The sequence below is a fragment of the Cuculus canorus genome, chromosome Z (assembly GCF_017976375.1).
Source record: "Cuculus canorus isolate bCucCan1 chromosome Z, bCucCan1.pri, whole genome shotgun sequence".
Taxonomy (NCBI): Eukaryota; Metazoa; Chordata; class Aves; order Cuculiformes; family Cuculidae; genus Cuculus; species Cuculus canorus.
Window position 1 is genome coordinate 44242174 of NC_071441.1, and position 144179 is coordinate 44386352.

The following is a 144179-nucleotide window of genomic DNA, read 5'->3' on the forward strand; positions in this document are numbered from 1 at the left end:
AATTTCCATCTTCTTCCTCCATTGAAGTCTGTCCTGAAGAGCTGGCAGAACCCCTCTTCAAGACCATGTCCCAGCACTGTCCCTCAGCTATCAGTAGTCCACCTCCACTCCTCTTTGTCATGCAGTGAGAGAGGAGATGTGGAGAACAGCCACCCAAGTCATCTGTGCCATTGCCTTGCAGGGAGGGCAGGAAGGACAGAGCAGTACCTGACAAACTCATGAGAAACAGACACAATTAGGCTGCCTTGTGACTGAGTTTTAGTTGAAGCTCCTGTAGTATCCTGGCGTCCCCAGTTCATTTTGTGAGACTCTGCTGGAGACTGGGTACAGCACCATCTCCCTCACATACCCTTCAGGCTGGATGGAGCTGGGAGCATCCCAAGGAGGCTCCATCTTCCCCTCCTTGGACAGTGTGCTGCTCTGGAGCTGGGACTGAAGCTGAACTGTTTCCCCACTCGTGTTGAGTCCCAGATGCTGGCCTTGCGCTGTTAGTAGCCAACAGCTTGCAAAACACCCTGGGGGCCATTTGCTGGGCAACCTGCAGGGATGTTGCTGGGAAAACAAAGTAACTGACTTTGGCACTAAGAAAATCTTCTGAAGAAAACTTCCTGTGCCTGGAGATCAATTCTCTTCCAAATGCTCTCAGAGTTAGGAAAAGAGGCCTCTCCCACCTAGTCCAACCTCCAAAGTGCTTCTAGGTTGCAGCTGTTGCTACTGTACCCCAAATGGGAACTGCTGGGCCTTGGATGACATGTGAATGGGTCTCTGCTTCTTCAGAGAGGTTCACTGGGAGCCGTGTACCCTTTTTCTATGAGCTGCATCTCAATCCAGCTCATCTGGGTAGGAGGGCAGGGGATTGTTGGTGAGTATTACAGTAATTAACATTGCTGAACGGCATTTCTCTCTCCAGTGTGTGTGTGACCCTGCTCCTCTAGCCCTGGGAACTGGTTCCTGCTAGAGGGTTTTACCTAAGGCTGGTGGAGCAAAAACCTCCAAGGAAACCCACTGCTTTTGTGTCCTTCCTGCTTGATGACAGTGATTCAGGGATTCAGATTTGCTTTACAGCCAAACAGGAGGCTCTTTCCTTTGGCTAACCCAGGGCAGCATGTTTCTCACCACACGCCTTCTGTTGCAGAATGGCAAGGGAGCAGACACAAACATGGTGTCCTAAGTGGTGCTTGAGACATGGGAAGCTGCTGCATCCATCGAATTCTTCTTGGGAAGAGATTCTCATTTAGAAAATGAGACCACTTGGATTAATAAAATACCTTCCAGAGGCTCGGTCCTCTTCAACTTGGCAGCTTTCTTCCGAGCTCCTGTTAAGCACTGCAGCCAGTTGGTGTTCTAGTGTTTTCTTGGAGTGGGGGGAGCTGATTGCAGGTCACGAATGGTCTAGAGCTGTACCAATAGCATAATAGTCCCTGAGATGAACTGCTTTGTAGCTCGTCATATAGGAAAAGCCTAAAGCTGTTAGCCAAGTATTTTCCTCTGCTCTAGATCCATATATGTGGATTAATCAGTAGGAGCCCCTGGGAGCAGAGCTAGTACTCACGTTCAGTTGTTCCAAACAACACTACAGGACAAACAGATGTTAAAAAAAAAACCATATGGAGGCAGTAACTCTTCAGCACCCCCTCACACTTGTTACCTTGTAGCTTACAAAATGTCCTCTCTGCTGATGGGAATAAAAAGGCTTTGTTTGTCCCTCTATTCAGTAGGCTTCTGAGTATCAGTTAGTTGCACAAAACTAAAAAATCACGAGTTCCTGGCTTGATCTTGATTTAGGAAGTCAGTGCTGTACGCAATGCTTTCCCATCCTGGGTACAGCTGTAATGGATTGTGGATCGGCAAACAGCCACTTGGAGGCAGGGAGATACAAAGGCTTCTTGTGTGTCCTCAGGTAGTACAGCTGCAGAGAAAAATAAACCTGCCTCGAAATATGGCTTGGTAGCTGATCAGCTGCAGCTGTCACTATCACAGCACGTTAGAAGTGCTGGATATTCATTTAGAAAACTGACTTCCAGGGTAACGACCAGTCCTCCCTTAAGCTGTCAGTAAACACTGAAGTGCGCGTACTGCAACTCCTGAATGGATGGTGCTCCCTGCTTGCACCTTGGGATGAGGGAACCTTGTTCCCTCAGCTTTGGCAACCCAAATGTAACATTACTGATGATGTGGAAAATTTCCTCCTTGTGAATGCATCACAAGTTTTCTTTGGCTTTGTTTTGTTTTTCTTGGAAATACAGGGCAGTGGGAAGACGAGACAAACTGCAGTGCTCCATGAGACATAGTGGTTCCTCAGCAGACTCACAGAAGCTGTCCAAGTAGCGCAAAAGCTATTGTCATGTCTCTGTTTCATGCTGGTGTTTCAGTGCTAGAGTATGAGATACTGCAAGAGACACTGAATCCTAATCGAACAACCTAACTTTCAAAGAAAGAGTAACTGCTTGGCAATGAATTTGGACACCTAATTTTTGTGGATCAAGGTGTTTGGCCACTTCGAACCCTGGCATTCATCAGCTCTCACCTGTAGGGAACCTTCTGTGGGATTGTATAAGTATTTCAGAGAACTCCATTCAAATTAAGAGCCAGTTGCTAACTTGGGGAACTCTGAGTATTTATTCAGCCTCAGCTCTGCCTCTTTGAGTGTGACACAGCAGCTCCCTATCACGAATACCCCCTCTGTTGTCAAGTCAGCAGGACCATGGCTTGGACTGGGAGTTGTTCACAGAAACCTTGAAACAGAAACAAAAATTCTTCAGCAAATTTCCAAAATAATTTTAGTTTTTTTCAAGAAATGTACAATGGTCAACTCTTCCTGTTCAAACAGCTTTGATCAAAAGATCTTCGTTGCTGTCCCAGCCTGTCCAGGACATGCCTTCTCGTGTAGGACAGGTGACAGATAAAAGCAGAAAGAAACTTAAAAAAAAAAATCACAACAGCCAAGTCACTTTAATAACTGTTGCCTGGTTATCAGATGTATCCAGCATTAAGTAAACAGAAGCCATTGATAAATAATGACTAGCTTTTGGCTTAATAAGGAAATGCCTGCCTTATTACCGCATTATTTATGGTCTGACACCAAGTCTCACCAGTGAAACGCAAGGTTGGGACACAGGCTAAGGCAGCCCCTGGCAACCCTGTGTCATCTTCAGTGAAGGCTGTCTGCATTTATGCAGTTATAGAATAGAATCACAGATTGGATTGGGTTGGAAGAGACTTCAAAGATCATTAGTTCCAACCTCCCTGCCATAGGCAGTGACACCTTCCACTAGATCAGGGTGACCAGGGCCACATCCAACCTGGCCTTGAACACCTTCAGGGATGAGGTATCCCTGAATTCTCTGGGAAACCTGTTCCAGAGTCTCATCCTCACAGTAAAAAAAAAAAATCTTCCTGATATCTAATCTAAATTTCCGCTCTTCCAGCTTAAAATGTTTACCCCTTGTCCTATCACTGCAATTCCTGATAAAGAGCTCCTCTGCCGCTTTTCTGTAGGCCTCCTTTAAGTACTGGAAAGCTGATATAAGGTCTTCCCAGAACATTCACTTCTCCAGGCTGAACAAGCCCAACTCTCTCTCAAGGTGCTGTAGTCATATTCATGGCCCTCCTCTGGACTCATTCTAACAGATCCGTGTTCTTCCTGTGCTGAGAACTCCAGAAATGAATGAAGGACTCTAGATGAGGTCTCACAAGAGCAGAGTAGAGTGGCAGAATCATCTCCCTTGGCCTGCTGGTTGCACTTCTTTGCATGCAGCCCAGAACATGTCAACCACACCACACAGCTTAATGTCATCAGCAAACTTGCTGAGGGTGCCCTCAATCTCACTATCCATGTCTCTGACAAGAATGTTAAACTACAACAGGCTCAATTGAAAGGGATGTTCTTGAACTCGTGAAAGCCAGGTATGGACCAGGCTCTCCTGGGTCTGAAGGCCCTGGAGAGGAAATTGGCTTTAAATGGAAGTTCAAAGGCTGATGAGCAGTTAGCACAAATGGTATCCTCAAGCTGTGCCCACTGCACCCCATGCCAAGCAGTGGGCTGGGAGAGGGACTTGCAGATGTGTCATCATGGGGTGCCTGTGCACGTGCTATGAATAATGAGGGGGCTTGGACGTGCCCTTCCAAAGGACTTTACTGGGGCCAGGGGAAGCTCCTTGCAGAGGAGAGGGTCTGCATTACCTGATGTGGAGCTGAGAGAGCTCCCTGAGACAAACACATTTGGCAGCAGCGTATGTGCCATCTCGCGTCTCACTCCTATTGGGCCTTAGAGCACCCAAGAGAAAATACACCATGCCCGAGAACCTCTCCCAGAAACATGTTTCTGAGGGTTTCCTTCTTGGGAAAACTCTCCCAATTCATGTCACTGCTGCTTCCTGCATTTCTCAAACCACCTTACTAAGGATGCCATTTGTTTTAGGTGTCACGCAGAAATAGGTCGAATGCTCCACAAAAAGTCAGAGAAACCCATGCCAGCCTGGATCCTCTGTCCAACCACTCCTCACCCCTCCGAACAGAACCCATTCTAACAAGGGCATCTTTTCATCTTCCCTCTCCCAAGGTGTAACAGTAACTAGATTTGGAAGCCATGCTGTTTTAATAAGATAATCTCTACTCCTTCTGCCCTACTTCTAAATTTTCTGGCTTTTCAAAAAGGTCAGTAGTTTAATTCCTAAAGGAAGCGAATGCCTATTTCTGTTGTGTCTGAGGAACTGAATAAAAGAGATGGTAATTTCTTTGACACTCTAAACTGGGCCTCACCTCAGAATTTCTTGTTCGTCTATTTCCCCTGGTATACCTGCATTGCAGGGACTTTGCAACTCCAGCAAGCAAAGATCTACCAGCAAAAGATATCTTTTGCCAGCTGGCATGCAGCATCTATCTTGTTTGTGGTAACACACCTTTTAAAGAATATTGTTTTGTGAAAACAGAGTGTGCAGCATCTATGTGACAACACCCAAACCTGCTGCAAGGGGAGTCAAGCTGTCCAGGGAGGCAGGTGCAAAAGAGAGAACAATGGGAGTGTACAAGAGAGATCAGGCATGGGCTTGAGAACACTTGTAACCAGACTGACAGCAGTGCCTTAGACAAGATGCAGAGTGAAACTTTCCCCAAGAAAAAGGGGGGTTCTGGCTGCAGCTGAGGGAAATTACTGAGTAGCTGGAGGACACAGGAAATGCCTGCCCTGCCTGAAAAGTGCTGTGAGCCGGAGGGAGTTCGTTTACTGTGCCTTTATTTCTATTTCACGGATGATGACTCTTCTCAAAAGCAGGTTGCCTAGTGCCTCTTCTAACAAAAAGCAGCCCCTAGTAAGGCTCAAGATATCTTCAGGGCTAGGCTATGGGCAATGTGGCCACAACAGAGAGATGGCCAAAACATCGTTTATGTTTGTTTGTTAACGCTGAATGGTAAGGTGGAGAAGTGGAGTTCACTCCAGCAGTAATGTTGGGGTGACTTGTTCTGCTTTCCTTGCATAGGTGAAAGGGAAAGAGACCCTACTTGTGAGGCAGGTTCTCGAGGACACAGAGCATATTCTGTTGTTTAAGCAGACTTCCCAGCTCCTGGTTTCTACCCAAGAACTGAGTTCCAGAGGTTAGCTCAAAAGCAGGCAGACTTTGCAAAGGAGCTGAAATTAGAAGTAATGTATGAAAATGAATTGTGTATTGCAATGACTGAATTGCAATGAATGCAATATAAACATTAAACAAAATAAATAGCATGTGGTATAAATTCTGTAAATATAACAGAAGTGAACAGAATACTTGTACTGAACATTTTGAAAACCTGAAGATGTTAAAATGCCAGAGATGTGTAGCCAGACTTTGCACAGACTTCTGATGCAGCTTAGTTCTTTTACTCTTTTTACAAAAACTACCCTGGCTCTCCACCTTTTAATCAGTTTGAAATGCTAAAGAGTAAGCAAGCAAAAAAAGTCTGTTTTACTTCTGTAGTTTCTTGCTGAAGACCACGTTCTCTGGTTCCTCTTTTTCTCTTTGATACAGCTTAGGCTTAAAATTTTAACATAATACTCATAATCTTGATGCTGTGAAAAGCCAGGCTTGATAATCAATGCCAATTTGATTACTAAGTAAGGCATTCTCTAATGTGATGCCGGGCATGCAGGGCATTGCTCCACTTAATATGCGTACCACTCCAGTACAATTCACAAAGGCTGTATACAGTCAAAGCACATATATTCATTGCTTTTCCTGCAACAGGTGTGTCTATTGTAATTGCAGTTCTTGGAATTCGTTTACATAAGTTTCCTCCCTTTGGTGCATGTGCTCTGCCCTCTGGGGGTCTTCTTCAGGGGTCTCTGGATGAGGACTATAGATCTTCCTCACAGTTGAACTTTTCAATTCTCCTTCACGTGCATGCTCTTAGACTCTTTGGGCACCTCTTCAAGGTTGCGTCTGGTCCTAGCTTTTTTTTCTTTCTCTTATCATTGCACTAGTCCTTGTTATCTGGCTTAATTAGATACAGTCACATTCTTCCTCATTCTTTCTAACTGCAGCCTTGTTAAAATTCCTTATGTAAGCGTAAGTATCCAGGCACAGGTGAGCTAAAAGTTATTATTCAAGCTAATCCTATATTTTAGTTCTAAAATCACAAAAGCTATACAGGATATTCAAATATATAATAGGTTGCTTACTTATAACAAATAATCTCTTCCTTCAGTCCTTAAAAGAAATCTAAGGCCTCTGAAAGAAATGGAAAAATTTATTGCCTTTGTTCTACTTCTGCTTCTTGTAGGATCTCTGGGATAACAGCAGCCACTCTGTGTTATGTTTGCACAACACCCAGTTCAGCAGATCTGGTCCATCTCTGGGGTGTCTACGTCCTGCTGAAATACCTGCAAACCTTCCCTGCATTCTCCAAGCATTCATCAGGCTTGCATTCCTGCAAGAGCCCAGACTGGATCTCTGGCTAACTGAAGGCACTGCCAGGTGCTTGGCTTCTGCACCCTCCTTTGCCCCACACCAGTTGTGAAACAGTGCACCTGTCCTTCCAAGAGATCTCCACTCCCATTCCTATCAGCTGCACCAGCCTATTCCCACTCCTTGTATACGCAGCTACACAGTGGTGCTCACAGTGTTCCATCTCTACACAGACAAGACACAAACGTAAAAACATGTGCCTTCTCTAAGAAGTGGACCATCTTCATTTCAGCAACTCTACACAGTGATAAAAGAGTGCAGGGTTTCTAGAAGAATCTTGCTTTTTATCAAAAAAGGAACCTGCCAGCTGCTGCCATTTCACTGCAGTCCTCAAACAAAACCTCAAGGAATAATTTGGAAATATTTTATTTAAATGGTGGAACTGTGTGCTCTGGAGGCTTTGTCAAGGGAACTCCTGTTTGGTAGCATAATGAGATGGGAAGGTCTGAAAGCATTTCTCCCTTGGTTCTATGTCAGAGTGTTCCTTCCTTGATTTCCATGTAGTCTCTTGTTCTCTGCAAACTTCAAAAGAAAAAAAAATTGTTTGTATTGAAAAAAGTATAACAAAGCTGCTACTTGAATATGCTCTTGCATTTAGAGGTGTGTTGGCGTTCCTGCTGAGGAGCAGTCCTGGCGGTTAAGGCAGCACTATGAGCTAGTCAGTGCCTGACTCCAAGACTGACCCCATGCAGATTATTTAAACCTCCTGCAGAATAAAGTTCTGCTCATTCTGAGTGGGAAAAGCAGGTCTTTGGTTAACTTTACTGCCTTTTTCTCATTCTATTGTTACGGCAGCAGTCCCCAGATGGCACTGTTTGGCCATTTTATGTGTTTTTTTCCATTTGCCCAAATTTTTTTTAATAAACAGTGTAGAATCTTTGAAGAAATGCTATATTCTCCTACACAGAAGGAAGGGCACCTTCCTAGGAACCACGGCGTGGTAACGGGATTGATTATTTCTTTGTGGTTTTGGAGCCTCCCTCATAGATTCCTTGTTTTTTATAATCAGTGTTTCATAATGCTCTGTTCTCCCCACACCCTTTCCTTCAATGACAGATCTTCTCCTCTCTCATCTCTGGAGAACTATCTCTGGAACTGGAGGCAGCAAGAAACCAATAGCAAGACGCTACTGTACCTGGATAGAGGGTATATCCTGAAGCATCTTATGACCTAGTATCATTCTTTGCAGCATTAAATTTTCATACTTTACTCTGAAAGATGTTTTTCTTTCTTTCTTCCCCTCCCTTTTTTTTGATGTCTTTTTTTTTATGACTGCTTTCATTGTTAAATCATACTTCAAATACTTAAACAAAGCCAAGACAACTTTTGATACATTTTTCTCCAGATAGAGTCACAGCTAATAAGGGACCTCTAAGCTGTCAATAACTACTAAGACTGCAACAGCTACAGTTTGAGGAAAAAATGAATTTTTATTGTTGCGTTTAGTACTTAGAAAGGGGACAAAGGGCCAGATAAAACCGGGGAAGATGATGGACAGAAATGTTCTGGGTGAGAAACATACTGGCAATGAAACCTGTTCTCAGGTGGAGAGGATCACAGTCCTCATCTAGTAAGAGAAATGGTGTGGAAAACAGGAAGGAAAGAAAATATCTGTTCAGTAAATTCATACTAAAACAACAAAATGAGGGGCCTTAAGGGGGCATACAAGAAAGCTGAAGAGGGACTGTTCACAAAGGTTTCTAGCGATAGGACTAGGGACAACGGCTAAAAATTGGAGGGGGCAGATTTAGACTAGACATAAGAAGGAATTTCTTCACAATGAGGGTGGTGAGGCACTGGCACAGGTTGTCCAGGGAAACTGTGGCTGCCCCGTCCCTGAAGGTGTTCAAGGCCAAGTTGGGTGGAGCCTTGGGGAGCCTGGGCTAGTGGGAGGTGCCCTTGCCTATGGCAGGGGGGTTGGAATTAGATGATCTTTAAGGTCCCTTCCAACTCAAACCATTTTATGATTCCATGAGAAAGACAGTACTGTTATTCTGTTTGGAGTGCTGAGGAACAGTTGATTTGGAGAAGGAAGGGCAGAGGCAATAGGTGCTGACCGCATTAGCCCATGCAGAGATAGGGCTGGTCTGTGATATCCTATAGATCGTAACTTGTTTAATTTTTTTCCTAATAATTTTTGGCACAAGAATTGTGCCAAACTGGATTGTTTAAGGAGTTGAGAGCAATGATACAGCGTGAGTTTCAGTAACATAAAGTGGTAAGATAATGCTCTTGATAGCCAGCAGCAAGAATTGTTGCCATCAACTGGAAATACATCAGGGTGGTGTAGGAGAAACAAAATGTGAGAGCATGCCAGTTACAAGATGGTCAGGCTACTAATGGGGCACAACTGTGGAGAAGCTTTCCATCTATGTCACAGCCATTGCCAGCAGAGAACTAAGAGATTCTGAGAGTCACAAGTGACCTGTTGAGGCCCCTTTGAAAAACTGTGTGCAGCACTGACCACTGCAATATTGGAATAAGGCCTGGTGTGACAAATTATAATCCTCTACAAATTCATCACTGCAGAGGGATGGAAACCCAGCTGGGAGTGAGAGAAGCTAGGCTGGATGGCATGCAATGCTGGCACATGAACAAGGGATCACCAATATGCTTAGATGGAAATAAACAGCTTTCTAGCAATTGCAAGTCACCTTTTTGGAACAGCCTAAGAAGCCTGACTAAAAGCAAGACAGAGTGTGACAGGTTTATGGAAGACAGCATGTAGGATGATGGGAAAGAGACAGCTTCCGTGGGTGAGGGGTGCCCCCTTCGTCTACTTTCCTGTGCCAATTTGCTTGAAAAAAAGAAATGTGATTTGTCATAATTAGTACTTCCTTGTAGAGCTGTATCAAGACAGCTATTTGGGACTGAGCTTAATCATTGTTACAAGTAAAAACCCACACAAAACAGAAGAAAAAAACAAAAAATAAATCTTAACTTCCTGTTGTAGCTACTATACTGGGTGGTTTTGGTGATCTGGGTGTGCTGATAATCAAGCTCAGAGTTCAGCCCCCTGCATTTAAAATGGAGTTGGTAATGGAAGACTTCTGTTTCAATAAAAAAGAATACTCGCGTGCCTTTCCTAAAAGCAGAGGCATTCAAGGAATGGAAACTCATTTTTACTAAGAGCTATGTAGAAATCTCATCTTCTTGACAGTTCTTGATTCTTAGTTACAGTAATTCTTGTGCTCACTGAAAGCTTTCAAAAGTCAGTAAAATGGACACGAAAGACTCCTAACATTTTTTCTGATATCAGGAACACCTTTGAAAATCTTCCAGAAGCTCCGCCATTTTCAGTGTTGCTGGGACCCAAGCCTCATTCTCCATCTCCTTTTAGAAAATAGGTACTGAGAATAGCTAAAGTAAGGGAGAGATCTTGCTTAAGCCTTGTTGCACTTGATGGATGCACCAGAAGCTGTTTTGGAAATTAAGAGAAAGCTATAACAAGGAAACTCTTTCAGTTTACTGGTACAGATAAGCTTAACAGCCTGCAATCTGATATAATGATTCTTTGCCTGATTTCCTCTAGAAAGAGGACCTACAGAGTGACTCTGTGTGTCAGTCCATCTTAATTTTTTTTAATCCCCTTGTCAAGCACAAAGAAACATGGAAGAGAAGTAGCAGTGCTGCATGACTTGAGAAAACATATGGCTGAATAAAGTAGAGAGGACCTATGACAGGCTGGAAGCAATAAAGCAAACTTCAGTCTTATAAGACCTTAGGAATCCATGAGACTTCACAAATGTGTCAATGGCAGCGGAAGCAATAGGTCCAGCCATCTTAAGAAATGAAATTGTAAAAAACCTAGATGATTTTGCATTTCTGCTTGGCAAATTACCGTTTTCTTATCCCGTCTGCAGTGGGAAGGTGTGAACACAGGGACAAAAACCTCAAGGAGTCTTCTTGTCCAGAAACATGCTCAAGAGTGTCCACATTGACAAAGAAACCACCTCCTGGTCCGGGTTCAAGATAGTCTACTCTTACACATATTTTGATTTGTTCCATGTCCCCTCTGGAAGTGAAGCAGGTAACTTAGATGCAGTGATGCAGATCATCTGTTTCAGAGACCGCCTTCCATTGGGTGACACTGTACCAGGCTTGGCTCCCTGTGACCATCCAGGTATGCTGAGTTCCCTCTGCTACCTCACGCACCTTCCCAGGGCACGCAACAACTGACTCTCAGCTTCACTCCACAAAAAACACAGCACTCTGCCATTGCAGAAGCAAGCTGGGAAAACATCCACAGCAATGGTCTTGGATCCCTACTTGATTTGGGATATGGAGCAGAGTAGCCTCCTCTGGCCCATGAGGAGCAGCTAGCCTTTCCTCACAGGGAATGACATGGGTGCATCTCCCTGACAGGCTGTTAATTGGTAACAAAGCTATCAAAGCAAGAAGTTCTAGCTACAGGGTATTGGAAGCGATTTATCCTGAAAACACAAGCACTTTAAAACCTCTTTGAGAATTTACTGATGCCACACTTTGATGATGGTGATTCATTACCTAAGGTGACTAAAGACAGCTAAGTTACTGTTTGTTGCCCCCTCAAAACCAGTTTTTGCTTTCAACAATTTCCCCATGACGCATTTTCCTGTGCCTGCACAGTAACAAGCAGCATCTTCTGACCCCTCACCAGCCACTGATACATCTTACTAAGGACCCTTGTATGGTTTCATCTTCTCCCTTGGTGGTGGCTTGGTTATTCAGCATCAGTTTTGACAAACAAAGTGCATACTTCAGTCTGCAAATGGGCAAACAGCCTGCATTCTTAATGCCTGCTGGCCTTTCCTCTTTTCTTCTTTCTGAAGCTGAACAGTTGAATAGTGCCTGAGAATTAAGATGAGCAGGTTTACGATGGTAGCTTGGTACATCATGGAATTTGCCAGCAGTGAAAAGCAACATATAAAAGATCTCTATCTGGGAAACAAGTATTTGTGTGCTAAGAAGCATCAGATAAGAAGCTGGTTTCTAAACTAGAAGTGCCTACATTATCTGTTGGTATTTTTTTAACATAAAGTAAGTGGTGTTTAGCTATTAATAAATACCTAGGCTTAAATTAAATCAAAGACAGTGAGTGTTTGGTACGTGCCGGTGAATTTTGAAGTTAGTTCATTTTAAATTGAAGACTTGGTTTCAGACAAGGGGGAGATGTGAGGCAAGAAGGCTATAAATACTGAAAAAAAAAAAAAAAGAGACTTGGCTAGGATTTCTTGCATAGGAAGGTTATTTCAGTAAATTCATATGTCATGGAAGAACATAACTACATTTCCTACTTCAGCATACTAATTTTTTATCACCATTGCTCATAAGGACATATGAAAAGAGGATTTCTGCACCACAGAAATTCTCAGTAGGACTCTTGCAGCTCACAGAGAACCTGCCTGCACGGAAGCACAAATGCAGTTCTAAAGCCAGGGCTTTTTTTTTAAAGCAGGAGTGACTTTACATTTCTGTTACGACCCTGTGTAGAGAAAGGAGGATAGAGATACTGCTACTAAGCAGTATAAGCTTTGAGTGCAGGGCTCCTGGGGAACCTAACGAACAGACTATTTCTTCAATTAGTTCATGCTCAGCAGATTTGCTTCCCTTTTGAAAGCAAGTGATTTCATACTGCAGCAAGGAGCAAGTCTGTAGTCTGTAGAAACAAAACAGACTGACTTCCAACAGCTCAACACCTCAGAGGCTATCAGAGGTTATCTTCTTCAGTGATCCCTGGCTGCCTCAATCTCAAATCCCATAAACTCTGAAAACATGGTCTCCAAAGCATCTGAACCTGAAGGAAGACTGTGTATGTACACATACGTGTGTGTGTGCAAAGACAGGCAATAGATTATTCGATGCAGAGAAAGCTATTAAATTGATTTTTTATATATATTTCTGCTGTTTAGTTCTCCTGTATTTACAGAAATCCACATTCAGTCTCAGATTTGAGAAGCAGGGTTTACAATGGCAGTGCTTCTGCATTGTCTTTTGTGTCACTCAGCAACTGCAAATCTCTGGAGACTTTGCAGTGCAGAAGGAAGGAGATTCACACTTCAGTAGACAGTCTTTGATAACCTTTTCTGATGTTTTACCATGGCTTAAAAACAGCAGAGACCTGACATACATTCAAATTGCCAGGTATTGAAGAATGGAGGAATGATAGGAGAGAAAAAAATTACTATGTGTCATTATGGATTTCTAACTACACAGTAGTGCTATGAGAATGTCAGATCACCTTGGGAATCCTATTTTTTCTTGTTTCAGCTTCACTTAACTGATAAGCTACACAGCCCTTGTATGTAAAAACAGTGACTTTTGCTTACACCAGTCAATTTTCATAGAATCATAGAATGCTTTGGGTTGGAAGGGACTTTAAAGATCATCTAGTTCCAACCCCCCTGCCATGAACAGGGTCACCTTCCACTAGATCAGATTGCTTAAAGAACCATCCGACCTGGCCTTGAATAGTGCCAGCGATGGGGCTCCATGACTTCTCTGGGCAACCTGTTCCAGCACCTCACCACTGTCACAGAGAAAAAAAAAAAATCTTCCTAATATCTAATCTAGATCTCTTTCAGCTTAAAACCATTACCCCTAATCCTATCACCGCATTCCCCGATAAAGTCACCATTTCCTGTCTCTCTTGTGTGTTCCCCACTATGGTATTGAATGTCTGAGGAACAGGTTTAACACGTATCACTCTGATTACAGAAAACGGATGCTTATTATACTACCACTATAAAATGTTGACATACCTGACCTTGTCAAGTTTGGAAGCAATGTACAGGTTTCTCTCTCACAGAGAGATGCAGACATGCAGAGACACATACATGTTAAATTAAGACCAGAGGGGGATGATAACTGAAGCAGTTCAAAGACCAAGATAGCAGGCTGCAGGTTCCTAAAAGTCATTAACTTAACAACAGGTAAGGAGACCTGAGAGCAAGACTACAATGGAATTAGTCAAAACAAGGTTAAGACAAGAGGAAAGAAGAAAGACAAACTGCAGAAACTGGCTGTGCATTGGCATTATTTGAAACTAAAGAAAAGGGAAAGATTTAGGCTTTTTTTTCCAGTCCAAATAAGAAACATAAGAAGTGAAGGAATCATAGGATGATTTGAGTCAGAAGTGAACTTAAAGATCACCTAATTCCAACCTCTCTGCCATGGGTAGGGACACCTCCCACTAGATCGGGCTGCTCAAGGTCCCATCCAACCTGGCCTCAAACACTTCCAGGGATGGGGTATTCACAGCCTAGGAATTAGGAAGAATTTCTTCACCATGAGAGTGGTGAGGCACTGGCACAGGTTGCCCAGAGAAGTTGTGGATGCCCCCTGCCCGGAAGAATTGAGGGTCAGGTTGGATGGGGTCTTGAGCAGCCTGATCTAAGCTCCAATCAGGAGATGTCCCTGCTCGTGGCAGGGGAGTTGGAACTAGATGATCTTTAAGGTCCCTTCCAACCCTAACTAGTCTATGATTCTATGATGAGGGAAGATGTGCTGTGCAAAGGTAAAGCTAGGGAGTTGTCATGTGTGCTGCAAAAAACTGTGCAGTCTTTCTAGCAGAGAGACGGGGCATACAGAAACTGCTCGGGCAGCAATGAGAAGCAGTTCTGTTTGAGGGAATAAAATTCGGTGTTTTGAAGCTATTTTCCAGTTTTAACGACAGTTCTTTTGCCCTGTGCATAGCAAGATCAGTGTGGATACTGTTTCACTTTTGCTTTTCACCTTCCTTTCATTTAAAAAAACCCTTGTTTCTGCTTTTTCATCTGCATTGGCTCACCTGTCTGTTGGCTTTCCAGTGGAAAGGTCAAGAGGTTACTGCGGTTCAGTATGATTTAAGGGTGAGGTGGGGTGGAGATCCTGCTCCCCAAACACATGCAAGGCACTGACTGATTCAGTCCTGCCACTCACCTGCCCTTTGGGGCAACTTTACAAGGAAGTCTCCGTGTCAGGAGACCGCAGGCATCAAACTGGTGCTTCTCCCAGGACTGCCAGTTTCTATAGGAAACACACGGCCTCAGCACAGGGTCTATGAGCACAGGCGCCTACGCAGCACAGCTGGCGATGGGGATGCCACTGGGGAGCGGGACTTTGGGGGCGGGGCTTAGGACGGGGCGGTTTCTGGTTGGGTGGTGCCTTGGGGCGGGGCCTCTGGGAGGCGGGGCTCATGGACGGGCAAGGTTTCTGATTGGCTGGGATTCTGGGGCGGGGCTTCTGTTTGGGCGGGGCTTCCGCTTTGTCATGCTCACGGGGGCGGGGCTTATGAATGAGCGGGGGCTTATGAATGGGCGGGGCTTTCAATGAGACTTGGGGGCGGGGCTGCTAGAAGGACTAGTTTGCCGGGGGCGGGGCTTCGGGGGCGGGGCTTCTGGTTCGGCGGGGCCCGGAGAGCGAGGCGTATGGGGCGGGGTTTAAGAACAGGCGGGGGGTATGGTGGGCGGGGCTACAGGTGGGCGGGGCCTTAAGGGAGAGGCTGCTGGAGGGCAGGGCTTCTAGCGATGGGGCTTCTGGGGGCGGGGATTCTGTTTGGGTAGGGCTGCTGAGTGGGTGGGTCTATGAGTGACCCGGGACTCTGGGGAGGCGAGGCTTATGGTGGGCAGGGCTTCTGGTTGGACGGGGGCTGGGAGTGGGGCTGCCAGAGGCGGGGCCTCCGGGGGCGGGGCTTATGCCCCGGCTGGGCTTCTGGTGTGCGGGACTAATGTTGAGGTGGGGGTTTAAGGGCAGAGCTGCTGGGGGGGCACGGTTTCTAGGGTCAGGGCTTCTTTGGGCGGGGCTTATGGCTGGGCGGGGCCTCTGATTAGGCGGTTTCTGGGCCTGAGGCCTCTGATCGGGCGGGGCTGTGATGTGGGTGGGGGTTCTTGTTGGGCGGGGTCTGTGGGCGGGGCTTATGCCGTCCGGGGCTGCTGATTGGCCCTGCCACCACCACTCTCCCTCCCCATTGGTGAGACGGCGGCACCTCCCCCTGGCCGCGCAGTCCCCGCGCCCGCCCCTGTCGGAGCCCGACGAGGCGGTGGCCATGCGGCTGCGCTCGGGCGCGTTCGCCTGCTCCTGCCTCCTGGTGGAGGCCCTGGGGGTCGCGCTGTTCCTCCGCGGCTTCTTCCCGGTGCCCGTTCGGTCCCTGCCGCGCAGGGGGGCCCGCGGGGACGTGCCCGCCGAACCGGCGCCGCCCGGCCCAGGTAACCGCGCCGCGGTTCGTGCCGGGCTCCGCGGGGCAGAGGCGGGCCCAGTCCCGCCTGCTTGTGCGAACCCGTTCCGCTCCGTAGAGAGTTAAACCTCGGGCTCGTCGCTGTTAATCCTAAGCAAAAAAGTGAAGCGAGAGTGGAAAAATACTTCCCTGCTGTGGTTCTTCGGGTCGCAGTGTGGTTGCGGAGTGTCCTTTTGCCCTGGGGACTGAGCTCCGAGGGCAGAGTATTGCTCCCTGAGCCGTGACACGGGATGCTTCCAGCTGCTTTAGGTCTGGTGAAAAAAGAGTATTTCTTCAGTGTGTCTCAAAGAAGTAGTTTAGAACTCAACTAACTTGAATGACGGGCTGAGAAAGTTGGGACTGTTCAGCCTGGAGAAGAGAAGGCTCTGAGAAGCTTACAGCGACCTTCCAGTACCTGAAGGGGCTACAGGAAAGCTGGGGAGGGGCTATTCACAAACGGTTGTGGTGATGCGACGAGGGGCGATGGGTGTAAACTGGAGAGGGGCAGATTTAGATGGGACATAAGGAGGAACTGCTTCACGATGAGAGTGGTGAGGCACTGGCACAGGTTGCCCAGGGAAGCTCTGGCTGTCCCATCCCTGGAGGTGTTCAAGGCCAGGTTGGATGGGGCCTTGAGCAGCCTGGTCTGGTGGGAGGTGTCCCTGCCCATGGCAGGGAGGTTGGAACTGGATGATCTTTAAGATCCCCTCCAACCCAAACTAGTCTATGGTTCTGTGATTCTAATTTTGCTTGTAGTTATCAATCACTGCCAGAAGTACCTGCTCACAATCACAAAAAGGCTAAGACATCAACTGTTATGGTTTTGGAGGGTGTTCTTTCCCATCGTTTTACTCCCCTTTCCCTGAGTGATGCAGCTGTCATACCTATACTGTTTAAGGGTAAGTTGTTTGCATTGAGTAATGCCATTTCAGTTGCAATGCTTCAGGTGCTGGTTGGTTGTGATGTGCTTGAAAATCATTGTTTCTGTGATGCTTGCTGTGGTGTGCGTCTTAATGCCGGTATGGTGAGACTTTAACACTTACGGGGTGAGGAATGCATGTGTGGTATAAAGATCTCCTTCACAGTCTGGTTGAATTGCAAAATGCACAGTATTACTGGCCATTACTGTTTCCCTGAAGTCGTCGTCTGTACTGATCCTGCTGTATTACTTAGCTGAAATTGTGAAACCAAAGTTTTCAAGCATCCTTTCTATGAAGAATTGGTAGAGGATGTTTTGATATGTAGCTGTCTTACATGTATAGTTACAAGTTGTATTAAAATAACGTGAAGAACAGGAATGTGTTTTTGAAGAAGTGTTCCTCACTAGTGTTTGCAGCTTGTGGGATGAAACTTCATGTTCAATGACAGCCAAATTGAGTAGTGCTTTGCTCTGGAAATCTACTTATGGCTAACTTGGTGGAACAGGACTGTAACTGACAAACTTGTCTTCTTCTTATTAATTCTAAAGTATATGACATTATGCATTTGGGAGAAGCTGGCTTAAATTGTGAGAAACAGTGGAGGAAAAAGAAGTTCGTGCAATTTAGAGTGTGGTGTGCTGGTGGAAACATTGAAAGAATTTCATCTGGTATTACATCTGAGTGGACCTAAATAGCATGTTGCTTTTCAGTTGGAGATTTCCAAGACAGTCAGAAAATTTGGATAGGCTGCTATGAGTGAAATGTTGCATTCACATTTGAGTGTTAGCAGGAGACTAAATTTGAGGGGAGACCCTTTTGGTGGGAGGGAAATGTCAGTTTGAAAAATGTTTTGAAAAGACTGGTTTGGGTTGAAGCGTATAAATGTGTAACACGTCTCTACAAAGAGTTAAAATTTAGGCGTGCCACTAGTAATCCTAGGCATGGATAGGCAAAAGTGGAGTAACAGTAGAAAATACTTCCTTTCTGTAGTTCTTGGGTTACAGTTTGCTTGCAGAGTGTTCTTTTTCTCTGGATCATAAGCTCTAAAGCCAGGGCATTGCTTATAAACCATGGTACAGAACGCTTTCAGCCTACTTCAGATCTGTTAAAAAAATAATATTTCTTCAGTGCTTCTGAATTTTCTGGATTTTGACTTTGTGAACCCTGACTGTTGTTGGAACCATTCTGTCTTCCCTGTGGGATGACTAATATAAAACCATGTAGTTGCTTGTATAATAGTGAATCCTTGCCGCATGTCACCGGAGTAAGTTTTTGGTAGAACCTATGGTTTTCTTCACTGCCTACTGAAGTTTGGCTTTATTTAAAGTAACTGTTTTCTAAATAACTGTAACATGGATAAATAAGTTTACTGCATGCCAAGGTTTGCACAATGTATTGCTTTAGCTATCTTAGAATAAGTCTTTTTGGATGTCTGGTAATCCTAGTTCCTTTCTGCTTCTCATTATTTTGATTAACTGGTGAATAATATTGTTAGGCAGTCATGAGTAGGGTGTATGTTTTTACAGTCTGAACATTTTTAGTGTCCAGCAAATTTTGTTTCCCAAAGCAACTGGATAGGAGTAAATTCTGAGGAAGATTTAACTAGCAGTACAATATATCCAGTGTCCCCTCTTGTTTTTCATTGAGGGCCAAAGCATGCCTGCAGAGTTGATAATTCACATCTTAAAAAAACAACATTATTATTATTGTTTTAATCAGGGTTGCTGACAAGTTGGCATTTTGTTGTTGTTGAGATTTACTTCTTCCTCCTTGCTGTGCCCCCCTTCCCAATTTCCTCATTTGGAAAACTCACTAGCAGTAACAAGTCTGTGAATGTCAATTTATTGATACTTATCTATGTACCCAAAAATAGTTCTTGAGGTTCTCTTGTTTGACAGAACATTATCTATGACCTTTCCAAATTGCCGAATGCTTATTCAGAAACACGTTTTACTCTAAAAGGATGTAAAAATCTTAAATTCATATAATACATGTGCTGAGAAGTTGGTTCATCACACTGTAGTCTGAGTAGAGGTCTCTGGGCAGGATCCATTCTGCTTCCATTTTGTTCTTTGGTGTTTTTTCCTGGTAGAGAGATGGAAGCTTTAGAGATTGGGCCAAGAACTGCTGGTGTAAAAACTAAATGTCACTTTTGGACTAACCTCAATGCAAATGAAGAGTTGCTGTAGCCAATATTAGGTCCATACAAGGGAAAGAGGTGTGCTTGGAGGCATGACGCTGCCTGCTACCTAATCCACATCAGCATTTTGCTGTGCCTGCCAGTGTAGCATGTTCAAGAAGTTCTGGAATTGAATTTTAGCCCTCCAGCTCTCATCACTGACCTACCCTGGTGCACAGTCTTCTACCTTGAAGGGCACAAGCATGCAGAATTTTTTTTCCTTCAAATTTCAGTGAAACTACCTGTTTCTTTGTAGTTTTCCTGTTTTCTTATGGTGGGATTTTATTGAGAGTCATTGCTTGAGACGTGTTCTAATGTACAAAATTGAGTATTAGCGCAGGTAAATATTGCACTTTTTTTTCTAACTGAAGTTGTCTGTCATATATATGTAATTCAGCTTCACTAAGTTAAGCAGAGAGAAGGCAGCAGCTATCCCTTCTCATTAATTTGAACATTTTCCATTTTGAAGCTTTTCTTTAGTTCTCCCCATTTCACATAGAGCATTCATTCGCATTTTATTTTCCTTTATAGATACTGTTTTGGATTTTTGTTGGTTTTGTGTGTTTGTTATTATTTGAAACTTCTGGCTCTGAATTGAAAGTTAATATAGAAGTTGGAAGCACTCATTTTTGTCATTAAGTTGTCCTTTAATTTCCATCTAGCCATTGTTAACAATAGTTGATGACTTCTATATACTCTTTTTTTCTTGTTTGTTTTGTTTTGTTTAGGGATGGTTTCTAACTGGACCAACATTCCACTACCGCTTTTCAAAAAAGTTGTCATTGTGCTGATAGATGCTTTGAGAGATGACTTTGTCTTTGGATCCAAAGGTAAACAATTCATGCCGTATACTACAGAAATTGTTGAAAAAGGGACATCCTACAGTTTCATTGCTGAAGCAAAGCCACCCACCGTGACTATGCCTCGAATTAAGGTAAACGTTTTTTTTCCAGTTACTGTTGTTTCATTTGAGAAGGTTTTGAAAGCTGGATTGTTTCATATGACTGGAGTTATATGCCCCTTTAGGGCATATTTCCTGTGCTATTGTGATTTGTGGGTGAAACTTACTTTGCTGTAATAGTGCATGTGACAGAGTCTCGTTTTGCCATGACTCAGAGGTGTTTTGTGTAGGAAAAGTTGGGTTGGGCATCTAAGGAAGGTAGAGAGGCCGAGTAAGAGGAAGAGGTGGCAGCTTCCACTTAAGACACTTTGCCTTGTTTTGTTGATTTATTTGGTAGCTCGGTGGTGGGAGGGTCTGTGAGAATCGGGTAAGGGCAGTTAAGGCCCTAGTGCAGGCTTAAATGATAGGCATCGTCTTTCATTTGTAATCATGGGAAGGCAGTAGACTTTCAGTCATCAGATTTTCTGGTAGTCTTCTGTCCAAGAACATTTTTGTTGGCTTTGATATTGTTCTTATCTTCTGATAGCATATCCAGTTTAGTGTAAATTTGTTTTGTTATAGGGATGTTTTTGCAGAGCTTTAAATGAAAATCGCGTAAAGTTCCAGTTAACTAGAAGTCTATGTCATGAAAATACTTGATCACCAAGGCTTTTTAGTGGTGGGTGTCAGTGGTGTTCCTTGCACTGAAAAAGCTAGAGAGTGAGCTTTGGTAGGTCAGCTAGGAGGCCAGTGAGAGAGTGAGGGAGAGGCAGTCTGGTAACTCTTGATAGATAGACTTAATTGCATTTTCCGGGAGATTCTCAATTACTGTTTTAAATGTGGCATCATTGTTATTGTTGTGTTAAATCAGTCTGCTTAGGCCTTCTAAATTGTCTTTTTGGTGATTTAGTGACCAGTAAATGAACTACATTTCAGCTGGCATACAAAGATGTTTTGCTATCTGCTAATTGAGAAAGTGTTATTTTTACTTTTCTGTAAACAGTTATCATCTCTGACATAGAGATGATGTCTGTGTTGTGGCAGGTGGTGTGATGTGGCATGGCAGCTCATGTGTTCTTTATTATGTTCCTTTATTGAAAATATATAGTTTTTCTGCCCTCTGCTTAGTTGCTTCCTCGTACGCTAATACTTTCTTCTGAGTGTTGAAAGCTTTTTGGTTTTTGATAATATGTCTCTTCTTTTCTTATTTTATGTAGGCTTTGATGACGGGTAGCATACCTGGTTTCATTGATGTTATTGTGAATCTCAATTCTCCAGCTCTGTTGGATGACAATCTGATATGGCAGGCAAAAACAGCTGGGAAAAGAATAATATTTTATGGTGATGATACTTGGGTTAAATTGTTTCCAAAGCATTTTATGGAATATGATGGAACAACGTCCTTTTTTGTGTCAGACTTCACAGAGGTGAGGGGCTTTCTGTAATCCTAAGTTAAATAATGTGAGTAGAAAAACATAGTAGCACCTTTTAACAGTGAAGGTGTAAAATTGTTTTTCTGAAATATGAACCTCACAATTAAATATAAATCGAATTTATGTGTCTTTTCAGTATTGGCAATGTGAGGCTAAGCATTTCATATCCTTATGCATATGCTGTGAGAGGTGTTTGGATGATATACAAACAACACTGTATTACTGTATAACCTCCTTGAACATTTGATATTCTCACAAAACTTGTTGTGGTAGGAAGTTAGACCACTAGCTTTGTTCAAAAATTTCACTATCTGCGTTTCCAGTTTGATGTTGCATACTTTCTATAGTACTTTATGGCTTTTGTAGTTGCAATACGAGTAGTGTTTCAGCATGTTACCAAAGAGGAAGCACAGAAAGTTATGAAACAAACTTGTAAAACTTGTGAACGGTTCATCAATTTTAGTTCATATTTAGAACCTTTGTGATTTGTAAAACCTCAGGCCATTGACCTGCTGCTACTGATGTTAAGTGTTTTGTTACCTTGTTTAAGGAAGTTACATAGATGTAATGTGAATTGGAAGACATTTAATTGTTTACTGTAATAAGAATTGCAGAGGCTTCAACATGGAGTGGAAAAATGCAGACGTTGGTGAGTCTGCAGTTATATGGCTCTCAAGCTCTGTATGCAGTCTTTATGCTTTCTGGATATAGTCCATTAAACAAAGATTTTTGTAGGATTTTTCATAGTTACACCCCACAGGCAACAAAGCAGTGTTGCATTTCATAAGGACTTAAGTGAAATTTCATAAGGACTATGAATATCCAAGGAAAAATATATGCAACTAAAAATAACATTGTCAGCCTAAGCAGGACAACATGTGAGTTAGCCCATAAATAGCACTTTCCAAATAATTTCTCTTTCTTTCTATGCGATCGGTTCATTTTCTCACAGCAAGTACAAACTTTTTGCGTTTACACAATAGCAAAAATTGAGTTGAAAGAGCGGGAGTGGTTTTTTTTTTTCGCTGTGCTTCCAACCACCAGAGAGAGGATTTTTCTCTGTATGTGCTCGTGAAGTGATAGATCAGGAGTGTAAAGGATGAAAGTGACTGAAAATTTCTTGGAACAGTTTTTAAGAAGTATCTGTGGAAGCATGATAACCCTTTTTCTCTGTTCGTATGTAATCTGATGCCTGTAAACCAGGAAAGAGTGAAATGGGGTGAAGAATCTGTTTTGTAAGACAGATTTTTTTGGCTCTCTAGCATTGAACTAATCGATCTGATTTTTTTTTTTTAAAAAAAACATTGAGTCACTGTAATTCTCACCAGCTTCTACAGAATTTTCATGGTTAATCCAGTCTAATTTTTCTATGTTTTTTATAAGAGGGGCAATTATTTTTACCTTTTAATTGTTTTCCTTTTATTTCTGAGGTTGATGATAACGTTACCAGGCATTTGGATAGAGTGTTAAAGAGAGAAGACTGGGATCTCCTAATCCTACATTACCTGGGGTTGGACCATATTGGACATATGACTGGGCCAAACAGCCCATTAGTAGGACCAAAACTTCGTGAAATGGATAGCATCCTGAAGAAGATTCATCTTTCTCTTCTTTCAAAAGTAATGTAACTCCTTGGATCAGCATCTGTTAGTTGTGGATTGGCATTACATTGATGTTCTTTAAAATGCTTGCTTTTTTGTGGGTAGTAGGTTGTTTATTCTTAGACCAAAGCAGGTATTCTTCCCGTTCATTTCCTTCCTTGGCCAGTCCCCCATTAAAAGCATAGTGCAGCATTTTTAGCAATTTACTGTCTGACCTTAGTAACTTCTGTTAAAGCTTTTTCTGATCAGCTGTGGGAAGTAACTTCCCTCTTGGTGTGCAAGGACAGAAATGTGTGCCAAAATTTTCTTATCACTCATGAATTAAAATAGTGGTTGATGTGCTTTCTCGTAATGAAATTCAACAGAAGGAATAATAGGCATGTACAGTTAGCAGCTCTGATTTCTACAGTTGTAAAGGCCTACCTGATTCTTAGAACCCAAAAAGATTCAAATGGAAATGGTGGCTCTAAACAGAGTTTTTCTTATGCTAAATGTAGCACATAAATCACCAAATCTGAACCTGTTTTTAGTTTGGGAAGTATAGGATGTCAGTTATCTAAATAGTTAGGGTGTTGAAGTACCAAGTCCTAATTCCAAGTGGTCTGAAGCTTTTTTTCTTGTTTGCTTTTGGCAGCTGCAATTCAGAACAGTTGCTCATAAAATTTCAATAGTATTTTTAGAGAAATGGATACTATTGTCTGAAAAGAAAGCTTAAATCCTCCTTGTGGAAGTAAGAATATCAGGAATGTTGCAATGAGTTTGCTACAGTTTGTTAGTATGTTTTGTTTCTTCCGCTGTATGCTATCTCCGTTTTAGAATACGGAAATAATAAAAAGAACTTTACTTTAGGATGCAACATGTACTAGTAATAGCTAGAGGTCAAAAAGCCACTCTGTTATGGAATGACAACATTTACTTTCTGTGGGCTTTGTTAACTTGAAATTCTTGGACAGGCCTCACTTACACTTTTGTTTATCTTGAGAAAGGTAAACATCATTTAACATCAGCCATCTCGGATTTCTACTCCAAAAGCACTTAAAAGACAAGAGACTGTTAGAAATGGGATTGTCTTTTTGCATTACATATCTATTATGTTAATATTTGCAATATTAATAGGTTAGTATTTCTGTTATACTAGGAAGTCAATTAAACTGAAGAAATGGGGAGGGGTAATACTTCTGTCTTAATTCTGCTGCTTCTGTACTTCTGATTTTCATCCTACAGTATGATGACTTTAATCCTTTGATCAATTTCTTCCGAGTCTGTAAATGAGGCATTTTTTAAAGCTTTTTTATTGTTTTTGTAACATAGTGACAAGTATGTTAGATCCCTGTGTGTGCCTTAACTGTTAAAAGTGAATATTACTGCTTAACGGTTGCAAAAAAATTGTGATCTACTCTAGGTGTTGTGAGACAATTGAAAAAAAGGAATTTGTTTTGATAGTTAAAATGATAAATATGGTAAAGCATTATACATACACATGTTGTTTGTACAGTAACTTAAATTTATTTCTGTGATTTGCAGGAAGGAGGAACTTCCCAGCCCAATTTGCTTGTTGTTTGTGGGGATCATGGGATGTCTGAAATGGGTAATCATGGTGGTTCTTCAGAAGGAGAAGTGCACACACCATTGCTGTTTATCAGTTCCGCTTTCGAAAAGAGAAGTGGTAAGGATCAAAGAAGCTGGATCTTTTTTAGAGCACAGTACTATCACTAATTTGCGTTAGCTCTAGAATTCTTCCTTAAGAGTGCTCTGGGTTTTTTAACATATATCAGGTATGGCCCGTTCTTTGTGACCTAAAACTGGTTTTAGTTGGCATTTGCATCCATGTCGTGCCATCTTAAGCTTTGCACCCACCAAGAGAATTAGGTTTTTCTCAGATGATAACCTTGTGCACCACTGTCCTACTTGAGAGTTGAGAGCTAAAGAGATCTTTTGTCAGTATCCTGGGATACTGGTGGATGGGTAGGATTGGAAGTAAAATCCGATTTGAAGAGAGCTTTAAGTTTTATCTTTCTTGGCCAGAATATTTCTCTGGTCCCCATTCTTCGTCTCAGACAGCCAGAGTAGAGGAATGAATGGTGGTTTCTTATGCTGAGAGTAGCAAAAAAGAATAATTGCCCTTGTGAAAGGGTGAGAGATGACAGCATTGAAACCATGACTATTGATTGCTAAGTGTTAAGGAAGGATATGGACCATGAATGTATTGGCCAGACAGTTCATTTTAAATCACTAATGTGAGCTTATGTGTTTCTGAGTCTTATTTTCTACTTGAGTAATACATCTTAAGGTGAAAGGCAAGAAGGGAATGGCATATAGGGAATCCTTAGTCTAATTTGTAGAGTCTTGCTTAAAGTCTGAGTAAATCAGTGAAATGTAGTTTTACCAGGAGTGAACATTTTCTTAAAAATAATACTTCCATCTGTCTTTCATTCTGCCTCTTGCTCATTTCCATCTGAGTTCCTTGCTTTTAAAGCCTGTTTGCAGGACTTTGTCTTGTTTATCTTGCTGGAGGTTTCTGCAGCACAGTGAAAGTACATTTATCTGCTGTTATTTATAAAGCTGTTATCTAGCTGCAATAGAAAGCATTGTTTGATGTCATTGGACTATTTGCAGATATAAAAACAAAAAAAGAGAAGAGCTGACCAAAGCTTTTAGGTAACCTTTTGCTTTGTAAATTTTACTTGCGTGTATTGATAACCAGGCCACACAAGTGTAGATGCTGCAAAGGCAGTCTCTTATTCCTTAGGATTAGTGTCTGTTAGGTTTAAACTAAACATGCACTTCATATGCTACAATGCAGTATTCTGTTCCCTTGCCTTTTGGGATAGAGTTTGTGAATTCTAATGATACCTTTGTAAATATCCAGCATCTTGCTTTTCATTGATAGGGAGATCAGAATTCTAGTGACTCCTTATGATGCTACTGTAAACAAAATGTACTGTGATTTAATTTGGTAGGCCTCAAAATAGCAGTCCTGTGGGCTTTTGCATTTAGTATGCTGTCAGAATATTACTTGTATAGCTTTCCACAGAGATGTGTCACCCATGATTGGTTAAATGCATGTGGTAGTTTGACTTTTTTTTGACTGGTTAAGAACTTGCCTTTAAAGATGAAATCTGAAAACTGCTGACATACAGGTCCTCATGCAAAGAGGCTTTAGGGATTATGAATGACATTCTGTACAAGTATGGGATTAATCAGAGCTAGATGAGAAATGAGAGAAATTCTAATGCTCTTAAAGGGAGTCTTGAGAGGAATAAACACTGTATATAGAATTCTTTCTGTACCGTACTTAAGTGAGAACACTCAATGCCTGCAGTAAAAAAGAGAAACAAAGTAGAAGCATAATAGAAAAACACTGTTATGTAACTAGTAAAGCACACAAAGGAAACAATTGGCACGATGATCATAAACAAAGGTAACTTACATCAGTGAAATCATTCTTTCCTGTACATGTCTGTAGGACTGAAGGATAATGCTGATAAATGCAGTAATGTAATGTAATCCTTTAAAAATCACTGAGTATTCCTGCATTGAGCCGAGGATTTGAGCCTCAGCATTCTTTACCTGACCTCCAGTTCTGTTTGCCTAGCAACCTGACGTTAATTAAATCTTTACCTGTTGTCATTATACCAAGAATCTTCTAGAAAGCTGTCAGTATTATTTTAGATTCATTTCTTTGTTCATGCATTAAATTATTGTACTGCATTCTATTCTTTCCAATGTAAAAGTTATCTAACTTTCAGGATGTAGGCTGCAACTTGATTAAGGTGATCTCCTGGACCATTTCTTTTCTTATTTGTACTTGTGTAATATTCATGTATTGTTTACAGTACTTACTGGATTGAAGAGTGGAACTTACTGAGAATTAAATAAGTTTTGGTGTTATAATAGCAGAGGACAGCAGCTGAGAGGGATCACTCAGCTCTCTATAAATCACTTGAAATAGCTGATCTCACACCAATGAAAAAATTTTGCAACAAACAAGATGTCAGCTGTTTCTGGAGCAATAAAATAGGCCTATTATTGACATACTTTTTTCCTCTCTCTTTTGTCTTTTCCCTTTTTTAACTGTTTCTAGGTCCTCTGACCAAACCTGAACTTGTGCAACAAACTGATTTAGCTAGCACGCTGGCAGTAGGTCTTGGTCTACCAATTTCAAGAAACAGTGTTGGTAGCCTTATAGTGCCAGTTTTTGGAAGGAAGACAATGAGAGAACAACTACGTTTTGTGCACTTGAATGGGTTCCAGCTTAGCAGACTGCTACAAGAGAATACACCTGCATATGAAAAAGGTAAATAAGCTGAAAAAAAAAGTTTCATATACAAAAGGGAATTGTTTATATAACCCAGTTTGTGCTTTTAGGTTCAGGAGTATATAGCATGGCACTGCAAAGTAGCAATTCAGTTGAAAGTAGTGTTCAGAGAAATAATTAAGTTCAGTCTTTCCTGTAACCTACTCTGGCACACTGCCTCTGTTTTTTTAATGACTAGGACTACTTCTAGTAGGTGAAGGAGCAGAAGTAGGGGTGAAAAAATAACATTAGAGTAAAACTGCCAGTGTAGTTTAAATCTCATTGGTTTCATATCCGCTTTTTATGAGGTGTCCTACATAGAGCACTGATTCTGAGATATTTGGAGGTATAGGACAATGGATAGAATTTGCTAGTTTAAATAAAAAGATGGTTCAGGTAAAGCTGGGAAATAATTCAGAGTACCTTACATTTTTTTTTTTTATTCTTGTGTCTAAATTTACCTGGAGTGAGAACTTAAACAAATGCAAAGTGGCTTATTAAAAATACATGTAGATGTGCATATATGTGTGTGTGTGTATTTGGGGGAAAGAATAAAAACTAGTTGGAAAAAATTAACCAAATCTAGCAAAATATAGTATTTTGCAGGAAGTATAATATTTACATTGCAGTTTGTAAGCAAGCTAATACAATAATTTTGTGAAAGAAACGAATGAGTCTGAGGATGAAGGAGAGTTTTACTATGGACATTAGACAATGTTCTTATCTTAAAGCAACTTTGAAGCTTGAAGTCTTTGTCACTTGATTTATAATCTGTTGAATCATTAAACTAACTGAATGATAATGCACAGCTGTGTTACAGCTATAAATAATTAAAGTGGATAGCAAGGTAGTGTTTAGCAACATGATCATTGTAGGTCAGGAATTAATTATCTTTCAACATGGTGGCTTTTAATAATAATTGAACCCTGTCCAAGGAGTCTAACAAAACAAATGCTGCTTATGGTAGCAACATGTCAATAGCAGGACCCGTGCTCTGTTATTTTGATACTTTGTTCCAAAGAGATTTCCTCCCTTTTAACTCATTTGTGTCAAGTGAGGAAACTTGTCCTGTTGGTGCAGTTCAGGATATGGCTGTGTTACTGAAATTTCCAACATAAAGATCCATCTGTCAGTGTTTCTACAAGCACTAGTGAAACAGACTGACTTTCTACCAGCTTCTGGTTTATATTTTCACTTCCATTTTGTTTTTTGGGGGAACAGTTTAATGTCAACTTGTAGCTTTCATCTGAAAAATGATAACAAGATTCCTGAGGATAGAAATATTAGAAAATTTTATGCTACTTGCTTGTGACTGCAAGCTGCTATTAGAGGTTCTGCCTTACTGGAAAGGAGTTGGAAGGGCAAAGCATCCATTATGAGCTTCTCTCCTTTTGATAATGGAGAGTCTCATTAACATGAAACTAGAACAAAGTAATGGTAGCTTTTTTTTTTTTTTTCAGAGTCTTAAGGTGACTTCTTCCTGTTGCTGTAAACTTCTTAGAAGATCTTGTTTTTCTTAGAGGATCCTAGATGTTCAAGGCAATAGCTTAGTGCTTTGATCAGGATGATAAAGATTGGCAGGGAAAAGAGGTGTGCTGTTTTTTTAGTGTTATGTTTGATTGATGTGGATACTTTAGGCCCTAGAGATACTATAGAAAATATCACTAAGTTGGTGACTAATGCTGCTTATAATGTAAAAACATGCATGAATGGCCCTTTGTTTTGGGTGTCTTCTATGTGAAAATAAATACCGTCCCACTTATCAAACTACAGGGACATGCACATATATGCATATCTGTCATGATAAGGAAGGGATTATCTTGCAAAGAAGTCATTACATTCAGTAAACAGTTTGATCTTCAAGAAGGATGCCGATTTTTAGAAATGGTAAAAAGGAGAACCCTGGGAACTACTGACCAGTCAGCCTCACCTCTTTGCCTAGTAGGATCATGGAACAAATTCTCCTGGAAGACATGTCAAAACATGTTGATTAGAGACAGCCAACATTGCTTTTCCAAGGGCAAATTGTTCTTGGCTAAACTGGCAACCTTCTGTGGTGGAGTAACTGCATCACTAGATAAGAGAAAAGCTTCAAATGTCATCTACCTAGACTTCTCTGTAAGGCCTTTGATATGGTTTCCATTAGCATTCTTGTGGCTGTATTAGAGGGATGTAGGTTTGACGAATGGATAGGTAAGGAATCGGCTGGATGGTCATGTCCAAAGACTTATAGTAAATGGCTCAATGTCCAAGTGGAAACCAGTAACAAGTAGTGATCTAGTGAAAGATGACCCTGCCCATGGTGTTGGAGGTGGAGTAGATGATCTTTAGAGGTACATTCCCTTCCAATCCAAACCATTCTCTGATTTTAAGTTGGGAAGGTGAGGAGATAGAGTTACCAGTTATGTGACAGAGCAGTGGCAGTGCTTGGAGTTCTGTCTGGGGCGGATAATGAAACAGTTGAGGACTTATAGGTCAGGATTAATGGACAGACCAACATGGGCGTTACTGTTATGGGTGTCTGCTACAGACAGGCTTATTGGGAGGAATTAGTAGGTGAGATCTTCAGTCAATTTGAGGAAGCCCCATGTTAATCTGTGATTCTGATATGGTGCTTCTACCATGTTGTTGCAGTCCAGGCTAGAAAACTGGACCAAAAGGTGGACCAAAAAGGGGCTGAGCCTCTGGTCTTACAGGACTATAATCAGCATTCACCTGGATGTCAGTTGCTAGTTATCACCCGTAGGGCTTGACACTGGAGCTGGTACTGTTTAATGTCTTCATTAATAACCTGGACCATGGGACAGAGTGCTCCCTCAGCAAGTCTGCACACATTACAAAACTGGGAGGAGTGGAACATGCCAAGCTGAATATCTGCGAGCAATAGTCCCTTGTGGAAGGAAGGCCAACAGCTTCCAGGACAGTCATCGGCAGGTCAGTTCTTCCTCTTTCCTCAGCTGTGATGAGGTCCAGGGTTGGGTCCAATTCTGCACTCCCCGGTATAAGACAGACACGACTATAGTGTAGTGAGTGCAGCAAAGGGCTGTGAAGGTGATGAAGGGATTGGGACATCTGTCATGCAAGGAGGGACTGAGGGTGCTAGGACTGTTCAGCTTGGATAGGAGAAGATTCAGCTGAGATCTTATCCATGTGCATATTACGTGATGGGAGGGAATAAAGAAGGCTGAACCGGGCTCTGCTTCATGGTGCCCAGTGGACAGGCAACAGCAGACATAAATTGATATACAGGAAATTTTATTTAAAGGAAATAAAAAACCATTTTTAGGTAAGGAGAATCAAACACTGGAATAGGTTGACAAGAGAGTTTGTGGGATCTCCACACCTGGAGATATTCAAGACCTGAGTGGACACAGTTCTGAACAATGTTCTCTAACTCACTCTGCTCTGAGCCTTTTGTTTTTATCGGTGGGCTACCTGGACACTTGAAGTTCATAGAATCATAGAATCATTAGATTGGAGAAGACCTTTGAGATCATCAACTACAACTGTAGCTGTCCACTACTAAATCATATCTCCAAGCACCTCATCTAACTGCTTTTTAAACACCTCCAGGGATGGTGACTCAACCACCTCCCTGGGCAGCCTGTTTCTCTGCTTGATAACCCTTTCTGTGAAGAATTTTTTCCTAATGTCCAGTCTAAACTTCCCCTGACGCACCAGAAGTCCATTTGCTCTTTTCCTATCACCTGTCACTTGGGTGAAGAGACCAATGCCCACCTCTCTACAACCTCCTTTCAGGTAGTTGTAGAGAGCAATAAGGTCTCCCCTCAGCCTCCTCTTCTCAAGGCTAAACAACCCAAATTCTCTCAGCTGCTTCTCGTAAGATTTGTTCTCCAGCCCCTTCACCAGCTTCGTTGCTCTTCTCTGGACACGCGCCAGGACCTCAATATCTCTTTTGTAATAAGGGGACCAAAACTGAACACAGTACTCAAGGTATGGCCTCACCAGTGCAGAGTACAGGGGGAGAGTCAGTTCCCTAGTCCTGCTCACCACGCTATTTCTGATAGAAGCCAAGATGCCATTGGCCTTCTTGGCCTCCTGGGCACACTGCTGGCTCATGTTCAGCTGGCTGTCTACCAACATCCCTGGCTCCTTCTCTTCCAAGCAGCTTTACAGCCACTCTTCCCCAAACCTGCAGGACTGCACGGGGTTGTTGTGTCCCAAGTGCAGGACTCAGCACTTGGCCTTGTTAACCTCATTGGCTTCAGCCCGTCGATCTATCCTGTTCAGATCCCTCTGCAGAGCCTCCCTTACCCTCCAGCAGATCAACACTTCCACCCAGTTCAGTGTTGACTGCAAGCTTGCTGAGGGTGCACTTGATCCCCTCATCCAGGTCATTGATAGAGATATTGAACAGGGCTGGACCCAGCACTGAGCCCTGGGGAACACCACTTGTCGCTGTCCTCCAGCTGGATTTAACTCCTTTTACAGCCACTCTTTGGACCTGGTTATTGAGCCTGTTTTTAACCCAGCAGAGGATGTGCCTGTCCAGGCCAGCGACAGCCAGTTTCTCAAGTAGGGTACTGTGAGAAACTGTGTCCAAGGCTTTACTGAAGTCCAAGTACACTATGACCACAGCTTTTCCCTCATCCATGAAGCGGTCACCTTGTCATGGAAGGTGGTCAGATTAATTTGTCAGGACCTGCCTTTCATAAACCCATACTGAATGGGCCTGATCACCTGGTTGTCCTGTGTGTGCTGACGAGTCTTGGGCTGCACCATTTCTGGATGTCCACAGACTAAGTATGCTGCCACTTTTTTTGAGGAAAGAAACCTCAGAAGATAACCCAACTAGAAATCTCCCTTCCATTTGCTGGTTGTAAGTTGAAGCTTTCCAATGCAGATTCTCAGCTAGTAACAAGTGGCAGATCATACCATTTCATTTAAATGCTAAAAGAAATGCTTATGACTGGAGTTTCAGTTTAAATTAAAGAATACTTGGAGAGATTGCCCAAGCCTTGCTGCTTTAAAAAAAAAAAAAAAAAAATATTTTCAGCTCAAATAGTGGGTTCTTCTGAAGGGAAACATTGAATTCCTGGGGAAAGTATTGTGATTTGCAGCACAGAGATAGGGCACTAGCTCTTCGTACCTTGAATATGATGACTGATTCATGGTAAAAAAATATTTGCCCTTTGTAAGCTCTAGCATAATGTATACTTTCATTTTTGGTGAAATATTGATTTCCTTTTTAATGCAAAAAGATGAAGTCAGATGTTGATGGAGATGAATCGCAGTCAGTTAGGAAGGTAGAATGACCTTTACATGCTGTTTCATGAAGACGCCATGGAGTTGCCTGAGTTCAGCCACTCCACTGTTAAGAATATACTGGAACTGTGCACGAATATTTTCATTTTCAAGGATGTCCAAGGATTTCGTTAGCAAAGAGCAGAGTGGTGGCAGCCCAGCAAATTCTTTTTTTTTTTTTCTGTGTTTGTGCATATAAACATGCATTTGCAAACCAAGAGGTGGTACAGCGTTTCATGACTTGGATTTTGATTTATTGAGATACAAAGGAATCTTCATGTGGAACCTATCTTCAGGTAAATTAAATTTTAAATGAGAAAATTGAAGCTGGACTAAAGGCTTAATTATTTTGAAAAAGGCTTTTTGAAACATACATAAATGCTAACATGAGGCTTTAGGTTTTCTTTTGTTAGAGGTGGACACATGCAGCTAAAAAATAGTCAGGAAAAAGAGAATAAAATCAGCTGGCAAAAATGAGGCTGAAAGTAGAAGTATCCAGAAACACACTTCAGGTTTCTGAGTTAATTCATACTTTGTTGTATGTTAGGCAGCTGCAGGTATCTAGTAAGGCTTCCTTCATGTTCTGAAAATTCATCTGAATGATGAACAAGGATTATTTCTTTCAAAGGTACTTCACAGTAGAATGAAAAGTCATGCTTGAGAGCCAGTTGGATGTTGCTAGTACAGTGAGTGTCTGCTTTTCAATTTGGAACTAATTCTGGACTTGTATTAGATACATGTGTTCGTTGAAATAATTTGATCGTTACTGGGAGATTTATATACTGAAACTGGAGAAGGTGCTTTTACGTTATCCATTCTTTTCTTATCTTTCATTTTTTTAAATGATTGCAGCCTGTGACTGGAACTAAGTGGAATTGCTATCAAACAGATGCTTGGAAAGCATAGCCGTTTTCTTGTGGTAGTATTGGAGGGAGGCCAAAGCAGAAAATCCTGATGTAATACTGTGCAAGTAAACCATTGCCAGTTCTTTGGGAAACCTGTAACTAGGCAAACTTGATTGAAGTTTTGCCTCAAGTTTAACTTGTTTTGTGAGTATCTCATATAGGAATGACTTGCAAATGTTATGTATAAGTTACCAAATAGACTTTGGGTTATTGGAGAAGCAGTGACCTTTCTCATTTTATACTTACTGCCTAAAAATGTGCCACTGAACAGTTATTACTGGAGTTACCGAAGGAAATTTGGTAGTCATAGCTCTTTATTCCTTTCTGTAAGATCTTTAAGTCAAAGATATAAATATGGATTTGACTAGAACAGTCATATTTCATACCATGCACATGAGTTTGGTGGGTAGTAACACGGGAGGAGGTAGATGAGAGTGAAGCAAAAATGCCAGAAGGAATGAAGAGGGAGACTAGGCAAAAAGCATGAAAAGATAGCAGAAGATGAGGAAACAATAAGTATAAATTTCAAAATATAACCTAAACTTGTTTCAGTGTTCTGTTGACATGACACTGTTTAATTAAAATCTTAGTTTGATTAATGCTCATTTTAGATGATACTTTCTGGATTTCTGGATTTCCTTAAAAGTATGACTATTTACCACTTATTTCAAGTACACTGGAAGAGGAACTTCCTAGGTATTTGCCGTTAAAAGAACTACAGTAGGAAAACGAAAGTCTTTGTGTGCACTGGCATGTATCTTGATATGCAAGTGTTTGCTCCTTGCTGAATTGTACTACTGGCAGGTACCTGCAAGCCTCTTGCGTAGTAGGATCAGCGTGCCTTGAAATTTCTTTTTTTAGAAATTTTAGGAGACCAGATGGGACATTCTAAGTTAAAAATTCCTTTCTAAAATTTATTTTATATTTAACCTGTAATAGAACACAAAGTGTCTTGTAGTGGTAAGAGACGTACGGATGGTAAGCACAATACTTTCATAACTGTACAAGAATTGCGAATAGAAATGCTTCATTCATCTTCATTCACTTGAAATAACATTAAGAAGTTTCTGGATTTAAGAATGTACTTTCACTGGAAGGGCTTCATAAAGAACATGCTGTTTTATTTCTGAGTCTGATACACTGTTGATCAGCCAGGAGTAAAAATGAGCGTTAGTGTAAGTCTTTGTGACACCAAACTCGCTTCAGTCATTGCTTTAACCCGTTTCGTCTGAAACTGTACAGCAAATCTTTTGCCCTGCAAATCGTGAAATCACCTTCTGCCACAAAAGTCTTGCTGGAGGGAGCATCTGGTTTTCCCTTTTTTTAATCAAGCTAGACTGTGGGCCATCCTTATTATACCGTAGTGAAATTACCAAGTTTCACTGCTAAAGATTTCTTTGCACCAGCTTCATAGTCCAAATGCCTAAGGCCAAATTATGCAATTCATCTGTTATCTTTTCTGTTGCTGCTTCAAATTCTAGCATCCTGTGTGTTTAAATTAGTATTACCAACTGTCTCTCATTAGCTGTGCAGCAAAAATAGGTTCCCTAATATGTATGTGTGCTATTTAGTGTTTCCTCCAGAGATCAGCTAATTGATGGCTTTCCATTTGGTTTGTACAATATAAACTGAAAAAATGAGTGATTCCAGTGGAAAACGTTACTTTTTTCAGGATTTAAAGCATTTGAATAACTGTCCTGGAAACCTTTTGTAAGAGTAAATGGGTGTGTTAATCCGTTTGTCAGTTTTGGAGGTCTGGACGTTTTATCTGGTTTGGGATTAATTGCTTTCATTCTGAGTAGCTGGCTCATTGTGGTTGTGCTGCAGGAAGATAATGTAACTTTCCAGGTGTGAAAAAAATTCCAGCCAACATAGTAATTTTTTTTATACTATGCAAGCAAATGTGAAAATATGATCACATATCTAATCTTCCTTTGTTCATGGATCCTTTCGCCTCTTTTCCCTCCCCCCCACTCCCCTTCTCCTTAGATCCTGGATATGAACATTTTAAGATAGCAGAAAAATCCCATGGCAATTGGATCAAACTGTATTTGGAGGGGAATGATTCAGAAATACTTTTAAATCTTGGCAAAAAGGTCCTGAAGCAGTATTTGGAGGCCCTGAAGACTCTGAGTTCTTCACTAAGCAAACAAGTAGTGCAATACGACATGTATTCAATGATGGTGGGAACTGTGATCATTATGGAGGTATGAAAACACATTGTTCCATGAAAAAGCTAAGTCCACAAACATAAACATTTCTGGGTTTTGACTACTTAGCATATATTATTATGGGGTTTTAGAATTACTGAAGATAAACTCTTAGAATTAGCTGACTTTATGCTTGGATGAGGTTAATATTTTTTTTGAAGTATAACTTACCTTTGAGAGATTTTCTTATAAGTTACTTGTGTTTGGTGTAACTCATTACAGTAAGTGTGCAGATGTACTACAGCTTAAATTACCACCATATTAGTTAGCCTTCTATTTTTTGAGTAGCCTTATTGCATTAAAAGAAATAAATCTAGCAAATGAACTCCTACTTGTTTCTCTAACAGTGCGTGTAGCTGCTGACAATAGGCAGTACCTTGTATGGGCAGTTTTCACAATTTGAGGAATTGTTCTTTGCACTGATAGGTGTAGAGCGCTGAAATAAATACTTTCTGTAAGGTGCTGGGTTGCCATTTTCATATCTCATGTACGAATAAAGGTAAGATATCCCATATCTGGAATTTTAAGTGGTTCTCTGTAATTGGCATTCTGGGCACATCTCAAATGCTGGAAATAACCTCTGTGATAATGCTTTTGTTGTAATGCTAAAGGGATACCGTGCCTGGACACTGAACTTTTATGTACAGAAGTTTGCACTGATGTTTTGGATGACACAAGTGTCAACTTTTTTAAGAATAAGTATTGTTCCTTGTATGGAAAGCTACTTGTATGGAAAGCTACCTACTGCAAAGCTTAATTTAGTCCTTGCATATGTGTGGTGCTGTACAAGACTAATTGCTGTAGCACTGGGGGCCTTGAATGGATAACAGTAAATGAACAGCTACTTAATGTTTGATTCTCCTTTGTCCTGGCAGGGCTCTATGCCTCATCTCAGATGCACTGTTTGCTGTGTACAGAGTGCATCTGAAATGGCTTTCTGGTAGACAGCTCAGTGAGATTAATCACACTGCTGACCACTTTGCAGGAATTAGTTCACAACACCCTTGGGAGATTGAGATAGTAGGTTCTGTTCTTTCTCTGTAGGTGGGAAATACGGAGGCAGACAAAGCTTAGCATGAATCTGAAGTATCATATTTGTTTTCTGTTCCTTTGTTTTGGGAACCTGGGCATTCAAGCTCTTTACAGTTACTTTGGACCCAAAGTAACTTTTGATGTCTTTTTTTGTTTCTGGAATGCAATTGTAGATACTTACTATTTCTACAAAACAGATCTTGGGTATTTTACTCAATGGGCCTTCATCAAAAAGAACATACAGCTACTGACTATGAAAATTTTGGTTGACAAGACCTTGCTCTCTGTAATAGTGCAAAACTGCTGGAGGTTTTTCTTCAGTGTGGTACTTGAATCTGCCTTGCTTTCTAAAATCTTTTTGTCTTGATATGTTTTTTCCACCCTTGCTGATTAAATAAAGGCAGGAAATCTTGCAGGTGACTTCAAACTATACGATGCTGTAAGTGGCATTTGTCCTGTATTTCACATGAGGAGAATACCTCTCTGATATGAATTGATAAAACTGCATTTGCTCAAAAGAGCTAAATCTAGATTTGTAGATGACTACAATTTGAGCATTTTCCTATCATGAGCACTGTCTTTCTTTTAATTGTAAGAGCTGTGTTAAAAGGTAAGACCTTAGCCAGATACTGTCAGACCTCATATTTTCATAACCAAGTGAACTGCATGAAGTAGAATATTAAGAAGAGAGATGACTACTGCAATGCATTGGATTTTTTTTTTTGTCTGCTTCACTCTACCTCACTGTAATATGTGAGAAATTTTAGGCAGAATTTTCCACAAGTGGCAGCTGAAGATTATAGGTTGGCAAATGTTTGATATAGTTAGTTTTATTTTGATTTGTTCTGATCTTGGCCTAGCACTAGTTGACTGAGCTCAGTCTAGTCCTAGCTCCATCTGGGCCCCTTGCAAAGCATTTTGATTTGTGGCTCAATTTTTCCTTTACTTGTGAAAGTTTATACATGGTAGCAGAAATTATTCATGATATTACTCATCTCCACTGCTATGGTTACCTGAGAGGAGACTTGGAATTCTGCATGATTTGTGTACAAGTTAGAACAAAGCGGAAGTGAAACTAGTAAATCAAATTATCATGAGGAGAGGTAAAAAAAATAAATACTTGGAGAATTTGTAAGCTTGAAATGCAGCATAAACTTGTGTGATTGTATGAGATCTCCAAAGACCCCTTCCCTGGTTTAGGAAGCTATTTAATTCTTCAGAATGTCTGTATATGTGTATGTCAGACATAGTGAGATAAATGGCCTTCGACAGAGTGTTTATGTAACCTCAGGCATTTACAGGTGACAAATAATGAGTCAAATTTGTTTGCTTAGGAGCTAATTTAACGTTAGAGTTAAAGCTCTTATTTTTGCAGGTATGAAGATCATGCATGTGATCAGTTACCATGAGTGAGGAGGTAATTTATTAAAGTCTGGTAACTTATGCATCGAAGCACTTAATAAATGAAAACACAATCTTTGATTTTCCCATTTATATGGTAATAACTTACTTGAGTCTAAAGATCCAGCGTAGTTCTTCACTGGGTATTTTTAAGTATGTACACTAGCAGAGTGATGTGGATGACAAGAGTGTGATCTTTTTGTGTGAACTCTCACTGTGTATTTTAGCTAACCTCAATTCTTTAAATATTAATTTTCTGGTTTTTATTAGGTTCTGCTGCTGCTTTTACTCAGCATTCCGAAAGCCTTGAGTAGCCGGGCAGAATTTGAAGTCCCCCTCTCCCCTCCTCTATTCTCTCTGCTGTTTTACCTGATGTGTCTGATACTGTGTGCAGTTCATGTCATTGTATGCACATCGGCGGAAAGCTTATGCTATTTCTGCAGTATATCCTGGCTAACAGCAGTTGGAGTGATGATGCTGATTTCCGCACTCATGTGTGGCATTTTTTCTGCCATTGCAAAGATCTTTGAGAATTCTAGACTTCCACTGAAGGTGAGAGCATGCATTAATTACGGTTCAAAATGTTTTGTTATTTATGGTATATTTTCAGATGAAGCTTTATAAAAGTGTTCTCTGCCTGTTCTTAAAGAAGTTATTTTGTAATATAACTTGAATATTTTGAAATTGTAATGGAAATGTGGTACGTTCACTGTGACATGATACCAATTACTGTGATGACAGTCGTAGAAATGCTTATTTTCACATTACTTTAGGAAGCATTCTAATTAATGTAAAATATTTTGCAGTTCATTTTATGAGATTGGAAACAGTTATGCTGGGTGCTAATTTTATGCTGTTGCACAGTGCAGTTTCACAATTGCACTTTAATCAAGATGTATGATATTTTGCAACTACATGCACTGGTGATTATCTGTTCTTTCCCCAATACCATAGATGTAAATGCCCTAGGACACACAAGAAAATACTTTGCTAGTACCCTTTCTTATAGTTTCGAAACTATTTGAAATTGTCTCCTACTTTTAAACTTTTTTTTTTTAAACTTTTAAGTTTAAGATATTGAGGTTTTTTACAGTCTTCAGAGTGCTCAGTAGTATTGTAAAGTACTTGCTAAGTTTTATTGTTATATTGAATAAAACACAGATAATTCCAAGGAAAGAGAATTTGCAATGTCCTACTGTTCTTTCAGTGTGAAACTTAGTATGGCAAGAACTGTCAGTCACACCATAAAATCAGCTTCTGGCTGTTTTTTTTCTCATGCTTGTTAGTCATATCTTTCAAAGGGCTCTGAAATTCAGTAACTTTAATGATCATAGCACTCTTTTCAATGGTGCATTCTCTGTGCAGTACGGTACTTTCTCAGTCTGGGGTTCTTTGAATTACACTTGGGGTTTTAGTGTCCTTTTTTTTAGTGTGTGACAGCGTGTGGCAAGTATATTGCTTTAATGAGATGATGACGTAGTCCCTTCAAGATAAAAGCAAACTTTGTCACTTAGGGAAATATTTGATGTTTCATCACTTTCAGGTGGAACTTTCTGTGTTCCGATTTGTGCCCATAGTTCCTTGTCCTGTCACTGGGCACTGTTGAGAAGAATCTGGCCCCATCCTCTTGACACATACCCTTTAGATATATATTAGCATTGATAAGATCCTCTCTCAGTGTTCTTTTCTCCAGGTTAAACAGACTGGGCTTACTTTGTGGCCCTTCACTGGAATCCTCTCCAGTGGTTCCTTGTCTGTCTTAAACTGGGGAGCCCAGAACTGGACACAGTACTCCAGATGTGGCCTCACTAGGACAGAGTAGAGGGGGAGAATGACCTCCCTGCTTGCTACGCTCTTCTTGATGCGCCTGAGGATACCATTGGTCTTCTAGGCCATTATAGCACATTGCTGGCTTATGGTTATCTTGTCCACCAGGACTTTCAGGTCCTTCACTGCAGAGCAGCTTTCCAGTAGGTCAACCCATAACCTGTGTTGATGCATGGGGTTATTCCTCCTTAGGTGCAGGACTCTGCACTTGCCTTTGTTGAAGTCTTTATTCTGTCCAGGTCTCACTGAATGGCAGCACAGTCTTGCAGTGTAGCAGCCGTTCCTCCCAGTTTTGTATCATCATCAAACTGGCAGAGGGTACACTCTGCCTGCTCATCCAGGTCATTAATAAATGTGTTAAATAAGACTGGGCCCAGTACTGACCCCTGGGGAACACTGCTGGCCCCAGGCTTCCAACTAGACTCTGCACTGCTGATGACAACCTTCTGAGTTCTGCCATCCAGCTAGTTCTCGATCTACCTCACTGTCCACTCACCTAACCCACACTTCCTAGTCTTATTTATGAGGATGTTATGGGAGAGAGTGTCAAAAGCCTAGCTGAAGTTGAGGTAGACAACAGCTACTGTTTTCCCCTCATTTACTCATCCAGTTACACCATCGCAGAAGGCTATCAGATTGGTCAAGCATGAATTTCCCTTGGTGAATCCATGTTGACCACTTCCGAAAACCTTTTCCTCCAGGTGCTTGGAGATGACATCCAGAAAGAGCTGTTCAATCACCTTTCCAAGGATGGAGGTGAGGCTGACTGGCCTGTAGTTTTCTGGGTCCTCCTCTTGGAAGACTGAAGCAACACTGTTTTTTCTCCGGTTCTCAGGCATCTCTCCTGTTCTCCATGATTTTTCAAAGATAGTGGAGAATGGCTTAGCAATAGCATCTGACAGCTCTCTCAGCTTTTGTGGCTGCATCACATCAGGGCCCATGGATTTGTGGCTGTCCAGTTTGCCTAGATGATCTCTAACCTGATACTCCTCAACCAAGGGACAGTCATTTCCAGACTTACTCTCTTTCCTCCAGTGCCTGGGATTCCTGAGGGCTGACCTTAGCAGTAAAGACAGAAGCAAAGAAGGTATTTAGCAACTCTGCATTCTCTGCATCCTCCATCACGAGGGCACCCACCTCATTCAGCAGTGGGTGCTTATTTTCCCGGCTTCCTTTTGCTGCTGCAGTACTTGAAGAAGGCCTTCCTGTTGTCCTTGACATCATTTGCCAGATTTAATTCCAAGTGGGCATTAGCCTTCTTTGTTGCATCCCTATGTACTCTGACAGCATTTCTGTATTCCCGCTAAGTGCCTAGTCCCATTTCCCACTTTATGTAGACTTCCTTCTTTCACTTGAGTTTTTCCAGAAGCTCTTTGCTCATCCATGCAGGCCTTCTGCCTCTGTTGCTCAATTTCTTACTCCTGGGAATGCACCAATCTTGATTCTGGATGAAGAAATGCTTAAATATTGCCCAGCATTCTTGGACCCTATTACTTTCTAGAGCCCTAACTCATGGGATTGCTTCAAGTAAGCCTTTGAAGAGGCTAAAGTTAGCTTTCCTGAAGGCCAGTTTTGTAATCCTGCTTGTTGTCCTGCTGCTTCCATGTGGGATCCTGAACTCTACCGTCCTGTGGTTGCTGCAGCCAAGGCTGCTCCCAACTTTCACATAACCAACCAGACCTTCTTTGTATGGTAGTACAAGGTCCAGCAGCACTCCTCTTCTTGTTGACTCTTCCACCACTTATGTCAAGAAGTTATCATCCATGCACTGCAGGAATCTCTTGGCCTGTGTGTGCCTGGCTGTGTTGTCATTACAGCAAACACCCGGGTGGCTGAAGTACTCCATGAGAACCAGGGTCAGCGATGGTGAGGCTGCCTGTAGAAGGCTTTGTTGGCCTCCTCTTCCTGATCAGGTGTCCTGTAGAAGATGCCGACAACAGTGTCCCCCACATTAGCCTACCCCTTACCCATAAGGTCTATGGTAAGGTAACCTTACCATAAGGTGTGGTTATTCATCCACACCTAGGCAGATCTCGATACATTCCACTTGCTCGCTCACATAAAGAGTAGCCCCATCACCTCACCTTGCTGGACTGTTTTTTTCTAAAACACACATAGCCATGTGGTGGTATTCCGGTTGTGTAAGCTGTCCCTCCATGTCTCTGTGATCACAATGAAGTGGTAGCCCTGTGAGTGCAAACCTGTTTATAATTTTTGCTGTCATTTCTGAATTTGTGTTGTTCCTTCTTGGAAATGTTGCTTTTCTGAGGGAAGCCTTGAACTGAGAGTAATGCCCTTGAACGAGAAGTAATGCCCTTCTCTCCTGAAGACAGGTCTTTCTCCTTCCTTTTCAATTTTCTTCAGTGTGATTAATTTCAGTGAAAGTGCTTAAAAAGAAGATAATTGATAGCACATGGTGTTTCATTCTTATGTTTATATTTATCAGCCTCATAAGGCTTAAGTGTGTCTGTTGATTATTTAGGTAGACTAAAATAGACTAACAAGTCAGCTAACACATCATCTTAATGAATTCAGGGTAAGAAGTTTCATCTCAGGTGTGGCGGCTGACAGAACCGTCTTTGTAAGCATAAATCATGGTTTGCGCTTGGTACTGACAATTTTTGTGTCAAAGTGGTGCTAATGTCTTGCTTCCAAAGCTGGTGATGCTTTTGTCGTTTTTTTTTTTTTTAAAGGCACATAAAAGAAGGAAGTAAAATTAACTAATATGGATGAGGAAATGTGCTGATTGACATGCCTTGTTGTACAGTTTGTTAATGCTGGTGGTACTTAGGGGCATGTTGGTCTTTAAATGCACTCAATTAACTTCTGCGATTTCTGAGGGCCTTTATTAGCTTTCTTTGTTTTATTTTAAATGAGGTAGAAATTATTCTTAGAAAAACTAAAAGAATATGGTCTTGAAATAATAATAATTAACGATCTCGTGCATTCTATAGAAACATAACATTTACTTGCTGGGCAATGATAAACCCCGCTATGGAAGAAAAGCTCATTTTTCATCTTAATTGTTACCGGTTTTTCTAATTTTAGGAAATAGTAGGAATCTAAAAATTATGACTGTCTAGACCTGCATAAAATTTGTGGATGTTCAATTTCAATAGAAGTTGAGAGCAATAAGAATGGATTATAGCTTTTATCTTCTAGGTTGATAGACTGAAATCCTTCAAGAGTATCTGTGACCAGAAATCTTAGTTATATGGCTTATGATGAGTTAATTCCTTGTGACATCCAATACTGTAGGAATAACTTTATGACCCAGGAAAAAAGCTTTCCTATTACATCAAAGACTGGAATCTAGGAAGATGCGGCTATTCCATGTCTCTTACTAAATTCTGAGTAGATTTTTACCAGGTTCTGTTTGACGGTTACAAGCATTTTGAATTTGGCCTGAATTTCATTTTCATCTGTTGGGTGGGATGTTATTATGGGTTTCATTCCCATCTACTCTTGGCACATTTTTATTCTTGTTGGTGATAGACAGCTGCTGGTGTGAAAAACTTCCTGCAGGTGGCTTATATATTTCCAATACAGCTGCTCTGTCAGTAATCACAGCAGCAATTGCAAAATGTTTCCTAGTATTCAAAACTCAAGTTGGATGGGAAGGCTTTTCTTATGAAAGGAATTAATTGTTAGCTTCCTGATGGAGGCAAATAAACAAATACTGTAATTCACAAACATTCGTGTCCCACTTTCTGTCCCTTTTTCCAGTAGAATATGTAGACTTTGGAGGAGAATTTAAATATCTTTATATGCTGAGTGTTGATCCTGAAGGGCCTTCTATGTCAGTTAGGAATATTGAGATTATTACTTACTCTAAATATGTCTGAATCCAAGTGTCTGTGACCTGTGCATCTCCACAGTGCTAATCTGTGTGTGGGCTCCACTTCTGAAAGAGGTCTGAGGCCCTGCTCTTTGGTAGTGGAAGCAGAATCCTGAATCAGGGTCTTGCCAGTTTAAAAAGCTGGAAGCCTTTTCTATGTTCATGCTGTACAGTAAAACGGAGGTGTTTTAAAAGTAATTAAGATAAGCTCTCCTGTTAATGGCTTCAGAGCTTTTTTTTCTTCAAATTGTTTCTGTAAAGATTCTCTGAAGTGCTTCTCATTTGTAATGCTTTTTTTTCCACTGTGGCTGAATATAGAAACTGATTACCAAGTTCATGAATTTTCTGAAGACCAGTGCAAGCAGTATTAGCATCTGCCTTCTGACTGTTATTTATAGGTTCTGATTTCTGTTTCTAGTAGCACCAGTCCCTTCTTTAAGGCTTTAAGTGGTTCTGCAGCCCTTTACAAATTCCAGAAGGCCATCAAGATTTTTAACTTCTTGTTCATAGCTTTACTCTAATTGCTTGCTAGTTGGCTTAAGTACGATAATTACTATTAGCAGTTGTATTTTTTCTGTATTTCTGATATAAATCCAAACCAATATTTTTTTGAAAATACAACACAAAAATTAAAGCGTGTTAGATACAGCTTTTGAGAATTTTCATTGTACAGAACTAGTGTTTTTTCATTACATAAACAAAATGTCCCTTATTCTGTTTATTTCAAAATACCCTGTTCTTTTTTAAAAAAAAAATCTGTTTTTTCTCTCAGTGTGAACAACCAAATATTTTTATGAAATTTTATGTAATTTTTTTTCTACATTTTTTGAATTGTGGAAAAAAAGAAATGGTGATTGGGTAGTTTTCAAACGTGATGCCAGGCTTCTGGGAAAATGTAGGAGCAAGTACGGCCTGTAGATCTCAGTCACAGAGGAGTTATTATCACTGGGAGTCAAGATTGGGTGCATGGAGCTCAAATATCAGAAGGAAACAGAATGACAAGTATTTAAATTTTTGCTGATGGTAAGCATGTAAAATAAGGCTTTTCATCTGAAAAGTGATTGTAAAAATTCCTCGGGCATTAACCATGAATGGTTAATTTCTGTGAAAAACAGCTTTACTGTCAACCATACAGAAACCATGTAACTGGAATTGGACCTAGAAGACAGACTACAGGAGGGTTTATTTCAAAGGGAAGAAAATGTGCATTTCATAGGCAGAGATGCATGTATTCCATTGTTTATGTACTGGCACTTCTGCAAGTCATAGAATCTTACAATCACTAGGTTGGAAGGGACTCACTGGGTCATCAAATCCAATCATTCCTAACAATCCCTAAACCATGCCCCTCAGCACCTCATCCACCTGTCCCTTAAACACCTCCAAGGAAGGTGACTCAACCACCTCCCTGGGCAGCCTGTTCCAGTGCCTGGTGACCCTTTCTGTAAAAAATTTTTTCCTGGTGTCCAGCCTGAACCTCCCCTGGTGGAGCTTGAGGCCATTCCCCCTTGTCCTGTCCCCTGTCACTTGGGAGAAGAGGCCAGCTTCCTCCTCTCCACAACCTCCTTTAAGGTGGTTGTAGAGAGCAATAAGGTCTCCCCTCAGCCTCCTCTTCTCCAGGCTAAACAACCCCAGCTCCCTCAGCCACTCCTCATAAGACTTGTTCTCCAGCCCCCTCACCAGCTTCATTGCTCTTCTCTGGACACACTCCAGAGACTCAACATCCTCATGCCATTGGTCTCAGCCCAGTGGTCCAGCCTGTTCAGGTCCCTTTGCAGAGCCTCCCTACCCTCCAGCAGATCCACACTTCCACCCAGCTTAGTGTCATCTGCAAACTTGCTAAGGGTGCACTCAATGCCTTCATCCAGGTCATTAATAAAGACATTGAACAGGGTACTGAGCCCTGAGGAACTCCACTTGTAACTGGCCTCCAGCTGGAGTTAACTCCCTTTACCACCACTCTCTGGGCCCGGCCATCCAACCTGTTTCCAACCCAGGAGAGTGTGCGCCTGTCCAGGCCAGAGCTATGTTCAAAGATAGGGCAAGGAGGTCAGTTTCTGCATTACTTAATTACTAATTCTGATACATCAAACCTTAAAGCTGCGTTGGCCTGGTTTATAGGCTTAAATTGAAAGCCTGGCACTTTCAAATTTCTAAACTGAAGATTCTGTATTAAGTATGTTTGCCAAGATATCAGTGTGAGTCATACAAGTCTTTTAATGTCTGGAGTGCCTGCTGAGTTCCAGAGCATTTGAAGTGTTCAGCAGCTAGCAAGACACAACTATGAGAGTAGGACATAAATTTCTGTGCCTGTAAACCAGATCTAAAACCTAAGCATTAAGTAATCCTAGATCAGGCTGTATAGAACACTGTAATGATGTCATTCCTGCTAAGGCACAATTAATATATAAAGGATATAGAAAAACTTATTGAAGCTATTTTCAGTATTTCTTAGATCTTGGATGCTCAGGAGATTATAATTTGCAGGATAAATGTTCATCTTGCATAGTGACTAACTCTGGTTAGAAATGTGGTTTATCAATAAATGCCGTTGAACTTTAACCCATTGAATTCAATACAGGAGTAAATTCTTTTCATTGGAGTTGTTAGGGTCAGACAAGCAGGCAAGAAATAACGGATTTCTGACAGTAGGAAGTTTCACACTAATGCCATCATTTTCAGGAGGCTTTTGCACATTCCCCATTGATAACACATTGCTTCTTCAGTTTTCATGTCAGTGCTGACAGCAACCAGATTCAAGAGAACAATCCTTAGATAAATTTTTGTTATGTCTTATAAAGAAGACGAATTTTATTGAAGACTGGTTCTTTCCCTTTTGTTGATTTCAGATTCCTTTGTCTTTGCAAGCAGATCGTGCTTATGTGCTTGCTCATTACTTAGTTAGCGTAGGTCTTTAAGTTGTGCATGTTAGAATTACTGAAGTTTAAACTTTGTAGTTTAGTCATGTGCTATTCTTGTCTCAACTTTGTGAATTTCGTGGTCTTTGGTCTCTGCACAGATTATATCTCTACCTTGTCCTTTTGTTTCAAAATGTAGCTCATGCATTTAATTTCTGGAGTAGAGTATTAAGCAAAAAGTAGTGGACTTTAGAGCACCAAAGAAATTTCAAATTATATTAAATCTAGATTAGGCTAGTTTTTCAGATTATGACTTTTTTTGTGCTGAATTTTTTAGTGTTCTGCCCCCAATTAAGGTTGTGAAGGTTGTGTCTAACCTCATGGGGATTATTTTTTTGGTTGGTTTGTTTCTTGTTTGTGGGTTTGGTTGGTTTTTTTTAGGTGAGGTGATTTTGGTGTAATATATTTCTTTAACAACCCAATAAATGGAGGTGATATGAATAGGTGATAACTCCAACTATACCTCCTGCATATTTTGACATACATCTTTTATAAAATCTTGATTTTGCAAAAGTTGTTTTCCTCAAAGTGGTATTCCAGATAGTGTTAACTAGCTTCTTGCATTAAGTGTTCTTGTTGTCCTCTCCAGCATATGTTGTCTTGCTTAATGAACAAAAATACGTATGCTGCTGTCAGTAAATCTTAAACATAAGTGAGACTTGTATCTAAGATGCTCAAGGATATTTGTTGTGACCTGCTCTGATGTTAGTGAGTTTCTATATTATTTAAACAAATCATTTAAACAGTTCAGGAATTGTAGTACACTGTGCATGTTTGAATGTGAGTATATTCTCTGTGAGATTTATCTGTATGAATATTCAAGGCAGTTTTTTGAAGTTTGTAAAGGTTTTCTAAAGTTCGTTTTTAATGCCAGATGTAGGATGGTGAAGTGGTTGAAGTGTGCAGTTAAAGAAATAAACATAAAAGTAGGTTCAGAGATCTTTGTTCTCAATTAAAAATGGCATGCAGTACTGTTGATTTCACTTTCAAGTTGTTATCAGGTTATCAAAATACCATTTGAAGGTAAACTCTTTGATATTCTCTAATAGAGGGAAAATGCTAAATGATTTTTGGCAGTCTGTTTCCCAAAATGCTGCACAAGTGAATGACCTCATTTGTTAAAGTATGTTAAGAACACCTTGCTGGCCCTGTTGGCCTCCAGAGCTGGGGTGTTTGTCCTGCCTTGCTGCTGGAGCCCAGCTGTGCATGCCTGGCCTGGGCTGTCATCTCCAACTCTGGCTCGGACTTTGAGGAGAACTTAAGCAGACGGAGATTCCTCCAGTCAGTGACCTCTCACACTTAGGTAGGCACACTGGGCCTGTCAGTTTCTGATGCAGCTTGGTGATCCGTGTCCACTTTTCCAGTTGCTGACTCCCTGACCTCTCTTGTACTCTGATCCATCCAGCTGTCCTGGTGGCCTGTGGTCATCTGTGGTCTGTAGCCTCACTCAACTGTAGTCATGGGTATTACAGGCATATGGGTCCAATCACCTGTGATCTGCTCAGGTTGCTGGCGTTTGCTTTTTCTCGCTCTGGTCTCAAGTTGCTGGCTCGCAGGTTTGTCCCAGTTACTTATAGTGATACCTTACAGCATCTGCAGGTGGGCCGTGGAGTGGAGTTTCACAGAAAGATAGTTAGGAGAGGATTTAATTTAAGACATGCCAGATGATGGTGATCAGATACAGGGCTCAGTCAGAGAAGTGTACCTGCTTATATATGACTCTAGGCCCTTTATCCTTCCTCCTCTCACTTTGTCCCCTGCCTTCAGCCTGTTCCTTACTCCTCCTTTCCCCCACCTTTGACACTTTCCTGAAGCATTACTTAATGAGTTTGCATAAATCCACAGGCGCCCTCGGATATCCATAATACTTATGCTCTGTCACTTCCTCCTTATCTGTTACGAAGTCCAGGATGATGTTCTTCAGAGCTATGCCTGTGGTTTCTTAATGGCCTGTCAACTAATGACTAAAGAGTTTTGATCATCTTTATCTTGCCACTATGGCAAGAACCAGATGCTCTCACCTTATACTCTTTTTAGCCATATCATTGAAGGCAGTGATGATGAGGCAATTCCAAGTAGCTGCTGTGAACAGGAAATTGGACTAATGAGGGCATTAGACAAAGAATGTTATGGCTTTAGAAAGGCACAGCTTGTGGAGAAAATAATAGATGGGTTAGGTGTAACGTGGATTTTATGAAGAAAGACACATTTCAAGCTAAGCAAGGTTAAGGGATGCCATCAGTCTGTCTGCAAATAACTTCTGTTAGTTTGAATAGTGAAGTCTGTCACTGTGCTGGGTTATGGGTAGCAAAGATTTAAGCTCTTAGAAAATGACATATTATCTATATCTGAAGTTTGATTTCTGCAGGATTTCTATTTTACAGATGTGCAATGGGGAGAGAGTTTGTTTCAAACCTTCTTTCACAGCATGGTAGGAAATCTTAAGCTGTACAGTTGTGATGATTATTCATAGATACCTTTCTTCCCTGTAAACAGAATGTAATTTTGAAAAGTATATATTGGAATGCTTGCTAAACAGGTTACATTAAAATAATTATTTTATAAATTTTGGGGATTTAACAAGGTAGAAATTACTTCTCTTACTGTTTATCTTGTTTACATAGAGGAAATTACTGTAAGCACAGTATGAATGCTTGAATAAGTGAAATTTTTACACACTTTCACCACTTCTTTTGTTTGTTTTTTTTTATTTACAGAATCCAGTTGTGTCCAGTTCCAGCTGGTCAGAAATAAATGTGCTGATTCTGGCTGGAACAGTTGGCCATGTTTTGAGTTTGGGGGCAAGCAGTTTTATAGAAGAGGAACATCAAACTTGGTATTTTCTTATCAATACGCTTTGTTTGGCTTTGTGTCAGGAACTTTGCAGAAATAATTTTTTTCTGAAAGAAAGTGACCCTCGACATAACACCACTGTGAAACAGAATTTTGATAGTGTAAAGGAAACCTCTCAGTGCAAGAATATAGACATTTCAGCAGCAGATAGTTCAAAATTGGGCAAGGACACCTCTGAGTTCTTAAAAGGATCATATAAGTGGATAAGCTTAGCAAGTCCATGGGTCATCCTCATTTGCTGTCGGCTACTTCGATCATTGAATCAGACAGGCGTCCAGTGGGCACATCGTCCAGACTTTGGACATTGGTTGACCAGGTGGGTATCTTATTTATTGTCATACTTTCTATCTTATTTAAGAATTAACATATGTTTCATTCGGTGAAATATGTTTACATTTCTATACAGTGTCTATATTAGAGACGCAAAGTGGGTAGATGGTGAAGCAACAAGGAATTTTTATCTACTGTTTTATGCAGAAGTAATTCCTTGTGTACTATCAATAGTATATAATCTTTGCCCTGCATCATGACCTATCCTGTGTAATTGGCCTTAATTAGATAGGGTCATCAGAGGCAAAAAGTAAATATTTTCCATGTATAAGTCAACAGTGGCAGGCTTGGGAAATTGAAAAATGCTTAATAGAATTAAACCCTTGAAATTAAGGCAAAAGGTTCTGCTCAGTTGCAAACTTTATGAAGTTGCTGGAGGAGATGCTGCATGTAATATTCTTCCTTGTCTGTAACAGACATTTGACGTGTGGGTAGAAAACTGAAGGAATTTTTTGTGTACAAGAAGGATAATTTTACAAGAAAGGGAATATTTTACAATTTGAAGTATACTGGAAAAGATCTTCTACTTATTATTCTACCTTGTAGTATTGTGAAGAACTACACCAATTATTCAATGATAAAAAGTACTTGAGATTTGAACAACTTCTGTGCTTCAGCTCCTGGACAGGCAAGTAATACCTTGTGACTGACTACTCAGGGTTTTGCAGACAGCAGATGAGGAGGGTTTGTTAGGTAAGATAGAGATTTTTTGCCAGTATCTTGTAATATGTGGGTGAAATGTCATTCAACATTGATTAATAGCTACATGAGCAAATGAACTAATATGAGACTTGTTACTTATTGGCAGCCTCACAAATAAGATACTAATTGCTGTGACAAGCATGAGTGCTGAAAGACGTGAGTTATGAAGGACTTTATCACATAGCAGTTGTTCTATACTAAAGTTTTCACTGTGCATTCTTCTTGAGATTAGGTAAGGTGTTGAGGAAGGAATGTCACATTCACGGTGTTAAGTCTGCATAATAGAGGACTCTGTCATTGTAAGCTAAGCCAGTATGTGAGTAGGTTTAGTTGTGATTTGATCTCCCAAAGATTCATTTGCCCATTAATTTCCTGAGCAAGATGTCTTCTTCAGACTGTCATTCCTTTTCTTTGGAGTATTCTAGTGCCACAATCCCGTGAAACAAGGATATTCTTGCAGATCAATAATTGTGTTTGTTCCAGACATGTGATTTTGCTCCTGTTGTCCACCAGGAATGTTTACTGACACTTGGAAATGTTACTAGCCTGGTAGAAATTGTGCGTGTATACCTGGACTTAACTTCCAAAGACCCTGTCTCAGTCAAGCATGCTCCCACCTCTGATTTCCTGGTGCTAGATATGGCTACAGAGCAGCAAAACCTGTTACAGACTTGGGCTATGGGACTCGTGAAGACACCACACGTGGGTTGTAGTCTGCAGCTAGAGCAGGTGCTTCTAGGGCTTCCTGGTTTATAACAAAAGAGCAGAGTGATCTGGAACAGATTGTACAGGCCTTTGATCTCCAAGCGTGGAGGCTCCACAACTATTCCAGGCAACCTGTTTTCTTTTCCACGTGCAAATTTTCCTTATGTTTAAATAGAATTTCCTTTTATTTCGCGTCCATTGCCCCTTGTCCTTATACTGGCTGCCTCTGAGGAGAATATGGCTTCATAATTTTAACACCCTCCAGCTCCAATCAGGCTGGTGAGATCAATACTGAGGTTTCTTTTCATGGAGCTAAGCAGTTTCAGTGTTTTGAACTTCCATTATACGACAGATGCTCCAATCCCATCATCATTCTCATAGTCCTTTACTATACTTCTCAAGTACGTTCTGTCTTTGTCAGTACCCATGGGGTAACCCATAACTGGACACAGGACTGAGCAGAGGAAGAATAACCTTCCTCAACTTGCTGGTAACTTTGTTCACAATGCAACCCCAAATGCTGTTGGTTATCTTTGCTACAAGGGCTCATTTCTGGCTGATGATCAACTTGCTGTCCACCAGGATGGTCAGAACCCTCTCTGAAAAGATGGTCAGCCTCTGATATGTCCTGATGTGTGTACCTATTTGTTCCAAGGTAGAGGACTTGCCTCTTTCCCCTTGTTGAACTTCATAAGGTTCCTGTTGGGCCATTTCTCCAGTCTGTTGAGATGCCTCTGAATGGCAGCAAACCCGTGTGCTGTATCAACCACTCCTCCTAGTGTTCTGTTGTATGCTGTGGGGGCAATCTGCCTGACAGTCCACATCATTAATGAAGATGTTAACCAGCATCGGCCTGCGACCCTGGGATTAATCACTAGTGACTGGCCTCCACCTGGGCTTTGTGCTGCTGATCACAGTTGTGTGATCTCAGCAGCTGAGCCAGTTTTCAGTGTACCTCACTGTTCACCTTCCTAGCCTGGACTGCATCAGTTTGCCTGTGAGGGTGCTATGGGAGATGGTGTTGAAAGAATAGTTAAAACCAAGATCAACAATGTTGTCTGCTCTCTGCTCTTCCACTGAGCTAGTCACCCCTTCAAAGAAGTCTGTCAGGCTAGTGAAGTGTTACTTCTCCTTCATAGAGCCATCACACCCCTATTACCCTTTCAGTAAGGCTGAAGTATAGCCGCTAGATATCAAAACCAAAACTTCAGAATTTACAGGAGAATTACTCATTCTATTTCTCCACCAAATTATAACCTCACATTGGATATATTTGCTTGGGTCTTGAATCAACTAGAAGAGAAAATGTACTACAGCTGTAATTTTAGCCTACAATTGCTTGTTGGGATATAATGGTATATTAAAGGAGTTTACAAGGATTACAAGGCAAGGTGCCTGCTGTGTTGCTGATCCCCTCACTGGCCTTCTGTTTCACCAGCATAGCTATTGCTTTGTCAATATGGTAAACTAAATCATTGAATAGATGTGGCTGGAAAAATAACCCTAAGGCAGAGTGAGACACTGTTGGCTTTTAGATGAATCACTTCCCACTCTGATTTACCATCCAGCTTCATAGGCAAATGGGTTGGCTTAGTAACGGGAATGCAAGGAGAGAAAAGTGTGCAGCAGCACTGCTGGTATTGAAATTCCTATAGAAACAAAATATGGAAGTATCTGCATCTTATGAAGTGCTGTAGACATAAATGTATCTTTCTTTCTCTCCTTCTTGACATTGTCAAGAATTCTTTACAAAAAAACAATTCCCTTTCAAATCTGATTGAGAAAGAAATAAGGATTCAGAATTCTACTCTGTGGGCTTTAAAATGACTGTGTAACAATACACAATGGTGTGCCATGGCAGGCTAAGAGGAGATGTCATTGGGGCTGCCACAGTTCTGCCTTCTTTTCATCAGTGTAACCACTTCTGCTGTGTTTAGGGAGCAGGTGAAAGAGCAGAGTCTTAGCAGCCCTGGCCCAGCCTGGCTCAGGCTGCTGTGGAGCTACATCCTGAGTTAAATCAATAGAGCAGTTTTTAGCCTAGCAGGAGAATATAATGTATGTCACCATGCTGACATACGCCTCGGTTGCTTTGTAGGGTTAAAAGATTGCCCAAATAGCAGCATTTGAATGTTCTGGACTTGAATGATGGGATATAGGTGAGTCCTTGGGTCTGAAATGGTTCGCTGGATGTGCTTCAGAAAGATTGGTCAATGATGCAATTAAATTGTTACATATTGTGTGGTTTGTAGAGTATCTGTGAAATCCTGTTTGGTAAGCATTGTTGTTTTCTGTGGTCAGAGGTTTTAATGTCTTTCTAGTTTCTTCTTCAGGAGCAAACAGGGTGGTAAAGATGTCTGTTTCCCTAGTGTTTTGATCAGGATTGAGATGGTGTTTCCTTACAGCATAAATTCAAACTTGGTGATAAGCTGAGTTGTATAAAGAATTTATTCCTCTTCCCAAAATGCATTGCTAGTCTGTAGGGTTGTTTGTTGTTCTATTTTTAGTATGTGTTTAATTTGCATGGTTATGTCTTAATAGCACATTTTTTAATAATGAGGAATAAGAACGCTACTCAGATCATGTTAGCCTTGTTAGTATGAGTTACAATAAATCTACTCAGGCTTTTTCTAGCCAGCCTTCTGTTTTGTCTCTAAGATACACAAACTATCCCCTTCCTGCTCCCCTGCATTGACCTTTTATACACCTGTGCTCATGCTCAGGCTAGTATTTTGCTTGTGTGGACAGTCCTTAAGGGGCTCAGCATTTGAAAGACTATTGTGCAGGTTTGTGCATGGTAAAATGTAAGCTGAAAGATACAGAAAAGTAATCTACCTGTAGTGTGTGGGATTTGGCTACTAGGGATGCATGCAGGGATGCATTCAACAGTGCTAAAGTAAGGAAAATGTTCTTTGTAATTTGCAGAGAGACTCTCTGATTCCTGCTACAAAGGGAAAAAAAAAAAAAAAGAAAGGCATCGGTGGTATAAAAGGCAAAAGAAAATCAGACAGTGGGCGAGTACATGCAATTTACCTGAAAGTAGAGTTTTCGTTTTAATTAGTATTCAGTTAGTTTCATTTGACTGTTAATCTTGGTTAGAGCTGATACTTGGAAGGTGTCAGAGCTGCTACATGGCTCACTGTGGAAGGGATGAAGCTGAAAATGACAGTGTTGGCTTGAAGAGAAGTCACTAGATACAACAGCATGGGAAGATGATAATGTCTTTTAATAATGGACTTAACCATCCCCAAGTGTTCTTCCTCCCAAAGCCAGCATACCATGTGACTCCTGTGTATTCTATTGCACATAGCAGAATTAAAGTAAACTATTTAAAAAGGCTTTGTCCACGTAAAATGAGTCACGTGCATATTTATAATTCCTTTCACTCTACCTGTATTTGCAGTAGTGAGGTGAGGTCACGTCAATGGAAGGAAATGTATTTGGTCTTCATTCTGATACTGGAAGTATGAAAGTGTAGAGACCACAAGCTGTTGCTGTAAGAATAGATAGCCAAAGCTCTCTTTTTTCCCCTTCCCCACTCCCCAAATTTTCTCTCAGGAAACTATTGGTTCTTCACTTTCACTTTTGTGGTTTGGGCAAATCCAACTACATTTCAGTTGAGATCAGAATAATATGTCGGTGCTTGTGTGGCTGAATTCTATGTTGAGCAATTACAATTGCTTTTTGAAAATACATGCTAATTTAATATGCACTTAGCTGCCTAACTGTAACAACCTTGTCTGGAAAATCTTGAAACTGTAGGTGGTTTGTGCTGGCCTGAGTTCACTTGCTGTATATCCTTTTGTTGTTTCTTCAGCAAACTTTGTGAACTGGAGTAGGGTTTTTTTTGTAACAGACTTACATGGTTCAAAAAAAATCCAAACCAAAAATCACAGAGGACTGTTATGAGAAAACCTGGACATGAGTATAAATGCCTGTGTTAGCACCATTAATGACTTTGTGCACATAACTTTGAACATACCCTTGCTGTCCACTGAGCCTTCTCTGAAAATTTTCTTTCTTTTTGGGGGAGTTAGTGTGATTTAGAATGTTTACTGTGGGAAGTTGCAGCTGCTATTGTGTCTTGCTTGATACAGCACCAGCAATTACTTTTTACAGGTAGTAATGTTCTGCTTTTTTAGATCAAGACCAAAGAAGATGATGATATGCTGGTATTTATACCTTATTTGTTGTATCTTGCTCTTATACAGTGAACAGCCAAGGAGAGTACAACCTGAAAGCTTTTAAAATTTTCCTCAAAGATTCATTGGAAAGCTGCAATAGTTACTAAATTAGTTCTTTATGCGTTGATCACAAGAGATGGTTGTATGCACTTCACAGGTTACTGCAGCAATCCGTTCACTGCTTCTACTGTTTCCTTCTGTAGAGGAAGACTGATACTGAGAGGAAACATCAAGAATGCATTTTCTCTCCTATAGTGTTATGGTTCTTACTGCTGGCCTGCAGAGAGCAGTGCATCTCTTGGTAGTCCTTTTAAGTTGCATGAAGTGCTTCACTGGGTTTTGCAGGGAGTGCAGTGCAGTTTTTCTGCCTTGTATCCTTTCCTCTGTGACTTTCCAAGCACAGCGGCTGAAACAGCTATTAGTCAAACTCCCAATAAAGCATATACTAAGGAGTAGGAAAGTAAATCTGTTCAAAGTACTAGAATTCTGATTAAATCAAAGATAAAACTAGATTTTCATAATTGCAGTCAGAATTAATGGAGATAAAAGCCCAGGTTTAGTGCAGCTTGCCAAAGTTAGTGGTCTTTTATCATGTGCGAAACAGAAGAAAGAGCCTTGGGCTCTCACCCTCTACATGTTGTTCTTAACAGAAAGTTGATCTAACAAAATTAGTGTTTCTATGCCATTTGGGATTCTGGCTGTATTAATAATTCTTGGATTACACTGGACTTTCTGAAATCGCATAGCTAGCTGTGGTATGGGTTGAGTGCAGGTCTTTACCTTAACCTGTTACATTTTGCAATGCTAATCGATATCACTTAGATTTAAATACATAATATTGGCAGCATGCGAAATGAAGTTCCTATGATTCTGGAATGAGTGTTACCTTTTTAGGATGCGGAGGAACAGACTGTATGTATCATCTTCTTGGCCATGATACTAATTTTGGGTCTTTATCTCCTGTATGTATTGATCCAGTACAAGATGATGTAATCGTGAAAGGAAATCATTCTATGCTAATGTGTTTGTGTGTGTATGTTTTAAATTATGTAAATATATTTCTGGTCATTTTGGCTAGGTGATGTTTTTTATGTCTAAAATTAAACAAATCAAATATATGTACAGATATTTAAAAAAATAATTTCTGTAATGTAAAAATCTGTTTTTTTCCTTATGCTAGGAAATAAAATGCTGTAGCATAAGCAAAATGCACTGTTTCAAAATTTATCAATTACAAACCCCTAGTTTAAAAGCATTAGACACTTTTCCATTATGCAATATGCAGTTTAGTTTTTATATAATTAACAGAATAACTAGCATGTGGTGGAAGACAATTATTACACTTTTAAACATGCTCTCTTACTAGAAAAACTCATTAACGAAACTGCTTTTCTAAAGGTACTAGCATATTTTACCATACTTCCTGGAAAAGTTGTGACAGATATTTAGTGCTGTGATTAATTTGGAAATACAGGGCTGTATTGAAGGTTCTGTCAAATGTGTTTAGCAATAATTACAGTGGTTTGAAGAGGCCTTTTTGTTTTTGTTTTTCCCAGCTCTGAACATAAATCTGAGCTCTCCTTCCTGGCTGCAATCTCACTGCTTATGATCTTCTTTCTGGTTCAAAGAAAATGCTCCCTGGTTTCAAAAATTGCTATGGCACTTGGGCTTCTTGGAATCTACAGTTATCGGGCAGCTATTGGCAATGTCATATTTCCATGGCAACATGACAGCAAAGATATTTCAAAGTAAGTTAACCAACAGGTATGTAAATCTATCTCTAGAGAGGTGTTAACACTTTCGGATATCAGGGGATGATGTGGTAGGGGATGTTATGTCTATGCTGGAATGACGTTCTTATGAATAAAACTCTATTTTGTAGGTGGCAAGCACTCAGTTCGTGTCGCGTATATGTAGTTTTGAGCCCCATGAAGTGTCTTTTAACTATGACAGATCAGAAGCCAGTCAGATAAGAATTAGTATGACAAAAGTCCAATTTTTCCTACAAAGACCCCTCCAAACGTGGTTTCCTCTTTACTACATTTAGCAGACCGGCTGCCAACGTGTTTTAGGTACTTCCTGGTTTTGAAAAATGCTTAAGTGGTAATTGGGAGAGTTACTTTTCCTTATCTTTCCTTTGGAAGTTAGTGTTCTGTAATGAGTGGCCTTTCAAGATGTAACCAAATCCTTCTTGGGGTCTTGACTGTGCTGCACAATGCAGAATAAGGACTTTTTGTGAATGTTAAGTTTCTTGTAGAACTAGTCTGTACTGTAAGGAAGCTGCAAGCTATTTAACCGATATCTACTTTTAGAATGTCGCTAAGTGGCTTTAGTTTTTTATGACAGTTTTTACGGTTGGATTGTACCTGGCTTTGTAGCCTTAAGTTTTTCTAGATGTCAGGGAGCTTCAGAAAACTTCCAGAGTCAGTTGAGACATTTGAGGAAGAGAAAGGGATCATGGAAAAGAAGTTGTAAAACAATTACATTCTGGATGTAACTAACTTTTTCTCACAGTCATTTTGAGTTTGATATGCATACAAATGGTTTCTGTTGGAGGTTCTTAATAAGGGGCCAGAGATTGAGACTACGTGCTGGGATGGAAAAAAACGTGCAGGAGTAGATCTTGGGACATACAGAAGATCACATTTGCTAATGATGCATGTTTTATAACAAATTTTCAAAGTATGTTGAGATATATTTACATGCATTCTATCTCTCCAAATATTGAAAACAATTCTAGTTGCATACTGGTGTTAAGTTAATGTGTGCTAGCTCTGCTGGATGCAAAAGTAATGGTGATCTATACTTGGTCTGCAGGATTTGGCACTCTGTTTGAAACGTGTGATTTTTAAGTCTGATAGTAGAATCCTATTTTACTCAAACTATTTACTTTAATAGTTCTGTAAATTTACTATTTACAGAAGAATACTGTCCTTTCAGTACAAAGAAAGATATTGTAGTGGAGGACAGAACATTAAGTACAGCAGTTGAGCCGCAAACAAAATGCCATTAGAGAAATAATGGAGTATTTAAAGGCAAAGCATTTACTGGTAACTTGTTCATTCTATAGTTAGCATATTGATTGCAATTATAACAAGAAAGGTACAGGCTTTTTGAATTATTTCACCCTAAATAAGGAGTGCATATGGTGATTTGATCAGATTATGTTAAACCTTTATATATAATCTCTGATTATATACTGGTTTAAAAATTACTGTCCAGTTTTGAAGCTTTACATCCTTTAGATACTCTGTGTAAGCTGTTTGGTGAAAGCTGGTAGGGTTAGCAAATGCATATTCAGACCTTTGTGTTAGTTCTCTTCACGGGGAATTAAGAGGCAAATTAATTTATGGGCCTAATGAATACAGCAATAGTGCTAATTACATTTCCATTTTTTTTGTAATGGGATTATTTAGGGATTTGAAAACTGTGTGCAGATACAATGAAAAAGTGTGCTGGCATAAACCAGCATATCTGTATATCTGCAGTTGTATAAGATCAGTAAATGTTTGAAATATGCAGAAATTTCAGAGTGAAATAAAGATCTTCATATACCATCACTGTCTTGTTGGTTGGCTAAAAAGAAACACCTTTTTGTGTGAATGATTTGTGAAAAATCACTGAACAGCTAAAAGGGAATATTAATTTTTAAGTCAGTTTGATTCTTGAAATAAAGTTGCCATATCACTCTAAGGAGTATTTTTGAAGAAATTCATTATGCTACATAAATGGCATGTTTATATGAATATATTTGTAGATCTAGACCTTGAATAGTAATAACAGACATTTATTTTGGTTACATTGATTGACATATAAAATTATATTTAAGGCTAGTTTTGATTTTAGCACAAACTGTTTTCTATAGTTAACTTGGAGGTGTTGTAATTTAAATATGAACCATTTTTAGAGGTTTTTTTAATTTGAGAAAGCTCTCTTGCTCCTCTTGAAAGACTTTTTGCCCTGTGACGTAAATATTAGTAAGTCGCTCATTTTTCTGTTTTATTAATTCTTATTACCTTTTTTTTTCCAATTTCCTCTTTAGGGGGATTACTGAAGCTCGTTTTGTTTATGTCTTTGTTCTTGGCATAGTCTTCACTGGCACTAAAGATTTACTAAAGTCACAGGTTATTTCTGCAGACACCAGCGTGAAGAGTACAGGATTATGGGAAGTGTACAGTGGATTGGTTTTACTAGCAGCCCTTCTGTTTAGACCTCACAATTTACCAGTCTTGGTATTTTGTCTGCTGATTCAGACAGTGATGACAAACTATATCTGGAGACCTTTGAAATTTGATGCAGCACAGATTTCTGTCATGCACTACTGGTTTGGCCAAGCTTTCTTCTTTTTTCAGGTAAGCTGAATACTTCCCTGCTACAGAGGTGGGAGGGGAAATAATTTTTGAAAGAATTATTGTTCATTGTGAGTAAAATGCCAACTAAATCTCAGAGTGGAAGAGTTTTGTGAGTCTACAAAATTTTTCAGTTTCTAACTGTATTATTAATGTATCGTTTTCAGAATCGGGGAAAGATACATACCTTGTTAACTTATCCTCAGTATAGATTTACTAAAGTGTTAATAATATTGGAAACCTATACCAGAGGCAACTTTTGATCTGGTAGTGGGCCTCCTAAGTACTGTTCTGGTGATAATAAATTTCAAAATTTCAGCTCAGTTGATTAATGCCACCTGCCCCAGTAAAGGGCAAGTGGCTTTTTGTCTCTGATTCTTGAGGCTTACAAAACCTTTGGCAGCATCACAATAGTTCTACATACAGTTTAATACTTGAAGGGAAATTCTGTGACAATGTAATGTCTCTTACGTGAATCAGAAAGAATTGCCCTTCTTATTATATCAAATGATATCTTCTTTCCTAAGGAACCTCACTAATTTCAATAACATAGTTGTCTGCATTGCAAATAAGGTTGCAATTCCACAAAACCTTTCCATAGCATCGAAGCTGGAGAGGGTCTTTCCACTTCTAATAATGTTGGAAACTTAGTGTAGCAGACTGTCTCGAGAGGGCATTTGTTAAATTGGGAATTGGGTTTTTTCCAGTTTAAGAGGAGAGGTTTTCTGATCTGTTGCAGAATTTCAAGGTGAGACCTGTGTGAGCTTTGATTTTGAGGCATGGCTGAGGACCTTAAAACTCTCGTCAAGCCTGGGTTACCTCATACTCTGTTTCTGATTCTGTTAGTACTGACTGAGGATTGCTTGACTTTGTCCTGAGAGTATGTCAGGATACAGGATTGCTGATGGGGATAAGACTGTCGTGATTCATCCCTTCCTACTCAGTTTTCTTGCTCGGAGGACGTAACATTTTGTTGCTGAATGACTTCTATGTGTCTTGAATGTCACTGTTCAGGAAGTCAGCGATGATTATGACCTTCTGAGAGCAGCCCTTATTGAGGCAGGTAAGAGGCTGAAGGCAGAGCCTTCTCAATACTGAGGTACTAACCAAAAGCAGCTGCCAGAAATTAATCAGTGGGTAGTCTGGCTAGAAAATCCTGGTTGTGGGAAATGGGCTGAGAAAGAATGGTTTCAGTGGTACAGTTGGCTGAGAATTTCACAGAGCCACCGAATCACAGGAAAGTTGAGGCTGGAAGATGCCTCTGGAGATATTCCGTCCAGCCTCCCTGAGTCCAGTGGCAGGTTAACCAGATCACATTGGTCTGGACTGTCTGGTCTGATTTTAAGTACCTGAAAGGCTGAAGACTTTGTAAACTCTCTAGACAGTCAGTCCGAGTGCTTGACCACCCCAGTCAGATTTTTTCAGATGTTTAAACAGAACTACTTGTATTTCACTGTGTGTGCATTACTTTTCATCCTTCTGCTAGTCTCTGGTGACTTGAGAAGGTCAGAGTCTGGCTATGTCTTCTTTACCCACCCTCATTGAGTATTTATACACGTTGCTACAGATCCCTGCTGAGCTTTCTCCTCTTGAAAGTAAACAGACCCAAGTCTTCCAGATAGATGTTTCTATGAGAGATGCTTCGTTCCCATTATTATCTTTGTGGTGCTTCAGTGGACTTTCTCCAAGTGCATCCATGACTTTCTCAGGGAGCCCAGAACTGGACCCAGGACCCCAGATGTGATGGCTAATAGACAGCATGGTTTCCACCAGGACCCTATGTTCATCTCTACCAAGCTGTTTTCAATATGGCAAGGCTGTGGCCTGATCAAGATTTGACATTTTCCTTTGATGAACTTAATGAGTTTCTTGTCAGCCCATTTCTGCAGCCTGTTGAGGTGCCTCTGAGTGGCAGCGAACCTATTTACTGTATCGACCACGCCTCGCAGTTCTGTATTGTGTGCAGACTAGCTGAAGGAGCACTCTGACCTGTTGTCTACATCATATAATGAAGATGTTAGAAAGCATTGGCCTGTGTCAGGAGGTTGATCACTAGTGACTGGCCTCCACCTGGGCTTTGTGCTGCTGATCACAGCTGTGTGATCTCAGCAGCTGAGCCAGTTTTCAACCTACCTCACTGTTCACCTTCCTAGCCTGGGCTGCATCAGTTTGCCTGTGAGGATGCTATGGGAAATGGTATTAGAAGCCTCCCTGTGAGGTGAAAGTGCATGTAGACCCTGTATTTTCAGGCCAAATTTTCAGGTACGATGGAACAGAAAACAAAGACTTTCTGAAATACTGTGCTTTGTACAGAATTGTCATTGGGCAGGTTGATTTTTGTGTCTTGTCTGATCTGACTGCTGTAAAAAATTGAGGATTAACTTTTCTGGAAGAGTTTCCATGAACTTGCAAAATGTCTTCAGCTGCTTCAGAAATTAGCTATTAGAGGTAGTCAAGAGCATGATACCACTTTCCATTTGACTATACTGTATTAAACTTTTTTTCTGTACCAATAAAAACCCAGATCTGACAGCACATGTCAGTTGGTTTGGTTTTTTTTTAATGGTTTCATACTGGTGTTAGTGGGAAGATAGACATGTTGTAAGATTTTTATTTTTAGTGGCTGGGTTTTTTGCACTTTGCGCTACCCCTGCATTTGTGGAGCATTTAGAAGACGGTAAGAATTGTTTTCCATTTTAATTGGCTGCACATTGTGCTGTTAGAGATCTTGCATTTTCAGGCCCCATCAACTGGCTGGCAATTTTGACTTTTCTTCTATATGTGTTTCATTTGGAAGTAATAGCTTCCAGCATGGTACAGGTTTCAGTGAACTTGAGAATATTTTAAAGACTGACTCTGACAAAGGAGTCTCTTTAGCATAGATGTGCTGTTGAATCAGAGCATCCAAAACTCAGAAAGCAGAAATTATCCATTGCTTCACTGGTAAGCCAGATTGCTTGACTGGTTGTGCATCTCCTGTCACTCTAAGATCTGGAGAATGAAAAATTCTTACTTATAAAACCTTCTAGAAGCAGACTACCTTTTTCCCCCCTATATTGTTTCCCATGCTGTTTTATTGTTAAGTCCATGATATGAAACAGAGCAGATCCAGCTAAGAAAGTGCCTATTTGTGTCTCAACACGTGTCTTGTAAACTCCGGCTTTGAAGAGATTACTTTGAATTTAGGAATGGCCTAGCAAAAATTTTGACAAATCTTTACTCTTTAGCACAGGCCCTTTAAAAAATGTAACAATTTCAGAAGAACTTTCCAGCAGCCTTTTGCAGCTTTTTTTAGCTATCTGCTTGGAAAATCAAGGTATGTACTTCTCACTCTGCCCAAGACAGAACAGAATGGCAAAAGAATTGTAATAAACCAGGATTTTAGAATGAACAGTTTTGACTGTGGTCTATATTTGTTTTATCATTTTTTTTCTATTTATCTCTGTTCTTCAGTTTTTGTAAGATCCTAGAGATGTTTCAAAAAATAGAGGAATCAATTGTGCTAAGGGAAAGAGTACTTTTAAGAGTCAGGAGAGATGAAATTTTCCTCTATCCCCAAGTCCTTAGAGAATAGGTTTTCAGTTCTCTTTTAAAAATGCTGTAAATACGTTGACAGTAGGTGCCCTTTCTACAGTGGAGATTAAGAGTTTATCAAAATACCACCCTTCAGATGTTAGCATTGTTCTTTTATTCTCTGGTGAAAAAAAAATGTTCTGCAGATATGGAAAGAAAGAAATTGAATCATGCAAGGCTACAAGGTGGGGGTTTTGCCCTTCACAATTGAAAACATTATCTGATGTGCAAAATATTAGTGTAGAAGAGTAGACTGGTTGTGCTGGTAGCTCATAAGATTACAGACGCCACGAGGGTACCTCAAAATCTAATTAACGCTCTTTCTTCAATTGATACATTTTTACCAATTTATTCTGAGAATAGCTTGTTCTTTTTGGGACTGTAGATCCAAGGATGGAAGAAACTTTTTCCAGAAAATATGTTTAATTTCTTACTGTTTGTATGTAGGTTTGTTCTGCGTGTATTTGATCTGCACTACCAGGGAAAATAAAAAACCTGACAACATACAAAACCCACCAGTTTGTCCTTCCCCTTCCTTTGAGTTCAGAGTTTAGAGCATGAATAACTTGTTGCAAGAGAAAAACTGAACGGTTTGTGTACCTTAAAATCAGGATTGAAGCATTTTATTGATTTGTTGGTGACACATAATTAACTGGCAATTATACATTAATGGCACTTAATTAGCTAGAAGTCACTGAACTATAGATTCAGATCTCTATCAGATATAGAAGAGGTGAACACTCACTAATTTCTCTGATTTTGATGATTTGGAAAAAGATATAGCACTCACTCCAGGACTCCCCCTTCTCGCAAACACATAGAGGTATCTCCCCCTTCACGTGTGTTACGAACATTCTCTTTGCATAGCAGTGCAGGTCCCCCTTTTAACTTACACCCCTTGTGACAGATGCAGGCACTTAGGCTTTAGGTATTTACATATATCACAAGAGTACCATAGATGAGTGACCTCACAAGAAGCCATAGGTGATTTGACATGGTTATATACGCTTTTCAGCTTTTCGTTACCCAAGTCATGGAGAGTGGAACTCTGAAAGCACCCGTACTTCTAATGATGTAGCTTTCTGGTTAAGTAAAAGATCTTAATTGTTTGAATCAGCCATTTAATCTTGTTTCTTTAGTTGTGGGAAAGACAGGAGGATCTTTTCTTGGTGACAGCTTGCAGATCACTTCCTTACTTCTGTGCTTTCCAGTGAGGATATATTCTTGGCACATGTCCCAGATATAGCAACTACCTGGCTTGGTCATGACCATCAACACTGAGGTATTACATTTTGCCTGACTATGGGAAAGGGTTGTGTTTCGTACAGAGTATCTATCATTTGTTCTCAGATACTGAGTAAACATTAAGAAAGTACAAATGAGCTTTTTGTGCTGGAGAAGTCAACTCAGGTACAGAGCTTCGGTATAGACCTCTGTTCAGCCTACCTTGGTACCAGCTAGTCATTCATTTACTACCTCTGGAGTGAATGATAGCTATGCTCTGTTACAGGAGAGATATGAAGGAAGCACAACTGCATTGCAAGGCAAGATGTGCACTGCTGGCATAAATTTAGATGTCTTCCTTGACTTACTTTCCTCAAGTTCTGTGATTACCACAGTTATTACTATTAAAGTGGCTGAGTTCAGAGTGGTGCTAAATTTTTAATTTCCAGACGAGCTTAAAGATCTAGCGTAGCATACAATAATCTTAGCAGGTTTATTGTTAAAATACGGAAATTGAAAAAGGCTGAAATTTATGATTGATGTAGATCAGAATGGATACTAAATTTAAACTGTCCTAGCTAAATAAGTAAGGAGAAGAGAAATATAAACTAAATATAAACCCCTTCCATCTGAAAATAGAGGGATTTGGAGAACCACTCTCTGCACATGTCCTGGTGTGCTTATGAGGAGAATGAGACTTCTTGTCCATGTTGCTGAGTCTTTATTATATCTTGGTAGGCAAGACGGTATGTAATGACAAAAGTGATAACTCTGTCTTGCTAAGTGTGGAATGTAAGTGATGGCCTTTTGAATATGATGGAGAGTAAAAATAGCCTTGTTCAGAATAGCATATTTAATGCATGAGGCAAGGTTCTTGTGAAAAAGATATCGTAGGGTCCTTAAAGACTTTATCGAAGTGCAAGGTCTGACACAAGAAAACCAAGACTGTGTCCACAAGCCTTCTAATTTAGCAAATTAAGAAAATCAACTATGGTTACCTTCAACATAGTTCCCTTCCAAGTTGACACACAGCTGCATGTGATGCTGCCAACATTAAAGCAATTCCGTAGTTCATTTTCTGAAAGGCTGTTGAGGATCTCCGTCATTTTGCTTTCGTGTTCTGCTGATTAAAAAATGGATTCTTTTCCATTCTTTTTTTGGATTCCCAACTTGCTCTTTGGGAAGAGGGAGGCAGGTATGCAAATAGGATGGGTGCTCAGCACAGTGACGGTGTTATTACCTAAAAACCAGTTCACAGAGCATTGTGAACTGGTTCACATCAACATTTTTCCAACCAAGAGTAAGGAAACATCTCTGAACATACATCCACTTGTACCAAGTGAGGTGATAGAGTTGAGCCTTGTCTCACTGTGACATGTTCAGTAACCATCTCTTTGTCTCTCCCCTCCTGCTCTTGTTTCCTAAGCTACCGAGTTAGTCTCTGTTTTTTTGGGTCGGAGCCCAAATAACATATGTGAAAATCGTGTGTACAGTGAAAGCAGCGTTCATGGTAACAGGTACTATTTTTCATTAATCAGTTGGCATAGTTGATGATAGTGGGGGGTAAAATGAAGTGCTAGGGTTTGGAAGCTAGTATTTTAATCTCAAATAGAAGTAGAAAAAGACACATATTAAGTACAGGTTGGAAACAAATACCTTGAGTTTACACTCAGGGTTACACTTGTTTTTGCATTCTGCACTTCATTTGTGTCAGGGCCCTGAATGCATCTCCTGCCTAGGAGTTCAGTTTAGCAGAGTTCAAGGTCATCTTCACTGAGGCAGACTACGTATTAATTAATTTTTTCCAACCCTGTAGCAATATTTGTGTGAATAGTAAGCAGTGGAAAATGTTGCTCACAGAAGTTGTGCTGTCATCACACTTCGAGTTCTTCTGAGCTTGCCTGGATAAATCCTTTGTTATTTAGGTGGAGCTGGGTGAAACCACTTTGGGTTTTAATCTTATTTTAGTAGTTAGGATTTTTGCTTTATTTATTGCTTTTGTGTAAATTAATGAAGAGGAGCAAAGTGAAAAATACCCCAGTATTGTCTAACAGAGATGAAATTAGTATGTTTAGTCAGAGTGCTACTTACTTGTCAGGCTAATATTGCAAGCCTGAGAACTTTGTAATGCATTTTTCAATAAGCTTGGATGATTGATTGTTTTCTTCTAAGCTCTGTTGTCCACATCGTATAACTCATCAGTCACTTCCCAGAAGTATTGCTTACAAAGACTTGTATTGATAGGACTTGTGGCAATGGGTATAAACTGGAGAGGGGCAGATTTAGACTAGACATAAGGAGGAATTTCTTCACTATGAGAGTGGTGAGGCAGTGGCACAGGGTGCCCAGAGAAGCTGCAGATGCCCCATCCCTGGAGGTGTTCAAGGCCAGGTTGGATGGGGCCTTGGGCAGCCTGGTCTAGTGGGCGGTGTCCCTGCCCATGTCAGCAGGGTTGGAACTAGATGATATTTAAGGTCCCTTCCAACCCAGACCATTCTATGATTCTATACTACATCTTTGTTATTTCTACTTGTCCACCGGATACAGTGGGGACAGAGATAAATATCATAGTTCTTCCTCTTAACCACAGCAGCTCCTAAAAAGTGTGTGTTCATGTAAATATATCCTAAAATATTTAAGTTACCTTGGATAAAAGCCCATAAATTAACAAAAATTTCATGTATTTGTTTGTCTTGTGGTTTTTTTGTTCACATCCTTAGAGCAGTGTATCTGCAGAAGAGGAGAAAGAAAGTGCAGTCACAAAACTTTTGAGACATTTTATATGTTCTGATATTTTTTATCACTGGAGGAGAGCAGAATAGTTCTGCATATTTTCAGAGCAATTTTTATCTAACTCATTTTGCCTTTAGGTAGAGGGATGGACCGAGTAATGTTCTAAAGTGGTTTGTAGCTTTCTCTTGTTGTGATTTAAAAGCACTGTAGGATAACTTCCATTGAAGAGGACCTTAGAAGGCCCACATTTCAACTGCATTCTCAGGCAGTATCATTTTGTGAGGTCAGACCAGATTGCTCAGGACTGAAACCTCCAAAGATGGATACTGCAGAGATTTTTTTGGCTAGCCTTTTCCAATTACTTCATTTTTTCACCTTAAATTATTTGCTTCAAATGATTTCCACGTTCTCTGCCTTTTTAATAGAATTTCAGTAATTAGAAAGGCATGCAGTGATGTGAACTGCTCAGTGGAAATGCAGTAACAGTCTGCTGTGTTGTATCAGGAATTAAATAAGCCAGAAGCATGTCAGTTTTGTCTTCCACCTCTGTACTTCTCATGTCAGTGAGAGTCATTGAAATACTGCAGCTAATGGCTCAAATTCAGTGAGTGATGTGGTATCTGAAAAGTTTTCAGAAAAAATCCTTGCACCTTTAGCTTTAGGTTGTTTACATTACTGTCTGAACAGAGGTTCTACTCCATTACTGTAGCAAATATGCCAGGTAGTTTCTCTTGCCATGATGGATTATCTTGGAATGCTTTTATGCAGTAGTGCATTGTCTCCAGTTACTTTCTGCCCATACCACGATAAACTATTGCAGTGTTTGAAATACCTGAGCGATACTTTGAATAAGAGCAGACAATGTGAATTGTCAGTTATTTATGTATTGTGTAGAGTATTAGAAGTTATAAGCTATGGAAATTCAGTTCAAATATTTTAACTAGTCTTGGAGAAAGATGTCTATGTGGAGAAAAAAAATTACTTGCTGCTCAGCAGGGCTCTTCAATAGTAGCTGTGTAGCGATCCATGAAGTTTAGCAGATTCCTGGTGAGAGCAGAATGTTTGGACACTTAACTGCATACAAGTGCACAGCATCAAAGCTTTGTGTGCATCCAAGTGTGTGCATCCTTGTTCTTTAGCTACATCACTTTAAATAAAGTCAAAGACAGCTGGAGTGGGCTCTGTGTGAAAAGAATCACAGGCACTTGGGAAGAAGGTGGAAAACTGTTCGTTCCTCCTGGATCCTTCCTTTGTCCTCACTACTTTCCAAAGAGAGAATATCTCTTTCCCGTGTTGTGTGGCAGCAGTGACACGCACTCCAAGGTCCTGCATTTATTCTTGTTCCTTCTCATATGTGATAGGATGGGGAGTGGCCCTGAGGTGCCAAGGATCAACCACGTGTATGTGCAGGTGGAGCAAACAACGTGGAAGAGATCTTTCAGTTTTCCATGGGAATTGCATATCTCAGCTTTTCTGCTCTGCACACATCATACAGAAGAGAAGGAGGAGAGAGAAAATAAGTAGATGTGATGGGGAAAGGCCTGTTGCTTTGGACAGGGATGGGGAAAAAGAGAACCCATCCTCTCCAAACCTGTCCCTGGCAAACTTGTGCTTGTTGAGGAAGAGCACCCTGTCCTGCTCTCTGAGTGCTGCACTTGGCCTTTCTACTCTTGCTGCATCCTTGGTCTATACTCCTTAAACCTGAGAAAAAGCCTCGTTTTACGGCTTTCTCTTCCAGTCTCCTCTTACAGGCTCTAGGGCACAGGTACGCTTTTTCTTTAGCTGCTCATCATTAGTTATACTTTGCTCTGCTCCTGTCATTGCTGAACATTATGCTAAATGCATAAAAATGATTTATTACACTGATGCAGTGTCACAGTAATTTACTGCAGTGGTGCATGGTGAAGGTCAAAATAAGAATGATTGACAGTCACAGTCGATTTTTTTTTTTTTTTTTCTCCAGTATGATGATGCATTGGTGAAATCTGTACTTTACTGCCCTTTTACAGCTTCAGGCTGCCCTTGCATTCTGGAGTATCTTTGTGAGAGGATTCGTGAGGACAGTGACTACTGATAATGAGCTCTGAATGGTTCTGTCAATGTGGATGCCTTGTTTTGTCCTTAGATTTTAGAGCTGTTTCAGAAGGAGGGTTTTTGCTGCCCTTGGTGCCTAGTTATGAGCCTGAAAAAGCTGCCTATTTTTTGTGATTCCTTGTGTGCACTGGATTTTATGGGCAACTCAGATGTGTATTTGATGATAGCACTTCCTCACTGGGGTAACTTGTGGTTCCAGAAGACTGCATCACTAAGGTGAGAGGAGATCAGGTTGTAGGGCAATGGGGAGCTGCCACTCCTCATGTGCTCTGCTGGGACTGGGTCTGAGGCTATCGGTGGTGACAGCCCTTACTTTTGGATTGTTCTGAGATTCTCCTGGGGGAGAAGGAGAGTTTTGGTGGCTGTTAGAATACCAGAATTATAGAAACAAGTCAGTTTCTCCAGGTATGGTGAGAGTATGTAAGAAGTTCTGCATTAGTCTGAGGAAACCTATCTGTGACCTGCTAATCTAAGGAATATTCTGTCTTAATCACAGGGTGTATTTGCTACTTTAGGTATTTGACTAAAGTAAATTGCTTCAGGATTTTGAGTGGAAGTAAATTAGTTCAATTTTATATTATCCCTTGTTATTATATTTAGTGGTCCTAGTCACTGACGAAGAAAACCAGGTAAACATGCAAGTCTTGGACAGGTCTTGATACTTCAATTGCTGTATGTTCCTTGTGTTTTTCTAGGTTTTAAATGCCTTTTATTGATCATTCAGGCTATCTAGGCTGACTTCTGGTCTGTTTCAATGCGGTCTTTCATGGCACAGAGACTTAGGAAGCAGAAACCTCTCTGAATTTGCCTGTCTTAATCCAGTTACATGCAGCAACTTGTATTGTGAGGCAGGCAGGTGAGCAGTGTAGTGTTCCACTACAGCTCTCGTTTAGAGCCCTATTGTCTCTAGAAATATTTATTTCCTGGTTTAATTTTAGGCAACAGACCTTGGGTTTGAACCATGAGTAATAAAAAAATGCATTTTGTTTCATAGCTATGAAATCGGTAAGTGTAGCTACTTGCTATAATCTCCTTATTTTTTTCTTCTCAAATGTAATTTGTTAAACAACAGGTATGCCAGTTTGCAGGCAAAATAAGACAAGCAAAACACCATACTCTTTATGCCTTTGTTTCTCTGTAAATCCTAAAAGGAAGCTCTTATTTTGTATGCTGCTTTGTTGAAATTCTGATGTAAAGAGTATGTAAAGCATCTTAAATAATTAAGTCTTCACCTAGTGCAATAATTAGTATTGTTCTAATGTATTCTAAATGCCAAATTGGGAGTATATGAATTTTACTTTCTGTTCCTGTTCTCAGGGAAATTCAAATGGCATTGCTACTGTGGACGTTTCAGCAGGATTTGTGGGACTAGAAAGCTATGTGGAGATACCAGCTATCTTCCTTACAGCATTTGCAGCATATGCAGGACCTTTGCTTTGGGCCATTCATCTGCTCTGCTACCTGAGTTCTGAAGTTAGCAGGTAATCATGTTTTGAACTGAAGTAGTGCTGCTCTATGTACTTTAGATATATATATCTTCCATATAGCATATGCCTTTTCAAACAAATAGTTCTCCTCATATAATTTTTTAGCTTGGAAATTAGTTTCCTATTAAGAAAATGCATGTTCTTTTTTGATATGAGTTTGTCTCACCTCACTCTTCCAGTTTTATTTTCTCTGCAGAAGTTTTGCACTGGGAATATACGTGTATATTTAACTGATTTTGTTTCTTAATGAGTTCTCAGTATGCTGTTCTAAATTACTTAAAATTTCATTACATTTTGTTGTAACAGCATGTCCTGCCTGGAACTTGTTAAGTAGGAGATCTGAGAAGGACTTTTTGAAAATAATAGAGTAGAATTCAAACTTCACTAATGTACTATTCTTTGAATGCCTCTCCTGGTTTGGTATAGTGACATATAAGATTTTGTCAATAAAACAAATTTATTTTATTGTATGTCACTGGCTATTGCAGCCATCTGTAGCTAAAATATTTGTTCTTTAAAGTATCTTGCGTAGCATATGTCTTAATGTGAAGAAGCACATTTGGAATTTTAAGAAGGCATTGTGTGGAAATACGCATGTAACTTGAAAGTGTGCATGTAAAATCCAATTAGACTCTCAAATACTGTATTTAAGTCATTGTCCAGGGCATTCAGACTGAGAGACGCAGTATGTTAAAATAGCGAGAGGAGTTGTAAAGTCTTTATTGTATAATATCAATGCACAAATGCAAAAACTTGCAAAAACTTGGTGTATCTTCACAGAAATAACATTGGACAGTGACTACATTTTTAGCATCCCAGAGTCTTTTCTCTGTTATGTGTGGAATTTAAATGTACACTTTTTTTTAAACAGGGAACAAGATGTTGGCTTGGTAGGTGGGATTTTAGGCGGTGTTTAGCTTATCCAACTCTTTTTTTTTATGGATTGTCATCCTCTGTAAATTTCTGACTTCTCTTTATCTGCATAGTGTTGTCTGGTCTCATCTTGTCAGTGCTTTTTGATTTGACTTCTCTCTTCTCCTTTTGCTTTTTTATTTTGGGCTGTACCCATACTGTGAACTTGTGGTGTGTTCATCAAAGGAGATAGGAACCTGAGCTGAACAAGCTGCATACAGTAGGGGAGGTTTTTGAACCAGGAGCAACATTTAACAGGCTAAATTCCTGCATGGTCATTGTGTCTATTGTTCCGTATAAACAGGCACTTTTTAACAAATAGAGTTGTTGTTCACCTTATTCACTTACTTGCCTGTCAGCTATATTGTTCTCTAAAGATGTCTACCTTTATCTACTCTACTGCAGTAAAATTATGTAGTCTAGTCCTGGACCATTGTATTGCTCTAGCAATGCAGTCGTTTGTGTAGATGGGGACTCATTGTGGAATGTTACCTCTTAGTCTGAGACCAGGTACCTTGTGGTCACCTTTGGTCTTGTATAGATTGATACTGTCTTAAGTACTGATATGTGTAGTGCCTCTAAAAAGATCATTCTGATGTTTTTTTGCTGCAGGAGGAGTAGATGTGAGATATGCTAATTATTGATGTCTAGATTCATATAACCACAGAAACCCTTTTCTTGAATTTTCCTTAGTAGCTGGCATTTTGACACTAAACTCAGTTTTAATTCTCTATTTCTAGTGCTCCTAAGATTAGTTTTAGTTACTGCTTTACTCCATCAGTACATCTTCCCAGTATCCAAGCTCTTAACCTTTATTTGTTCTTTCAGCTCTCTTGAGAAAGAGTTACCATGTACATATAAAAAGCCCCACCTCTTGTCTTCCAGTAAATATGTGACCCAAGACCCTGGGTATTGCTTACATTCTAATAATCTATTGTTTTTTCCAATTCCTTTTATACCTGTGCCATGCTTTAAAATAATGCTAGGCAGTTTCACTGGTCACATCTATGTTCCTGTGTTGTTGGGGTTTTTTAGCAGCCACGCTTCGCATTCTTCATTATTACTGTAGGTGATAATCGAGCTCTTTGCTTGTGCTTGAAGGACTCTGAGCATAGTGGAGTAAACAATCTTAGTTCCATTCTCTGGCGAGGGAGAAGGAAAGAATAAGAGCTCCCATAATGTTTTTAAGGAACTTGAGTTTTAATGTTGTATAAACACTGGACTGCAGACTGTGATGAACACTAGCATACAATGAAGAGAAAATGGTATCTGATAGCATGTTTTTTGAAAGCTCTTGTAACAAAATCTTTGAGGCTCTGTATTTGTTCAGTATTGTTTCAAATAATGTGCCTCTAGTTGTGTTGGCTGTTCTGATGTTTTCTTCGTTGAATTTTCACAGATTAAAAGCTCAGCTAGTAGTGTTTCCAGGTACAGTGCTGATTTAAACTGATCTCACATGGGTAGCTGTGACTTGTAATAACCACGTCACTTAATGTAAGTGGATTCTATCAAACAGTTTGTGCCTGTAGCCATTTTAAGGTTCATTGGGTCAGCTGGTAAGGTTGTTTCATCTACAAAACAGTGAATAACTGATAATCTCTGTAGCTGCTGGGTCTTCTTTAAATTGGTATGTTATGGTGCTTGGAACTTGATATGTACACTTTTTATTTTAATCTTCTGGTTTTGTGTTGCTGGCGAAATGGTTTTCTCATTACTTTGTCATTATTCCTTGGAGCCAAAGCTGAAGCTGCAGAAGGCAGAGGTCAGCTGCTTAATGTGTTTTCTTAAATCTATGGGAGACTGAGTGTTTTTAAAAACTACTGGAAGCTTTAGAATGTTCTTTTTATAAAGGCTTCTTGTTAACTGTTTATAAGCAATATGACGTCAGTGAAATTCAAACCCTTTCCTTTATGTGGTCCTGAGTGAAAGATTAAAGTCCCTTCCCTGCTTTCTCCACATAGGAGGGTTTAAAAGAATTGGGCTGCCCTGTTTTTTTTTGTGAAGTAAGCTGAGTAGATTCCATTAGGTTGCCTCAGGATGTCATCAGGATTCCTGACCCATCCTAGTACAGTCTCAGCTGGATGGATGTGCCTAGAATTGCTCGGCAGTGTGTTAGGGCCTGACCTGCACCAACCTGCTCACTAAGATAGGGGAGGCAGGGTTAGGTTTCTTTCTGTATGTTTGTGTGACAATTTGGAGCAGCAGCAAATCATTCCCCAAGAAAGAAGAGAAGTAACAAGGAGAAGAGAAAAATAATCCTACCCCAATGGAGTCCAACAGTTTCCTTCGGAGATATGGTCCATGGAGTAGAATGTGTGCTTCTTGGCAGGGATTATTTTGGGTGGTCCATCCCCTATTAGCGTGGAAGGTGTGGTTTCTGTTTCTTCGACCGGAAAGTTCTCAAATTGGTGTAGAAGTCCCTTCAAGAAAGTTCTTGAATTGGGTTTGGGGGCTTCAGGGGTCACTGCCAGCTCAACAGACCCTTGCTGGAAACAACCTCTGCATGAACCCTTTGGGTACATATGTGCAGTCAGGAGTGCTCCTGCCTTAGCACCAGGAGCCACGCTGGAAATGTGTGGGTGTGTTACTGGGGGGCAGCAGTACCTGCTCCCACACCTCCTCCTCTTCCCTCTGCTGCTGCCAAGCTGCACCAAGTACCAAGTCACACAAAGCCTTCCTCCCGGGCAATATTTAAGGCAGACAAAATACAAATAAAGAAGTTGATCTTTACACAGTGCCATTCTTAGCAAAGTCCCTAGCATCCTGTTGCCTGAGTTAGTGGTTGCATCTGATGAAATTGACCTGGACAGGGAAGCCTGACTTCTGTGCTAGCTATCTTTTTTTATTCCAGCCACTTCGCAGACCCCATGTAATTTATAGCTCCATGAGTTGGATTGGTTTACCAGAGCTTCTTGCTGGATTGCTTAGAAGCTGAACTCCATTGGCTCAGTGCTTCCTAGGGGCAAGTACACCTGCATAGCCTGTCTCTGTACTTTGCATTTATGAAAACACAGAATACCGAAAAAAAATATTCTGTAGCCCAGCCCTCCTGTCCAAAGGAGAGCAACCACAGAGGTTCTTCAAGGCCATGTCCAGTTGGTTTGTAGGTATATGTGAGGCTGGACACTCTAGGGTCTCCTTGCGCAGTCGGTTCCAGTGTATGACGACCCTTGCAGTAAAACAGTTGTTTTCTGATATTTAAGTGGAATTTGTTGTATTTCAGCTTGTGTCTGTTGCCATTCATCCTTTCACTGGCCACCACTGATAAGAGGCTAGGTACATCTTTATTTCTGCCCTTCAGATATTTATGAATGTTGCTGAGATCACTGCTGAGCCTTCTCTGCTCAAGGCTAAACAATCCTAGCTTTCTCAGCTGCCGGTACGCCCATGTTTTCCTTGTCCTGAGGAGCCCAGAAGTGGATCCCGAACCCAGATGTGATCTCATCACTGCTCAACAGAAAGAAAAGATCACCTTTCTCAACTTAGGGGCTCTGCTTTTCCCCCCTATAACCCTCAGTTGGCTCAAGGGAACGTTCTTTGCATACATTGAACTTGTCTACCAGGAACAGTCTTCTGTCCTTCTCTGCCAAGCTGTTTTCCAGATGATCGACCCCAAGCCTGTCCATGCATGGACAGGAAGAATACCCTGGTGCATGGGTTTATTCTTCCCCAAGTGCAGAGTTTGGCATTTCCATTTGTTAAATTTCTTAAGTTTCTCGTCAGCCCATTTCTGCAGCCTGTTGAGGTGCCTCTGAGTGGCAGTGAACCCATCTACTGTATCAACTGCTCCTCCCAGTTCTGTATTGTGTACAGACTAGCTGAGGGAGCACTCTGACCTGTTGTCTACATCATTAATGAAGATGTTAGAAAGCATTGGCCTGTGTCAAGCCCTGAGGTTGATCACTAGTGACTGGCCTTCACCTGGGCTTTGTGCTGCTGATCACAACCGTGTGATCTCAGCAGCTGAGCCAGTTTTCAACCTACCTCACTGTCCACCTTCCTAGCCTGGCCTGTATCAGTTTGCCTGTGAGGATGCTATGGGAGATGGTGTTAAAAGCCTCCCTGTGAGGTGAAAGTGTATTAGATACATGTAGACCTTGTATCTGCAGGCCAATATAGTGAAAAGAAATAAAGATAAGGAGATTTTGAAATAATACATTTGCCATGGAAATGTAGTTGGAACTTCTTAAACAATTTGCTTCCATCTGATCAAACACGTGGAACTGTAAAATACTCTCCTCATATGGAAAGGTAAATATGTTTCTAAAATAATTAAGTGGCATGTGATAGACAGTCACGTGGGTGTTACTGCCACTTTTAGTCCGTCAGGCTCTCCCAAGAAACTTGGCAGCTTAAATGTGATGGGATTTTCACAGACAGAAATAGTAAAAAGAATTCTTCAGCTTCAGTCTCCATGGAAACTGTGCAATAACTCTTGAAACTATTCTTGAGACAGGGACTACTGGTTAAACTGATACCTAAACTTGCCAAGTATTCTCTATGTGAGTTGTGTAAATTCCAGAGGGCACCTGATTCGTATAAAGGGTTGTTTTTATGGTGACCATTGTATTGCTCTGATCTGAAATAGAATTTTGGATTTCAGGATTCTTATGACTGGGCAAAAGGTCACGTCCTTGGATAATCTGCCCTGTATTTTATGCACTTGCTGTGCAGTATGCTCCAGAAGGGTTCAATTTTCGAGCTCCTACCCAAACAAATTTGTTGTGTGGGTGATGTTCACAGCATTCTGCAATTACCACTCTTCAGCTAGTCATCATGATAGATTTCAGATTACTTGCACATTGGAATCTGTTTTAATTTATTTAATTAGTCAGGTATCAGGGTGAACTGGTGGACATATCCCAGCATTAGAAGGCTGCATGCTTATTGTCACTTCTTCCTTAGTGATCCAAAGTTGCAACAGTGCTTTCATGTTTGCAAATGGCTTTCAAGTATTGAAAATGGAAGTTATGCTCAACAGGAAGGTGTTAATAGTTGCAAAACTTCTAATATTATGCTGTGACATTGTAAACGTAGAATGCTAGCACAGCAAACTTAAATTTTACTGTGAATTCTTTTATAATGCTGATCTAAACAGAATTAGGAAGAGATGCTAGCTACAGGAGTTTCAGCTGTTAACATCAGCTTTTGCCTTCTTCAGCCTAATGTGTTTGATTGGTGGAGTCTCACATTCACAATCCATGTTACTATCTTAGTCCTCTTTCTTTCTGACATAAACTGGGCATGTAGTGAGTGTTTCAATACACCTATTTTGGGTTTTTTTTAAGTCGCAGGCAGAAAGCACAGTGCTCAAAGTCAAAGGAACAATCCAAACAGGTTTTCCCTGAACCCTTCAGGATTTTACATTAGTAGTTTTAAGTTCTTGTGGCTTCACTCCATTCTCTCTTCCTTAGTTTAAGTATAGCTGAAAAAATACTTGCCACTAAGAATATACTGCTTCTGCATCTCTTGTGTTTGGCAGAAGTCCCATTCTCTAAATAAAAAATAAAATGTATAGAAAAGGTAACTACTTGTTCATTGATGCGTACGGAAATCTGGAAATGATTTGAAAAACCAGCATGGGGTTTTATTGCCACAAGCCGGAAGAGGATTTTACTCACTTATGTATATCTCCTGCCATTACAGCGATGGCTGGAGATTTCACTTAGGCATCATTAATGCTCTGTGATGGATACCTCTTCATTATTTCTTTTGTCATGCTGGTGAGATATTGACTTTTCCTATGAGATTTCCTTCAGGTAGCCATGAAATAAAAAGTATTAAAAAGTAATTTTCTTTGAAAATTAAGAAGTATTTACTTTGAAAAGTAATGAAAAGTAATCCAGAAAAGTAGGCTTGCCTGCAGTTGTCTCTGTTATAAACAAATGACAAGTCGCTTCAAGGCCATTTGAAAAATAAATGTCATCCTGTTGCTCCATGGACCAGCTATGCAGCTGTGTTTTAGGAGCTGAAACGCTTTCTATGCAAATGCTAAGGAAAATTGTGTGCACAGAACTTATAAATACACAGATTTGGGGTGGGATAGCTTATTTTTATTTTGTGAATACAGAATTAAGCATATGAACAAATTTGGAACTTAAAAATAGTAACATAAATTTTGGTAGAGTTGCCACATCCAACATGTTAGTTTTATAGTAATGACTGATGACCCTAATTGAGAACTTGTGCTCCAGTGTGCTAGCTACTGCCCAGGTACATTGTAGGGTTGGCCACACAGCTTTTAAATGGTCTTATGGTGTCACGTACTCTCATTGCTATGAGATTGTTCTCATTGACAGATCTGCTGGCTTAGGTAAAGGCCACTTTGAGTAAGCATGTCAGATATGCTTTTTAAGTGGTCTATCACTTTGTGGGTAATCTTGAATTTTCAATTAAAAAAAAAAAAAAGGAAAGGGTTCTTGAAATTTACTTCTGCTGAAACTCTACTTTGAATTTTTACGGCTATATTGTCTCTCTCCTCTTGCTTTCCTGGTGTTTGACTCATAGAAATATGCTCAAAAGCACATAACTGAGTTGGCTGTACAGCTTTTCAGTTCTCAGCTACAAGCTGCCTCTTATTGTACCTAGAGTACAGCTAGGCAGTATCACTTTGCAGTACAGGAGGATGTGGAATTTGACCTTTATTCTGTTTGGAACCTCTGCATTGTGAGACAATATTTTTCTGCAATCTTTTATTGCAAATCTTAGAAGTAAAAATGATGCTTACATGAGTGTTCAGTAAATTGAACAGCTTCCCTCTTGCATACATTCTCTCTCTCACACGCCTTCTATCTGATGTGAATTTTGCCCCTCTCATGCTTTCTTTATCTCTCTTGTGCTTTTTCTTGCTCACTGTTTTCATTCTCTTGCACTCTCTCCTCTGTCTTTCAACTCATGTCTTCTTACCCCTCTTTTCTTTGTCATTCTTCCTTTCTTGCATAGTGTCTCACACAATTTCCCTTCTTGTTAGCATTTTCCACACTTTTTGCTTCCATTTGTAAGCTTTCCCTCTCTGCCTTACAAGCTTCTCATATTCACCCCGTTATACCCTTTCTGTCTTGGGTTTCTATCTCTCATGCTGTTATGTATAACCTGGCATGCTTGAGCTCTCTCACACACTTGCCCTCTCACACTTTTACTTCCTCACTTCTGCAGCCTCTCTGTCAAATTTGCTGTCTTGTGTGCTTTCACACTATCCTTCTCATTTATGTATCCTGTCTTATGCATTTCACCCTTCTTCTGCCTTCTCTCCAGTGATTTCTTTCTGTTCTGCTTTCCCTCTCTGCAGTGTGCTTCACAACTCCTGTATGTATGCTTTCCTTCTCTCTCACATGCATGCATTTTCCCTCTCTTGCATGCGTCCCTCCTCCTGTGTGCACTTCACCTCTATTGCATATTCTTTCCCTCTCACTCACTTGCATGGTTTACTTCTCTCTCCATGGAATTCCTCCTCACATTCCTTCTCTCTTGTGCATGTGCTTTTTCCTCTGCATCTCTCACATATTCTCTTTCTTCCTCTTGTGCACTTTTCATCCCTCCCTGCCCCGTGCAGTTTTCCTCTCACTCATGTTTGTGCTTTCCCTCAGTTGTTCTTGTTTCCACCTTCTCTTGTACCCTTTCCCTCTTTTTCTCTCACATACTTACTGTTTTCACTTTCTTGCTTGCTTTCTTGTGCTTTTCTTGCATGAGTCCCCTTTCTAGCATGCTTTCCTTTCTCCTACTCTTCTGCACATTCTCTTCCCTGTCTCTTCTGCACCTGTTTCCTCTAGTATGTACCCTTCCCCTCTCCATTTTTCAACTTTTCTTATGGGTTCTCTCACACATTTTGGTTTTCTTCTGTATTTTACTGCCTCTAATGCTTTCCCTTTACTGCGTGTAGTTCCTCTTTCTGTTGAATGATCTCTCAATCTCTCTTGTACTTATTCTCCCTCCTGCACATTCTTTTCCTCCTCCTTTCACTTGCTCTTTCTCTTCCCTTCATCTCCTCTCTTAATCATGCTTTCTGTCCATCTTTCATGCTTTCCCTTCCTCTGCTCTTCTTGCACTTTCCTTTTTGTGCATGCTTTCCATTTCTAGTGTGCCTTCCCTTTCTTGCATGCTTTTACTTCATTGCATGTGCTTTTCTTTTTGTCTATGGCAGTTGTCCTTGCTCTTTCTTGTACACTTCTCTCTTACGTGTGTGAATACACTTAGCCTCTCTTTCCCTCACACTATTGTTTATAGCTCCTCTCTCAAGTTTTTCCTCTCTTGCATGCATGCTTTCCTTCTTTCTCTGTTTTATGTTTTCTCTCTTGGGCATGCGCTTGTCCCCTCTTGCACACTTACCCCCTCTCAGTCTCTTGCACTTTCCCTTGGTTGTGCTTTGCCCTTTTCTTTCTTGTTTGCACTTCCCCTTTCTTGGGCACATTTTCACGCAGCCCTTCCCTCCTGCTGACTTGCACACTTTCTTTCTCACTTGTGCACTTTACTGTTCTGTCACTTGCTTTCCCTCTTTCATATGTGCATTCTATCTCTAATTAATATTTTTCTTTTTTCCATATATTCCCTTTCTCATGTATTTAATCTTTTTCAGTATGTCTTTCCTCTCTTGTTCACGTTCCCTCTCTCTCACTTTCTCATATACACACTCTCTTTCCCCTTCCCCCATTCACTTTCCCTTCCTGTCTCTGATATGCTTTCCTTCTCTGTCTCACGTTTTTCATCTTTCTCTCAGCACTTTCGCTTAGTCACATTTTCCTGCTATATCATGCACGTTCCCTCTCTCTCTCATACGCTCTTTCATTTTCTCATATGTGCTTTGTCTCTTGTTTGTTCACGCTTTTCTAGACTTTTCTGGGAATATTTTTCACTTTCATGCTCTCCTGAGCATTTAACACATGTTCCCCTTTTGTGCTTACTTTCCCTCTCAGATACTTCTTTTCTTGATTGAACTTGTCTCTTTCATGCTCTTTCACTCCCTCTCACATAAGGCTTCCTTCCCTGTCTTATGGCTTTACCTCTGTTCCACACATCTCTTCCTCTCTCTTGGACATTCTTCACACTTTTCAGTTCTTTCTTCTTCTCAGGCTTTCCCTGTATCTCATATTTACCTCTTGCATGCCATCTTGTATGCTTTCCCCATCTCTCATGTATGCTCTGTCACTACCTATTTTTCATTTGTCTGCTATCCTTATAGATTCTGTTTAGTTTCCCTCTCTTGTGTACTCTTACCCATAATGTGGGATCTTTGCACTCTCATACATGTACACACTGTCCCTTTCATTTGCATGCACTTTTTGGTTTTTTTCTTCTTGCACTCCCCTCTGTTGTGCTCTTTTCCTCTTCCTGTCATGCACATCAGGGCTTTCCTTCTCTCTTGTTCATGTTCTCTCTCTTGCATGCTCTACCTTGCTGTCCTCTGCTTTTTGTGTCTCTTTCATGCAATTTGCCCTTTTATGCACTCTTCACCTCTTGTGTGTTTCTGTATCTCTCACACTTTCCCACTTTTGTGTAGACCTCTCCTCTTGTGCACTTTCCCCGTGCTGTGGGTTAACCCCAGAATGCGGTTAAGCGCCACACAGCCATTTGTTTCTTCGCCTCCCAGTGGAGTGGAGGAGAAAATCAGAAGGGCAAATGTGATAAAACTCATGGGCTGGGGTTGAGCAAGGTTAGTTAAGTGAAGCAAGGCTATGTGTGCAAGCAAAAAAAAAAATAAAGAATTTATTCACTAGTTCACATCGGCTGGCAGATATTTAGCCACTTCCCTGGGAAGCAGGGCCTCAGCATGCATAGTGGTTGCTTGGGAAGACACACTGTAACCATAGACATCGCTCTACCTCCTGGTTTTCCCCCAGCAGTTATTGCTGAGCACAACATATGGGATATCATGTTGCTCAGTTGGAGTCAGCTATCCCAGCTGTGTCCATTCCTAACTTCTTGCACACCCTCAGCCTAGTTCTTGATGGGGGCAGCTTGAGAATCTGTGAAGGCCTTGATGGTATGCAAATCATGTTTGGCAATGTGTTACTGGTGTTATTTTTCATGACAAATCCAAAACGTAGCACCATGTAAGCTGCTGTGAAGAAAGTTTAACTTCATCCCAACCTCACTTAGTCCATGCTCTCTCTCATGCATTAGCTCTCAAGGATTCTGATGTGTGTCTTACCTCTGCATGCTTTTTCACACTAATTTTTGCTCTCCTTCTTACTCTTTTGCTTGTTCCCTCTTGCTCTCTCACTTTTCTGTCTTTGTCTTTCTCTTGAATTCTGGGGCTTTTCTCCCTTGCATGCAGTTCATCCCTCCTGTTGTCCTTCTTATGCACTCTTATCCTTTCTCTTGTAGCACTCTTTCCCGCTCACTGTCTCATACTTCTTAATGCTTTCCATCTCTTCCTCTCTTAATTTTTCTCTGCTCCTATTCTGTTGTCAACATATCTTTCATGCTTTTTCTTCCACTTTCTCCCTTTTTCTCCACCACGTTTTCTCAATCTAGCAATATGGCCTTTTTCTGTCATGTGTACACCTTCCCCCGTCCCTTTCATGCTTTTTCTCACACACAGCCTTTTGCTCTTATATGTACTTCTGTCTCCATCTCACATATGCTTTTGTGTTCTTGGACTTTCCATCTCTCACATGCTTTATCTTATCCTTGCATATACCTTCCTTTTCTTGCGAGAATGCATGTTTCCTCTCACTCCCACCCTCACTTTTCCTCTTTCTTGCACCTGCTTGTTCACTCTATCTTACTATCTTTCCCTCTTACTTGTGGTTTCTCTCCTGCATGCCTCCCTCTCTATGTGCTTCTGTTCTTTCATGTTCCTTTTCCACTCTTGTGTGTTTGCTCTCTCAGTCTTTCTTGCTGTGTCATTTCTCCAGTCTTTCCTGCTCTCACACCTTTTTCTTACTGTGTACTTCTCCTCCCTCATGCATACTTTCCCTTTCCCTTGCAGTTTCCCCTCGCTGTTTTACTGTCACCTTCTCATTCCTTCTCTCTTGCCCTTTCCCCTATCTTCAGTTTTCAAAATTTCCTGCTTTACCTTGCATGCGTTTCCACTCTCATTCTTGCAGCTTTCTCTCTCCCATGATTTTTATCTTGCATAGTTTCCTAGTCTCCTGTGCCTTCTTTCTAATGTCTCTCTCTCTTTTGCCTTCCTTCTCACACAAGTTTTCTCTTGTTGTGTACTTTTCGCTCTATTGCTCTTTCCTTGTTGCTGTCTTTACATCTTTCTTGGAGCATTGAGCTTTACCCCTCTTTTGTGTGCTTTGCCTCCCCCTCCCACTTATGATGTCTGTTACGTCTGTCTCATGTTTGCCCTCTGCATTGCATGCTTTCATCTCGCCCATTCATGTTTTCCCATGTTTGCTCTTTCTTGTGTGTTATTCTCTTTTGCATGCTTTCCCTTTTGGGGGGGCATTTCCTGTCCACCCCTCATATGCTCCTTTCCTTCCTTCCATGTTTTTTCCTTTTTATGGTATTGTGCTTTTCCTTTCTTGAGGATGTGCTTTCTGTCTCTTCCTCCCTCACACTCCTGCCCCACCCTTTCTCTCAAATGTTTTCTTGCAGGCTTTCCTTTCTGTCTTGCTTGTGTTCTCTCACACATCCCCTTCCCTCTCTAGTGGTCTCTTTCTTGCTGGTTCCTTCCTCTATCTTATGGTTTCCATCTGTCTCTCAAGTGACAGACTTTCTCTTCTTTCTTTCTTTCTTTCTTTCTTTCTTTCTTTCTTTCTTTCTTTCTTTCTTTCTTTCTTTCTTTCTTTCTTTCTTTCTTTCTTTCTTTCTGTCACACTTCCTTGTGTGTGTGTTCATGTCTTCTCAGACATCTCCCCTCTTTCTTGCGTTTTATGTCCAACTTTCTCTTATCCCGCTCACTCAATTTTGCTTTTTCTGTCTGCCATGTGCTTTCTCATCTCTCTGTTATGGCCTTTGCCTGTCTTGTGTTTTTCCTCTCTCATGTGCAGGTGTGCTTCCTCCCTCCGTCTTGCTTTTCCCCTTTTCTCCCCCATCTTAAGCATTCTTTCCTTCTCTTGTGAACACCCAGTTGTTCTCTGTCACTCTGCATCACGTGCTTTCCCTCTTTCTTTCTGTTGTGCTTTCCCTCTTTCTTTCTGTTGTGCTCTCCCCCTTTCTGTTGTGCTTTCACCCTCTTGTATGCTTTCCCTTGTACAGATGTTCTCTTCTTGTTTGTGTCTTTTTCTCACATGCTTTCCCCTCTCACTTTCATGGACTTTTCCTCTCTTTGTATCCCTTCTCTCTCATACATGCTTCTCCCCCTGCTTCTGTGTGGTTTTCTTCCACATATGCACACTTTCCCACTTGTATGTGTGCTTAGTTATTCTTGCAATTTCTGTGTCGCTCGTTCTTTCCCTCAGTCTTTCACCGTTTTTGTCTTGCTCTCCTGCTCCTTTCTCTTGCTTTTGCTTCCTCTTCTTCGATCTCTTGAGTTTTCTATCTTTCTCATGTGCATGTTCTTGTCATGTACCCTTTCCTCCTTGTTCGAATCTCCCTCTCTCGTGCATACTTTTTCCTTTTTTTGCATGTTTTCTCTTTCTTGTACTTTCCTTCTCATGCAGTTTCTTGGGTGTAGTCTTCCCTCTCTTGCATATTCTTGCCTTCTCTTTTACATACCCTTTCTGTTTTTTTCACATGAATGCTTACCCCCTCTGTCCCATGCTCTGCCTCTGTTCTACATGGTTTCCCTCTCATGCACATGCACTTTCTCTTGCTCTTTTCTTCTTGATCTCTTGAGCTTTCTCTCTGTTTTCCTCCTTTAGCCTTCTCTGGCTCTCTACCCCTCTTGCTGGAGTTGTGTCCATTTCCTTTTGCTCTTGCCCTACTTTTCCATCTTTCTCTCTTTTGCTTGCTTTTCCCTCTCTTTCTTTTATCTTCTCTCTTTCCCTGTTGTTTGCTGGCTTTGCGTCTTGCTTTTCTATACTCTACCTGCTTTTCATTTTCCTTTCTTGCCATCTCACTCCCTTTCCCTCCTATTCTCTTTGTTACTTCCCTTCTTGAGCCCCTTTTAGTACTAGCTTAGTTTCCCTCTGCCTTTCTTCTTGATTACTTTTGCTTTACCTCTCAGCTGCTCTCTTTCCTTCTGCCTATCTGCCTCTTGCTCTCTTCTGTACCCACTTATTTGTTGTCTTTCACTCTTCACTTATTCCTTAACTGCCACTCTGTTAAGCTATCTTGTCCCCTCTACCTCTCCTTTCCTCTTGCTTTTTCTTTCACTTTCGTGTGGTGTTTTTTCTCTTTCATTTTTTTCCTGTCTCAGCACACCTCTTGCCCAGTGTCCTTCCCTCTCTCTCTGTCTCGCTTTCCCTCCTGGTTGCTCTGACTCACATAATCTCTCATCTCTGCTTCTCATTCCCTCTTGCTCCCTGTTTACCTTTCACCCTTTCCCTTGTGCTCAGTTTCTCTGTTATTTGTCTTAGTCCCTCTTGCTGTCTTACTTTCTCAATCATCATCTTTTGCATTGATTTTGTTTCACATCCACTTGCTCCCTATAGCACTAGTCACTGGCCCCCCACTAGACACTTTGTACTGCTGTTCACCACCCTCTGGGGTTGGCCACTAAGCCAGTTTTCAGTTCTCCTCACTGTCTGCTAGCCCACACTTATTAGCTTCACTATGAGGATTTTATGAGAGACAGTGTCAAAAGCCTACTGAAGTCTAGGTGAGCTATATCCACTGCTCTCTCCACATCTACTGAAGCAACTATTTCATTGTAGAAGGTTGTCAGGTGGGTCAAGTATGACTTCCCTTTGGTAAATGCCTGCTGACTACTCCTGATCACCTTCTTGTCCTTCATGAGCCTGGAAATGGTTTCCAGGAATAATTGTTCCTTCTGAGAGATCTAGATGAGACTAACTGGACTGTTATTCCCTGGATCTTCCTTTTTTTGGAGATTGGAGTAACAGTTGCTTTCTTCCAATCCTCAGGTATCTTTTTCAATTTCCATGATCATTTAAAGATTCAGTGTACCCTTGTGAAATCATCAGGTAGCTCCCTCAGTACTCATGGCTGCATTCGATCTGGGCCCATGAACTTATATATATACAGTTTGCTTAAGTGTTCTCTAACTTGGTCTTCTTCCACCAGAGCTGAGTCTTCCTTGCTATTTACTTTCTCTTGGTCTGTAAGTGCTTAGATGCCTGAATAACGGTCTTATTAGCAAAGATTGAGGTGAAGAAGGTATTCAGTACCTTAGAATTCTCCACATTTTCTTGTCACCGGGTCACCTGCTGCCTTTATCAGCAGGAAGACTTTTTCCCCAATCATTCTTTCCCATTCATGTACTTCTGTGTAAGTCCTTCTTGTTGCATTTTACAACCCTTGCCAGATACAGTTCTCAGTGGGTTTTGGCTTTTCTAACTAGATCTCTGTATGCTTGGGCTGTGTCTCTGTATTCCTTACGTATTACCTGTCCCTGCTTCTACCTTCTCAGTGCTTCTTTTTTGTGTTTCACTTTTGCCAGAAGCTTCCTGTTCCTCCATGCAGACCCCCTAGCATTTGTGCCTGAATTCCTGCTCACTGGGATGAACTGCTATTGAGCTTGGAGGTGGTTATCCTCAAATATCAGCCAGTTTTCTTGGATCCCTCTTCACTCCAGGGTCTTTTCCCATAGGATTTTCAAACAGATCTTTGGAGAGGTAAAGGTACATTTTATGAAGTCATGAGTCTTGATTTTTGTGCTTTTGAAGCCATTGGATCTCTGAGAAGATCATGTCTCTCTTTCATCCTCTCTGATGCTGCAGACCCTGCTCACTTCCTCCTTTAACTCCCCCATTTGGTGACACAGCTCTTCAACAATTGATTGTCCGCTGCAGAAGAGATGATCACTGCAAGCCTTAGAGAGGGGCCCTATTCAGTCCCTACAGTTGGGGACTTGCAAGCCCTTATCTCCTGTTTAAAAAGGTCCGTCTGGGACAGCTGCTCCATGAACTGCTGGAGAATGTGCTCTCCTGCATCACTACTATACCTGAGGCTAGTCTGAATTGACATGCAAATCCATTCATTGCACTCTTCTGCACAACCTGCTGTGCTTCTTAGCTGTGCTCTAAGCCTGTTAGCTGTACAGGTGCTTGGCTGTTACTTACGAGGCAGCAGCTCTAACAAAGATTTTGAGCACCCTGCATTCAAGGGCAGATGACTGAACACATTAGAAACTGGTGAAGCTTCCTCAGGCCCACAGCCCTGTGGCTCCTCTTACCTTGTTTTTAGCTTGCAGGAGCATGTACCCTGAAATTTATCATAGAGTTCCCAAGAATCCCCATGTCTGTGCACTCAGTCACACCAGAAGCTTCAAAAGCAGGACCCAGAAACTGTTGTGCAAGCTGCTTGCTCTTTCTCCTTCTTTCTTGCTAGTTTTCTTTCCCTCTCTTCTCTGTTCCTCTTGCTCTTCCCTTTCCTGACATTCATTCCCTCTGCCACTCTCTCCTGCTCACTTGTGTTTCTTTCCCTTTCAATTGCTTCTTCCCATTCAATGTCTCTTCCTCTGTCTCCTTTTTCCTTTGCCTCTCTTTACCTGTTGCCATCTTTCCCTCTCCATTATTTTCTTTCCCTTTCTCTCCTAATAAGTCTTTCCAGGTCATAATTACCCTTTGTCATATCTCCCGTTCTCTTCCCCCACTTGCTCTTCTCTCCCTCGCTGTCCTTAGCTCTGCCTTTTGCCTTCTTGCTCACTCTCTTCACCTGCCTGCTCCCCTCTCCCATGCTTGCTCTCTCTATCTCTATTGCAGTCCCTTTCTTCCCTTGTCTCTCTCAGTCTGTCCCACTGTCTGCCTTTTTATCTCTTCAGCTCAAGCTCACTGTCTTTCCTTCTGCCTCTTTGCTTTAGTGTCCTTCTGTGTTGTTCACTCCCTGTCAATCTCAGCCTATGCTTGCTCTTTCTCCCCTTTTCTTTTTGCTTGCTGTCATACCTTTGCCTTTATTTCCCTCTGCCTGACTCACTTTATTTCCCTCTCACTGTTTTCTATCTGCTGTTTTTTCTCTTTCAATCGCACTCTGGTTTTCTTTGCCTTTGCTTCTATTTCTGTCTCTTTGCCTCTTAACTCCGTCTGTCTGTTCTGCATGCCTCTCTCCAAGTCTCTCTCCCTCTCACTTGCTCTCTTTCCATTTTTGCCTTGTTTGCTCTTTCTGTCTTTCCAATCTCATTCCACCTTTGTCTCTTCCTCTTTACTCCTCTCAATTGAATTTTCTCTCATTCTCACTCAGTCCCTTCATCTCTCTCACTCCCCGTCTGCTCACTCCTCGTCTTTCCTGATGTCACTCTGCCCATCATGCTCTCTTCTCTTTTCTCTTCTCTTCTCTTCTCTTCTCTTCTCTTCTCTTCTCTTCTCTTCTCTTCTCTTCTCTTCTCTTCTCTTCTCTTCTCTTCTCTTCTCTTCTCTTCTCTTCTCTTCTCTTCTCTTCTCTTCTCTCTTCCTTCCTTCCTCTCTCTCTCTCTCTCTCCTTACTCTGCACTTTTTTCTTGGTCTTAACTGCTATCTTTCCCTTTTTCTCCCTCCAACCCTCTTCCCCCTTCCTCTCTTGCTTGCTCTCCCTTTTCTGCTCTTCTATTTCACGTGCACATAGTTTCCTTCATACACATTCTCTTTCTACCTTTGTCTTTTCCTCTTTCTCACTATCTCTTCACTTTGTCTCTCACTCACGTTGTCTCACTCTGTCCCCATTCCCTCTTTCCATTCCCTCTTTCTCTTTCTCTTTCTCTTTCTTTCTCTTTCACTAGCCCTCTTTCTGTCTCCTTCCCTCTGTCAATCTTTCATTCTCTTGCTTTCTCTCTCTCCTCCTCTCTCACTTTTCCTCTCTTCTGCCTTTCTCTGTCAGTTTTCTCTTCCACATTGTCCCCTCACTGCCCCTCTTCCTCTGTCTTCTTTATCTCTTTCTCTGATTCATTCCCCTTTCTTGATCTGCTTCCCCTTATCATACTGTCATTTCATACCATTGTCTTTCTGCCTTCCTTTTCTATCTTCCTCCTTTCTCTTCCCCCCTTTCTCCTTTTCAGTTTCTCATCCTTCTCTTTGTCCTTTTCGATTTTCCTCACATTTTGTCAATCTCTTTATCTGTCTGTTTGTCTCTCAGCGTCTTTGAGTCTCTCTCCCAGACGTTTTCTAGCTCCCCACATTCACTTCTTTTTTTTCATGTCCCTGTCACTCTCTTGCCTCTTACCTTTTTTCCAGTCCACACCCTTGTCTCTCACTCCTCTTTTCTCTTTTCTGCTTTCATACTCTTTTTTTCCATAAGGTCCACAGCCTTTTGTCTCTTTCCTGTTTCCTTTCGTACCCCTTCTCTCTATTCCTCTCTTTTTATGTGCCTCTCCCTCCTTGTTTGTGTCTCTCTTCAGGCTTCTTTTCCATCTCTTCATGTCTCTCCCTTTTCAGCTCTTAAACCCCACTGCTCCTTTCTTTCTTGCTCTTTGTTTCTCTCCTTTTGTCTTTTTTTCACTCTTTTCTATGTACCTCTGACTCCATCTCTCCCTTTCTTGTGTTTCTTTCTCTCCTGTCTCTGCTGTTCTCTCCCATCTCTTTCATCCTGTTTGTTTCCTGTATCTCACACCTGTCTCCTTACTCTCATTCCTATTCCTTTTCTTTAGCTTATTTTCTCCTTCTCACTTCTCCTGCTTCCTCTCTTTCCCTTGCCCTCCCCCTCCTCCACTTTGAAGTGTCTTTGTTATTCTCTTTTTGCTCTCAGTTTCTCTGTTTTCCTCACTAACTCCCTCATTCTTTCCGACTCCTTTTTTCGTCTCTCCCTCTCTCTGTCCTGCAAGTGATGTCCACGTTTTCCTCAGACCTTTCTAGGTTCCTTGGCCACTGAGCATACTCAAACTGCAAAGTAACATCTGCAGTCTTCTGAAAGTTGTGTCCTTTCTGTTTACTTTAAAGTTTCTGTGTCAGAGCCTAGGTTAGCATTATAATATCATCAAAGCTATGGCATGAAAAATCCCATGCTAATTTTCCCGTGTTCTCTTCAGCTGCAGTGTGGTGAGGAAGAGGGTCTTCAGCTGGCATACCAAAGTATCTTCTTCAAAGCCAAATTGTTATTGCACTTAATTTCTTGCCTAGGGGAAACCATTTTTGTTTACTGTTCCTTTCTGCTTCATGGTATTAACATTGTCTCATTGTTTGAGGATATCTTAGGCTATGGGTTTACAGATCCTGCAGTAATCCATTTTATTTGCAAGAGAAAGCATGTGGGCCTCTACAATCTTTATGCTAATGCTAAGTATTGTTTTTAATTATTCAACTTGCAAATTATTTATAAGTCCAACACTCCTATAAACTTACCAAAATAGAAAGTATGTATGATACTTGGGCTCAGTAAATAATAATTCCAGAAGTCATCTCGTTGCTCCAGAAGGAATAATGAGTCAGTGAAGATGAATCTGCTGCACATTGCACAATAAAAAGCTGTAAGAAAGTTGTGGGCAATATTCTGATTCACTGCATGAAGTATATAGAGTGCACTGAAGGAATTCTCTCTCTTTTTCTTTAGTACTTTGGATGTTCCTTTCTATTAATTAGGAAATAGAAATCTTCAGATTGAAATGTATTACAAGCTTTATTTCTTCGCTATTATTGTTAAGGACTGCATGATGATGCTGGGTTCCCAGTGGTTCATGTTACTGCTTAAGCAGGAGCAGGGCTATTCAGAGGGGCACTTCTGCAAGAAGGGGACCATGTTTATAGACTTTCACTTACATGCTTCTTAATTGTAGAAATGTTTCTACATGTAACGTATACTTTTTGCTGTTAATGGCCTTGTCTTACTTTTCTTTCTTGTGCGTTTTTTTTCTTTTTCACTGTTATTTTTCTACTTTCTGTTCTGTGGCCAATGTAAGCTGCCTTCTTGGTTCTGGTAGCTGTGGATAGGACTCTATATGGGATACTGTTCTTCTGCATATACCCAGGACTTTGCAATCTTCTTTTCTCACACCTGTTCTTGAAATGCACAAGTTCTTCTCAAATTTTTGTTATTGGGGTGACAGGAGTAATTGAGTAGAGATTATTATTTCAGTTAAGAGTAGAGATTATTATTTCAGTTAAGTCACAAGTTTAAAAATAGTTACTGTCATGGCAAAATACAACAAAGAGCTGACTCTGCCCTCAGAAGAGTGAGCATTGCTTCACAAACCCATAAAACAGCTCAGGTTGGAAATGACCTTGAAAGATCATTTGGTCCAGCCTTTCATGGGAAAGAGATCCTTGATGAGATCATCTAGCATCTTGTCCAAGTTGTGTCTTGAAAACCTCCAGTCGCAACCTCTACTTGTGACTGTGCCACGTCACTGGGGAGATTGTTCCAGTGATTGAATTTTTTACTGGAAAAAATACTTTATACTGAGATAAAGCCTCTCCCAGGACATCTTGTACCCGTTGCTTCTTGCCTCCTCCATGTGGTGAAGAGAACACCTCTTTGTAGCCACCCTTTAAGAACTGCAATACTGTGTTGAGATCTCCCTGAGCCTAACTAGGGACCTAAATCCTACAGTCTTACCTTGCAGGGTGTGCTTTCAGCCCTTTGATTATCTCAGGCCCTCCTTTGGACCCTCTCCAGTCTGTCTGCATCTTTTTTGAATTGTGGGGACCAGAACTGAGCACAGTATTCCAGGCCTGACAAGCAGTGAGTAGAGCAAGATGATCACATCTCTATCTCTGCTAGTAATGCCCCTGTGGATGCAGCCTAGTGTCTGATTTACCTTTGTTGCTGCAACAGTGCTCTGCTGACTCATGATTGTCTTGTTGTCCACCAGCACCTCCAGATCTTTTCCTTCAAGACTTTTTCTCCCAGCCACACGTGTCCTAGACTATACTGAGTCCTTTGGTTATTCTGTCCCAGGTGCAGGACTCTGCACTTGTATTTGTTGAACTTCATACAGTTCTTGCAAGCCCACTCTTCCAGCCAGTCTAACTCTCTGTAAGACAGTTATCTTCTGGTGTGTCCCCCTCAGTTTAGTGTCGTCAGCAGACTTGGTGAGGGTCCTTTTCATTTGATCATCCAGATCATTTATGAAGACATTGAACAGTATGGGGCCCCGTATCAGTCCCTGGGGGATCCTGCTTCTGGCAGACTGCCAGCCTGATTGAAATAATTGGTCACCGCCCTCTGAATGTGGCCTTATTGGCCAATTCCTACCCATACTTCAATAATTTTCTACCAATTGCTTAAATAATTTGTGCCTCACCTCTCTAGAAATGCCTGGTTGCACTGTTCGTATGTCTTGTTGTATTGGTATATTCTAAACTGGTTGGTTTGAATTCAATTAAATAACATAGGAACAGTCTATCTTAAGTCTCCTCAGAGCCTGCCTGTCCAAGCAATTGTTGGATGCAATTTTTCTTTTCATCTTTATCTAAGATGAGGAAGAGTGGTTTGTTTACAGTAGTGGGCGGGAAAGCCTTCAGATGCACCTTAACAGAGAATGAAGCTCTAAGTTTTCTTGTTGTGCCCTGCATGTATGTCACTGATGTAAAACGCTTCAGGCTGTTTTTCTATCAGTAGTCTGCAGAAGTGCTAAGTGGATTTTGAAGGAGTTTACTTGCAGGAAATTGGCTAATGCTGGGCTTTAAAATAATTATGATTTGTGTATTGCTCATTAGGATTTTTAATTATTTGGTTATATATTGTTGCTCTAAAGTCTGTGCCAGTGTTAATGGGAACAGACTAATTTAAACTTGGTTTTCTTGGAGGTAAACAGACTAACTAACTAACTAAGGATTTATGTGAGTAGAGCCCTGTGAGAAAGCTTGAAGCAGTGGTAACAGGCAGGAACCAGTATGGTCTGCCACAGAACTAGTAAGGAAAAACATATCAAGCAGAGCACTTGGGATTTCACTCAAATCCTGAAGCTCATTGATAGCCTCACAGCTTACATGGAGAAGGCTGGTTTCCTGAGTCAGAGGTACCTACTGAAAAGGAGTAACTTCAAAGTGTTTTCTCATTTCTGTGAGAGGATGTGAGGACTGAGCAAGTGGAAGCTGAAAAGTAGAAAGTTTCCAGTCCTTTCTAAGTTGAATGCTATAGGACCTGTAATTGGGGAAATAAGCACATGCAGAGAATACATTGTATCTAGTGGACACCTTTCCATTTACATTGCCATTAGGTTAATAAGCCTTTACTAAGAGTACAGTTCATTCATGTCCTTGCAGTTAAATGGTGATAGCAGCCTCTCAGAGTGGCAGTTCAGACCTTCTGGCCCAACGCCAGCATAATTAGATTCCTACTTGGAATCTAATATAAGTCTCTGCTAGGTATCCAATTTAGGGAGTCCCTCTGGAACTGTTTTCAGGAGCCAGAAATGACTGAAGAAGGGAGAAAGGAACCTGATAATCGATATATGCCCTGTATTTTATATAGAGCTCTGTTCAAAGCAGGTTAGCTAGTAATGGGTGCCAGTGGGAAGGGTTATCTCTGCTGAGTGACTGGGACTACTTCTCTTTCTGAAGGGAAGCTCACAGCACAACTGATTATGCCAGCAGTTAAAATAGGCAAAATAATTGATATGATTCTATTTTTCCTGCTATGGATGCTGAAATGAAGAGAACTGAAGTTTTTTAGGTTTTGCTAGCCTTCTACAGCTTAGTCTTCATAAGAACCTGCAAATAATATTTAAGGATCACCTCCTCCAAGTTCAGGACCAATGCATGTCTATAAAGAGGATGTCAGGCAAAACCGCCAGGAGGCCTGCATGGATAAACAAGGAACTCCTGGACAAACTTAAATACAAGCAAAAAGCCTACAGAGGGTGGAAGCAAGGTCCGGAACCCTGGGAGGAACACAGAGAAGTTGTGGGAGCACCCAGGGATCAGGTTAGAAAAGCTAAAACCCTGATAAAATTTGATCTTCCCAGGGACGTCAAGGGCAAGAAGAAAAGCTTCTATAGCTACATTAGTGACAAAAGGAAGACTAGGGAGAATGTGGGCCCTTTCTGTAAGGAAAGACAAAAGGAAGACTAGGGAGAATGTGGGCCCTCTCTGTAAGGAAACAGGAGACCTAGATGCCCAGGATATGGAGAAGGCTGGATTGTTCAACGACTTTTTTGTGTCGGTCTTCTCTGGGAATTCACAGAAGACAAAGGCAGGGACTACAGGAATGAAGAACCACCCACTGTAGGAGAAGATCTAAGGAACCTGAAGGTGCACCAGTCCATGGGACCTGATGAGTTGCATTCGTGGGTCCTGAGACAACTAGTGGATAAAGTACTAAGCCACTATCCAACATATTTGAGAAGTTGTGGCAGTCCAGTGAAGTTCTTACTGACTGGAAAGGAGGAAACATAACGCCCATTTTTAAAAAAGGAAGACCTTGGGAACTATAGGCTGGTCAGTCTCCCCGCCGTGCCTGGCAAGATCATGGAGCAGATCCTTCTGGAGTCTCTGAGATGCATAGAAAATAAGAAAGTGATTGGTGACAGCCATCATGGCTTCATGAAGGACAATTCGTGCCTGATTAATGTGGTGGCCTGTGATGGGGCTACACTGTGGTGGATAAGGGAAGAGTAACCAACATCATCTACCTGGACTTGTGCAAAGCATTCAACACTGTCCCATACGACTTTCTTGTCTCTGAATTGAAGACATGTGGATTTGACAGATGAACCACTCTATAGATACGAAATTGGCTGGATGGTCACACTTAAAGGATTTTGGTAGATCAGTGATGAGTGGTGTTCCATAGGGGTCAGTATTGGGCCCAGTGTTGCTTAACATCTGTCGGAGACGTGGGCAGTGGGATTAAGGGCACCCTCAGCAAGTTTGCTGACGACACCAAGCTATGTGGTGCAGTTGACATGCTGGAGGGAAGGGAAGCCCTCCAGAGGAACCTTGGTTGGCTTGAGAGGTGGACTGTGTGAATCTCACGAAGTTCAGCAAGACCAAGGCCAGGGACCTGCGGCTGGGTCAGGGCAATCTCAAGCACAAGTACAGGCTGAGCAGAGAATGGATTTGAGCAGCCCTGAAGAGAAGGACCTGGGGATGCTGGTGGACGAGGAGCTCAATATGAGCCAGCAATGTGCTCTTGTAGTGCAGAAAGCCTGTATCCTGGGCTGCATCCAAAGAAGTGTGACCAGTGGGTCAGGGGAGGTGATTCTGCTCCTCTACTCTGCTCTCATGAAACCTCACCTGGAGTACTGTGTTGAGTTCTGGAGTCCTCAGCACAGGAAGGACACGGATCTGACAGAGCAAGTCCAGAGGAGGGCCACAAAGAAGGAGGGAAGCTTCCTCCAGTGGAGGGCTGGAGCACCTCCTATACAAAAATAAACTGAGAGAGTTGGGCTTGTTTAGCTTAGGGAGGAGAAGGTTCTTATAGCAGCCTTCCAGTGCTTAAAAAGAGCCTGCAGGAAAGATGGAAAGGGGCTCTATCAATCCACTGTAGGAACTGGATGAGGGGAAATGATTTTAAGCTGAAAGAGGGTGGATTTAGATTAGATATTAGGAAGAAATGCTTTTCTGTGAGAATGGTGAGGCACTGGCACAGGTTGCCCAGAGAGGTCGTGGAGCCTCATCCCTGGAGATGTTCAAGGCCAGGCTGAATGAGGCTTTGAGCAACTTGATCTGGTGGGAAATATCCCTGCCCATAGCACAGGGGGTTGGACTAGATAGTCTTTAAAGTCCCTTCCAAGGCAAACCAGTAGGGTTTTATAACCCTACTACAGTCCACTGTAACTTTCTACCACAGACACTTGACTTTGCCTAGATAGTTTTAGATTCTCTGCCTTTCTTACTGGGGAAGAGATTGTACAGGAAAATCAGTGGTTATGCCAAGTTTCTTCATGTCCATGGTTGTAGAGTACCCTTGACAACCCTTTTGGCTTGCTAGCAACCACCCTTTTTGACATCTGTCTATTGATAAGGTTTGGTGTCAAACTGTGACCCGATAGAATTAATGCTGTTCTGATTGATAGTTTATACTAGAGCTGATCTTGTAAATTTCCAAAGGACTCGTGGTTTTCTTGGCTTTGCTAAAAACATAGTGTTCTTCCACAGCAATGCTGGACTGTGTGCTATAATTGATACCAGCATTGTAAGAATTATACCAGGTGCGAGCATGTGGGAGAGACATAGCAAATTTGTTCTTGCTTCTAAGCTTCATGATACTTGCTTAGATCAGAGGAATATCTTACAGATTGCAGATACTCTTAAGACGTCACAGGTAGACCCTTGAAGTACTAAAGGTTTGGTTCCTGACTGCAACTCTTTATTAATATATACAGGTCAGATTAAAAGAGTGTCAACTGTTTTCTCAGAAAGCATCAAACAGGGAAATCCGGCAAATGGAAAGTACAAAAAGCCTTGGAAGAGAAATGCCACTAATACAGTGAAATACGCTAATACAGTAAAAGTTCATTTCAAATATGTCCTTTCAGTGTCCTAAATAGGAAGTAAACTAGGCAATGATATTCAGCTAGAAAAGAGAAGCTGAAAGGGCAGAAATGATGGGTAACTTACGTTGAAAGGTTTTGTTTCATACTGAAACTCTCCAGACATGACCCACTTCCCCAGTCCCAGAAAAACTACAACCCTGGCGTACTCTTCACTCATATGCCTCCGTATTTCTAAAACGTTTATTTGATTTGTTGGGTAAGAGTCAGGATTGGAACAATACAGTATATTTTAAAATTCTTTGTGAAAGCATTTCTGAGAGTTGGCAATTAGAATTTTGTAGATCAGAAAAAGGCAGAAAACCTATTAATAGCACAATTTCTTGGCTACATTTTTCTACATACTAAATATTCAATTAAAAGAGTGGATTTTTATTGAGAGCCAAGATGTGCTCTAGACTAACATTTCCAGTTTTAATATGACGTGTTCAGTGATGTGAATCTGTAGTATTCTTTGCATCAGAAGTCTCCAAAGGCATTCTTTTTTTCTGGATCTAGCAATCTTCAGCATCAATGTCACATGAAGTTTGGATGTGCTTTGTCTTTAACACATTCAGATTTGTCATTAAAGCGCCAGAAGGTAACTTGCTAAATGAGTTCTGTACTAGAGGCTTGGTACTTCTTTTTCTGCTGTATTATGCAGAGGCCTGAATAACGTGCTGGTTCTGACAGAACATGGAGGTAGCATGTACAGTTTATGTTCCTCTATGCTCTTCTCCTTTATGTATTGAAAAAAGCCGTTAAATACTGCAGAGGCAGTTCAGTATGAAGTAGTGAGAGGTTGGTGCTTTACATGTGTCCTATAATCTTCTGCTGTTTTCACTGGAACAGCACTGAGATATTGCAGGGTTATAGAATCATAGAGTGGTTAGGGTGTGAAAAGACCTCTAAGTTCATCAAGTCCAACTGTTAGCACACCACCACCATGCCTACTATTCATTACTGGCTGATCGAGCTCGTAAATGGCAGGGTGCACGAGTGGCATGCCACAACCAGCTTTTTGTGCTCCTCAGTGATTTTTTTGGGAGTAATTCTGGAACCAAAAGAACTACCTGGATTGTCTTGGTCATGTTATCAGCATAAGCCTGATCCCTGGCCACTTGTGGCCTGGCAAAGCCCTGTACCCTCCTGTGGTCACTCTGAGTGTGTAGAATGAGCAGAATGAGCACACTAAGTCATTGTTCTTAGCTATTCAGCAAACTGAGTGTCTGGCAGAAGCAAGAAGAAAAAACAGTGCTATGCTCAAAGAATTAAGTTTTTACTTTAGGGTCAGAATAGCCAAGAAAGTCTAATTGCTTGTGCTCAGTCATTCCAGTGCTGTTTCTGTAACAACACACGTGTGAACTCTTATACCAGCTCCAAAATAAAGCTTATTATCCTGCTATTGAACGCCACTAACAATTTAACTGTGGATACAGTGTGCTTCTGTTGCCCTCACTAAATGGTACTGCTGCATTATGCTGTGCATTTTCCCAAGATTTCCCTCTGCAGGTAGGTGTCTGTTTTGTTGAAAGATGAGGCAAGTGCTGAGAACTTTTGGAAGTAAAGGTATTATCTAAGCAGAAAACAGTTCATTATTTCACTGTATCAGCATACAAAAATAATGGTACCATTTATTTATTGTCTTGGGGATTTTTTTCTAGTATTCATAATGTGAAAATGCAGAATTTAAGTGTTATTAGTAAAGGTTACTGTGTGTTCTCATTCCAGTATCAAATGCAAATATCTAAAATGTTGTGTCCCTAATTTTTAAGCCAAAGAAGTGAACACTAAGAGATTCAATTCAAAGTAATCTTCCAGCCAGTTTCTTCATAATTAAAAGTAGCCGTTTTTAAAATTCTTAACACTATTGATGTATGATTAGGAGGTTTCTCAAAATGGGGTACTAAATGTGTGTGTTAGGTAAGCACAAACTAGGGAAAAAGATAGGAACTGAAATTTAAAATGGAGGACTCTTTCAAAAGACCTGGATATATAACATCATGTACATTCCCGCTTTCCTCTTTTATGATTCCCTTGAAAATTCCATCGAGCTCAATAAATGTTGTATCAGCAACGACCTTGCTGGTGTATCCAGTGCATTTGGTTTTTTTACTCTAGAAAGTGGTTTAAAATTGCCTGTTTGCCTGTCTGCCTTACAACCTATTTCCTCTGTTTATTCAGTTGTATTGTATGACTACTACGAATCTTTCTTTTATTCATGTCAGCATGAAAACAGCTAAGATTGAGCGGACTGCAGTTTGTTTAATCCTTGTGAACAAAATCAGTTATTAACATAAAGCTGGTTATTAATGCAAACTCACTGAAGACTAAGATAGTTTTGCAGAAGCAGGGAGCAGCCCAGTTCAGTCTCAAGCACAGTTTCCTTGGCTAAGTAGTGAGGGAAATACTTTACTGTGAACTAAACATATGTTTTGCAATCATCCACACCTGCTGTTCTTACCTGATTTCTCAACTCTACGTTGATGACCTGTTCTTCCTTCCACTGAAAGCCTTGGAAATTTTGCTTTTGACTTTACTGGAAGACAGGACTATATACTAATTGTTTTGATTTAAAGAATAAGAAGTTTAATGATTTATGCAAAATGCTGCATTCTGTAGCTTACTTAGTCATAAGTGACTAATTTACATCTCACAGAACTGCTAGTCTTCTTAAATTTTTATTACTTGGTACAAGATCAGAATTAAAAACTGGGAGGAGCAGAATAAATTCTCAGATCAGGATTTCAGTGTAAATAACTTCTGCTTTTTGCCAGTGTGTTCTTTTGGGAACTGATGATGTGAGTTATTTTGACAGAGAGAGTAAATGTTCTTATTGTTACAGTGAAATACCTTTATTCCTTCCTTTTGTCTGAACAGGTAAGCATCTGAATTTGGTGTGAATTAGTCTCTGCAGATGTGGTTTGAGGAAAGCAGACACATGCCAGCCCAGCATCCTTGCTGGGAGTTGACACCTCAGGGGTGGGAGAAAAATCATATTGCTGAAAACCCTTTTGCTTCCATTTTCAGCTGAGTTCTGTCACCCACCAGATACCTCAATGTGGCAGATTTGGACCATATAGGTTACTTATGCAGCAGACGTTTCTTGCAGTGCTGTAGGGCCAGCTGAGCTAAGCCACTGTGTAAGGAATGCAATGCTCATGTAAGCCTAGAATGTGGTGAATATGGTATTCCCAGGAGTATGTTATGTTAGCTAGCTTTGCAAAGTTTCCTAGTAGCACAATTTTTGTGGTACTTTGTGCAGTGTTACTGGCTATAGGCAGCAGTGCAGCAGTGTGCTCTGGCAAGTTTTATGCCCTTTGCAAAGGGAGCAAACTCCATCTGATTATCCCTTGTATAGTTTGGTCAATTTTATGGAGAGTACTGAAGTCTTTCTATTCTGCCTCTTGCCATCCAGATTGTATAAAAAGGCACTGGAAGGCCAACAAGGCATGAAACTATCTTGAAACTGCTTAATGGAGACTTTAACAATAGAATGAAGTATATTAAAGCTCAGAACCTTCTAAGTTTGAGATGAACTACTGGGTGCCTTTGTTGTGGTGACAATTGCTATGCTTATACTTAACATACTTACACATTATAGGATATATAGAAGCGATAAGGACAAGCTTTGCTAGTTACATTGTCGCATCGATAATGATTTTTCCAACACCAAATGGAGAGCTGTGAGTATTCTGTATGTTGTGAAATAATGCTAGAGTGAAGGAACTCACTACTAAGTTTGCCTGAGAATGAACTCCTCTGTTTTTATTACCAGGAATTCAGCGGCAGTGGGTCACGGCTGTTTCTGCTATGCTCTAATGCGTTCAATTCCAGTTGCCATCTACATTGTTTTGATAACAGGTCTGCGTTACCACCTGTTCATATGGAGTGTCTTCTCGCCAAAACTGCTTTATGAGGGAGTGCATGTATTCATCACAGCCGCCATCTGCCTGTTCTTCACAGCCATGGATCAGAACCGCTCTCACAACGTGCAAGGTTGAAAACAAGTGTGTGGAACACAGTTCTGCATTGCACGACTGTCCAGTGTGTCACAAATGGAAGAAGGAAAATGATGACTTTACGTTTTTGTGCAGAATTTGAAGAGTAGCCTTGTGTATTTTACTGAAGATCAGGATTTGAAAGCCCTGTCCTATTTTAAAACTGAGTTTGCTTTAAAAATGTTGAATTGAAATAAACTGTTTTTTAATCATAACTTCTGTTCTGCAGCTGTCATTATAGCACTCTCCAAATAACAGAATGGAAATATTACATGATTTGAATTTAAAAATGTACATCTTAATATGAATACAGGCCGATGTCTCATGGGCACTGAAAAAATTTTTTGCACATACCATTTGTTACCTTCATAGGCTACAGAATCCTAAAAATATACAGGATTTCTTGGTGCTGCTCACAAGATCTTCTATTCATTAGCTGGAAGTGGGATTTTGTTTCTAGTGTGTTTATTGAAATTATTATTAAATTATTAAATTATTGTACAAATATCACAGGTAAAAGATTTTTTTGTTTGTTTTACATAGCCAGCATTTCTATTTTAAGGTGATGTTTTCTTTGTAAGATGAATGCAATCATTATCTGTAATGGATTTTGATCTGCACTTCAGGCACTGGGTAAGAAACTCTAGTGGACTAACAACGTAATGAATCTTCTATGGAGTCCATTCACTGCTAAAATGTTGTTCTTCTTTTTATTAATGTATAGATCTTATATCAGGTTGGTGGCAGCTGTACTGAATATTTGGTCATGTGTTCCACACTAAGGTAGAGAGTTATGAGCCATGAGGAGGAAAATAGTTGAGTGGGCTAAGTTAACAGCAGAATAAAGGTTGTGTTTGCATCACCTTACCTGTAGCAACCTGGCTAGCCACCTCAGTTGAATGAGTTATAATTCATTCCTAACAATGTTGTCTTCCTTGTTTCCGTCAAGAAGATACGTGTTGCTGACTATCTTGATTATCAATATTCTATTTATGGGGGTTTGTTTTTGTCTCTTACTTTCCTCAATGTTAGCACCCAATAGGATTTAATCTAAATGTATTAGAGATTTAGCAGAAGATAAACATACAGGGAACTTGAACTTCTGTTAAAAATCTGAAAATAAAAAGCTCTTAAGACCTAGGTAGCTGACAAGACATTTGTTAGGATCACAGATACTCTTTTCATCTCGTTTCAGATAGAGCAAATAGTAAAAAGTAGGCCTTTCATTTTTATACATTAGTTATAGGCCACCTTGATCACTGATAATGATTTTTTTTTTTCTGATGTATCACAACATAATTTTAGGTACCCTGGCAACATATTGCTGTTTGCCTGGAGAAGAGCTTAATGTCATTCGCTGTGACCTGTTGGAGGTTTGAAAATTAAGTACATTTAATAAATTGTTTTTTCACTGCAAATTATGGAATATTTAAAACAGCGTGCATTTGTGAATGTTGTACACATTTATAATTTTCATCATTCTCAGTATTTTTCTGGTTGCCTGTTGCCTAGCAACCACATGAGGATTAACGACATCTTCTCTTTTTGCTTATTTGGTTAATTCCTTAGCAATCCTCCCTAGCATTTGTACAGAATATGTTTAGAAGAGACTTGACTTCGAGAGAAAGGGTGCTAATAAAGAGACAGAAGAAGTGGGGGGAAAGTTGCCTCTGGGGTACAGAATACTAAAAAAAATGGGGTGGCATTTCCAAGATCTTTCATTCTTTTGTTCTGATATTTTTTGCTTCTAGGTTAGTTCTTTAGATTCCACTACTTCATAAAATGTCAAAGTATTGTGTATGTATTAAGCATACATTTCTTCATTTCTTCAGCTTACTTAGTTAAATAATCATCGTGTCCTCTTTCTCCTCTGAAGTTGTAACATGTCCCAGAGCGTGATGGAGTTTGAGTTAAGACTCTTATAAGTGAATTCTGGTTTAAATAAAACAGAAAAAAAACCAAACCAAACCAGGTAGTAAGCTTCTTGAGTTTGCAAGTTCTTCCAGGAGAGGAGTTTCTTGGGTTGACTATTCTGGTGAGCTCACAGCAGGAGTAGTTACCTAAATGCTTAGTGAGTTATTAGATTGTCATCTAAATAAGTGACTATACATTAGTGATTCGTGAGGTTAGTGGAGATCTTCAGCATGTCCTTGTTCATCTGACCCTCTCCAGACATTTGTGTTAACCATGAATAATCTTAAATCACATAAGCTTATAGTGATTAGCGCCTTGTTTTGGCCTGGGAATGAGAAAGCATCAGGGAGCCCTTCTGGCTGTAGTCAGCTTCCAAGAGAGAGGGCATGGATGTGGTGAAGATGGGCTCTACTCAGAAGGGCACAGGAACAGTCCCAAAGGTAAGAGGTGCATGTTACAGTATGGAATTTTGCCAGGAGGTCAGAGGAGCCTCTTCTCCTCTGTGTATTTATGCTCTGGAGTAGGGCCCAGACGTCCACCCTTGGGATATCTTACCATCTTGGAGCAGGCTCTGTTGTGGGCTGGAGGTTGTTTTGGGTGAGTTCCAGAAGTCTCTTCCAGGTAACATTTGTCAAGGACTCTGTGGTTTTGTTATGTTTAAAGTTGACTGCCATTTTTTACTCACCATTTCCCAGGCTGCTTTCTGAAGTCAAAGGGCTTGTCACTGATTTCATAACAAAAATATTAAAAAATCTAAACAATAGGAAATAAAACAACTGTGTCACTTTTTTAAAGAGACAAACGTAGCAGCTGAAAACTGTTGTTAATTTTGGTTTTGTTTTATGTAAATATGTACTTCTAAGATAGATACAAGCATCACTGGAAGAAGAGGTTTAATGCTGTCTGCTTTTAGCCAATTCCTTCAGTGCCTTTAGCTTGAGAGTTCCCAGATTTGATGAGGAAGGGCCCTATTTTGCCGTTGTTTCTGCTGTGATTCAGATGATTCCCCAAAACACTTAGCTTGCCTATCAGGCCTCAAGTGAAAGTGGTGCCCTTGCTGTGATGTGATCTCTGTGGGCCCATGCTGGGTACATGTGATAGGACACATACACGGAGGTGACTTGATTTCCGAAGCTGTTTTTCTGGCTTCAGGCTAAGAACTAGGCCTGTGAACATTGATCCCTGCATTTTGCCTTGTGGGGTGCATCGGTCCATCACAAAGGACCTGTCATCTCTCAGCATTTGCTAAAAAGCTTGAGTTGTCTCCCATGCTTAATGTAACACTATTGTCTTCCCCACTTGCAGGCGACAAAGATGTATTTTCAGTGTGATGCTAGCTTAAGGTGTAACTCAGGTTCACTCTGTAGCTCAAAGCACATGCTTTGTGAATGACATTGTGAACTTTAAAGTGAGAGTGCTAGCCACTAGAGATGGGTTTCTGCATAATGCTTGGTCTCAGAATTTTCATCACCTCTGCCTTTTTTATGCCTCTGATTTTACCAATGCTGTGTGTTCTTTTTGGTAATGTCTACTGCAAAGACCGCTCGCAATGCGGAATATGACACAGCATAGCTCACATGGCTAATGTGCACCTGCTACTGCATGGTTGGTGTATTGGTCACCAACCAGAAGATACAGGATTCAAAACACTTGGGATCTCTTGAAGCTGTTACCCTGAGAGGTGGTTATGTCTGGTGAGATAGGAAGACTTTAGCTGAACTTTTCCTCATACAAAAAAAGAAAGCTGTTTGAAGAGCACTGTCTTTGAAGGCTGTTGGACTTCCCAGTGGGTCAGAATAGTCCAGCCTGGTCCCAAGATTTTGTTGAGAAAAAGATGTTTCCATGGACTGATCGTCTGAAAAAGCTGAGTCTGTGGTCCCAGAAATGGCACTGGAGAATGGTGTGTTGTATGCAGTTGTTTAGGTTTGCTGGTTTGGCACAAGTTAGTTTGTCATCACATGTGTACAACAGTGGCTGAGCAGAGTTAGTCTGTAGATCCTTTGGGTGAATGGGCTGGGTAGGATGGGGCCTTGGGCAGCCTGGTCTAGTGGGAGGTGTCCCAGCCCATGGAAGGGGGATTTGAACTGGGTCATCTTTAAGGTCCATTCCAACCCAAACTATTCTATGATGCTGTGAAAACGTGCAGCTGAATCATACCTAGGGCCATGGAAACCAACACCTTATTCTCTAAAAGTAGACTTTAAAAGGAAAAGAGACAAACAAATCTACTATCTGTGATTCTGCCTCAGCACCTCCAAGTAGTACTTGTTACAGTTGGCTATAGACTACCAGATGTGCTTGACTGATGAGAAATGCAAAGCATGTGGACAGAAAGGTAGTTTTGGGGGAACAGTTGAATGTTTTCTAGGTGACTTTTTGTTTTGGGGAAAGGCTTAAAAAGAGACAAACATGACTGGTGGAGCTCTCTTGGCTGCACATGAACTCCCTCTGCTCATTACTGCTCAGGACTTTTGGCAGTGGCAACAGAAAGCCTGGTTCCTCCAGAAGAACTGTGCTGGTGATGCCTTGATCATGAAAGAATCTTATTGTCCCTATAGGAGACAGCTGCTGAGAAAAGAGAGAAGCCCATTAGAGAGGAGTGCTGCTGAGTTTTTGCTGTCTGCAACTCTGCCAGTGGCATGTTTGTGAGGATGTGAACATCTTCTTTCCACTGTGGGTCTTGACAGAAGGTGTCCAGCATTTCCTATTTAGACTTGCTAGGTGGCATGCCGCAGCACAGGAATCCTAGGCTTCCCTCGTGCTTTCCTATAAACTTCCTGGGCTAGCCTATGGAGATACGGCTAAGCATCAGCAGTATATCATAGACAAGGATCCTGGGGCATGTCCTCAGTAAAGGCTGGTGGTCAGGACTTAGACAGTGCCCAGTCCACATAAAAGCAGCTGTCTGACCAGTCTATGCAGGTAAGCTTTGGCAAAGGATGCATGTTGAAACCAGGCTTTGCTAGTACCCCTGGACCCAGAACAGCTTTATTTAAATGCATACTGACTGAAGAAGCTCCTACAAGTTCCTTCTTACTTGCTCCAGAAAGAAGTAGCTGGAGTCACCTGGGAAATGTGCCTCACTAGCAGAGTTTTACTGCTTTTGATTTAGGTTTCTTAGCTCAGACTATGGTCAACACTTGCAGCTCTGCTTCAGCATCCTTCTGGGATCTGGACAGCTGTTTTGGCTCCTGAGAACACATGCAGGGCAGAAATGACAGGCTTTCCACCCTTCTCTGCATTCCTGCGTCTGACAGTGTGTGTGAGACCAGCTGCACGGCTCTCACCTCAACAGACATGTAGGGAGCAATGCCACACAGCTTGCTTGGCACTTGGACTGTGAGTTGGGGGCAAATGCTGTTTCCCCTTCACTAAGTGGTGTGGGAATAGGGCTGGGTCTATCTGATACCAGAAGGGACACACAGTACTCTTCTGTCTTGCAGATCAGCACTGACACACAGTTAAAGAAAGGTCAGTCTTTCTTTTTGCATCGCCTGGAAATGTACCTTGTAGGACCAGCTCGTGTGCCCTAGGGTGCATTTGGCGGAGCCAACATGATGACACCAAAAATGTATCGTGTGCTAGGCATGGCTAGCAGGCAGGTATAGCACAAACAAGCTATTTAAAGCCTGAAAATTCTGATGATAAAATGCTACATGATTAGCAAAGTAATTTTAATGCATTTGCAACAAATGTGTGCATTTGCAACAAATGTGTTCATCTGCATGAAGAGTGTAGTGAACATAGATTAGCTGAAACAAAAGCTAAGCGACTGGGCAGTTTTCCTCTTTGATGCAACGATTATAATTATTATAGTTGGGTTTTTTATATGTGATGTTCTGAAAATGTCTTAGCTGAATACAGAGTAAGTGTAATTTTTCCAGAAGTGTTTCACCTCCTGTTGGATGCTTAACTCAAATTGCTGGCTTCTTTTCATCAGATCAATTAGGTTTTCTTACATTCTTGCATGTGACACCCTCCCCCACAGACCCTTCAAAGATACTGTTTGCCTGGAACGCAATTTTTAATGGTATTACTTAATGGCCTTGCTCCATTCCCACTGAAATCAGGGGAGATTTGCTCATACTGCCAAGAGACCCTAGACTTGCAAATCATTTCCAGTTGCCATCACCGAGATCTTCTACTTGCCTGATGCTGTATTGTTTAAAATGTCTTAAGTACTCTTAGAAAATAAAGGCCAAATCAGTTCAATTCTGCATTTGAAATGTCAGTGTCATGCTGCTTTTATGTAGGCATATGCATATTATTATTTTCTGAATGTAATTGTCTTAAGTGCTGTTGATCGTGCAAAGAGTATGATGCATTCTCTGACTCAAGGGTCTGAGAATCAAAGATCTAAATCCTGCAAATGCTTAAGCATGTGGAGAAAGCCCTCTCAAGGGATTACACGGACACCTAGCTACTCTTGTGTTCAAGGCTGGTGTGCAACTTTAGTAGACCAAAACCAGCAGAACGTTACATCTCCGAGCGGTGATGGTCATTGGAGAGAGAGGCTGGGCAGGATAGAAGGAGAAGGATAGGTAAGGATAGGAGCAGGCAGGAGAACAGTAGTATGGATGGAGCATTTGGAATCAGACGGAAGTTTCCAGATGAGGCATAGAAAACACTAGGAAGAAATAATGAACAAAGTGGGGGAAAAGGAAAACTGGGGAATGTGTGAATACTGGGTCAGCCCTGAGTCAGTGATGTCTCTCCACAGGCTGATTTCAGTGAGTCGTCACCTTGTCCTTGAAAGTGGTTGCATACCCATATACATCGCCGAATCAGGTCCCCAGCCCCTGGCCTCCTTTCTTGCAAAGGCTGCTTCAGTGTGTGAGCAGCGCGAGCTCCCTGCATGGAGCATGTGCTGAGATGTCTTCTGGTGAGCTAAACCACTAACTGAAAACCAACCCTCATGTTTAGTTGTCTATTATCTATTGCTATTAATGTACTTGATATAATTTGACAGCAGTGATTAGAATTAATTGGGGATTTGCAGGCTGTCAGATGTAGCTTTCTCTTGAGTTTGTGGTCTTTAAGGATTAGCTGCTATTTAAAGCAGCAGTGTATGGACTTCTACAATATTTTTGTGCTCTGTCTGTCCAGCTGTGCTGGAGGAAGAAATGGTGCCTGTGGGTGCAAGCTTGAAATTCAGTGCTCTGCTGCTCTGCCTTGACTCCCCCAACCCTGGTGAGATTGATCACAGAGTTTCTAGTACTAAGGTGTAGGCTTTCAAATCCTCTTCTGTGCTGGACTCTACAACTAATGTTGCACTGGAGACCTATGTAGTCTTGGTCTCTCCGGGAAGGGACTGCTGCTATTTGACAGCCATTTCTTTGGGGCTAAAACAGCTGTTATTCCTGGTTTGCTCCTTGGCACAGGCAATTCAATCTGCCACTTCCACTTGCAGAGTCCATCCTCTGCCTCAGGGGAAGACCCGAGCTGTTCAGAGCAGAAGCAAATTCCTGCAGCTCAAGACCTGGACATACTGTGCCAGGGCTGCTGTCTTCCTGGCCCAGACCAGCAGCAACACAGGCAGGAGAGCTTGTGGCAGCAGCACATCCAAAGAGGATGTGTCATGTTTCTCTGCCTGCCTGAGCATTTAAGCACATGATTCACACCCATCACACCTGGATGTCCATACCTTTTTTTAACGCGCTTTTTGACTTGGGTGGACACAGAGAGGATAACTGGAATCACAGAGGGCTGTGGCGAGAGCCTGGAATCCACCTGCTGAAAGGCAGGTGCTTAAAAATGAGTGCAGAGGCCGAGATCTGCAGCCTGACTTCCAAATCAGGAAAGAACATCACATTTCCCACAGGATTCAACAGCAACTTTCTGGAAACAAAACAGCAAAACAACCCAACAGATTTGTCATCTGTGTGGCCAACATCAAGTTTTCTCCTTTTTATGTTCAGGTCCACATCTTCCTCTTTTTTTTTACCTTTTTTCTTTTTTACTACAATGAAGCTTTTGCGTGCTTTGTAGTAGGAATTTAAAGGAGGAGACAGAATGAAAAATAGAGTAGGGGCACTGGGTCTTCTGGTCTCGATCTTGCAAATGTACTTATGTGGGATGCTGCAGCCCAACATGAGGTCCATGAGATCCATGGAAAAGGCTGTGTTTGACCATGTTAGGCCTGAGCATGCACTGGCAGGAGCCTGGCCAACAGTCCTCTCTTCAGAAGCTATAGATCTATCTCTCCTGGCAGTTGCTGGAGCGAGCCTTCTGCTAGCTCCTGGATAGACTAGTTCTTTGGCCTTCTCTGTAAGCTATCGTTTAAGAACATGAAGATGTTTCTAAAATGTTTAGGTAACAATCAGCATTCAGCACACACCTTCCTATTTTCAAACTAGGGATTTTTAACTGGACAGAAGTATAGTTCTCTGACAAGAAGAGATGGCAGCTAGAACTGTTCTGGTGACTGATTTTGCATTTGCAAGTTACTATAGAAAACTTTTCAATCCAGAAATATTTTAGCTGGCACTTGTTTAAATTGGATCCTCTTAAAATAGCTTGAGTTATTTTAGAAGACTTTTCTGCCTTTAGCTTCTTGGTACCTATTAGGAAATATTAAGCGTGCATACACTTTTCTAAAATGAATAATGGAGATCTTAGAGCAATCAGTTCTGTGTGGGATGCCTAAAGTGTTAATATAGTTGAAAGGATTATTTCCAAATTAAGATACCTAGAATTGGAAGTGATCATTATGTGATTTCTGCAGTTGAAAGGCATGGAGTAGGAAATACAGAGAGCTGGCGGTGTGTATGTGTTCTGAATTACGATTATTTATGTGTGCACTCTCTCAGCCCTGTGCTATAGTGTTATTAATATCCATCCATATATAATTGATTTAAAAACTCTGAGACTCAGTTTCTGTGATCTGAGAACAGAAACTTTTCACATGGATCTACTAATCCCAGCCAATTTAAAGCAAATAATGTTATTTGTTATTATAAAGTTGCTATTTTGAAAGGTTGTTTTATTGTTTCCTTTTTTTTGTACATAGAAAGAAATCTTCTTTTCAATGGGAAAATAACTACTGCTGGCACAGCAGAGAGATAATTTTATTGCCTGCATCTTCATTTTGGATGGACAGGCATGTGCCAGAGAAAGCTGTGTAATGCTAGAGCTTCTGTCAGGCATGGCTTTGGATATCTTGCTGCCCCTTGGGACCCTGATGACTTGGGAGCTTTAATATCTGCTTGTGTCTGAAAACTCCAGGCAGTTTTAGGATCCCTGGCTGATCCGGGACAGGAGCTCTGGGTAGCAACTGCAGTGATGACTGCAGGCTTTGAGATGCTTTTCAGCCTGCAGTCACGAGGAGGTGGCAATTGCATTACCCTGCGGAAAGCAGAATGTGAATCTGCAGGTGGGATGGAGGCGTGACTGGGGGACTGACAGCCAAAGCAGCTGATAACTCCCTGCCTTCCTTCAGGGCAAGACTATGGTGCAGAGAAGATTGCAGGACTGCACATCAGACTAGCATGATAAGGTAGGGTGAAGCAGTGCCAAGAGGTAGGCGGGAGAGGGTTGTTTTACAGGAGCAGCAGAAGTTTTCAAGCATACTTTCTGCAATTTTCTGGGTGCTAGTCCAAAAAGAGAGAAGTACTGCAGGGTAGGGACAACCTGTAGGGATCATAAAACTGGTGCCCATTTTGCCTGCTAAGTCCCAGGGCTATCCTTGCAACTTTGCTTGCACCATCCAGAATGGACCTTCATGTGTTCATGTAAGCACATCTCCATTTCTGGCACTTTTTCTGTAATGTGCTCTCATTAAGATGCTAATTTTTCCCCAAGCCCAGAAAATGGTGCATGACAAAAAGTTTGGCTTAAGCCACAGCATAGTAAAAGTGTCTCGCTTTTTGTTTTCGCTTGTTTTGCTGCTTGAAGCTAGTAGTTTAGACCTATCTCTCTGTAACTGTGCCGTCCTGAAGGACAGAGGCTTCTGTCCACTGCTTGGGCTGCTGCAGTTCTTTCTAAGTCCACCTTATTACTGGATTCAACACAAACACACACACTTTGATAGTTCTGCATGACTTTTCATCCAAAAACCAAAACCATAAACAAAATACGCCTGGTCTGCATTTATTCCAAAAGAAGAATGACCTATAAATTCAATTTAATTATTTCTCTTTCTTAAGCAGTGTGTTAACAGCCGTGTTGTTAGAAACAGCGTAACATCAGCTCTTGGGATTTTCTCCTTACACAAAGTTGCCTCTGCCTTCAAGCTCCTTTATGTTGTGTTTGGTGCTCTTCAGTGGTGCCTCCATGTTTATCAAAGGAAATGCTAGTTTTTTCAGAATGTCTTGAGTAATTCCAGAGCCAAATAGCTTCTGGTATGTTTTAAAATAATACTTTCTAATTTGAAAGTTTCATACAGAAGACATTTGCTAACAAAGAAAAGCACTATTTGTTGGCACCTGCTAGCAAGGCAGTAATAACCCTAATCAAATTGAAACCCTTTGTGCTCATGCCTTACCTGAACCATGTTAAATGGACTTTGAGAGAGTGTTTAAATATACCCTTGTGGCACTTATGATCAAGATGTCTTTGAAATGAAAAAACACTAAAGTGTTTGTCTAAAAATTGTTTCCCGTTGTCCTTCCTGCGCCAATGCCTCAGAACATGTTGGGTTCATGCTTGTGCTAAGCAAAATCCTTCAGATTTGTAGTGAGCACTCAAATGGATACCTTGGAGAAAACAGGTAACAATGAAGAAAAGTGAGACAATAACTGGATTGGAGCCCTGCAGGGAAAGCTGTCTGGGGTCTGCACCAGTATAGCAAAATCTTTAGCGCTGGTGGGGATCATAGGGTAGTCTTTTTTTTAATGCCCCCTAACAACAACCCACGTAGCTCAGGTCAGCTTTCCAAGCAAAGCTTTGCTGACATGGAGGCCTGCTCCTGTTCCTCTTGGCGGAATGTGAATGTGGCAAAATTCTCAGTATAGAGAAGGGGCAGACCCTTTCACCCATGAAACGCACAAACAGCTGGAAATACCTTTAAGGTTTGTTCCAGCAGCTGGGAACAGAAAGGGAATCATAATCCTCCTTCTCCTCCTGCCACTCTACAAAGGGCCACATTAAATTTTGCAGCAGCGATAGTGGCATCGCTGCAGATGGATGCTGGACAAAGGAATGTCAGGGATTTGGAGACCAGTAGCCTGCCACCTTGCTCAAATACTGCTTGTCCCAGGTGCTCAACTAACTGACAGCAGGAATTGGCCACTATGCAGTAACATAAAACGAGGTGGGTGCTGGGGTATGCCGGGCCCCTGTGTATGCCGGACATTATGATGCACACAATGATTTGGAATTTCTGGGCTGTGTCACTACTCAGTGAATGGCTGCAGTGTGGCACCACAGACATGGCAGTGGACAGGAGCATGGATCCTACCTGCCGTGCTGCACCTCTGCAGTGGTAGGGCGATGACCGTGGCACACTGCCTGTCTTCCTTGGTTTTGGCTTTTGCTAAACAGGTTGCAGAACTCAGGATTGAAGTCCTCGCTCTGCCCTGGAGAGCCTGTCTCCTCCAGGAGGTTCTTCTGGTCACTTTGGTATATTTCAGCCAACCATGACATGAGCTTGCTGGTGACGTCCTGCTAGGGGCCCGTCTCAGACTGACAGCTAGTAGGACAAAGCTTGCTGACATGGCCTGGGATGTGTGCCAACCCATCACTCACTACTGGATAAATTTGACCTTTTTGTTAGAAAGACAGAGAATCCTGCTGTCCACTGAAAGGAGCCAGACACCTGGGGGGCATGCTGCTGGGTTGGAAAGAGCCATGAGTGGGGCATAGAAGAAATCACAATACGAGGGTTGTTGTAAACACAGACGGGGGAAAAAAGAAATCATTACTAAGACAAGTCAATTCTCTGTGAAGTAACCTGGAACCCATCTGAGCTGGCTGCAGACAAATGATTTGGATATCAAAGGTCTTTCAGCTGGCAGTGGCAAATGCAGTCCCAGAGCAAGGCTGGGACACAAAGAGCAGCAGTGGAGTGGAAGCGGAGCAATGGTGTCACCTGTCTTCTTGCTTCTGGAGTGACTGCAGCAGAAATGCTGTGTCCAGCCCTGAGCCTGCAGCTTAGAAACACACTGCTGTTTCGTAGGAGGCTCTGAGGAGACCAGTGAGAACTATTCGGAGACTAGAAAACTTGCCTTTGTAATGAAAGAGTTGGGAGTTCTGTTTATTCAACAATCACCCAGGAGGCTAAGGGCTGACTTGATCCAAATCTGTAAGTACTTGCCAGGAAATGATGACAGAAGGCTCTTTGGTCAAGCAGGCAGAGGGATAACAAGATCTGCTGCTGCTGCAGGTTAAAACAAAACAAGTTGAAAGCATAAGTGGAAGGCAGCTTTTACCATCTGGGTTAATTGAGTCTGTGGTGGGGTCTCAGTCTTGCTCCAGAGGTTGTCCTTAAACCTCAGCACTCCTGTGAGCTGGAAGGGGGAGTTAGCAGAGCAGCAATCCCTTGCCTTGCAGTTCACCTGGGAGAGGGCTGGAAGGTTGGTTTGGGCAAGGGCCATGCAGGTTTGTGGATTGCCCGACTGGGGCTCAGTCATCTTCCCCACAACAACTCGCAAGTGTTGTGTCCTCCAAAGTGGAGGGATCACACAGGAATGCAGCAGCAATGCCTCTTCCCAATGGGATCAGCTCAGCTACTGCTTCACTGCTCTCTGGTGTTGCGGGGCAGGCTGCACCACCTGCACTATCCGTGGTGTTGGCACTGCCCTGTCAAAGGTTGCTCGAGCTGCACTCTGAGGTGAAGGTTCTGCCTTTCTGTTGACAGATCCCCCTCAGGGTGCCCAGTCTCTTGAATACTAGAGAAGGGTCCACCTGGAAACCTGTCATCTAGCCCTACATCCCTTCACTCAGCATAACCTCCTAGTTAGTCCTCCTCGTGTCCCAACACAAGTGCAAGGCAAGTCTGTCCGGCTTTGGCTTACTCTGGTGGAAGCAGCATGGTCTCTTCTTGGAGTGGCTCAGCAAGGGAGGGAGGGATCTAGGGAGGGAATGGGGGCACAATGGGAAGCCAGGTCACCCCCTTCCTCCTCACCCCTTCAGGGAGGGAAAAGCTGTGCAGGTAGCACCTCTTTAGCTGAGACAAAGGAGACACAAGAAGCGTGGGCAAGGCACATGTGATTACTAATGTAAAGTCGAACTCTAGCGTTCGTAGCACATATGATTGGGCTGTTTGTGCTGCTACAACCCTAGGTGGCCTGCAGAAAAAATACAGTATCTCAAACTAATGGAGATGGATGGATTTGTGTTGCTTATGCTTGGGGCTAGCACATCCATGTTTCATGGCAGATGACTCTCACATCCTCTGGATTCCACGCACTGCCTGCTTGACCCCAAAACGGGATAACCTTCTTGGGTGAAGGTCTATAGGATGGTCTTGGGGACCTGTCTTTGGCAAAAGGCACTCCAGAGTGTTTGGCTGTCTAGAGAAGATAATGGAAAAATTATCCTGTCAGCTGTGCATAGGTTTCCTCCAAGAGGGAGTTAGATTGCATGAAATCATTGCCACCAGTGCATGATCAGAGTCTGGGAGTGAAACAGACAGAGACTAGCCCTGGGCTGTTAATATGGCTTTGCCTACCCAGCATTGAAGTACTACTTCACTGCTGTTGCTACATCTGGCTATATTAATGTTTTATAAGACCTTGCACAAAAGCTCAGAAGGGCTCTCCTTGCTAGCTGAATGGCCAAATTGTCATCGTTATCCTGAGGATTAACTCTACTACTCAGACTGCTATGTAGTTTTCTTTCATAGCTATGGAAGCAGCTGATGCTGTCTCTGACACACTGCATGACTTCTTGAATGAAAACGGAGAGCACAAAGATTGTCTGTGATCTGCTCTGCTGCGCTACTCAGTAACACATGGTATTTGTTCATAGCAAACCCCTTCTCCCTAGGAGAGGATTTTCAATTCTTAGTGCACTATGTACTGTAACGTTGACGTCCTCCAAAGAGGACATTTTCTGCTTGCAAGGGAAAAGCTTTACAAATAAGTCACATTCAACACTTCCTCCTTCGGAGGTAGGTAAGAATCCTACTGTATGCGTGATGTGAGTTGGTTTTATACTCACTTTTCTTCCCTTCCTTAACACATTCCACTGAGCTAACAAAATGGGACTATTACTACCCAAAGGTAATTATCAGAGGTCTAATGCTGGCTCTCCCTCTGTCACAAATGTTTCAGACTAGAAGCTACGTACCTGGGCGATGTTGCCTCTGCATGTGCACCCCCTCAGCAATGTGTGCCAACTTTGTGTTTTGCAGCAAATTGCATTTACTGTTTTCCAGGTTTCTCTTGGGGTTTGGGCTGTGGGAAGCTTGGCTGCCGTCCTCGTGATTTCCTTTCTTTTTCTTTACATCTGCTGTTTTCCATGGTGGCACCATTCTTTCCCCACGGGCTTGCTCATGTCCATACTTCCACAGTAAGCAGGGAGGAGCCAGCAAGTGCTGGTACAAAGTGAGCCTCAGGGAACATCTGCAGCTTTCTTTTATTGACTCCAGAGCCCTCTCCTGAGTTTGCAAAGCAAATGCCTTTGGACTGGATAGATGCAAATCCTTCCCTGATAAACACTCTGGAGACTGCGTGGCTCAGGGCTTGGATTAGCAGAAAAAGTTTTAGTGAGTCCACCGGCTTGGAACAAGCCACAGAAGGACAGGCTTGTTATCAAAGCTAGGAAAGGCAGAGACGGAATACCTGAGCAAGAGAGGGTGATATAGGAGAGACAAGATTGCTCTTTTCTCCTCCACATGGAATTCTGTAATAAAAGCCCAAAAGACTTGTTTTCTCTTGAGGTAAAGAAAACTGATTTTATAATGAGTGAGCAGGAGAATTCAGTTCTGACAGGATGAGCCTGCTCAGGTCTCGTAAAACTGTTACTCTTCCATATCTTCCAGATAGGCTGTCTTTCCTTGAAATGATGTTTGGCTGAAATCTGCTGTCTTTGGATGTTTGCCTACAATTGTAGGTGTTCAATGGCCTGATCAGAGTTCTTATGCAGAAACATTATGCGGTCATTATGCAGTCCATGCACTGCAGATGAACTAGTGTGTCCTGTGCAGGTGCCCTACTTGTTACACACTGAAATAGATGTGTTGAATATTTTGTACATGATGCAGAGAGAGTCCTGTGCTCAGGATGCCAGGTTTATATTGCACAGCCTCGTCCATCATGGGATTTCCATGGTGAGGTGAGCTGGACATGCATGTGCTTGAATTCTGTCCTGGAAAACCCTCCATGGGGAAAGACATGGCAGCCCTGTTTTGTGGAAAGATGTATGAGACAATAAATAAAGAGCTTTCATGGTTAATAGGCTGTTGAAAATCTTTACTTGGCAAGACAAAGGAGAGTATCTTTCCCCTGAGGTTAAGATGCCCCTTTTGCAGGTGGAGTCTATAAACACAAGTGAAGGAATGATTGATGGGATCACACACTACCCAGTTCCATTATCCAGTCTCAGACTACAACCAGTGACAAACACCGTACTGGACAAGCATAGTATGGGAGATAATATTTGGTGACAGTTTGGCAATTCACCTAAAATCCTGGTCTTGACACCTCTGACAGCTGATTTCTGTTTTTGGGGTAGGATGCTGAGGCTTTGTATGATGGCTCTCATTCTGTGATGTGAAATTAGTGATTTCCTGACCATCACTCTATGACTGTTCTCACGTCTCCCAGCTGTCTCTCTTCTTACTTAGGGTGCATTCGATGCCCTCATCCAGGTCATTGATAAAGACATTGAACAGAGCTGGACCCAGTACTGAGCCCTGGGGGACACCACTTGTGACTGGCCTCCAGCTGGAGTTAACTCCATTGACCACCACTCTCTGGGCCCGGCCATCCAACCAGTTTTCAACCCAGGAGAGTGTGCGTCTGTCCAGGCCAGAGGCTGACAGTTTCTGAAGCAGAATGCTGTGAGAAACTGTGTCAAAGGCTTTACCGAAGTCCAAGAAGACTACATCCACAGCCTTTCCCCCATCCAGTAGTTGAGTGATTTTGTCATAGAAGGTGATCAGGTTAGTTTGGCAAGATCTGCCTTTTGTAAACCCATGTTGACTGGGCCTGATCACCCGGTTCTCTTGCATGTGCTTCATGATAGCACTCAAGATCACCTGTTCCATGACTTTCCCTGGCACTGAGGTGAGACTGACAGGCCTGTAGTTCCCTGGGTCCTCCCTTTGACCCTTCTTGTAAGTGGGTCTAACATCAGCCAGCCTCCAGTCCAGTGGAGCCTGCAAAGCTCTTCCTGCAACCTGAAAGCTCTGTGTGTTCTGTTCTATAAATCAAGTGCTTTATTAGATTCACTGCAGTAGAAAATGCAAAGTAAAACTGAGCATAGACTTATTTCAGACACAGTAGTAGCAGAATTAAGAAGGGAAATATCTTTGACTTACTGGAGGAAGTCATTTAGGAAGAAATTGGAATGGTTAATTAGAGAAAATTGTCTCAATCTAATACGTTAAGACTAATTTAAATGTTCCAGTCTCTTCCATGTAAGGAAAAAAAATCTCTTTTAATAGCTTGGATCATGATCAAGGGACATAAGTTTAGCACTAGCAACAAATAAGTTTTCCATCTGGATACATTGTTAAAGTGGCACCTAAAATGTTGCAAAAGAGATGTAAATAGCGGGCTTCTATGTTTTTTTTCTTTTTCTTATTTTTGGTGAATGGGAGGTTGGGAACAGGAAGAAAACAAGGGAAGAGACTTATAAAGCTTTTCGATTTTTGATGTACAGCATGAAAGCTAGAAACTTTGAGAGCAAAAGCCATAGCTGTGTGGTTCCTGAATTCGAAACTATCAAAAGAAACCCTTAATCTCTTGACAAAATCTCAGGATTTGTAGGGATGCCAGTAAAAATGTTTCTTTTTCACAGTAGGTATCTTAGTCCAAATTCCGCATCTGGTTTGATTTCACCTAAGAAATTTTAAAAAGCCTCAGGTTAATTACCTACCCTTCATTAATTCAATACTTTACCTAGGCTCCCATTCCTTAAACTAGGAGCTTGGGAGTAACGTCTGACAACTTTCACAAAGAATTCTGGCTTTTACCTGCTAAGGACCTGAAGTTTTGCAGTCTTTGCTGCCTGTGAGGTTGTAGTAGACTCTCGGTTTGCAAGTATAGAGTTGCTGTAAAGGCATGACCAAAGTGTGAGACAAAATATGCTTGTCCCGTTACCAATGTGTTCCACTCCTCTTTGCCTTGGTTGGGGTCATCTGTCCTTTCCTTGTTAATTACTTCCTAATGAAGCAGTTTTCTAGCTGAAATCCCAGCACACCTGGCACATGATTGCTTCTGTTCAGGAGAAACTTTGGTGAGATTTTACTGATTTTCCAGTGAGAAGATGATATTACTTTCTTTTTTTTTTTTTTTTTTTTTTTTTCCTGTCTGCCCTGTTTCCTCTGCTGCCCAGGTTGTCCAGCCTGATGCAAATGAGGTAGTGTATGGGAGAAACAAGGACAAAAGAGGATCTGTGACTATCACTACCACTATCCCTGTGAGAGTGCCTCATCAGCACTGTGCATTTTCATGTACAAAAACATGCAGCATTTGAACACCAGACTTTTAGTCCTTGATGCCATTTAGCTTCATTCTCATAAGAACAAAAAGCAAGCCAGCCAACAGGTCCTCCTTCATGCAGAAAACTCCTTCCTTCCAAAACAGGCAAAAACCTCTTGCAAAGTTACATGTTTAGCACGAGTCTGGGCACCAGCCAGTGTATGACCGTTAGGCTGTGCGTGAGGGAGACGTTGTGAGGGAGACTGCAGAAAATTGCTCTAATGAGTCAGTACTGTACAGTCCACACAAGGGCAGCCTTGTATTTTCTACTGAAATGTGGGTAACCTGTTAAACTACTCTAAGATGCACCTCTGCCCTCACTCCCCAGGGAAGAATGAATGCCATTTAGTCACTAGGTAGGCAACAAATATCTCATGACAGTATCTGAAATTACCTAATGAGAAGTTGTAGGATATTTTTTCCCCCTGAGAGATAATTTTCAATGTAATTATGCATCTCCTACATCAGGGATGCTTTGTTTCAGCTAGTGTAATTTCTGCTTCTCACTGCATTTTTTGCAAGGGAGTCGGACAGATTCGGCTATGTTAGTCTAGAATAAATATGCAGTGATTCATATTTTCAGTAGAATAATTCCATTATGACAATGTTACTATAATAAACTTTTCATTATTTTTTTTTTTTATACAGTACAGTTCTGACAGTATTGTGTTTTGGAAAACATTACAAGAGTGGATTAATCTCCGTAAAAGTGGTCAGCACTCCAGCTCTTACATAAGCATGATGTGACAGCTTTAGGACCAGAATACAAATGGCTCCTGAAGGTATCTCTCTCTCCTTAAATAATTTAATGTTAGGAACTCTAACAACAGTGAAATGCCATAATGACTCCTTTGTGCCACTCTGGCACAAATCTGGTAAGCACGGCATGTACTGAGCTGATGACTGAATTCCCAAATGTTCATTAGCATTTAGCCCACAACTTTTGTAAACAGGACCAAAATACATACTCACCTTAAATCACAAGAAGGAGTTATGAGAATAATCAGCAAATTCAGTGCTACATATATGCTTTCAGGCATAGATCAATCTTTAGTCTCAACAGAGGCTCAAAAGGAACAATCTCTAAGTGCCCAGGACTTTTGTGTCTTTCCATGGAGCCGCCAATCCTAGCCAAAAGATTTTATCTGGAACCATCACTGGAGTTTTCTAGTATCGCGGATGCTGTGTTTACAAGTGCAATTAAAGACTTTTGGAAGGGACCATGTAATGGCACATGGGGCAAAAAACGAAAACAGAGCTACATTCTGATCTTATTTGGATTAACTTCAATGTGGAGCAAATCCAAGAATTTAAGCAAAATTAGCACATGTACAGCAACTGTAAATTGCACTTGAATTGGCTTCAATCTGCCACACACCTTAGTCCACTCCCATCAGCCTTCTCCAATGCTCAGGCAGCACGCTAGCCTGATGTTCTGGCAGAGGGGAGACTGCTGCTGTGTGTGGGCTCATGCTCCATGGTGCCTGTTTCCTCTGTGACTTTGCAGAGGTTGGAAACCACTGGCTCAGATGTCTACACCCAGCCTAGGTTCCTGACAGCTGTCACCATGAGAAGACATGCTAGCAAATAAAGCTGTACTCAAAATGATGGATTCATATATCCTCTGGCTGCATCTGTGGTGCCCTAAACGTGCCAGCATGTATCCTGATGGGGAAGGGGAACTTTCAGCAGCTGCAGAAACAAGGGAAGGCAGGAGAGGCTGAAGTGGCAGGACAGATAAGAGGTGAGGAGGCTGGATATGAAATGTAGGGACAGAGGACAGCAGGTCAGAGGAACTGGGAAAGGCTGGAGAAGGGAAGAGGCAGACAGCTGTTAAAGTGGCTTGAATTAGTGTGGAGAGCTTCCAATGAACAGGCCAAAGAGAGAGAGAGAGGGAAGTCTTTCCTGCTATTTTTAGACAAGCAGCTGAATTACTCCACTTCCCTGCCCGCGGGGGTTGGGTGGTAATGGAAGCCACCCTCTGAGCATCTGCTGAGCAGGAGCAGAGCTGTGCTTTGCCTGCAAGTACAACTGATTTCCAAGCACTTCATGATGGCACGTGCTGTGGTGCAGACCACGCCTCAGCCGGAGTTCAGGAAAATGAAAATGCTAAGGGATCTGGCCATGCATGGGAATGTGCTTGCTGCTGACTATCCCAGGGGACTATGGGACATCAAGGCTGCAAGTGGCCCTCTTTGTTCAACTGCTGGGATACCACTGCTATGCCTGGGCAGAGGTGTGCCCCATCCTGCAGGCAAGCTCCCTATCAATGTTGTGTGAAGCAGCCCGTCTCGGTTTCAGCACTTGGTGCATTCTCTGTGTCTGTGAGCTTGCATAGCACATAACTTAGGGTATCTTTGGTAAATCCTTAGCTATCTGGGGAGATTATCTTCTTAACTTTTCAGCACCTTGTGTTTTTCCAGAGGGCAATTTAGTGTGGCTAAATTAGATTCCTGCCTTGCTTTGTGCTTTGGAAGAACCTTTTTTCTCTGTCTAATGGTTGTAGAGTACATACTTCCAGCTCACATGCTTAAGTGAGATGATGCCCTGTACATAGTACTGATTTTCCCTAGTCCATGTCCAAGAGTTAACACCATATATTTCTGGGCTTGTGGGAAGGCACCACCTTAGAAATACAGATCAAGTGTCTGTCTAGCTGAGCATATAGGATGGGGGATAATGTGTAAGGCTGAGTGTAATAAAGGAAGAGAGAAGATCAGAGCAATGCTGATGTGTTAGTCACACTTAAAGAGACCTGCCTGGGTTTCCTCCTCTACAGGAAAATCCAGGTGATGTATTCTCAGGATCCAGTTTCATCAGTGGTGGTCTGTGGGGAAGTATAAAAAAATCAGTTCATTTCATAATCTATTTTTTTAACTAACATTTTTATTTTTACTGTTGCCTTTTTTTCCTGTCATCACAACCTTGACAATAGTGTTTGAAGAATAAATGGATGAACTGACATTACCTTTTTGTCCTCCAGAGATCTAAGAAGTGAAGATGAAACGTAGCAATTGCTTCAGCAGAATAGTATCTTTTATGCAGAACATGCCCATCTGGTTAAGAGTTTGTAGGTTTGGGGTTTTTTTTTTCAATTTCGAGCTATTATCTACAAAAAGTGAGTGCAAGAAGACCACAAAGGATGGCGTTCTTCAGTCTATCCATTGAGATAAGTCCTCACAGATCAGCTTGAGGCTAGTGAAAAGGTGGGTTTGCCGGGGCTCTGTGGTTTGCCAAATGCAGGCAACAGCACGGTTTGTCATACTTGCTGGTGGTGCCCTGGGAAGAGCAGAGCTAACTCATCCTCTACAGGATAAGAGTGGTGTGAATGAGGTGGTCATAACTTAAAGGGACAGAGACTAATAAAAAAAAGATCCTATCAATATCACATGTCATTTGTGGCCACAAAATAAGCCTACTTGGCCTATCGTATCTGCTGTTCTTGCTTAGTTTAGACTTATGGGCATGTATGGCTTATGGTAAAGAGAACAAAGCCTCTAAGAAGAAGCTGGCTGGAGGGAAGAAGGATGAGCTGACACTGAATTACAGGCATCAGCAGTGATCCTGTGGGCACCTTGATTCTCTTTACTTCCGCATGGAAGTGAGAAGCTTTGGCAAAGATTAGTCTGTGTCTGTTCTGAGATTGGTTTTGACACTTTAAAAATACAGTGTGCTAGTGTCTTTGGGTCAGGGTCATTATTTTGTTTACAAGTGTCTCAGATCAATGTGTTAAGAAATTGGTGAATGTGGGAGGACTCTGTGCTAGTTTCTTTCTGATGTGCAGGAGGCAGCAATTTGTATGATATGTCTGGCTAACTGGTGAATACTTTCCTGTCCCACGTGCCTTGCAGAAGAAATGTATTGGTGACATGGTGCTTTCTCATGTATGGTCTCATCCTTTTGTTTCCCTCAGCTCCTCACGTCCTTGTCTCACCACAGATAGTGTGTAAGCACCGTGTGCTTTTCCTCAGCTCTCGCAGCAGATGCCTGCAACATGGGATGCTGCTGGTGGTACCTCCTCCTCCAATGCAAAATGGCTGCACAGCTCTCTCTAAGTTTGCTCAAGGCAGACCTGTGGGTTGTTTGAGCAGAGGGTGAGATCAGAAGTCAGGCAGGCAAGATGTAATGAGTAGGGACACAGTTGGGCAATTCCTGGGATACTTTCTGGGCACTTTTTGGTTTGTTTCTCCCAAATCATTTATACATGGGCCTGGGAGCCATACCTCCCCTCATGCCTCTGCCACTACCCTGGCTTGCTGATCTGGATGGAAAAAAAAAAAAAAAAAAAAAAAAGCCTGGTATTTACAGGAGCTGCAGGAAAAGCCAGTTCAGTTCAGGCAGGCTTGGGTCTTGAATGACTCTTAGGTTAAAGTTGGGCAATTTAGCCCAGTTACTGCTCTGGGTGTTTCAGCAGATGAATACACTGTCAGAGCCAGAAGTGGATGTGAATGCAATGGGCAGATGTTTCCTGCTAGCTCCGGGGGAGGAAAGCTGGCAGCCCATGTTCCCTGCTGAGCTCGACTAGAACATGATCTTTCTGTACCAGCTGCCTGTTATTGCTGAGAGACACCACTGGGCTTCAGGTGGCATCTTACTGCTCAAGACCTGTTGAAGGTGTGACCTAGCACTCCCTTCCTTTCTGCAAAGAGGCAAAACAGCCTGTTCCATCTCTGTCAGTGTTAGGGCCAACAGTTAATAAATAGGCAGAAGCTGGGCATACAGCGTACTGCTGCAACCCACCTGTGCTCTAAGGTCTGGTCTTTGTGCTCCACTGCCATCCCGAGGTGGGGGATGGCACCATTCCTCTTCAGGGTAAGTTGCTGCAAAAGGAGAAACACGGGCACTCCTGTAACAGGTTTTCACCGAAAGAAAAGAGATGCTCAAGTGTCAGTCAGTCAGCATCTCTGTCCTGGCTTAGAAAAATGTATTGACTCGCACCACCATGGTCCCCATTTACCTCAGGCTGGTCTTGGAAAGTCCAAGGAAGTTAAATTCTTCTGGAAGGAAGCCTGGAAATTAAATTTCACCAGGCATGCCAGACTTGAGAGTAAGCAAAATGCCTCTGACTAAATGGCTGGAGATCTGCTTATATGCATTCAAAGAAGGGCTATGGGAGCCTTTGGTGCAATGGAAGAATACGAAGGAGTTTTTTGGACATAGCTGGTACAATGACTTTAATATTGCTGAGATTTTAGTATACCTGTGATGTGATAGAGCACTGATGGCAGACATCTTTTTATTATTGTTTAAGCTGACATGACAAAGCGTCCTTAGTACCTGACCTCAGCTAGATCTGATAGGGGTCTGTAGCTGCTGTTCTGGTTTGCTGCTTTTTCCATTGTGCAGTTTCTGCAGATAAGATCCGTGGTGTGATTTGAACACGAGGTATTTGAGGTATTGGTTGTACAGAAAAATACTGCCATTTCCAGGAAGCTAAAACGTACATGAACAAGACTTCAGTGATGCTGCACGTTTGAGTCTTGGCTCCATTTGGAAATCCATCTTCTTCAAATTTACTGGCAGAGGATTCATAGATGTTTCTGGAGCCCTTCCCCTTTTCTGGCTTTACTTCATAATTCCAGCCAATTTAGCCTTTCCTCCCGTGCTTCAGGCCAGCTGTTCCCCAGAGCCAGTTTCTGCCTCTCCTCATAGGGAGCACATGGGTCATGGTGGTTCACGAGAAAACATTCAGCTCTTTGGTTTCATCCCAACCACTAATTCACTACACGCATTTTGAGGTGCATGGCAGCAGAGGAGTGTGGCTAAGAGGCAAGAATGTACTGTGGATGCAACCTGGAAATGCTGCTATGTTATGTAAGTACAGAAGACCTGTGCTTGATATAAGTATTTGATCACAGCTTCGAGCACATCACTGCTTCTCCTAGCAGGATCAGACTAAACTGCCGACATGCACAGCAGCTTCAGTTCAACGAGGCTTAATGCCTGTGAGGTTAATGCTTTCTTGCCTATGCCAACTCCAGGCAATACCCTCGTTTTTTGGGATAAATTTGGGATAAAGCAAACAAAGCCAAAAGGAGGGGATGCAAGAGGAATTGCTGATAGCAGTTACTATTCAGTTCAGGCAGCTGAGAGTGTTTTATTATCCCTTGCACAGTATCCACGGGAACCTCAGGAGCTCCCTAGCAACAATGTAGCAGGAAAAAGAAGTGTCTTAATTTCTGGAGCATGTGTGTTCATTTGGGGCTATAGGTCCATGAGCACTCTCTGTCCTGGATTTGAAGGGATGGAAAGATGGTACCTCCTTCCACAGTAGCACCAGCAGCAAAATTGGGAAAGGCTGCAGCTTCTAGAACCAAGAAAGAGAAAGAGCAGCCATGGTCTAAAGAATCATGTGGTTGCTCCAAAAGGAAATTCTTTTCCAGTTATTAGCTGAAATGCATGGTCGGCCTGTATATTTTATAGAGCAAAGCTGTTTTGACCTCTCTATTCCTCCTGCTCTTGTAAAAATGCCAAGTTCCTTCCCTCCTTTTCTGTCTCCATTTAATCATCCCTTCATCCAAATCTAATGCTTCCCTGTTTCTAAAGATGAGTTGCCTGGTCTTGCCATTGCTTCTCTTACTGTTCTAACTGGATCATTACAGGAAAATGGGAAACTGTACCCTCTCTGTTACACCAGGACTGGCTTCATAAAAGATCCCAGATTTCCTTGATGGCAAAGCTTTCAAGACAAAATGCAGCTTTCTGCAACAAGCAGGTACTAAGGTCCTTTAGGAAGTGAAAAAACACTGACAATGGCGACAAATGGCTCCATGTGTAAATGTCATCTTATAAATTTGATTTTAGACTTTTAATTTTGAAATTGTGCTTAGGTATGTCCTTTCTTTATTATACAGGTTGTCATTGCATCTTCAATTTCCTCTACAACAGGGATTTGTTCACCTGATGCAGTTAGCCTAAAAAGTACCATGGCAGGGTGCACTTTGCATGTGCTCAACTTCAGATGATGGCAATATCCGAAAGTTGGTTGTGACCTTCCTCTTCTTCCAGTATTGCACTTCGTTTCACTTGGCTGGACTGGCTTTTAAACGTCTGTCACCAAAATTGAGCTGCTAACAAAAAAATCTTATTCTTCCCTCATAAAATCTTGAAAAAACACCGTGTTGCACTGTTACCTCCATATGTAAGCTCTGTTCTTGGAAGACAGAGCCATGTCTTCTTCCAGAGATGAGGTTGCTGGGAAGGACTTTCATAGCTGGTTCCACGTGTCCATTGGACAGGTAGCTTCTTTCTGTTGCTCACCAGGCTGTAACTTCCAGACATCGTTTGGGTAAGAGCTGAACACACCTGGAACAGTATTTGTCTTTCTGCTTGGGGAATATATGAGGAACTTTATCCAAAACACTGTATTCTTAACCTAGACCCTTCTGCCTGTTGGAAAGGGGTGGAGAACCCTCATGCATTGACTTCCCTTGTCTTGACACGAAGAGTTTTTTTGACTGAAGGAGGCATGGGCATACCTGAGTAGCTTTGCTGCTCTCTAGAGCACTCTGGCTAAAGGGGAATAAAATTTGCATTGCACTGCGGACACCTTGTCACTGTCTACCCCTCCCTTATTCAACTCTGCGGTGGGAATATGTGTGCTATACCCCTTTCCACGTTAGCAAGGTAAAGTTTTGCCATCTTCATGAACATCCAGCTCTGTGCCTGGTCATTTGGGGATGGATCTGTGTCCCCCTGCATTTTCTTGTTATTGCAGCATTTGCAGCCATGATAAGCTGAGCAGAACTTGGGCTGGTGATTCATTACTGGAAGAGTGTTGAGCATACAAATGACAGGGTACAATCAGCAGTGGAGCTTATTTTGTGTGTTTCTGTTCTACTTTGCTTCAGCAGCAGGAACATTTACAAGATCAGCCTGCAATCCTCTGCAGTCCTGACCGCCTGCTTTCTGGCAATGTAGCTCTGTAGAGACTGCTCTGACATGCACAGGCAGTCAAAGGAGTCTTGTATTTACTCACTGTAAAGTGCTGCTGGCACCTACACACCTATGCTAAGCACCTCTTCTCCTGATGGTCTCTTTTATGAGTTAGAAAAGTAAGAATTTGAAACAAAACCAAAAAAAAAATATGCATCTCATTGCTCTCCTCATATAAATCAGTGTGCAGTGAAGAACCCTTATTATTTGTGTGCTTCTACCTACTTGTAGATGGCCACAATCCAAATTAGATGTTCTTTTCCAGTACATCTGATTGTCAATAAGCAGCAGCTTGACTGAGCTGGATTGAAAGGTTTTTCTGCATATGACAGAAAAGAGTTGCTGAAGTTGGCTGACTTGTGGACTGTGTAGGATATATTCCAACTATTTTATTTTTTACTTTGCTAAACATCTTCCAGCATTTTATTTTCATTTTTAAGAAATGCACTCAGAATTTCCCATAAGGCATCTGGGAAATCTGACAGTCAGCACTTTACATGCTCTGCTCTCCCTCTGGTGAAAAGAGATGTTATAATTCCATTGACTGCAGTGGGTTTATTTCCATTAGCCCTCATCAAAGAGGTCAGAATTAGGACCTGACATTTAACCATTGCTGATAGAAAGGTCAGTGCTGGCTGAAAGGCAAGTGTAGGTGGAAGGGAACAAACCCAGTGAAGAACACAAAAGGATCAAGGTACCAGCCTTGTTGCTAGGAAGTCTCCTGTTAGTGCTGAAGTGGCCAGCCAGAATTCAGTGGTTCACTGAAACTGGCAGGTAGTGGTGTGGTAGATCAGCAACAAATGGCATTTTTGATGCAGTTGCTCATGCAAGGATTTATTGAGCTCCTTAGGGAAGCGGCAGAACCAGGCTATTATGCTGAAATAGCCTGTTGTCTCTTCGTGTTTGTTATTTGTGTTGAGGTTCTAGTGGTATTTCTAAGTTGAAGTGGGTAAATGTTTGTTCTGGAGATGCACTTTGATGTCCATCTCCTCTGAGCAACGCAGTTATTCATAGAAATGAGGAAATTTAGCAGGCAATAACTCAGGAAACTTGCTCTTTCCTATTTGGAGCCCTAATTAGAGCGATTAATCACTGCTGCTGCTGCCATCTAAGCTTCCAGGCTAGAATATATTGTCCTCTCTTGTCAGAGCAGAAATGTAAAAATGATTTCCCTTTACCTGACACTTTGCCAGTAGAGCCTTTATTGGTGTCTGCCTCCTACCAGCTTCTATCTTGCCTGAGAGCTGGAGCTGAAAATGCAAAGAACAAACTGACGTGACTGTTTCAAAAGAAAGAAGAGGTGTGAAAATTTATGAGATCGACTTCTGCACTGTTTGTGTAGGTTCTGGTTGAATTTCTCTGCTTGAACGATCTTCCTTGGGAATTTCTTGTGTGTTTCCATTTTGCTGTGTAAAAAGATGATCATCTTTTTCTGGAAATACCTGGACATACCCACTGTAGAGAGGCGTTTTCTTTCCACTCAATGCAAATAAAACTTTCCTCATTAAAATTTCTCTTCCCACCTACTACCAAAGTTCTCCCAGTATGTTCCCAGAGCAGGGTGAGGATAAGGTTGCCTCTGTGTGTTTTAACTCCATCTCCACCCCTTGGATGATCCATCGTGCTTAATTTTACTGGTTAAATACACAATTGTCACTCCACTCATCCTACTTCCCTGTGTACGACTATGCATCGGCCATGGAGCTGTAGGGGCTGGCAATCACAACACAGTGTCATGGCCATCCTTGTCTCCAACTACGCAGCTCTTTAAATTAGAGACATCGGTGCTTTAGTCTCTCTTCTGTGTGGCTTTGCAACGCTGATAACTTCTCCAGGAAAGAACGGCCCTTTTTGTGTCATTTGACCTCATGGTGTGCTGTGCTCCATGATGTGCTGGCACCCTGTGCTATTGAATATCTCACTAGCCTTAAAGGTTAAGCAAGAAAGTGAAGATGACTACTACCCCCTTCTTTCCTCTTTTCCTTGTGACACCTGTGCAAAAGTGTGGTGGCACCTTCCTGTCCATAGACCTCCAGGTTTCAAAGCAGCTGCCCAAACAGTGTACCTGGGAAAGAGTCAGGCATGGCTCCATCATGCTGGAAATGCCTACACATCTACTGAGATTTGGTGGGTGAGTGGGGGTGTTCTTCTGCTTTGCTGCATAACCAAACAGAACAGGTGAGCTTGCCTCACCGGTGGCAGGGACCCAGTTAATGAAAGCCATCTGCGCACAGCCAGCATACGCAGTTAAGCCACGCACACACAAGACTAAAAAATCCCAGTGTCTAGCTATGAACACAGAGGGTATTGGAGTGCAAGTCATCTGGAAATTTGAGGCATTTCCAGCTGCATGTGTAAGGCAAGTCGAAATTCATGTTATTGTTAGGCTTTGCTGCACATTAATAACACTATGACAGCAGAATTGACAGTAGAATTGTGAAATATCCACTTCCCTTTGGTGTAAACACCTTCTGCTTCTTCCTTATCAGTCAGCTACAAAACCCTCTTAAAAATAGTTCTCTGGATCTGAGATGTTAATGCTAATGTTTGTGTTTTTGCTGCTCTTGATGAAAAAATAATGAACTATGAATGAATGAACAGTTCTGCCCTGTTTCTACCTTTTTTCTTTTCATGCTTGGATGCTGAGATGCATTTGCTGGAACAAGGCCAGTGTTGCTTTTTGACTTTTGAGATAAATTGGTTCAGGAAAACTCCCAACAGGAATCCTCATTCTTAGAGTTCTGGATCTTGCAGACCTTAAGCAGACAGGAACTGTCACCAGCCTTCAGCAAAGGACAGCCCAGAGCGTCGTACGGTGCTCGTAATTTGCCAGACATAGGACACAGGGAAACATTTTTCATGTCTTGTTGCTCATTTCTATTTATTGCTACACCAGCTGATTGAATAATTCAGTACATCATTGGCAGATTCTTCCCTTGAGCACAGAGGCGGTAGAGAGCATGCACTTTGGCATCCTGAGTCTGTGTGCATGCTTTTCCTTTGGAGAAATTGCTAGGAGGAGCAGAGGGTGCAAACCGTACACAAAATGGACCTTAACACCTGTGTTCTGAAGGGCTGCAATTTCATCACTTTCATTTTCTTCAGGAGAGCATAAAGATAGTCCTCTCCCCATTCCACTTGACTTTGGCATTTTGCTTTTGTGAAAGTGACACAGGAGCAGTCTCCCACAAGCAGCCTGCGCCTCTCCACACACAAGACCACTGTGTTATAAGTCTGGGAGCCTCAGCATCATAATAGCAACACATACCACAGGACAGCATTTCACCTGGCTGCGAAATGCCTTACCTTTTCTCAATAGTCTCAGAACAGTGCCATAACGCATGCATTTCCAGTGGTTCAGAAGCTCCCTACACGTACCCAGCAGGTGCTGGTTTAGTGGTGTCACAAGAGACAGCTGCTTGCTCCCACTGTAAAGACAAGAAAATGTGTGGTTCACTGACTACAGGAACATGCAGCACAATGGGCTAAACAGTGGGCCAGGTAAGCCTAGATGATTATGGTGCTTTTCAATATTTTCTGGTAGCTCTCCAAGGGCTTTACTGAAGAGGAAGTATCTCTGCCAGCCAAATGTGTTTCTGTGCAGCTATCTGCTCCCACTTTGTTGAGAGAGGCACCCTTCTGTTCCATTCAGCAAAACAAACCATATTTCTTAGCAAGAGTTTCACAAAAAGCTGTTATTAGAATTTCTTTCCTTTTGATTTACAGCAAGGAAAAAAAGTCAGAAAGCAGTATATGTTTTTTCTCTAAAAACATATCTTCCAGTCTTATTTTGGTGGAAGTAGTTTTTTCAGTTACTAATAATTTTGGCTGATCAGGTCAGGAGGTGCAGTTCCTGGAATTAACACAGCTCTTGACTACACATCACCAAATTCTGGACACATTGTGCAGTTTTCAACACTTAAATTTCCATTTCCTCTTTTTTCACAAGAATCTAACTTAGATGATCTGCACATGCTGGTAGTTTCTGATCACTCAGGAAGAGGCAGATATTCCAAAATGCAATAAATTAGAAATTTCTGTGTGGTTTTCTCCTTTCCAATGCAAGCATGAGCTTCTTTTGGCAGGACTATTCCACGTTTCTAGGAGCCATTTGGCCCAGACCTAGTGAGGAGACTCTACTCAGATCCACTACTGACCATCCCTTATGAATATCTTTGTGAAGACATTAATTTTTTTTAATTACATACACCTTGAGACTGCGTGTGGCTCGTCCAAAATTCATGACTGCCTGGTTGCCTGGGATTGGATTTTATGGGAGCTTTCCTTTCTGTAGTAAAACTTCATTCTGTTACCTTTTTCATTCATGAAGGAATGACAGGATTTGTGTATTAGCGTATAAAGGCCCATCTGCATCATATCCCAAATTCCTTATATGACCTCTACAGGAAGTGGTGGCACTCAATACTTTGTAGAGCAGCTGTACTCACTCTCCCTAAATTTAATAATTTAAATACCTGGAGATTTCACTGAGCTTTCATTTAAAATGCAGAACCTGGGAGAAAAAGCAAATTCTGAAAGAACTTTCTCCAAACCCAAGTATTAGATTTCCAAAAATATATCCCTGGAAAACAACCTTTTTAGATATTATAGGTATTCTTCCATCCCCAAATCCAGTTTCTTTATATAAAACCAAAGAATGCTTTGGAACGTTTAGTCCTCTGAACCCATTGAGAGGAACACAATGAGCCTTCTCTCCTCCCACACTTCACCCTCTGCTACCAATGGCCACAGAGAAGACCAAATGGTGAGGTATTTAGTAGGTGTTTAATCCCTCAAAGCAGTGAAACAAATGATTCATCGCCAAAGACCACGAATTGAACTTTCTAACATCCCCATTAGATAGAAGCATACCAGGAGTAGAAATCCAAAAGTGAAACACTGGGAATTTCTGCTAGGTTGTATTGCTACTGGGATACATTTACTGGATATTTTCACTCAGGACATGGAATTTTCCATGATCTGGTGATGAGTCAGAGCCATTTTGTACACATTTTTCACTATAAATGTTTCTTTCCATAAAGCTTATGTAGGACTTCCAGATATCTAAAATTCATTGAGTGGGGGAATAACAGTCTGCAATGTGATCTCAACTCCTCCTCCAGGGTAAACTCATTGAAGTTTAAGGCAGCTAGGTCTGAGGAAGGAATGAGAGGACTTCAGGACCTTTTTTCCCTCTGCAAAGTGAAATATGCTCAAATACGCTGTCCTTAGGAGTCTTATAGCTTCTTAAATGATCTGATCTTTAGTCTCAGGTTATCTATAATGGCATCAGGTTGATATACCCATAAACTTCAGCAGAACTTCATCAAGTGGGTGAAACACTCGGTGAAAAGTACATAGCACAGCTAGCTAGTGGAAAGCAAGGCAGTTTTTTGAATGAAATGTTGAGAACATTTCATGTTGTGGATTTCACTTTCAGCTACTCAGGGAAAGAATTTCCGGATAAGTATTGTAATGGAAAGGCTATACAAACTCTCTGCACCCAGCTTAACTCTCAGATTTCTAGTTGCTTTGTTTGGGCAGTGCCTCCTTTAAGGCAGGACATGTTGTACAGAGAATTGTTGCAACATGTAATTGAAGATTTTCCCCCCCCCCCAGCACTGCATTAGCCTGTGGCGTTTCTAGGGATCATCATTCTATATGCTAAACTGTTACTAGATCAGCTTTTACTGATTCTGGACATATGTAAATGTACAAGCCATTAAGTACTAAGAGATAATAAAAACCCTTAAAAACTCGACAGTGACCGTGAGGAATTCAAATTTACTAACCCTTACCATTTTAATCAGAAATATGAATCCGAGACGTAACTTTAGCACACCTAAAGAGTGCCATTGTATGAAAGTAACAGGTCTAGATTTTTATGAATGAGACTTATCTAAAATAATGGAACATCCTGTAACTAAGAAGAATTAATGGGAACAGCTTGAAAGCTGTAGAATGTTAGAAGCTGGAATTTTATGTCAGGGTTCCACTTGTACATGTTGTAAGACCCTGAAAAATACATTTTTGTAATGAAAGTTGTAATTAGATCCCTAGTTTCACTTCAACTATTAGACATCCATCTAAAAAAAATTAAGAATATGAAATGAAGAGCATTAGGCTTTTCTTAGAGGATATGCTGTGCTTTAAAACATATTTTATTGATCCTAAAATTACAAGATCAATTACTGACATTTTCTTGAGGATCAATCTCGGATTAAATGGCAAAATGAAGAAAAGGTTTTCATATGTACTATGTCCAAAAGCAGAAATAGATTCTCATGTGAACGTTCAGAAACCTTTTCTGATGATTAAACAGTATGTCTGAAATATATCTAAGTTATACCAGCCACCATAGCGCTTTTTGGTGAACCAAAGAAGTCCTACAGTGAAATCAAACTTTTGAGTAAAATCTGTACTACTTTAGTACAATTTCCCTCTAACATGATTTTTTCCTGTTTTTAGATTCACGTGTATTCTGTCTGTCAATTACAATGCAAACTATAAGTAACAGATTTAAGCAAAGATGTTGGAGTGTGAAAATAACTCATGTGAATTGCTAATAGGCTGGTGGGAATACATTTTTCCACATGAAGGCAAATCCTGTCGCATCAAAGACAGAAGACTTGATTTTTCCACCATTTCATCCCTTGGCTAGATGCTATTACCTGCAAAAGGGACAGCAAACCTGGGAGCCGTCTGCTACCAGACCAGTACGCCACCGTGACCAAACCAGCAGTATTGTGTCTATTCTTCCCTCCCTTTGAACATGTGAGTAAAGCTGTAAGCAAACTAAGACAACAGACTATGGGGCAAAACGCGGTCTCGTCATTACCTCAGCTAAGCAAAACAGAGGTGTGATAGCACGTACATGATGTTTCTCTTCTGTTATCCCTGGTTTTGATACTTAAGGCAAAAGCCTTCCAGCTAACATCCTCCAGTGACATGAATCAATCAGACTTGCATTTGCCTGACTGGAATGTGACAGGGAAGGGAAAGTCGAAGGACAGTATGAGTCCTCTCAGGTAATTAACCTACGCTCCAATGCTTCCCACACCAGCCTATTTTCAATTTCAGCGCAGTACAGTTTATACACTCTAACATTATTGCTCAGAAAATAGAGTGGTGATTCAGGTTTACTAAAAATGGCTTCACAATACTGCAATCATGCTTGTGAAGCTTCATCTTGTATTCTGTACTTATAAGTTTCTTCTCACTGAGAAATAAATAGGTGTGGTGTTTATCAGAAAAGTTAGTCATCAGATACCTGAAACACTTGTATACCATCTTTAAGAAAACATGGCTTGTTTGGTCAATTTGCCTGCCAATTTTTTTTTCTTTTTTTTTTTGGGTTTTTTTTTTGGTTTTTTGTTTGTGTTTTTTTTTTTTTTTTTTTAAGAAAATGCGTAGGTGACCTCCCTTAATACTGCTATCCATACAAATAATAAATGAAAAACAATGTGCCACTGCTGCATCCTGTGATGCCAGAAGATCAATATTACTTTAAAGATTTAGAGTAGGTGTTACATATCATTCGTGCCCAGACCCACTGAAGTCAATGAAATGACGCCTACTGACTTCTGTGGGAGTCCGACTTAGACATTATTCTGGCAAACTGTGCACCACTAAATTAAACCATTAAAGGGGATAAAGCCCAAATGAAGAAAAGTAGAAATTCAGAAACTCAAACTGAGCCACAACTAAATACCTTAATTCAATGGCATTCTGAACAGACTTAAATAAAACACACACTTGCACACACACGTACACACATGCACACGTGCACACACACACACAGAAGTCACGAATTGAACAATCTAAGTTTTCATTGTTTAAAACTGTTTACATTTAAACAATTGAGTATAATAGGTAGCTTTCTTGACTTTCCATTTATTTCCCTGAGCACTGATCTTTGGAACGTCTGGAGTTTCAGAACTGACTAGTTCATAATTCCTAAAATAGTTATCTTAAGTAAAATACTGTCTTTTATGTCAAAAATCAATTCCTTAAGTAAAACTAGCATATAACTTCCATGAACTACAATGTATATAGCCAATTTTTTTTTAAAGCCAACAACTATTATTATACTTCACTTCTAGGTATTTAGGCACCTAGCTGGTCTGATTTTCAAAATCACCCTGCAGCCTCGCTGTTCCCATAGCACAGGGTACTATGCTGTCTCCATGAACTCACCTAACTGGAGACCTACAAAAGGACTTGCCTGCTTGCTTTAGTTACGTGTTTGCCAAAACCGCAGTTGTACGAGCAATACGGTATCTTACAGGTTTGATTTTGTGCCTAAATTAGTATTATAGGTAAAGATTACAGGACTTTCCAGTCACTTCTTCTTAAGAGACAAAGGAAGTGCACCTGCAGAGAGCCAGCATAAGCCCAGTCTTCAGTAGTGAAATGGGACTTGGCTATGGCATATGATTTAGGCTGGCATTCCACACAAGGAAATCTGCTGGCCAAACCCAGCTGTATTTTAAATTTCTGCTATTTAGAACTGCTTGGAAAACTGGCAACTGCTTTTAACTGTCTTCTCTAGATTAGAGCTTTAATTATGAGCTTCACAGACATCAGTTTGCAATTGTAAGACTTCTAAGGCATTCTGCATTTCAGATTATACAAAGTACGCAAGTCAAAACACTTCATAAAACAAAACAGTGCAAAGAGATTTGAATATTTTTAGTCTAAAATCTTTCCAATTCAAAGCTGTAAATTACGTCAGTCTCTCTGCAGATAAAAATTTTAAAATAATGTTCCATTGACACAGAAATACACTGTAACTTTGCATCCTCTTAACCTGGTCTCTTACTCTCTGGGTAGCTGATACACTGGCTTTAAGCAGCAGACTCCAAACAGAGGATTAACAGAAAGGTTATTTTGTGATAATTCATCTCGGTACACTGTAGCTGGGGGAAGGGGAACGGAACCAAATGCAATCGGAAGAGTTGCTTTTTGGTTCTCTGCATAACACAAAATTAAGTCTTCACCTGTTCTTGAATAACGTAATAAAATATGCCATACCCACTTCCCTTTAATTAGCACTTTCTTACACTATCTGGTACTAGCATTGCACAGCAGAATCCCAAAGGAGGATTTAGCTGCTTTTCTCTTTGCAAAAAGCCTTTTAGATACATCTAAGTTCAGAAAGAGTTAACAGTGTACAATCCTAATATTCCCACACACACGCTTTCAGGAATTAAAGTGGCCTCTTTTTTAAAAAAAACCAATATTTTTAAACAAAAAAGAAAATTCTTGATTTGCAATAGGAGTATAAAGACTGTTTTGAAAACACATTTGGAAAATGTTTTCCAAGATGGTTTATCTCTCTTTTTTTTCCCCTTTAAAACTGTGACCACTGCACCAGTTAAGGCTGTTTTACTATATATATATATATATATATATATATATATTTCAAATAAAACTTTAATATTCAAGCTTACCAGATTGATGAATTCTAACAGGTAAAATGGAACTCTTTACAGGTAAACCATGTAGTTGTACAAAATAGAATTAAACCCTTCACCTGTGTAAAACAAAAAGAAATTCTGCCTTGCATTGAAAACACAGGACCTGTTTACAAAAAGGAATGTATGACATTTGGACTTCCTTTTAACTGCCATATCCTAGCAACATCCCGGTTGTTTTAGTAACGGAACTAATCATCAATTTTAAACTGCAGCGAATTTACCAAACATTTTCACTATAGACTTCTGAAAGCTTTTACAGTAATAAGTTATCAACAAAAGCAGGCACGTTAGTGTACAAAAACGTTTTTTTTTTTTCCTGTTTCTTTTTCAAAGTGCAGGTTTTTCTCAATGTGCATCTTACAAGACCAACGAATGTTTTAACTCACTATATCTTAAAACAGAACTCAATTCTCCCGAGGAGTAGTGTAAACGTTAAAGATCCCCAATACACCTCTAGTAAACGTGACACAAATGTCTCTGCGTTGTTTAGAAATTTTAGCTCTTCAGGAGGTAAAGAAGCTCGATGACACCTTTTCCTTACACTGGCTGGTTATCATAAATGGGTAACTGTACTGCTAAAGCTGGAGACTGATGAATCACTTGAAGGGAACTAAACTTGGCTACGGAGGAGAGGCGGCGGGAGGAACCAACCCTTAGGCGTATTCCAGCGCAGCCTTTGGAAAATTCAGCCGCCGACCGACGGAGGGACGAACAGACGACGGAGGGTGGCCGTGAGGGAGGGAAAGTGGGGGGGGGGGGGAGGGGGGGAAGGAAAGGGAAATCGGGGAGAGAGGGAGGAGAAGGTTCAGGGAGAGAGAGAGGAGAAGGTTCAGGTGGAGAGGGAGGAGAAAGCTCAGGGAGAGAGGGAGGAGAGGGTTCAGGGAGAGGAGAACCTTCAGGAAGAAGGTTCAGGTGGAGAGGGAGGAGAAAGCTCAGGGAGAGAGGGAGGAGAGGGTTCAGGGAGAGGAGAACCTTCAGGAAGAAGCTTCAGGGAGAGAGGGAGGAGAAGATTCAGGGAGAGAGGGGGGAGAAGGCTCAGGAAGAGGGAGGAGCAGGTTCAGGGAGAGAGGGAGAAGAAGATTCAGGGAGAGAGGGAGGATAAGCTTCAGGGAGAGAAAGACGAGAAGCTTCAGGGAGAGGCGGGAGAAGGTTCAGGGAGAGAACGAGTTGAAGATTCAGGGAGCGAAGGAGAAGGCTCAGGGAGAGAGGGAGGAGGAGAAGGCTCAGGGGGAAAGGGAGGAGAAGGTTCAGGGAGAGAGGTAGAGGGATCAGGGAGAAAGAGAGGAGAAGGTTCAGGGAGAGAGGGAGGAGGAGAAGGCTCACGGGGAGAGGGAGAAGCTTCACGGAGGGAGAGAAGCGAAGGTTCGTCAGAGCCAGAGGCGCCGCGCTGTCCCTGCGCCGGGCGAGGGCCGGCGCTGCCCCGGGCGTCCCGCGGCGCTGGCTCTAGGTGCCGTGCCCGTAGGGCTCCGCGGGGTAGATCTCCTCGTAGGCGGGGGGCTGCTCGCTGGGCAGCGGGTAGCAGTAGGGGTAGGAGGCGTTGAGCTCGGGGTCCATGGGCGAGTAGCCGGGCAGCTCGACGGAGGGATGCCCGCCGCAGTGCACCTCCACGCCGGCCTCGTCGAAGACGTGGAAGACGCCCACGTTGATGTAGGAGACGGCTTGGAAGGGGCAGTCTCCGGGGTCGAGCTCGGGCTCCCCGCCCGAAAACAGCGATCCCTGGCTGTGCCGCGGCGCCCGCCGCGCCCCGGGGCCGCCCCGCCGCCTCCGCCGTCTGCCGCCCGCCGGGGCCGCCCTCCGCCGCCGCCGCCGCCGCCCGCGCTGCTGCGAGGCCTTGTAGTTCTTGACGAGGAGCAGGTTGAGCAGGCCGAGGAGGCACTCCAGCGCGTTGAAGACGGTGGAGAGCACCAAGCCGCGCTGGTAGTCCCGCAGCTTCTGGCAGCGCAGCGCGGCGGCGGAGCCGTCGGGGCCGGCGCGGGGGCGCCCCGCCGAGCCGCCCTGCAGCAGGCAGTAGTGCGAGTACTTCCTCTCCACCAGCGATACGGTGTCGCCGTCGATGACGGCGCCGGCGAAGGCGCTCAGCACGCCCAGCATGAACACCAGCACCCCCAGCAGCAGGAAGTTCTGCCGGCCCCCCGGCGGCGCCTTCTCCGCCGCCCCCGACGGCGCGGCCGCCGCCGCCTCCCCCGCCGACCCGCCGCCCGCCGGCTCCGCGTCCCCCCCGGCCGCGATCGGGGCCGCAGCGGCCGCCGGGGCGTCGTCGGGCGGGCGGCAGCAGAGCAGCGCGGCGGCGAGCAGCGAGAGGCCGGCGGCCAGCAGCAGCCCCGAGTAGAAGGCGCCGGCGGCGGTGCCCAGGCGGAACGGCTCGCCTTTCAGCTCCGAGCCCAGCGAGAAGCACTTGAGGCCCACGGCGGCGGCGCTGAGCGCGCAGGCGAGCAGGAGGCAGCTGGAGAGCGCGGCGCAGGCTCCCCGCACGCTCCACTTCATCCTCCGCGCCGCCGCCGCCGCCGCCGCCCCGCCGCCCGCATCATCTTCCTCCTCCTCCTCCTCCTCCTCCCGCGCACCCCCCCGGCCCCGCGGCGGCGGCGGCGGCCATGCGAGCGCGGCGCTCCCCGACGGGGCTCGGCGGCGCTCCGCTCGGCAGCAGCGCTGCCCGCAGTGGGCCGGGCGCGCCGAGCGCACACGCTCCCCCCCGCCCGCCGCCGCCTCCTCGTCCCCGCCCGCCCTCTGCGAGCGCCGCGGCTGCGGGGAGCCGTTTAATTATGGATGGGAGCCGCGGAGGAGGGGGAGGAGAAGGGGGGAGGGGGCAGCGCGACGCCCGGGGCGGTGACCTCGCCCTGCCGCCGCGAGGATGCGGTGAGGGGCGCCCCGCGGGGTTTGCGCTTCCCCCTCCCCCGCAGGGTCCGGATGCGGTGTGGGCTGCCGCTCGCCTCCGTGCTCGCGTTCTCTCTGTCTTTATTACGTTCTATCGTTCGCTGTCGCAGGAGGAAGGGGTCCCGACCCCTGCGCAGCGCCGGCGCGAAGTCCCCGCACCTGCGGGGCCACCGGTCTTCGGTGCGACCCCCGCTCTCCTTCCGAGCCACCCTTTCCTCCCCTTTCCTCCCAGCCACCCCTTTCTTGGCTCTGTGCTCCGGCGGGGGGATCGCGCCGGGGCTCGGGACGCCCCGTCCGGGATGGGGACGCGGTGCCGGGCGCCGCCTGCCCGCGGGGAGCGCCCGGAGTACCCGCCTCCCAACGGGGAACGGCGCTTACGCCGGGGCAAAGCTCTTCCTCGCCTGTTTCTTTTCCTGCAGGGAAGCTGTAGCCTCCGGCTCCCCCATTTTCCCCTTCTGCTGTGCGCAGCCTTGCTGGGTATTTTTAGCCCGCGCGGCTGATTAGCATTCAGGGGAGCAAACGAGGGAGAGGAAGCCGTCTTCCAAGTCGTTTTCTCTTCCAACAGGGCCAAACGCACCTATTGGCGATGGGAGATGCGTGTGGGGCGTGATCTGCTGCGCTTCTCCAGCGATGCGACCCTGCTTGCCCTATGGGCACCTCCCCGGACAGCACTGCTGCCCGGCTGCAGCCCCCTCGGCTGGGCAGGGGGCACAGGGCTCTGCCTCAGCAGCTGCTCCTCCCACAGCGGTTTCTGGGTCCTGCGTGGGGTCCCTTCGTGGGATGCCATCCTGCTTGGAGATCAGCCCTCCCTGGGTACAAAAGCATATCGGGGCTCCAATGGGACAATGTCATCCTGCCCTTTGGGGCTACACGGACAAGGGAATTTTCATAGATTCATAAAATAGTTAGGGTTGGAAGGGACCTTAAAGATAATCTAGTTCCACTCCTCTGCCATAGGCAGGGACACCTCTCACCAGACCAGGCTGCCCAAAGCCTTATCCAACCTGGCCTTGAACACCTCCAGGGATGGGGCAGCCACAGCTTCCCTGGGCACCCTGTGCCAGTGCCTCACCACTCTCATGGTGAAGAAATTCCTCCTTATGTGAAGTCTAAATCTGCCCCTCTCCAGTTTATACCCATTGCCCCTCGTTCTGTCACTGCAAGCCTTTGTGAACAGCCCCTCCCCAGCTTTCCTGTAGCCCCTTCAGGCTCCTCAAAGCCTTCCCTTCTCCAGGGCTGAACAACCCCAACTCTCTCAGCCTGTCCTTGTATGGGAGATGCTCCAGGCCTCTGATCATCTTTGTAGCCCTCCTCTGGACCCGTTCCAACAGCTCCATATCCTTATGTCAAGGATTCTAATTTTGCCCCCTCCTTCCTGTTCTCAAAGGACCCATGAAGCACACTGACTGTGTAAAGAAATACAACAATCATGATAATCCAGGGCTGGCTGACCTGTGGCCATGTCATGCCCTTGCTGGGTCTCAGTCCTGGCCATGAGGGTAGAAACAACCTTCTTGTACCCCTCCAGGGCTGTGGACAGAACATGCCACCCACAGATGTCATTAGCTCTTCCCAGGCTGTACCATGAAGACTGGGGTGTGTGGAGCTGCTGATCTGTGGCCATGTGAAGATTTTGCTGTAGGATCTGCAACTTTGGCTCTGAGTGCCCAGACTGCTGGGGAAGACCTTCATGTCTTTAAAAGAACTTGCCCTCTGTCTTTATGAATCCTAAAAAGCAAATGCACACAGGGCACACGGCATTTTACAAAGTACAGCACTCGTTTCCTGAGGTCCCTGCTGAGCTCCAGACATTGCCTTGGAAAACACATATGAACTCAAAATCCAGCTGCCAATCCAGTGAACCTCAGGAGGCACATTGCGTGTGTTGATGTGGAGTCAAAGAAGCTGTAGCTAATGGAAAGTAAAAGCTTAATGAACTAATTTTAAGTAGAATGGACAAAGTGCCTTGCTCCCTGACACGCAACGTAAACTGACTTACATGGGAATTTGTATAATTTCATTGCTACTGTCAAGAGCTTAATGGTGTTCAAGAAACAATGAACTCTTTGTTATGAATAGTGAGAATATTCACTTAACAGTAAATAATTACAAAGTTAGGAAGCGTCTCTGCCCTCATACGTTGATTTATTAATGAGCCTTTAATTGGCAATGGTTAAGGTAGGAAAAGCAAACCTTCTATGGGGTGCAGATTGTGCCTTTGTTGTTCAAAGGGTTTCTTGGTGATTCTTTCCTGTTTCCTCTTTTGGCAGCTGCTGAAATTGAGCAGCAAAGCTTCTCCGTTCACGTGTTCCTACAGCTGTCTCAGCTGGTAAGTCTTGCTCATCTTGAATGTCATCTTCTATGGGAAGGACTCGTCCCCTCCTTCCCTAAAAGCTGTACATTGTGAGGTCAAGTTGGTGCACAAGTTGGAAATGTAATTAAGTGATTCTGCTACACCTTTTTACTCCTTCTATGCTCCTACTTGCTAGTGATAACTTTTTCCAAATTTTACCTGTTTCTTCTCCGTGTGACTCTCAGGCTTCCAAGCACCATGTTCGATATAGAGGGACAGAAGTTACACTAACAACATGCTTCTCCATGTTTTATTTACTATTCGTAAACCTCTCATGTTTCAATGTCAGTGTCTGACTTAGCGTAATTTTTCTTATGGTTATTAACAGCTTTGCACTGTGTGACGTTTTCAGTAAGAAGAGAAACACACGCACACCCACATACCCACAGAGTAAGGTCATTGGCGTATCCTGCAAGTTGAAGTTCAACTGTCCTTGGATAAAAATGTCTGAAAACACAGTGATGATGTTACTTTTATAGTAATAGACACAAGACTCTGTAAAATATTCTGTCACATCTGCATCTTACATGGAATAACTTGTTGATGATTGAATTGGAATTACTGTAAAAAATGACTGCCCTGCCAGCCTGAATACAGGTCATGGGAGAGTTCTCTGGGTCCCAAAGGGTACTGCTGATCACCTCAGTCCTAGCTGGTAGCCCCTTCTGATCAAGGCTAGGATGCCTATCTGCATGTTCACAGCTGATCACGTGTCTGATTGGTCAGCCAGGTCTGTATCTACAGAGAAAGAGAGTATCTACAAGAAAAGATGACAGAATTGCAAGCCTCTTAGCCTTACTAGTCCATAACGCAAATCAGTCACTGCTTGGTCTGCCAGCATCAGTTAATAGCAAAGTTACGACCTGATGGAACGGTACTACAACTGCTGACTATGAAGTATGGTAGGTGCCACATGTTTTGAGTTTCTGGATGTTAGTTTTGTTTTCAAGCTTTGTTAGTTGCATTTTCCTTTTTAACTGCCCAAATCAAAGTTTATCACATTTGTTTTCAAGGGTTATTTTGGTGATCTTCAGAACAGGTGCGTAAAGTTTTATGGGGTAATGATGCTGGAATATCTGTTCCCAGTGCTCTCTTCATGACCATAGAGTGAGCTTTCTGTATCTTGCAAGGGAAGTCATTTATGGTCAGATCTTGCTTCCAAAGGGGATAGGGGGCTTTGGTCCAAGGTTTTGTTTAGCTCAAGAGAAAGATGAGGGGCTGCGCTTGCTGGATGCTTGTTGGGAGTGGGCACTGACATGACCAGTGATGCAGGCTTGCTTTGCTTGGTGTGCACATAGCTGGAGATTTGCAGTGAGGTTCAGATCAGCCTCTTAAATTTCTTCGTGGTGACTCAGTGGCACAAAGGACGACAGAGGTGTTAATTATTGGCTCTCCAGGCTGGAAGCTAAACTGTGGCTTGTAAAATAGATGGTGATCTTCAGCTTATGCCACCAAAGCACAAAACATTGCATTATTTTGTTGTGTGCCTCTCCCACGCTGCATCTATGGTAAGATATATGTGTTGTTATTTCAATGCCAGTTTGATAAATGGGCGTCATAGCTTTGACTATTCAGTCATGATGGCTGTGTCACCTCCCATAACTTATTCTGTTGCCTACTACTTCATTTTTTTTCTCTTTCTATAGGGGACATTATGGAATATAAAATCTTTTTACAAAAATTTCTTTGCACGTGGCTATGAAGAATACATTAGAAATTGGAAAGTTGAACCTCTGGAAATGGGACCTATCATGTTTCTTTCTGGTCCTTTATCTCCTCTATTTGCAAGGTCTACTGGGATGTGTCTATGTGTTTGAGGCCTGCTGCTCTCCTACTTTCACAATATTTTACATGGAAGACTCATTTCTGCAGGGAATTTATAGAAAATACATAAAGGGAAGACATACTGGGAAAGGCCCTACATTAGGCTAAAATTTGGACATAGCTGGTGGCTAGACTCTAGTGAAAACACAACATCTTAGAGATGCTGTTTCAATGAGTGACATTTAAAACAGGAAACAGAAAGGCTGGGATGAAAATGTAAGGTGTTAAGACAGAGAAAGCAAACCTTCTGCTTGAAGCTGGGGGTTTGTAGTTGGCTTGGAAGTTATTAGCCCTAGGAGCTTTGGGTTAAGGGAAGAAGGGTTTGAGAAATTAACACAACAAGGTTGTTTGCGCTGTAAGATCATGGGATAATTTAAGTTGAAAGGGACCTTGGGAAGTGTCCAGCCTGATGTTCTCAAAGCAGGGACATCTCTGGGACCAGACCTTGGGGCTCAGGACTTTGTTGAGTGTGTCTCTCTGTATCAGCAGCCTTTACCAGTGTTTGAGTTATCTTAGCATTTACCAGTGTTTGAGTAATCTTAGCACTTCAATCAGTTTTTCAGAACTTGTCTATTTCTTGGCTGTCTTCCTTTTTCCTGGCTTTAAGTGACACTAGGACATCTGAGAAGACCTCTTCAGGGCCCTGTGAGGAGTCCTTTTTGCCTTTTTTGTTCAAATGCTCCTGAGTCTGAGTGAAAAAGAGTGGTTTCTCTGTGCAGTAGGATTTAATCTTTTCAGTGAAGGGGCAATCATGTCAGGAACATTCTTTGTTTACAGGGCTATAGAACAGGGCACAGGATATTCTGAGGAGAGGTCAGATGTTTTCTATGGCATTTTTAAAATCAGTTATTTGATTTTATTTTACAAATTATATAAACAAGGACATCTTTCTTTTGCTTATTTCACAGAATCATTCAATTATGAACAATTTGCAGAAACTGTACCTGACGCTTTCCTAACTGCTGTCCTAATGGTGGGACCTGGATGGTATGTTATTGTGTGTGTTCTAGGAAACTGCTAAGTTAATGATAAAAGATTGCTGAACGCTTTGCCAGTCAAAAGGACCTCCATATTCTTCTCTTTGGGCTCTCAGGTTATTTTGAAAAGTGTTTCAGTTTAGTCTGCGTAGTTGATGTACTACCTTATCCTTGAAAACAATGCTGTGTGAAGGCTTGAGGCTGATGCATCTCTTAGCTTCCAGTGAGGCTTACTGCACAGGACCTTAGCAGCAATCATACCCTTTGCCTTCTGCTGAATGATTAACGTGCTGCAGAAAGATGGCACAAGCTTTGAGAGGTCAGCAGGCTGTGTTCCAGGTTCAGGGAAAGGGGAGCTAACTTCCTCACTTGGGAATTTATGTGTGTGTCCTATCATTTGATGTTGTATTGTACAGTAGAGCTGAGACAAAGAACCCATTTTCCTCTGAGGAGAGGAAGGGTGGTGTCCCAGGTGAGTTGAGAGGGATCAGATATAATCTTTCTTGTTCAGCTATTGAATGAGGTGTCTTGTCAGTCTCATGTTCCCAGATCCAAATTAAGGTGCTTGGCTTGACACAGGGATCCTGAAAACTTCCTGCATTGATGCTACTTTGTCTTAGATGAGTCTATCCACTGAAGATGCCTTACTTCTGAATTTTAAAATCTTCCATCCAGTTAAATTGTATTTTGTCCAATGACTTTTTTTCACATCAAGATTATAACATGCTCTTGAAGGAGTGTCTGGAAGTCATCTTTTAGCGAGTGCCCTGCTAAACTCTTGTCCCAGTTTGATTTTAGCTTCAACAGCCTTTGATTTTCTAGAAAAATTACAAGGCAGGAGTGGAAGGGGAGAGCAGACCTCCACTCAAGCCAAAGTTGCTATGCTAGGAAAGTGTATCTTGGGATCCCTTCTGATCCCAATAATATGGGAATCATTCTTCTCTGTGGGGC

The 144179-nt window shown here is 42.0% G+C and overlaps 2 protein-coding genes across 10 annotated transcripts; one reads left to right on the plus strand and one right to left on the minus strand.

Annotated features, from left to right (window-relative positions):
* Positions 1-15610: 15610 nt before the first annotated feature.
* Positions 15611-111137, plus strand: PIGG (phosphatidylinositol glycan anchor biosynthesis class G). 9 transcript variants are annotated; one of them, XM_054053499.1, is made up of 14 exons: positions 15912-16102; positions 19938-20143; positions 21307-21516; positions 22953-23141; positions 24648-24789; positions 27208-27420; positions 35580-35797; positions 38504-38785; positions 49534-49985; positions 57144-57335; positions 59630-59939; positions 60951-60999; positions 70878-71041; positions 100152-100286. In XM_054053499.1, the coding sequence occupies exons 1-13, from the start codon at positions 15943-15945 to the stop codon at positions 71030-71032; spliced, it is 2778 nt and encodes a 925-aa protein (XP_053909474.1). In that variant the 5' UTR covers positions 15912-15942; the 3' UTR covers positions 71033-71041; positions 100152-100286. The 9 variants fall into 9 exon arrangements, with proteins under 9 accessions (XP_053909471.1, XP_053909474.1, XP_053909473.1 ...); XM_054053498.1 differs by having other exon boundaries at positions 100066-100204; XM_054053496.1 differs by lacking the exons at positions 15912-16102; positions 60951-60999 and adding an exon at positions 15611-15632 and having other exon boundaries at positions 100066-111130.
* A 25362-nt stretch (positions 111138-136499) lies between these two features.
* Positions 136500-137722, minus strand: TMEM271 (transmembrane protein 271). The gene has a single exon (XM_054055323.1). It carries the CDS (start codon positions 137685-137687, stop codon positions 136647-136649), a length of 1041 nt encoding a protein of 346 aa, XP_053911298.1. The 5' UTR covers positions 137688-137722; the 3' UTR covers positions 136500-136646.
* Positions 137723-144179: the final 6457 nt, after the last annotated feature.

What these genes read in the sequence shown, in the direction of transcription:
- PIGG (XM_054053494.1), top strand. Translation starts at nt 15,943, where the DNA reads ATGCGGCTGCGCTCGGGCGCGTTCGCCTGCTCCTGCCTCCTGGTGGAG. An exon ending in CGCTTTCGAAAAGAGAAGTG is followed by an intron (nt 24,790 to 27,207) that starts GTAAGGATCAAA and finishes AACTGTTTCTAG; the next exon opens with GTCCTCTGACCAAACCTGAA. An exon ending in GAACTGTGATCATTATGGAG is followed by an intron (nt 35,798 to 38,503) that starts GTATGAAAACAC and finishes GGTTTTTATTAG; the next exon opens with GTTCTGCTGCTGCTTTTACT.
- TMEM271 (XM_054055323.1), bottom strand. Translation starts at nt 137,687, where the DNA reads ATGAAGTGGAGCGTGCGGGGAGCCTGCGCCGCGCTCTCCAGCTGCCTC.